The sequence below is a fragment of the Neltuma alba genome, unplaced genomic scaffold (genome assembly GCF_004799145.2).
Source record: "Neltuma alba isolate B1F8T4 unplaced genomic scaffold, ASM479914v2 tig00000766_pilon, whole genome shotgun sequence".
Lineage (NCBI taxonomy): Eukaryota > Viridiplantae > Streptophyta > Magnoliopsida > Fabales > Fabaceae > Neltuma > Neltuma alba.
In genome coordinates, this window is record NW_021632181.1 from 213964 (window position 1) to 358142 (window position 144179).

At 30.8% G+C, this 144179-nt stretch overlaps 3 protein-coding genes and 4 pseudogenes across 3 annotated transcripts; 6 read left to right on the top strand and 1 right to left on the bottom strand.

Moving 5' to 3' along the window:
- The first annotated feature begins 24053 nt into the window (after positions 1 to 24053).
- LOC114744998 (thaumatin-like protein) lies at positions 24054 to 24593 on the top strand. The gene has a single exon (XM_028933141.1). The coding sequence runs from the start codon at positions 24054 to 24056 to the stop codon at positions 24591 to 24593; it is 540 nt and encodes a 179-aa protein (XP_028788974.1).
- Positions 24594 to 55018: 30425 nt separating this feature from the next.
- Positions 55019 to 56323, top strand: LOC114745005 (receptor-like protein EIX2; annotated as a pseudogene).
- Positions 56324 to 68672: 12349 nt separating this feature from the next.
- Positions 68673 to 71972, top strand: LOC114745014 (receptor-like protein EIX2; annotated as a pseudogene).
- Positions 71973 to 86723: 14751 nt separating this feature from the next.
- On the top strand, positions 86724 to 89728 carry LOC114745020 (receptor-like protein EIX2; annotated as a pseudogene).
- Positions 89729 to 101748: 12020 nt separating this feature from the next.
- Positions 101749 to 104734, top strand: LOC114745028 (receptor-like protein EIX2; annotated as a pseudogene).
- A 10978-nt stretch (positions 104735 to 115712) lies between these two features.
- On the bottom strand, positions 115713 to 119897 carry LOC114745039 (NAC domain-containing protein 17). The gene is made up of 5 exons (XM_028933185.1): positions 119511 to 119897; positions 118440 to 118717; positions 117994 to 118293; positions 116674 to 117214; positions 115713 to 116337 (listed from the first exon to the last, which is right to left on the bottom strand). Exons 1-5 carry the CDS (start codon positions 119701 to 119703, stop codon positions 115967 to 115969), a joined length of 1683 nt encoding a protein of 560 aa, XP_028789018.1. The 5' UTR covers positions 119704 to 119897; the 3' UTR covers positions 115713 to 115966.
- A 16454-nt stretch (positions 119898 to 136351) lies between these two features.
- Positions 136352 to 142250, top strand: LOC114744868 (very-long-chain aldehyde decarbonylase GL1-9-like). The gene is made up of 2 exons (XM_028933007.1): positions 136352 to 136584; positions 141526 to 142250. The coding sequence occupies exons 1-2, from the start codon at positions 136360 to 136362 to the stop codon at positions 142069 to 142071; spliced, it is 771 nt and encodes a 256-aa protein (XP_028788840.1). The 5' UTR covers positions 136352 to 136359; the 3' UTR covers positions 142072 to 142250.
- Positions 142251 to 144179: the final 1929 nt, after the last annotated feature.

Consider the following 144179-nt stretch of genomic DNA (forward strand, 5'->3'; position numbering starts at 1 on the left):
TATTTCAGAATTTTTTGGAACTGTTTGAAATTAATTCCCATCTGCGGTTTTTAATCGAAATTTTTCCAAAAAATAACCAAGCTTCAACCTATAACCCAACTCATGGTCCACTCCTTTGTCCTTCAAACATCTCTTCTTCAACCCACAAAATCTCGTACAAACTCAAAATCAAACATTTCAAATTAATGATTCCATCTAAATAGCTTCACCACTGTGAAAGGCAACAAGAAAGGAGGAAGAGAACCAGTTCATAAATCCTCTCCTTCCTCAATACTCCATCCAATTCTCAGTCCTCTCCTGTCTGATTTCCCTCTTTCCATATTGCCAAATCGATCACCATTATGGCCGTGTTAAAATCAAAAGTATAAAAGCCTCAAATGATTCAACAGATTTCGACTGAAGTATAGAAAATTCCCCACTAAACTAATTGCAAGATCCTAAGAAGAAAACTTGTGTAAGAAACAGAATGCACTAGAAAAGGGGTGAAAAGAATCTATCACCAAAATAAAAGGAGTGAGAAAAAATCTGAAGGTTCGTACATAGTGGAGACAGAAGCAAGCCATTGAAAGAAAGAGGTGCCGAAGCTAAGACATCGAGCTTGATGGCATGATGGGCGGGCTTTGAAGTGGCGCTACTCAGATCTTGGAAACTGAAGTTGATCAATTGGAGAGCTTTGTCTTGGGATTAATCACTCCCCATGGTTAAGAAGTTCTTCATCTTACCTATTGCTTTCCTTTGCTAGATCAATCAGCAAGCAAGAAATGAATGTTATAATTAAATAATTTAGTACTCTTCCGATTCTTAATGTAAGATTTATTTAACTAATTTGATTAGATTAAGGAGATTAGGTACGTTGGTTAATTACATGAAATGTGACATGTTTTTTTCTAAAACACTATGATTATCTTTCTTAATATTCTCTTTTCTTCTACTACTTGATTATAGTTGAAGAGTATCCGGAGGGATAGTTTAAGAAAAATTGATAAATATGAAAAATACGTCTTATATTTAGGACTAAAATTAACTTAATAATTAGGTTCTATATTAAAAACCAGAAGAGTAACTTTTTTAATCTTTTTAAATTATTTAACAGGGTCTTATATTAAAAAAAAATTGTATGAGAAAGTCGAACCAGAAGAAATTACTACCACAAACGTGTTAAGTTTGGGCCTAATATTGGCTTTCTCAAACGGCCCAGTAGACATATTAAGTTTGGGCTCAAGTTGTTCTGAATTGATTTCAGGCCCGATGGGATGCAGGAGTGGAGGTTGTTTTGGGGCAAAGTCGGGAGTGGATTGTAAACACATGATATTGGCCCATGATTACGAGTCAAATAAATTTCTGCCTACCAAAATAGGCTGAGAACTGAACGCTGGATTTTTCATTCACTTTCTTCTCTTTTCTTCTTTCCTTTTCCTCATCCTCTTTTTGTAATTTTAGATCCCATTTTCATTAAGATGTCAAAACACTTATTTTTACAGGGAGATTTCTGATTTCTTTTTAATATTTTTAAAAAGTTATAATCGATAAAAATGATTTGCTACGATATATCCATATACTTCTCTTGATTACAGTTAGATATATTTATTTTATTTGTACAGGTTTCATAATTATGTAATTATTTATATAATCCATTCTACAAAATGGTTGCTTCCAAACCAAAGTGGATGTGCATTAATAATAATAATAATAATGAATAAACAAACGAAATAAGATTCATATCTTCCCAATATATTAAGAAGAATTCCTTTTCACACCAAAAAAAAAAGCACGAAAAAAAGACACCATCATTTTATAATATCTAAATAGTCACACAGTTCAGCCCAATCCCTTGTACAAAATATTAAAATGACTTTTTCCAATTGTGTAGAAATATTAAATTATTTGATTATATGATGCATATTCATGAATATATATACCATATATTTATTGATAAAAATCCTGATGGGAAAACTATGATAACTACTTTTTCCTTTCCCAAACAAATATCCACTGATTACTTGCAACTTATCTGCATAAAATAAAGAAGTAGCAACAATGACACTATCCTACCAACAACCGTAACACGCTACTAAAATTAAAAATTACTGCAGAGAGAAATAATACTACACACACACACACAGTTTCACAGGAAGGCGAATATTTATATGATCCATTGTCCAAAATGAGAGCTTTCAAACCGCATTGGATTAGCATAGGCGTGTTAAACTATTAAATAAACAAATAGATAGCATTTGTGTGATGCTGCAGTCACCCAGTATTCATCCACTTACAATTACAAGCCCTTCTTTCATTTTAACACTCATTCAGGGTATAAAAACCTTCCTTCTCAAGTTCAATATTCACAAAAAAAAAAAGCAGGTATATTCTTTTTTCTTCTTAAATTATTAAAATATGTTAGAACAATATACGTTTGTTCATTGAATCAGGAGAATCCCATATGACACATAGCAGCAAAACTAGGGATTCAGATGTCAATGGATGCATCTCCCAAGTAAGTCTCAATGTTCCCATAGAAACCCATAAAAAAGCACATAAATCTTGCTCTTATAGGCATCGCATGATTTAGTTTCTACATTCTTGGCGGATCATTGCTGTCATATATGTGCTTTGCGCCTCCTCTCGAGATACTTCTTTTTTTTTTTTTTTTTTAATACTTCAGTTTGTTTTATGCCCATTATTTATTCTCAACATATTTGCTTTCAATCCCATCCTAATTGATTCCTACAGTTGCAGCTGGAGACTTCTCTTCCAAATAGAAAGTTATAGGTTTGATCTCATTTATAATCTCAGGTGTTAATATCAACTAATTTTTTTTATCGTATGTTAATATTGATTTTAACTATAGCATAATTAATGTATCTACCTCAAATTTTTTAAGTTCTTAAAGTCAATTAATATAAAATGATATTGATGTAAACAATATGTCAAATTCTAAAGTCAGTCAACAATTACTTTTTATTTTCGTCTTTGATGCACTGCAAATCCTTTCAATTCGTTAATGTACATATCAGAAGATGAGGAATCGATGGTGGAGGATCATACTCATTGTCCAAGAAAGAAATGTTTTCCATCGAAAACTTCTAATTGACAGCATTATTAGATATATGACTTCAATAACTTTGCTGGTTCCACACGTCATGTAACATTATCAAGAATCACGCGCTTACGTGTATACACGTGATAATATGAACAAATTTGTAATTACAGTTTATATTATTTTACATTTAAAATATATTTTTTAGTTAATTCATCTATTTTTTGTTATCATTCATCTAATAGAAGAAAGTAATGCTTTCATCATATTCATCGAAGGTTAAACTCCCAACCACACACTTGAAAAAAAAACTGAGAAGATGTTTAATTTTATTGGGTTGTAAGTTGAATAAAACAATTATGGTGTTAATTTAATATAATAAAAATATATTTTTCTTATTCTATTTATAAGTCACTTCCAACATGTTTCATATAATTGAAAAATAATCTTAAACTTTACTAACTGTCTTTTAAATTCAACTATTTTTATGAAAAATTTTCTCTCTCTATCTTATAAATAGGATTAGAAGAGTATACTTGTATTTTTATGTCACTGCCATTATTCGGTTGTCATATACTACCTACATTCCTTAATATATAAAAGCTAGTTGAAAAGTCGTTTTGTCCTAAATGTAAGACTCTAACTTACTTTGTCTCCAATATTTATCCATTTCTCCTCAAGCAATCTCTATAGTAACTATACATGTTAAGAGTTTTTATTAAGGGTAGCTCTTATATTGACAAGAACATTTTAAGAAAAAAAATAATAATTTATTATAATTAACTAACTTAATTAATTTTCTTAATTTTCATAAATTACTTAAATAGTTATTATAGTAAGGATTAGGGGTAGTATTAGGTATATAACAGGCCAAGGAGCCTAGCTACTTAGATGAAATTTGAATAACGTTTAAAGATTTACTAGTTGTAATAATTATTTATTAGCTCTTTAATCCTTTATTTGTGTGGTAGCTGGGATTACAATTAATTCACTATTATAATTATACCCTCATAAAACTCTTTTTATTATTCATTGCCCCCTTCTCTTTCATCCAGCATCTACAAAATGATGAAAAGTGTGAGTGAAAAATATCAAGAAATCTTAAACTCATCTTAGAAATTTGAAGTTCAGAGCATCCCTTAATCGCAAAATCTGAAATGCATGGTTGGATTCATTTTAAAAGCTGTATAAATTAGATTACTGTTTTGTGGTTCTATATTTTAAATGTCTTAGCTATCAATATTACTATAATAAGCAAGCAATTACTGTCCCGTATTGCTTTGGGTTTGGGAGATCATAATTAAATAATTACTAGTCTGTTGTAGTTGATATGTAAAGTCCTGTAGCCGTACAAATTTTAAACTAACTGAAAAAGGATTTGTATTTTGAAAGTGGAACAAACTTAACTGCTTAGTATATTTTCATTACTAATTTTCTGAAAAAAAAAAGATATGCATATATAATCTATATGGGATATGGCTTAAAAATTATAACTTATCCAAGAAAATTGTTGTCCATTAGAATTATTGTCTATGAAGGGTATGAGCATGTACAATTAATAATCAAGCACGTAGACTTAATGTCCATAGACTAATGCTCACTATTCATCAGAAGTCTCCGAACCACAAGACCTATAATTGACGTGTTTGGCACACTAGAGGAACAGTTAAATAAATGTATATAACGCTTTACAACTTATTTAAGTCTTTTGATTGGATTGATTATTTCAAAGACTTCACACCTTTCCACACTATACTCAATTTATAATACTATATTCGGTTTTTAACGCAAGATCTGTTTTGTAGTTCAAATCAATTGGTTTTCATATAGGAGCAACAATTTTTATACTTTTATCAACGGGAGTTGGGTCTAGGGAATGGGCTAGTCTCCATAAGATAATGAACCAATATTTGAATCCCAATTGAGATAAATGCTGTCATTTACTGCGTGACAGTACTTTGAACATGATTGTCTCTGATAAGAAGATACCTATGCCCAGAAAAAAAGACTTTCATACTTTTAAATTTATATATTAAAATCAGAATAATAGTATTATACCTAATTAATTGATTGATTGATTAATATATAAAAGTAAAATCATTAGTTATACAACATATCAAATCCTAAAGTTAGTCCACATTAACTTGTTTTTATTTTTGATGTGTTGCCGATACTTTCAACACCGTATATGCTCTGGTAAGAAAAAAAAAAAAACGTTATATGCAGTACTGTCAAAGTAGTAGAACATGAAGTGTGGGAAGTATTTTCGTTACATGACTTGGAAAACTCTACACAAGCAAGTCAATGTGAGCGTGATGTGGTTTTCTTAATCCTTGTGCTGAAAAAGTGGCCAGTTTCTCATGCATGAATAGAAAATAATATAGTTCTTTTTCTGGTCAAAAATAGAAAAATAATATAGTTGAGTGGATTTTTTTAAACTTTAATTTTTTTCTTAAAAAATTATTTGCACACCAGACATTTAAACATATTGAGATCATCCTTATTATTTTCATTCATAAAAAATGCTCAAATTGTTGTATATATTCCTTTATTATACAGTTTTTTTTTTGGGGGGGGGAGGGGAGGGGCTTTAACTTCTATCCAATTGTATATGTTTTTAATATAAAAAATTGAGACATCGCATTCTCCATATAATTTTAGTTTCATGACAATAAAACAAGTAAATGACACATTAATTTTAGTTTCTTTTAAACAATGTAAGATAAAAAAAAAGAAAGAAAACATATCATATCAACTAGCTAGCATAAAAACAACACAATAACCAAACCAACCACGCATCAAACCCAGTTCAATAGAGGGAAAGGGCAAAAAGGAGCAAAAGAGAATAAGCTGAGAACTAATAACATAAAGAGAATAAAGTAAAAAAATAAGCAGAGAAGTCAGCAATAGAGAACAGAGGAGTGAACACGAACTTATCCTGGGACAAAAAAAGCGAAGCTCCATTAGTGAAACCACTTCATTGATGGTATAAGTAGTTTACACAGTGACGAATGGAGCTGGGGTGAGCCAAAAAGGTTGGGCTGGTTCTAGTTTTCAAGAAGGCGCACGGGAGAGAGCTTTTTTGAGTAAGATAATAAATACCAACGTTGAAGATGTAGTGCCTGGAGGATGCAAATAATGTTTTCAAAGGACTTTCGTGTCAATTTGTTGCTAACAACTGGCATTTATTTCTTTTTAAACTTTACATGATGAACTTAACTAAAAGAAGTGACATGTATTGTGTTTATTTATTTATAAAGTGAGACACATTAACATGATTGCCTTTCTTAAACAACTGGCACATATGATTATTATTCATTTAAAATAAGTTTCTCCTTTAGGTGAGGGGTATACTTAAATAACCGACACATATTTCCATTTTGTTTTAATTTTTTATATTATATATTATAGTATAATATATATTAATATAAGAGTCTACTGCCCCTTACCAAAATATATATATTAAAACTAAAAAAAAAAATTAAAAAATAAAAAAAAAGAGGGAAAAAAAGGAAAAAAAAAGTCCTAAATGCTTATTAGAACTCCTCCTTATCATCGTCGCCTTCACTGAATGAGGGAGAGGAAGTATCAGAGGCCATGTCATAGTCAACATCATTCTGTTGTAGAACGGGGTTGAACTTGTGATTGAAGTCATGGACGTAGGCGAGCCTATGCATTGCATATTCAATGAGTATGACCCACCTAATGTAGGTCGTCTAATGAGTTAGTGGGCGGGGCGGGGCTTCCATACCTCGCGGAGAAAGGGGAAGGGATGAAGGAGGTGAAGGAGGAGGGGCAAGAAGTTCCTGAGGGAGGCGGACAGCTTGACGCCTTTGTCGAACATCCATTTCCCCGGCTGCGTTTATCCCCGTTGCCTGTCCGCTGCTTGCATACAGCACCGTTTCCAGCAATTGATAATGACAAAAACATTCAAGTGAGAGCCGGAATAACTATTCATCCCTATCTGTGGGACCCACCCACCTCCAAAACATTTTTTTAAAAAATCAATTAAATACCTTTTTGGCGAAATTAAATAAGACAAATGCAGAAAAAGAGAAAATTTAGCTTTGAGGTTAAGGTGTCTATAGCATTTTGAAATATTTTTTCAGGCACATTTAACATTTTAAAATATTTTGTTATGTGTCTAACGTGTTGAAGTATTTTTTTTTTAATTGCATCTAGTACTCTAAATGCTAAATTATATTTTAGGGTGTTGTGTGTACCTGAAAAAATATTTCAGGATGTTAGATGTACTTTTAAATTATTTTAATGTGATGAATGTACCAAAAAAATATTTCAACATACTCTATGCAATTTAAGCTCAGCTTTTATTTTACATTAGTCTTTTAGTGCATTCACTACTAGAAAAAATAGATTTAACGATGCCAAACAATGGTAGTTAAGAAGGAAAATGCTGTGGAATAAAAAAAGCCGTGGTATTTTTGTAAATAAAATCTCTAACTCTTCACTTTCCACGGTAGTTATTAGGAAAACTATCGTAAAAAATATTTTTAATGGTGGTTATTTATTTAACGGCTGTTCAAAGTGTTTTCCACGGCGGTTTTTTTAAATAATTGCCATGGAAAGTTTTAAATTATACCGCCATAAGGTTTGATTTTTCATAGTTTCATATTAGTGCGCCGTGGTCCCCCTCTGTCCCACCACCACTGAATTGTCATTACTGGCCATTCTCTCCTCTTTCTCGCTATTTAAATTCCTCCATTTTACTTGTGGTTGCTTGCCATCGTCTGCCGCCATCTTTGCCGCCCATCTACTCGCATTTGAATCGTCTTCACCGAGTGAAGTATCCTCTTCTTTCTTTTTTTTCTTCTTGGTTTCTTGGATGTTTTGACCATAAAAATCTATTATATTTCAAATGGGTTGATTGGTTTTGCATTTTGGATATGTTGCATTGTTTATTTTGTGTTTTTTATATGCTCGAGGTGTTGATTGGTGACATTTGGTGTTAGAAAATCTCAGTTCCTTCGTCTATACAGCATTAGAAACATGTTTAAATGTTTAAAGTTGATTACTTTTGAAGTTTTTGATTTTTTAAAATAATTTTTTGATATTTATTTCAAATTTTTGGTTTTTTTGGTAATAAACTTGAGAATTTACTAATAAATAATCTGTTAAATGTTTTGTGAAATTTTTTTTGTTATGAACTTTGATTGATGGTAAAGTGTTGTTTAAAATTTCATAGTAAATGGATATCATTTGTGTTCCCGTTTTGGATTCAGAAGTTTTAGTTTTAAGAATTTTTATTCATTGAATTGGTTTGAGATTGAATTGTTACTTTTGTTTTATTTGTTATATTTCTTCAAACTTATCCTATCTTTGTTTATGACATTGTTGGTTTGGTTGATTACTTGATTTGTCTATTTTTTAAATGATTTGGGATTTGTCATTTTGTTATACAAAAAATTAGAATGGAGTACCTAAAAAGAATAATATTTTTACAAAAATTTATTTATTTAAGTATGTGTTTTAATTTAGTTTTACAAAAAAAACTACAGTTTATATACAAATCTATTTTTTTTTGCAACATTAAATTAGAAACAAGTGTTCCAAAAGAAATTATTTAATCTAATTTTTAAAAGTAATTACAACTGTGCTCATTGACTCTATAAAACAATGGATCGTAGTTGGATGCAAGCTAAGAGAATTAGCAAAAAATATAAGGAGGGGGTTGAAAGGTTTCTTGAATTTGCTCAAAGAAATGCTCCTAGTAAAAGAGATGAATTGTATTATTGTCCTTGTGTCAAATGCTTAAACAATAGTCGGCAGAGTATTCCTGAGATAAGAGAGCATCTTATCTGTGATGGGATGAATTTAAGGTATACAAATTGGGTGTGGCATGGAGAAATTACAAAGACTACACTATCTAGAAAGGAGAAAGTTGTGAATGAAGTCTTTGGTGATAGAATTTTGGATATGTTTTGTGACATACGGTCTGAGTCATTTACACAGTTCTTTGCTCTTATATGTGAAACCTTGTGTAGTGATGTAGAGATGCCTTTGTACCTAGGATGTAAAGATGATTACACAAAGTTGACAAGTGTGCTGAAATTGATGAATTTGAAGGCAGGAAATGGTTGGACCGATACTAGCTTGACAGAATTGCTTGAACTGTTAAGTGATATTCTTCCAAAAGAGAATTCACTTCCAAAACGAATGTATAAGGCAAAGAAAATTGTGTCCAATGGGTTTGGAATATGAGAAGATACATGCATGCCCTAATAACTGTATATTGTTCAGAAATAAGTATAAAGGGTTGAATAAGTGCCCTAAATGTGGGACTTCAAGATACAAAGTTAAGAAAGATGATAGTGATTATAATGAGACGACCAAAGGTCCTCCTTTGATGGTTCTGTGGTATCTTCCAATAATAGCACAAGTTAAGCATTTATTTGCTAATGTAATAGAAGCAAAGAACTTGAAATGGCATTCTGATGAGAAGATATGTTATGAAAAACTTCGCCGCCCAACAGATTCTTCTAAATGGAAAACAATAGATCAAAAATTTTCTCAATTTGGTAGTGAGCCAAGAAACCTTTGGCTAGGGCTTTGTACAGACGGAATTAATCCATATGATAATTTTAGTGACACATATAGTGCTTGGCCGATGCTCCTCGTAATTTGCAACTTGCCTCCTTGGTTATGTATGAAAAGAAGGTATATCATGCTGTCTTTGATGATCTCGGAGCCAAAACAATCAGGAAACGATATCGATGTATATTTGGCACTTTTGATTGGGGACCTAAAGAAATTATGGGAGGGAGGTGTTGATGTGTTCAATGCATATAAGCAAGAGACCTTCAATTTACGTGCCATGATTTTCACCACGATAGATGACTTTTCAGCATATGAAAATTTGTCAAGATACAGTGTTAAGGGGCATAAAACATGTTTGATATGTGAATAAGGCACTCACTACATACAATTTAAACATGAAAGAAAGACATTTTACCTCGGTCACAGTAGGTTTCTTAGTTGGCACCACCCTTACCGTAGGTTGAAGAAGGCATTTAACGACTCAAAAGGATATCAAATGACTCCAATACTATTAACTAGAGAAGAAGTTTATCAACAGGTGGAGGGAATTAATATAGTCTTCGGTAAAAAGAAGAAAACTGCTAGTGAGAGGAATATATGGAAAAAAAGATCTATCTTTTTTTATCTTCCATATTGGCAAAGTCGTGATGTGAGACATAGTCTAAATGTGATGTATGTAGAGAAGAATGTGTACAAAAGCCTTGTTATTACACTTTTACATTTTAGTAGAAAGACTAAGGATGGAATCAATGCACGATGGGACTTTGTCAAAATTGGAATAAGAAAACTCCTCTACCCACAAGAAAGAGAGGGTAAGAGGGTTTATTTACGTCCAGCTGTGCACACATTATCAAAGGAAGAGAAAATAAGTTTATGTGGTTTTGTCAATAGCATTAAGGTACCACAAGGCTATTCTTCTCATTTGAGCAAACTTGTTTCAACATAAGATTTGAAGATATCGGGGATGAAGTCTCATTATTGCCACATGTTGATGGAACAACTACTTCCGGTTGCTATTTGAGGTATTATGAAAAATGATATGAGAAGCACTATCACAAGACTTTGCATGTTTTTCAATGCTATTTGCAGCAAAGTCATTGATCTTGCTGAGTTATATGAATTAGAAAATGAAGACTATGTGATCCTCTCCCGATTGAAAATGCACTTTCCTCCATCAATTTTTAACATTATGGTCCACTTGATAGCTCACCTTGCATGAGAGATAAGACTTTATGGCCCTGTCTGTTTAAGGTGGATGTACCTATTTAAGAGATACATGAAAATCCTAAAAAGGTACTCTAAGAATTCTTATCAGCCTGAGGCATCAACTGTTGAGAGATATGCAGCTGAGAGGCAGTTGAGTTTTATAACGCATATCTTGATAAGATAAAGGTAGTTAGACTTCCTCAATCTCGACATGATCAGGGGAGAAGCAAGGGAACATAATGTGTTATAGTGAGGTCTATGTTAAGAGAAGTTGTAATACAGTCACATCTATATATTTTAAACAACACCAATGAAGTTTTGCCTTACTTGGATGCTCACAAGAATATGCTAAAGAACTTGAATCCAAGAAAGAACCATATGCAACTAACTAATGAACATAACAAGTCATTTGCAGAGTGGCTTAAGCAAAAAGTGTTAAGGGATAGCAATCCTTCTGAGACAATACAGAGGTGAGCTACAAGGCCTTGTTTTGAGGTTGTGTGTTGGGGCGGATATGACATAAATGGTTATTCATTTTACACAAAAGCCCAAGACGATAAGAGTATCATGCAAAATAGTGGGGTGATGGTAGTAGCTGAAGCTATGCATTTTGCTAGTTCAAAAGATAGAAACCCAATGTTGGCGTCAATGTCCTATTATGGACTAATAGAAGAGATATGGAAGGTTTGTTATACCAAGTTTAAAGTTTTCATCTTCAACTGTATGTGGGTTAATAGTAATGCTGTGCAAGTGGATGAATTTGGATTTGTCTCGGTCGATCTTAAAAGGGTTGGATATGGAGATGAGCCATTTATTTTAGCAAGTCAAGCGAAAAAAGTGTTTTATGTTACCGATCTAGTAAAGAAGAAATTTTCTATCATGCTCTAAGGTAAGCGGCAAGGAGTTGATGGAGATGACAGTAATTCCGAGTTTAATCTTGATGAAGCCCTACCTTTCACAGTTACTCGACCTAAAACAGTTGTATTAGACTTGGTAGATGATACTATGCTGTTAGAGATAATCATTGTGAAGGAATTTGGGAGGATAATTGTTGTAAGACCTAAATAAATTATTTGATGTTTCTTATTAAATTCATTTCATATTTATCATTTATTCATAATGTGATATTTTTTGTTAAATATACTTAATGTTTTATGTTAACTTACTTGATATTCTTATTCTTACATTTATTGGTTGTTCTTTGAACAAGAAATGGACGAATCCGATCAACAGGGGTTTGACGACGACAGCTCCTTTACTAGCAAGAGAAAGGGTAGAGGGCCAACCAGTATGAGGCATTTGGCTTTATGTGATGAAACCACACAACCCATGAGGATTATAGTAGAGTTTAATGATGATTTGAAGCCTATAGGTCTTGAAGGGGCTTAATTTACTAGTTATGTAGGTTATTTCGCACGTAATAAGATTGGGATTAACATTCCTAGTTTGAAGATGGTAGACAAAGATTTGAAGCAAAATATTTGGGAGGATATTTTGGTAAATTACAAATTTTTTCTCTATTTGTTTTAATTATAATTGCTTATTTATTTATAACACTATTATATTATATTGCAGCTGACATTTGATATTCCTGCAACTAAGCAAATGAGAGACCGTCTGTTTAAGCAATTGGTGAATGGTGGAGGGATTTTAAATTCATGCTTACAAGACAGTATATTCATGAAAAAAGAAAGGGTGACCATTCTAAGGATTAATACTCTTTTATTAGTGATGAGGCATGGGAGAGTTTTGTAAAGTAACGTGAAAACCCTGTATTTCAGGTTTTGTTTCTTCAAACTTAGTTTTTAATCAATTTATATTTTATTTAACTAAACTAACTTTCACTACTACCCAAAAAATTTTTTTACGGCAGTTAAAATGAGTTTTTTACAGCGGTTTTGAGAGTGACGTCAATGCCATCAACATAAAATGTAGAGGATTTATGTGACTTTTCACGGCGGTTATATAAATAACATCGTGAAAAGTTTTTTTTTTTTAAGTCTACGTTTCCCCTTATTGATCAGGATGGAACGGAAGAATAAAGCCTCAAAGGAAGGGGTCTGATGAAAATCAATTAACCAATAATCTCTCACCAGTAAAAAGCATTCTGATGGAGCAAATGTAGATTCTTTCTCGCTATAATAACGCCACTTAGCTTCACATTCAACTACCAGATCGAAGCTATTAAGATTTAATAAAGATAAAATCAAAGACTCAGATATGATAAAAATCAAATCTCTTTAAACTTAGATCAAACATAATATTTTTAACCAAAGAAAATAATCATATCAAACCACAAAAATTATGAAATCCACAATAAGAATGGAGGTTAAAAACTCACAAATAAGAATGAAGAGGATGAGGCGATGATGACGGCAATAACGACAATGACGGTGATGGAAGAACATGGCAGAGATGATAGAAGCAAAGGATAAATGCCGACAAAGGTAGGAGAAGGGAGAAAATCGAGTGAGGATGGTAATGAGGGACTATGAGTTCTGACTTTGAAAAGTGAAAACTATCGCGTGATGGATTTTAAAATTCTGAGACTTTTACGGTGGTTATTTAAAAAACCACTGTTAAAAGTACCTTTTACGGCGGTTTTCTTAAAAACCACTGTTAAAAGTACCTTTTTACGGTGGTTTTTTAAATAAATGCCTTTAAAAGTATGCCTATAATAACAGAAATGCCACCGTCATATTTTTTACGGTGTTTTTTCTAATAACCGTCGTAAATTAGCATCATGAAAGCTCTTTTTTGAAGTAATGTTTGTTGAATTTGTTTTATTGTCAAAGGCACTGAGAAAGAAAAACAAGTAAACATCTGAGTAAAATGTGTACCCACATACCATGTCTCATGCAGGGTACGATGGGTTGAAAAGAAGTATGATGGAGGAGCAGATTAAGAATGCACAGATGGCTGCTGCTTCAAATCCTATTGGCTACATTCTACCTATTGAGCATCCTTCTCGTCAAGAAAAATGGAAGCCAGTGAGGGTTAAAAAGAGTCAATATATCACTCCAAAGTCTGCTAGTGTTGCTGAGATGATTATATGTAATATTTATGCATTATGATTCATTAATTGGTTCTTTTATTTATCTTAAATTGAATTTATTGCTTTGATGTTACAGGATACACTTGAGGAGCAATTATCCCAAGGTACATTCGTTCTTCATGGATGGATAGATATCTTAGCCACCACTATTGGAAAGACTGACCATCTGGGCAGAGTCAAATGGGCCCCTAAAGGGATTGGCATTAAAAAGTTTTTTGGCCCTAGTTCACGAAGAATCACTAGATCATCCTTCGCTAACATGGCATCTAAAGAGGAGCTCGGCCAGCGATTACAAGAATAAACAAAGAGAGTTCGAGCTCAACTCAGTGAAGAACATAGGGCGGAGATGCGAAAGATGCGTGAGGAGTTCGATGCCAAGTTTTAATAGGCTATGATGATGATAGGCATGACCCGATTCCAAATGCCTCGAGTGTCTGAACCTTCCCGGGTAATAATCACACATCTTCTTAAATCTTCTAAATGTTTGTTTCATCCATTTAAACTTATTTAATGTTCCATAACTAGTTTCTTTTTATGTTTTAGGGTTCACCTATGATGAAAAGTGGGAAAGGCAGTAATAATCAGACGCAGCAACTGACAGTATCTGACCTTGACTTTAGCCCTAACCTTGTCGAAGACAATGGCATGTCGTATGTGGAGTTTGAAAATTCAACTATTCATGTCGCTAATGGTCGAGCATTCTCAAGCATAACGATCCACTGTAAGAAAGTCCCGCGGGGTCAAGTGAGGGTGACAGTGGATAGGATCTGTAGTGGTCAAGGTGGTACGCCAGTGCCCAACCCTACTGATGAGGTTTGACTACTGGCTTAGGCTAAAGGATATTTCATTTTGTGGCCAAAGAGACTTATTACAAGGCTAGTCATAAAGAAGGCAACAGCCAAAAAGGTGACAAAGAGCACATCATCAGATCCTGTCCTCTTACCTCTTCCTGGTGACATTGCGATTTTGTATTCTGGTCTGATGCTTCTTCATTTCATGGTGGAAAACGTGGAGAAGCCCCTTACTTTCAAGATGCTGCTAGGAATTGTGGGTTCAGATGTGATATATAACTTCACCATTGACAAGAAGGACCTCGTTCAGTTTCTCAACTTTAAGGAGCTGGATATAGTTTTCATGCAGTTGGCTATTTTGTAAGTTACAATATCATTTTCTTATTTCATGTTATATTTATGTATGTTCTAATGTTTCTTATTTGAACAACAAGCACGTTACTCAAATCTGTCAGCAGGGAGGACTTGAGGGAACATATGGCTTTATGTATCCTTAAAGGGTGCAGAAAATAGTTAATACTGTGGAAACGAGGTCAATCTACATGATGACCACAATGACTCAGATGAAAAAGAAAATATATTTTGCACCTTACGTAGAAGGGTAAGTATATTATTGTATTTGAAATACATAAGTTGTATATATAAAATTATAATTAACATGCATGGTTCGTATTTTGCAGTTATCATTAGACCCTAATTGTTTGTGCCCCTTTTCATAACAAAGTCTACTGGTTCGATTCCCTTCGTGAAAGTCCAACCGAAGAAACCAGTGACGTCATCGACATGTTAGTTTATGTTTATAGATTTATTACATGTAAAGTTTATAAAAATGTGCTCTAATATCTTTTTTTATTGCTGATAGGACTTTTCATAGTTTTAATGTTGTGGCCATGCAGCAACATATGTAACCACCAACATAGATTCTTCCATAAGTATGTTGTTTTGAGCTAAATATATATATGCTTATAAATCTTTTCAATAATCAAAGTTAATATTTATAATCAAAGTTTGATATTCAATTTATATTTCATTTTGTTAGTATTGTTGTCAACCCAGGAGTGTTGAATGCGGATATTATGTCCTCCGCTACATGAATGACATCATTGAGACATGAGTGACTGAGAAATTAAACGAGGTAAACATAGGTTACATTGCATGTAATTCTTCAATTCTTTTCACATTTTTGATCAAGTTGACTAATGACCATGTTATTTTTTATTTACAAGCATTTCAAAATGCTATGCCATATGACATGGAGGAAATCAACTTGATGAGAGACATTTTGTCAACAACAATGCTACAGAATTTTGAAAATTTGAAGTAGTTAGGTCATTCTTCACATTTTAGTTCTATTAACTAATTGATTATTTGTTAGATGTATTAGGCGATTCAATAAGAATTGGATGTTAGTGTTCATATGGTCATCTTAAAATTGTCATGCATATTCTTCTAGTTTGCTGGTTGATTCCAAGTCTATAAACTGCAGGGAGGTAGTGAAAGAAATAAAGTACATTTTAAAAAAATGATTTTTTAATGGCAGTTATTTGAATAACCAACGTTAAAAATATTTATCACAACGGTTTTACATAAAACTGCCATGAAAAATGGAATTTCCACTGCGGTTTTCTATAAAATCGCTATGGAAATTCTACTTTCAATGGCGGTTTTCTGTAAAACCGCTGTAGAAATTCTACTTTCCATGGCGGTTTAATTTAAAACTACCGTGGAAAGTCAATTTTTTACAGCAGTTTTCAACCTTCATGTTTTATTCTCGTTTTAACGTCAATAGTATCTACTTCGCCTCCAAAATTGCTGTGAAAAACCTTAATTAACTGCCATTAAAAACTGTTTTTTTTGCAGTGATTATTTTATATTTCCAAATTTATTATCATTTTATGTCTTGACAGTTATTTTTAAAATTATCGATGATTACCAGTTTATAAGGCAAGCAACCATTTAGTTCATATTTTTCAATAAAAATAAATTAATTTAAAAGAAAATTTTTGAAAAATTAATATTTAAAATTCTAATAATAATTTTTAAAAACTAATTATCACTGGAAAATTAATTAATCTATCATCAAATTTGTTAGGGCACATGTGGACAATGGATATTTCTTTCTCTACCTTTTTTATTGGTCCATTTTTCCTTTGCTTTGTTACCCTCTTAAATGGTCTATGATCCCTAATAATTGTATCCAAATAGATTTGGGTTGTAATTTATTCATAGCGTGGGATGATTGAGTGGTGAGAAGTTGAACATCCCTTAAATAAAATTAATGAAAACTTGATTTAGAGATCCTTATAGTTTCATCTGGTCCCCATCCTTTTTTTTTTTCTTTTTATGAATTCTTTTAGCTTCTGCTATCAAATTTGTTAGACCATAAGTGGACAATCTATTTTTCTTTTCCACCTTTTCTATTGACCCATGTGTACTTTGTTTTGTGACTGTTTTGAATAAAAGTCTTTGATCCCCTATAACTGTAGTTAAGTGGATTTGAGTTTTATTTAATTTGTTAAAAACTGAGTTGACTGACTTTCGAGAAACTTACTCGAAAGGGGGAAAAAAACAAATCAGACCTGCCGGTTCGACTTGAAAACTAATAAACCAGTCCGCAGTTCAGTCTAGTTTAATTGGTAGACCGGTGATCAATCAAACCGGTAAAAAAAACGGGTTCAACCGGTGGTAACCAGTATAGAACTGGATAATCCCAGTTGGCTGGGTTACCTAGTTCTTTTTTTTTTCCTTCTTTTTTGCTTCTACCGCTCCCATGTTCGTTGACCCGCTTCATCAAGTAATCTGACAACAGAGGAAATGACATGTCCACTCACAAGAAGCAGCACTCGTATCTCAACTCTGATGAGATCAAACTCGATGATGACGACCCATCGAATACATTTATCTGCGAGTCGAATCGGTCCGCAAGCAGAGCGTGAACGAACGAGTTAGACCCACCAACGACGATGGCAATCTTCCTCTTGGAAGTAATGTCGGAGATGATAGAGCTAGCGTGCAAGCAAAAATCTAGAGGCGTGAACTCTCCGTTTTGTGGGTCGACATCGCCAAGGAGATGATGAGGGACACCTTTGCGCTCGTCAATGGGGAGGTGATGTCGAGGCCCCCTTAAAATTCCATTTTATCTGAGTTTATATTTATATATAAACTAGCCTGCTGATTCTTTGCGTCGTTATATGTCGGCTTCTCCGGGTCCGACTCGACAGGAACCAAACTTGGGATCACGATTAAGCTCAGAGAAGAGAAGAAAGCCACATAGAACAGGTCCGCCTCCTCAGTGGTGTTTCAGTTATATTTCTTTTCCGAAGGAATCTCCACCGTAGGATGATTTCTATATTTGCAAATCAATACAACAAAGATGCTAAGCTATTAAACGGGACCCACAAGTCTCATGTTCATTCAGCCCGTCAGGTAATTTTGTGGCTTCTTATCTCTTTTTTTTTAGTAATTATTATTTATGAATTTTGTTTTATTTTAATATTATGAATTAAATTATATTATTTTAATATGACCGGTCCGACTGCAATCCGACTAATAACCCATGACCCACTGCCTTGACCGGTTTAATTTCTAGTTCGGTTTGTTGTTCCCTTGCTTGCCCGTGCAACTACAATTAATATACAAAATACCTCCAAAATACACACCAAAAGAACTACTGAGAATAAAAAAATGTAAATGAATAAAGTAAATATCTTAGGCAGAAAAAAAAGAATAAATTAAATATTATATTAAAACATATTCATGGAGTCGGGTTGATTGAGTGGTGGGAAAATGAACGTTGCTTATATACAATCAAGAAAAACTTGATTTGAACGTCCTTATAGTTTCATCTAAGTATTTAATTAGGTTGCTAAGCTCTCTCCTTGTAGTTCTTACCCTCAGATCCATTAGAGCACAAGCGGAATGGATATTTCTTTTTATACCTTTTCCATTGGTCCATGTCCACTTCGTTTTGTTACCATCATGAAAGGTCTTCGATCCCCTATAATTGTGGATATTAGTAGCTAAGTGGATTTGTGTCCTCTTTGATTTGTCAAAACACTACTTAAAAAAAAATACATTTAACGGCAGTTAAAATAAGCTTTTTACGGCGGTTTTGAAACATACGTCTATGCCATCGACGCAAAATGTAAAGGATTTCACGGCGATTTAAGAACCGCTGTGGTATGTGACTTTTCACGGCGGTTATATAAATAACCGCCGTGAAAATTTTTTGTTTTCTTAGACTACGTTTCACCTTACTAATCAAGATGGAACGGGAGAACAAAGCCTCAAAGGAAGTCTCTCACTAGTTAAAAGCATTCTGATGGAGTAAATATAGATTCTTTCCCGTCGTATAGCGTCACTTAGCTTCACCTTCAGCCACCAGATCGAAGCAACTAAGATTTAATAAAGATAAAATCAAAGACTTAGATCTGATAAAATAAAAGCTTGGATTTGCTAAAAATCAAATCTCTTTAAACTCAGATTAAACATCATATTTTTAACTAAAGAAAATAATCATATCAAACCACAAAACTATGAAATCCACAGAAAGAATGGAGATGAAAAACTCACAAATAAGAATGAAGAGAATGAGACAATGGCGACGGCAACAACAACAGCAACAGCGACGGTGATGGAAGAGCACGACAGAAATGATAGAAGCAATGGATAAACACCGACAAATGTAGGAGGAGGGAGAAAACAGAGTGAGCATGATATGGGGGACTATGAGCTCTGACTCTGAAAAGTGAAAACTATCGCGCGATGGATTTTAAAATTCAGATAGAATTTTTAAGGCGGTTATTTAAAAAACTGTCGTTAAAAGTATTTTTCATGACGGTTATTTAAAAAACCGCCGTTAAAAGTCTGCCTATAATTACAAAAATGCCACCGTCATATTTTTTATAATGTTTTTTTTTCTAATAACCGTTGTAAATTAGCGTCGTGAAAACTCTTTTTTGTAGTAGTGAAAACTGAGTGGATTGACTTTCCAGGAAACTGCCCATGCAACTGCAAATTAATTCACACATAAATACACACTAATAGAATTCCTCAAAAAACTAAAAATATAAATGAAAAAAAAATTAAATTTTAAGTTGTGGTCTATTCATGGAGTTGGCTTGATTGAGTGGCAGGAAACTAAATATTCCTCAAATGAAATTAAGAAAATTTGGATTTGGAGGTTCTTATAGTTCATCTATTTTTGAAATAGGTCCCTAAGTTTTTTTTTTTCTTTTTACATAATCTTTTTAGTTTCAATCATCAAATCCGTTAGAGCACACATTGGCAATGGATATTTACTTTCCCACCTTTTCTATTGGTCCATGTGTACTTTGTCTTGACGCTGTCTGCTCTATGGTGCCCAATAGTTGTAGGCAAGCGGACTTGGGTCTACTCTAATTTGACAAAGAGAAAGCTGACCCACTTTCAAGGAAATTACACTTGCAACTACAAATTAATATACACAACATCTCCAAAATGCACACTAATAGAATTAGTAAAGAACTAAAAATAACAATGAATAAATAAAATAGTCAATTGTAATTTATTCATAGAGTTTGGTTGATTAAATGGTGTGAAACTGAATATCCTTTAAATAAAATTAATAAAAACTTGATTTAGAGGTACTTATAATTTCGTCTAGTTTTGGATTAGGGCCTTTTTTCTCCGCTGTCAAATCCGTTAGAGCACAAGTGGACAATGGATGTTTCCTTTTGGACATTTCCTATTGGGGCATGTGTCTTTTTTTTTTTTTTTCGGCTGCCATCTTGCAAGCTGTTTGATCCCTTCTGATTGTACCCAAGTGGATCTGGGTCTTGTCTGATGTTTCAAAAAGTGAGTTGACTGACTTTCAGGGAAATTGCCCGTGCCACTGCAAATTAACAATACGCGCAAAACACATCCAATCCAATAATCCAATAAATATACACTAAAAGAATCAATTTTTAAAAATATAAATGAATAAATTAAATATTATATTAAAACTTATTCATGTAGTTGGTTGATTGAGTGATGGAAACTGAACATTCCTTAAATAAAATTAAAGAAACTTGATTCAGAGGTCCTTTTAGTTTCTTCTACTTTTGAGTAATGTCCCTAGGCCTTGTTTACTCCCCTTTTTATTGCATCTTTTTAATTTCTGCCGTCAAATCCGTTATAACACAGGTAGACAGACAATGGATATTTGCTTCTGCATTTTTTTTCCATTAAGACACTGTTTGATATGAGGGAAATGGAAGGAACGGTAGGGAAAAAAAATTAATGAGCTTGATTTGAAAAATTGGAGAAATAGGGCTGAAAAATTCTAGCAAAAAAAAAAATATAAGAAGTAATAAAAATTAATTAAAAGCTTTTAACCACACTTCTCCAATTTTTCAAATTTACCTTATTAAAATTTTTTCTCTCTTCCTCTCCTTTCTATTTCCCTCATACCAAACGAATTCTTAATCCATGTGTCCTTTGTTTGGTTATTGTCTTAAAAGAAATTTGATTCCCCAAAATTAAAACCAAGTGGATTCAGGTCCTCTTTAACACTATGTTTGGTATGGAACTTATGGAGGGCAAGGGAGGGGAGTTGCTGCCCTCCTCTTGTTTAGCTGGTGCAATTTTTTAGGAAAGGAGGAGAGTTACTCTCCTTTCCTTGTTTGGTTAAAATATTTTTTAAAGAGGCAGGTGGTTCTTCTCCCCTCCTCTCTCCTTTTAGGTGCTCCTCCAAAAGTAGGGTTTTTTAGAGGGAGATAAGAGATAAAATTTTAAGTTTCAAAATTAGCTTAACTAAAATATTTCAATTTCTCATATATCCTTTCGATTTATTAACCCCTAATCGGTCGTAAACATTTTTGCATAAGAAAGTTCTTTTAAACATCTAGTAAGAAGTTATCAAGATAGTTGTCTCCAAAATTAGTGAGCATTATTGAACCTCTTTTTTTCTCCTCTTCTTCTAATTCCAAGAGGCTATCAATATTTTCTTTCACCTTCAAGATCTTTTCTCTGATTGAAATCTATCACTTACTACTTTTTATTTTGATATCCTATAAGTGCATGATTGCGTCTTGCAGGTCAAAATTGGTGAATTACATTATATATGTAGTTATATCTTGATAAAATTAAAAAGTGAGAAAATTCATTTAAATTTTATAAAGTTAAAATAGTCAATTTTTTATCAGAATAAAATAAGGTATCATCCCCCTCCCCCCTCCCCCTCCCCCCTTTGTAGCTACCCCCCTTCCCTTAGGGTATGTTTGGCTCAATGAGAGGAAGGGGAGGGGAGGAGAATGAAAAGATTTTAATATTATCTTATTTGAATTTATAAAAAAAGAGGGGAGGGGAGGGAAAAAATGTTTTAATATGGACAATTTTTCTCTTATTTTATTTAAGATATAGGCATAATGGTCACAGCACGTCAAAATATAGACATAATGATCATAATATAACAAAATATAGGCATAATGGACACAACATGACAAAATATTGTCCTTTTCCTCCAAATCTTGTCAATTTTGGAGGGGAGGTTGAGGAGGGGAGGAGAGGAAAATTTTTTTAAAATTTTCCCTCCTCTCCTAAAATTTATGTGTTACCAAATAAGGAAAAATGATTAAAATCCCTCCCTTTTCCTCTCCTCCCTCCCTCCCAAATCCCTCGTACCAAACACACCCTTAATTAAAATCTCTCTCATTTCCTTCTCTCTGTCGAGCCAAACACAACGTAATTTGTTAAAAAGTTAGTTGATTGACTTGCAAGGAAATTGCGCATTCAACTGGTATACATAAACACATCTCCAAAATACACACTAACAGAATTACTACTAAAAAATTAAAAATATAAACGAGTAAGTTAAACATTCAATTGTAATTAATTTTTTCATGGAGTTGGGTTGATTGAATGGAAGGACACTGAATATCCCTTAAATAAAGTTGAGAAAAAATTAATTTAAAGGTTCTTATAGTCTTATTTAGTTTTGAATTAAGTCTTCAAGTTTTCCTTTTCCTTTATACCCTTTTACATTTTTATGTAAATTCATTATTTCGTTATCTTTAAAACTGCTAAATAAAGGCCAGTAGTATTAGAAATAATTTTGTTAGAAGAAGCTGGTGTGGCAAATAATTTTAATAACTTAAGACTCTAGCCAGGCATCTATGCCCAAAAAACAAAGAAGAAGAAGCCATGCCTAAAAGCAAATTCCTGCTCTCTGATTCAAAGAAGGGCTAAAATTCCAGCATTATGATGATTCAATGCAAATCCCAGATGAAGCAGAATTAGGACAGCTGACAACTAAAAATTTTGAGATCTGAGAACTAAAACAATCACAACATAAATTGTAGAAGAAATCCAAAGAATAATAAAATTCAGATCCGGAGAGATGAACAAAACGGAAGAGAAAACTTGCGTCCAACCAGTAATAAACATCAATTAAATAGTTTTGAAAGTTTTAGTTATATATACAAATTTTAAAACACTGTAAAATTATTTGTATATCAAACAATAGTCATAAAAGATGAGGGGCTATTTAGAACGATAAAATAATTAATTTTACTTCCAAATTAAAGAGGAGGATCCTGATTATTTAGCAACATTTAGAAATTCTTAATGAGACCTCATGACTAAATTAGAAATTTGTTAAAAGTGCAAGCATGAATTTAAATTTAGGTATTTCAACTCAATTTAATTAGGATTTTTCATATAATTGAGTCCAAAAACCCTAAACGGAATATAATATTTCACAACAAAAAGTATCAGTTATTATTTTTAGTAAAAGTGTGGACTATTCAAAGTCAAGCCAGAAGTCTTCGCGAATCGCGATCTTTTTCCAAGTCAAGGCCAATATAGTCATTTTGGACAATCTATTGCACCAAACTAATTATTATCTTTTATGCAGACCCGCAGCTTGACCGCAACTATGAATTTTCGAGGAAAAGTTTCCATACTCATTATTTTGATAAGCGTAATAATTTCATCAGATCTGAATCTCATCAGATCAGATCTGAATCGTATATATATCTGATTTAAACAATTTAGATTTAAAATTTTTAATTAATTATTTTTAAATAGCAAAAATTATTTTTGAAAAGAATTATAGTTAAGAGATTATCTCTATTTTAGATTTTCAACGTATTAAAATAATTATTTAGAATAAAAATAAAATGAAAATCAAACCTAGACCATCTAAATGAAATATGAATGATTCAAATATAATGTGTTTATAGTATTCATTAAAATGATGAGCACCGAAATTGGTTCTAATTTTCTGTGCTAATTAATTTGTGCACTCTTCCATTTACTTCATGCCATAATCGCTTAAATTTCAAAAATACAACAGCTCCCAGAACCCTATAAATACCCATTAATATTATTGCTATCCCTCACCATCACAAAAGCAACATCACTACACAATCTTAGTTACCTCCAAAAAATGACACTGTCCAAAAGCCTTTTTGTTTTCTTCCTCCTTCTGGCTCTTAGCTTCACTTTCACTGAAGCAGCCACGTTTGAGATAACCAACAGTTGCGCCTACACAGTGTGGCCGGCGTCTTTGCCAACCGGTGGTGGCCGGCAGCTGAATCCCAGTGAGACGTGGTCCCTTCAGGTAGCGCCCGGCACCGCGGACGCTCGTATATGGGGTCGAACCGGCTGCAACTTCGACGGGTCGGGTCATGGACATTGTGACACAGGTGATTGTGGAGGTGTGCTCCAATGCCAACTCTCTGGGGCACCACCAACTACACTTACAGAATTTTCTCTTAACCAACCCAACAATTTGGACTTTTACGATATCTCAGTGATTGATGGTTTCAATATTCCCTTGGAATTCAGCCCAACCTCTAATGGCTGTAGCCTTTCCCTTCGATGTCCTGCTGATAAGTGCCCTGATGCTTACCTTTTTCCTGACAACAATTCTAAGACTCATAGGTGTCCAGGGGGAACCAACTACAAGATTGTCTTCTGCCCATGAATAAATAGTTAGTTAGTTGCGCCTTGTTTTCTTATAATTCCTACCTATTAATAAAGGACTGTGTAGTAAGACGCCATGCATTCTCTGCTTGTCTACCTTATCTGTGTACTTGTATTCCTAAGATATAAATAAATTCTCAACCTTGAATTTTATATACTTGGGTGGTTCTCTTTACTGATCTTTTTCCTTCTTTTACGTTAACTTTCGTCATCCCTCCAACGCTTCTGACTATAGGTATTTCGGGTAAAGTAACATCTTATACATTTCTGATGTTATTTTCATCTTATATCTAGCACTTTAATACCATTCATTTATGGTTTATTAAGATGCTGGATGCATTGCATATAAATAAGATTAGAGTGCAGAAAAATAAAACCAAGATGCTAGATGTGCCATAAATAAAATTAGTGTTGGATGAAATAAAATCAGAGCGTCAGATATTGTTTTAGCTTAGCATTTATGCAAGTTTAATTCTTTTGCAATACAAGGTCTCTAACCCAACACTGATGGTAATTAATGTGAACGTACTACAAAAAAACAGCTGATTAGACACGGAATTTGCGACGGAAAAAAATTCCGTCACAAATTAGCGACGGGATTAGTGATGGAATTTCTGTCTGTCGCTAATTCCGTCGCTAATCCGTATTTAGCAACTGAATCTTTTTTTGTCAGACAATTTCGTCGCTAATCCGTCAAAAAAATTAGCGATGGAAATTCTGTTGCAATTCCGTCAGAAATTAGCGACGGAATTTGTTTCCGTCGCAAATTCCGTTGCAAATTTTAAGAAAATAAATTATATAGGATATATATACAAGTAGAAAAATACTGTTTATCATAATCTATTTAAATCATTTAATTTTTTTTATATAGAATAATTTATTAGATTGTATTATAGTAGTTATTTTTTGAATAACAAGATTTTTTTACTAATTGTAAATGATTTTCTTCAAATATATAAACCACATATACATAATATAATATAATGTAATATAATATATATATATTAAATTGTATATCTTATCAATGTTAATAAAAATAAATTTAAAAAATATTTATGAAAAATTATTTATGATGTAAAATTCAAAATTAGTGTCGTTAGAAATTAAAATTATATTAAAAATATTTTTTTAAAAATAAAACATTATAAAAATAGTAAAAGAAATATTTAAAAATTATTTTTTCATTAAAATAGTTATGATTAAAATTATCATATAGTATAATTTTAGTTTTTAATAATATATATGTATATATAATTGTTTGTGTAAAATAATATAATATATATATATAATTTTACATAATAAGTCAACAGGTTCATTGTAGCTTAACTGGTAAAGTTGCACGTGCACACGGAAGAGGTCCTGGGTTCAAGCCAATGAGAGTGAGAAGTCACTTTGAGAAGGGAAGTACATGGTGGTGACACGTGACGCACACGTGGCAGGCAGAGGTGAGGTGGCAGGCACACGTGGTAGGCAGAGGTGTGACACGTGACGCCACACGTGGCAAGCGGAGGTGAGGTGACAGCACACGTGGCAGTAGACGTGAGGTGGCAGCGACACGTGGAGGTGGTCCCCAGTGATGACATGGCAATTGGTAGAGGTGCCACGTGGCATTTTATTTTATTTTTTAAAAAATCGAGTTAAGCGACGGATTAGTGACGGAATTTTTCCGTCTCTAATCCGTCGCTAAATTCTGTCGCTGAAAGCATGTGTTTTTGTAGTGACGTTAAGAATAACTATATGAACGGTTTCTACTGTTCATTAATACACATGAACAATCTTCTCCACTCCGTCTCTGTCCACATTAACTTGTCTTTATTTTTGATATGTTGCCAATACTTTCAACGCCTCATATGCTCTGGTTAAAAAGAAAAAACATGTTATATGCAGATGCAATATTGTCAAAGTAGTGGAACATGAAGTGCGGGGCATAGTTTCGTTGCATGACTTGGAAAACTCTACACAAGCAAGTCAATGTGAGCGTGATGTGGTTTTCTTAATCCTTGTGCTGAAAAAATGGCCAGTTTCGCATATAATATAGTTCTTTTTATTAGTAGAGGTGCCACGTGGTATTTTATTTTATTTTTTAAAAAATCGAGTTAGAGACGGATTAGTGACGGAATTTTTCCGTCACTAAATTCTGTCGCTGAAAGCATGTTTTTTTGTAGTGGCGTTAAGAACAAATATGAACAGTTTCTACTGTTCATTAATACACATAAAACAATCTTCTCCACTCCGTCTCTGTCCACATTAACTTGTCTTTATTTTTGATATGATGCCAATACTTTCACGTCTCATATGCTCTAGTAAAAAAAAAAAAAACACGTTATATGCAGATGCAATATTGTCAAAGTAGTGGAACATGAAGTGCGGGGCATATTTTCGTTGCATGACTTGGAAAACTCTACACAAGCAAGTCAATGTGAGCGTGATGTGGTTTTCTTAATCCTTGTGCTGAAAAAATGGCCAGTTTCGCATATAATATAGTTCTTTTTTTGGTCAAAAATAGAAAAAAAATATAGTTGAGTGAAATTTTTAAACTTTAATTTTTTCTTACAAAATTATTTATGCACCAGACATTTAAACATATTGAGATCATCCTTATTATTTTCATTCATAAAAAATAGTCAACTTGTTGTATATATTCCTTTATTATAGTTTTAGGACATTCAAAGATCAAGAATCCCATGAAGAATCCTAAGAGTAAGGGGTTATGGACATCCACATATATACAATATTTATAACACTCCCCCTTGGATGTTCAGAACAAATATTGTGCCTCATTAAAACCTTACTAGGAAAAACTTAATGGGACAAAAACCTACTGAAGGAAAAATAGTGCACAATATATATTGGAGCTACCTCATTAAAACCCATGCAAGGAAAACCCTGTGGAACAAAATATTGGTTAAGAAAAAAGAATATATCATGATCTTTACTCTCTCTAAGGACAATATCACTTTTACTCCCTTTGTCAACAGCATCGCTCTTCATCATTTTATCATAATAAAGTGTACTAATTTCTCAAGTCGTCCAATGCTTTTTCAAGCATATCTTCTTTTTAGTTGAGCTATGTATAGTGCGTCGTCATCAAATTATATTGAAATGTATTTTTCTAACATATCTTCTGGATATGTGGAATTATCAATATATTCTTCACTTGCACTGAGAGAACTGCAAAGAAAGGTTATTCTGAAAAACACCGTACCATAATATATCTTGCATCGACATGATTAGTTTAATTTGAACAAAATAATTTCATAGAACTACATATCCAATCTCAATTTTGTTATTCACATGCATACTTGCAGAAACTTATTTTTACCAACAAAATTATAACACGTAATATTAACAATATATGTAAATATTATTATAGAATAAATATATGGGACTTCTAGTCTATTTAGTTGAATATATTTTGCAGGCAAAATTATCATAACAAAAATCAATCATTTTGCAATCATTGATAAATTCAATAGCTTGATCTACAGGTCAAGTAAGATATGAAATTATTTATTTTCTAATACATTTTTTTGAGCCAAATATGTATACTCAAATTATCTTAATCAACATAATATTTCAAATATTGGATTTTTTTTTCTATATACATATATATGCTTCCGGCATTTTAAATCCTTCAAGAATTCTAATGTAAACTTTATTATTTAGTGATCCACATGCATAGGCTATAATGATATCTAATAGACACATATTTCATTTTTCATATACTGCCAAACTAGTAATATATGCAAAAATTATTGCATCCACCACAAAATATTATGCCTAATCATAATCACTAGACCTTTGTGAAATTCTTTATTTTCACAAAAGTATTCATATGTCACGTAATAACTTTGTATTTGATGTGTTTGGACTGCAAGTCCGTAATTTTCACATATTAAAATAATAATTATATTTCCATTGCATCTTTTCTCTTTTCCTTTTGCTTTTGGCCAAGTTTCGATCTTCATATAAGATCCTCTTTCAAATCACGTGATATTATTATCAAAAACATTGTTGACAACTTTATCTTTTTGGTTCCATTTTTCCTCCTGTGACATAACTTATTGAGATCTTTTTATTACTTTTTAGGTACTTGAACCTCTTATGGGGCTTTTTTTTTCAATAAGTTATATCTTGGCATTCTTCTAGAGCGTATGCCTTCTTAATATGACTTCTAAATTTCATACTCCTTTTTATCCAACATAATTATATTGGAACCAATTAATCTCTCATGCTTCAGGCATGTCTCACTTTTATTTATACTAATTGGAGCATTTTCAACTGGAATATGAGATTTAGTAATACTCACTTAAATAGGTCAGTAATAGCATTTGGCAGATATTTTGTAATATCTCATGAATGCATTCTTTGATGAACTTTTGGTTCATACCACCATATATCTGAGGATCTATACTTGATAATAATGCATTCTATATGTTATCTTTTCCAGCTACTTAATCTCTCTCCCTCATGTTGGGAAAACTTTGTTCACGTTGGAAAAAACTTTGTCGAATAACAATTCATTAATCATATCATATAAGTCTCCTAAATTCATTTGTTTCATTTAGAAACATCATTTCATTTCATTTAGAGACAAGAAGGAGATTCTTTCTCAACATATATCCCAACTTTTCTTTTTTAAAATATTCATCTATGTGCATTGTAGTGGGGTGATAGTAATAAATATTGCACATTTAAACTTCTAAGATGGGAATATTTGGCTCCTGACCAAAAGCCAATTTTTATTAGGAGAATTTGTTAGCTTGATATGTATAAGTACTATAAAATGTCAAATCAAATATGCCAACATTGAAATGAAGATCTTGTTCTTAAAAGTATTGATCTAGCTACTTCTGGAGGCTTCAATAAATTATTCTACTATATCATTCTATTAAGTAGGCTTTTCAGCAATTTTCTAATAAATATAGGATAATCATTCAAAAGCTAAGATATAAACTCACTGGTGTTTGCTACAGAAATTTTCTAGATCACACTTTTTTGGAAATGTGCACTCAACATATATAATGATCTACTCAATTAGTCTTGCAAACTTCAGGTTGCAACATAATAATAACACATGTAACCATCTTATAGATGCATTTATCAAATTTATTGAATACTTGTATGATTTACATGCTATCGGTATGGGCCCATATATCTAAATTTGATATATTTCCAGAAATATAGAGGTATATTCCACATCATAACTAGTGATGTCAACATAATTAATTTAATAAGAACTATATGAACTCTTAAATCATATAATTAATATGTTGTCTATCCATGAAGAATCTTCTAGTTCTTCAATGGATGTCAATAATTATCATCAATGATTTATTACGTCATATATGATTCATGATGATCAAACAAGGCATACCAACTATAAATCTAATTGGACAAGTAAACTTCTGGTTTATTGTAATAAGTTTCTTATATAAGTAAAACTCTATCTGACATCAACTCACTTGTATTAATTCAATTGGGCTATTGCATTTTAGACCTTTTGGAGAATCGAAGTTTTGATGTAGATCAATGGGTCATATTTTTCACTATTAATTCTTTGTCCGCCCAAAAAAAAACATTGCATTAGTTCTTCAGGAACTGTATTAATATTTTTACACATAGTTCTTCAGGAACTATGTGATTTGAGAAGATTGAGGAGACAAATTCATCTTAATAACATCGTAATACATAATAATGAATACTTATAAGTATCATAAGTTTAACTTGTAATATATATAGAATTTACACATACTGCAAATATGATTTTGTCCAACCAATTAAAATTAATATCAACTATTTATAATAAATTTTCTCATAAAGTTAAATAACTTTCCATTCTCTCAATTCAAATGTGACATAAATATATGGCTTTTTTTCTCTCAAATGTCACAGCAAAAACTAATTTAATTGTAGATATACAATTTTCTTTTATACTTTATCAAAATATATGAATTTAAACAATTAAATAATATTTGAATTAATCCAATAATCACAATTTCTTAAACTATAATTATCATTTGCACATGCTTAATTTATTCTCATAAACAAACTCATATAATTAAAAAGAACACAAATATATAAGCTCTTTTAAAATAAACTTTCTGAGAATAAAGTGTAAAATTGAACTTATTGTCAAAACTTCTTAACATTAATATATATATTATTTATTTAATTTGTAATACTCAAAATATATCTTTTTAAAAATTACTTACATATTGTATGAATGCTTAACTTTTCTTTCTCAACTAATTTCTTATTTAGTTAAACTCATAACAATTTCAAATGCTCACAATAAAATTTATTGTCAATAAATCACAATAAATCATTCAAACTAAAATCATGCAAATAGCATATAAATAAGAAAAATATGAATAATATATCATTTCTTTAATTTGTGCACAAACAGCACAATAAAATATCAATATCATAATATGACCATCTTTTAGGCTATTCTATTGATATGAAAATAAATTATATTCATATTTCATATTCTTAAACATGCAAATAACTTGGCACAATAAATAAATATTTCAAAGTGACCAATAATCACCTTTTGGTATATTTGGTTTCATACTACTTTTGGAATATTTATCAATATCTTAATATTAAATACTTATAATAATATGTTTCTACCAATCAATCACAAAAAATTTAAAGTAATGTCATATAGCCTTTAGGGCGTATAATTATATTTTTTAACTTTGACTAATTTGAGCATATTTTTTTACAAGATATTATCTTAGGCATCATAACTATGTTTCATACTTTTCATAATATTTATTGATCTTTTGGTTTCATAACCAATTTTAACATTTACCTTCAATGGATATACTTGTCCATATAACTTCTGGTCATATTGTAATATTCACCCATAATTGTTTTTAACTATAGAAGTATCACCATCTTCTCAATTATGATTCATAGCCAAGACCAAAGATCATTGTCCTTAAATTATTAATTCCACCGATATAATATGGTCATGTTCTTTATCACTCTTATAAACATGTTCCTTACTTTTAATAGTACCTAATCAATTTCTTCAAATATTAGTCTTCAAGACCCTAGTAAAAATATTTCAAATAAAGCTCTTTTATGCCATTTGATGTTTGAACTATTAGCCTTCGAGGCTTTGATATTTGTCACCATGTAGCCGTCAGGGCTTTGATATCTGTCGCCATTAGATCATCAAAGTGTCATAGATTTTTCTTGTCATACCATTTAAAGGCATCCATAGTGTTCTTTCACAAAAGACCAATTGCAAAAGTGATATGACTTTTGGTAATCTAATCACAGGATCAAAAGTATTATGACTTCTGGCCATTCAATAAAATGAGATTAAAATAATACTATAATAAAATAAATTAAATAAATTCAAATTCATAATTAAATATAAATAACAAATAAATCCAAATATAAACAATGTTATATAATCATATATATAATGTTGTAATAGATATAAAATGACATAATATAAACCATATAGATATGTGTAAACAAACCATAAAACAAGAAGTATGAAAAAATAAATAAATAAATAACACAATATCACAATGGGGAGATAATAGAATTAAAATGTATAGAAAGTATAAATTAATAAATAACATAATATATAGCAAATGTATAGAAAATCAAAATTGCAGATGATAATATGATCAAAAGAATTATTGAGTAAGAGAAAGTTAATAGAGAGTAATATAGCATAAGAATATATTAATTTAAAAAAGGCATACCTCAAATTTTCAAAGCAAACTTCTGCTGATAACATGGTATGAAAATAAGAGAGTAGAAAGAGAATAGCAAAACAAGAATTGGGAGAGAAAACAAGAAGTATTTCTCATACACATATATGGATACAAATGCCTTGTATATGGCTTCTATTTATAGGCCCCCAACCATGAAAGTCTAATCCAAGAGTTACAAAGAAATGAACAAGGGAATAATGACAATAAACATGTAAAACTCCTTTTAAGTCATTCATTGGGGGGTTATAGTTTTAGGACATTCAAATATCAAGAATCCTATAAAGAATCCTAAGAGTTGGGGGTTATGGACATCCACATATATACAATGTTTATAACAATAATGACCGAATTGGGATTTTAAAATGTTGGGAAATTTACATTGTTGCCGTTTAACTTTATTGTTTTTTAAGAGGCTCAAGCCACACTCACCGCTTGGCCGGCAGCCAGAGTTCAAATGGCCACCAGTCATTGGAGTCCCACGACTAGCCAAAAATCAATCACCAGAGCTCCATGACCGCAACTATTTTATTGAGAATTTTTTCAAGTCTAATAATACGATTAACAAGTTTTTCTAACATTATTAATAAAATTGGTATCGCCATTAACAATAGGTTTTCTAGAAATTTAAAAAGTGACATTTTCAAAAGTGACATTTTTGCAATTTCAATAATATGGTTGCCAAGTAACATTATTAATAACTCTTATAACAAGTCATGTAATAATATTAACAACTCTTATAACCATAGTCATTGCCTAATAAATTGGAAAGGCTGTTTAAGGAGTTGACATTAAAAACACCAACCTTCATAGTGAACTTTTTAAATAGAGTTACAAGAATTGTTAATATCATCACAAGACTCATTAACTGTATTACTAAAATTGTAAAAATATTACTTTTTAGATTTTCTGAAAAAAAATCTATTATTAATGGTAATACCAAACTTGTTAATTGTGTTAAAGAACTTGTTAACCATGTTACAGGAATTGAACAATTCTCCATTTATGATGCCATGACTAATCTCTCGAAGTGTAAAAAACTTTCAAATCACGTGATTAATAACATTATAAGAGTTGTTAATACTGTTATATGTCTCGTTACCCATGTTACTCAAGTTACAAAAATGCCATTTTTTGAATTTTCTAAAAAACCTATTGTTAACAGTAATACCAAATTTGTTAATAGTGTTAACAAACTTGTTAATCATTTTATTAGACTTGAAAAAATTCTTTAAAAAAAAGCTGTTGTCGCCAGAGCTTTGGTGATTGATCATCGGCCTGCTATTGGAGTTCCGATGACTGGTGGCCACCTAAACTCCAAGGGCGACCACTAGTGCCAGAGCTCTAGTGTTCGGCTAGTCGGGTGAGGGTAGCTTGAGCCTCTTTTGGGGAGGGGGAATAAAGTCAACAATGTAAATTTCCCAACATTTCAAAATCCCAATTTAGTCATTATAACTAAATTGGCATTTTAGAAGTTCAACTGACCATTTGGGGTTTTACAAATTCAATGATCATTTTATTGGAATTTATCCTAAGTAAAATCAATGATGTCATACTTCTAATATGAAATTGATGTGAAACGAATAAGAGAAAGAGGAAGGGATGAGATCAAAAAGAAGGAAGAGCAAGGAAGAGAGAAACTGAGAAGGAAAATAATGGTCTTCAAATTCAATATCCGAGTCTAATTTGTCATAGAATGTAAACCTATATCTACTTATACTAAAATAATAATAAAAATAATAATAATAAAAACTAATCCTAATAATAAAATACTAAAATAACAATAAATCTAAATAAATCCTAAAAATGATAATAAATCTAAATAATTCAAATATCTTAGAAATATGATAAATATAATAAAATCAAAATTGGTGTAAAACGAGGAGGGAGAAAGGAAGAGATCGAGGAAAGAAAGCATGGAGAGATGGAGAAGGAGAACTAAGAGAGAGAGAGAAACTAATCTGAGTAATTCAATCAACATCTAAAATCTACCGTAACTGATAATCCTAACACTACTTATATTAAAATTATAGTAAAATGAAAATAATAATAACAACAACAACTAATCCTAATAATAAAAAATAATAAAATACTAATAAATCTAAATAAATCCTAAAATAATAATAAATCCAAATAATTCAAATATCCTAAAAATATAATAAAACCATAATTATTTCTTCTCCTATATCGTCAGAAATACTTTTAAAAAATTTTCATATGCAAAATTACTAATATTGAAAATGAATCATTTTACATTTTATAATATTTGCGAGAGATTGTTTTCGGGCTTCATATAATGAAAATTTTATGTCATAGTTCTAAATTTAAGATTTTGACGGCTTATTCATGATCATATTGATTGATGTTCACGATTCTTCTGGTAACAAAAAAAAAAAGATATTCACGATTCTAGAGCCCAAAGAATGATTTATTTCAAATTTTATTTTGATTGATTCTACATTAAAGAATTTTAAAATTCAGTTTGAATATATATGTATGTTGTGCGCGCATGCATGAGAAATAAATTTCGGTAAGAGGATTTGATTTTTTCATGTTTTGAGCCCAAATGAGCATAATATTTTACTCATATTTTATTAATGACGGTCTCCAATTTAAATGTAATCAAATTTATAATCAATAAAAAATATTGCATATATTTCAAATTTTACTTACATTTTTTTATTTACGATCACAGTTCAACATTTTAATATTTTATTACAATTTATAATCCCGTTAGCCATTTCAAAGTTAGTGCTCACCACACTTTGATGCTAACAAGTCACTCAAGTGTTCTCTCATATTTTTCATGTTTTAAAATTTTTTTTAATATGATATTAGTTTTGACTTCTATAAAGGTTGAAGAAAATAATAAGTGAATAGTTATCTTTCAAAAAATATACAACTCCTGATTATCTTATATCGTATTTAAAAAAAAAAAAGGGTCATAGACCACAAGTATCTTGGCCACAAAATATTATAAATAGGAGTGGCACATATTCAACAAGAGCCCCAACACTCCACTTCATCGTATAGAAAAGTCACTTGTTTAAGCTTCCTGATTTGAATATGGGAAGGCAAGTCATTGCGGGATTTGCATTGTTTTTTCTATTATCTAAAACCGTCCAATTGGAAGATGCATTGAATCAGAGAAGCAAACTCTTCTCAAGTTCAAAGCATCTATTCATGATTATCTATATACGCACCTTTCTTCCTGGAATCCCAAAGCCAATTGTTGACAGTGGGATGGCATAACTTGTCACAATGTTACTGGTCAAGTTCTCCAACTTGATCTTAGCGACTATAACCTACAAGCTACTGGTGTTGGTGATCCATCTTTGTTGGAGGTGCAGCATTTGATTTATTTGAATTTGAGCAGAAACAACTTCAATGCTACTTCAATGCCTGCCTTTTTTGGTTTTATGGGGCGATTGAGATATCTTTCTATCTCTAATGCTAATTTCATAGGAAATATTCCTACCAATTTTGGTGGAAACCTCACAACATTGTAGTTTCTTGATCTCACTTGGAATGATTTGCACATCAATGACATGAGTTGGATATCTAAACTTCAGTCTTTGCAACACCTCAATCTAAGTGGTGTCTACCTTGGAGAAGCTCACAACTTGTTCCAGGTACTTCACATGCTTCCTTCTTTGCCAGAACTCCAATTACTTAGTTGTGGACTTGGCAACTTGTCTGTTTCTTTTGCCCACATTAATTTCACAAAATATGCTAGAGTTCAAGTCCTAAATATGGCAATAAATGAAATTAATGGTCGAATCCTTCATCTGTTTCAAAATTTGACTTCTATTGAAATCCTTGACCTCAGTATCAACAATCTCAGTTCAGTGCCACTGTGGTTAGGAGAGTTTAAGAACATGGTTTCTCTTGATCCTTCATATAATACACTTTGTGGACCCATTCCTATTGCTTTGCAAACACTAACTTCCCTTGAAGACCTTGACCTTTCTTCAAACAATTTTAATTCAATTCCATCTTGGTCGGAAGAGTTAAGGAGCCTTCGCTATCTAGACATCTCCATGAATCAAATCACATCCACACTAGAAATTTCTCTGTCACACATCTTGAAAAACATGTGGCATTTAAAATGATTAAATTTTTGCAACATCAATCTTCAAGGAAAAGCATTTGGTGACTCCGATTTATCTGGATGCATTAAATATGATACAAAGGAACTGTACTTGAGTAGTAATGAACTCAATGGCCATTTGCCAACATGGATAGGGAATCTTGAAAAGCTAACGTACCTTGATTTTTCAAATAATTATTTTGTTGGCAATATTTCTTAGAGTCTTAGTCAACTTGTGAATCTAATAGCCCTTAATCTATCAAATAACTCTTTTAGTGGCAATATACCCCAAAGCCTTTATTTCCTGGTAAATCTAAATAGTGTTGATCTTTCTCATAACAATGTATCTGGTAAAATTCTAAATTATATTGTTGGAGAGATAACCACACAGGTAAATTAATGGAAATAAATTTTTCATTCAACAAATTGTTTGGTGCCTTCCCTGTCTCAATCGGCAAGCTTTCCTCATTGTTGTGGCTGCATCTAAATAGTAACTATCTTGAAGGGAAGCTTCCACGGAATTTGAAAAATTTGAAGGAATTGAGAATTTTAGATTTGGGTGAGAATAATATTTCTGGATATGTACCACCATGGACTGGTGACAGTTTTCCTAAACTGCAAATTCTGAGATTGCGGGATAACATGTTGGATGGTAACATTCCTATACATCTATGCCAACTCCAATCATTACAGATTTTGGACTTGCGAATAACAACTTAAGTGGCTCAATACCCATTGCATTGGCAATCTGACAGGAATGATCAAAGACAGTGCTTATATATTAGGATCAACCACATGGTGGCAATCTTACACAGAAAAGGAATGGCCTTATCAGGATGTGAAACAAGTCATGAAAGGAAGAGAATTTGACATTATTGGAATCTTATGGCTTGAGGTCAACTTAATGAGTGTAGTGTTTGGACCAAGTTACGACCTAACATTGTATATAATCAAGGCGTCTGTTCCAAATTAAAAGAACATACACAATAATATTTGCAACTAACGTGTTGGCCCACATTACCATTTTTCGAGGTGCTCATATTTGATATCCAACCATAAACAAGATTCTTTTTAATAGAAGAATGCTTATGAGCAATAAAAAAGGGTTAGTCCCAACCTATCAAACTAATGATGATACTTAAATTGTGATCTCTATTTATACATATATTTGTTTTAAAATTCAATATAATTTTTTAAAAAAGGGTTAGCCCATTCAAATCAAGAGAAAATGGTACTCTTCTGGTCCTATTTATAGGACAGAGAGAAAATTTTTTTTGTCTTATTTATAAATTACTTTATTAAATTTTTAGTGTAAATGTACTATTTTGTTCTTCATTTATTATAGTGTAAATAGTTATATATTTTTTGGAAAAATTAATATTTTAGTCCTTCAACTATTGACTCACTTATAACTCAGTCCCTTAATTATGACTCAGTACGACTCAATACGACTCAGTCCCTTAACTTTTAATTCTCTTATGACTCAGTCCCTTATCTTTGTCTTTTTTAATATTATGATCCTTGTCATCTCTAACTAATCATGAGTCATCCTATGTGGCAAGAATGGGCAAGAAAATCACTTCCAACTCAGCACCACATAAGCAACCAAGAGGGAGGACAGGAGAAGACGGTGAAGAAGGAGGGGCGGGGAACACGCTATGAACCTGAATTGAGTTGAGCAAGACGAGTCAAATTGGGGTGTTGGGGGCAAAAAAAAAGGAATAATCTCCAGAAGGGAGATAGGGAATGAGTTCGAAAATGATTGTAAATAGTAATGAAATTTCAAAGTAAATCTGTCAGATATGGAATTGAGCAAGATGCGAAGATGATGGGAAGTATCTTTGAAAGAAGCAAACAAGAGCCACCATATAATCACACCAAAACAAAAAAAAAAGAACAAACATTCAAATTGCGAACGACCACACATAGAAGACAACCTACCTATTATACCTGTCCTCCTCTTGCATCTTCATGTTTTTCGAAATGACGAACCAAGTGCCATCTCCTATTATCACATGTTGTGACACTTTTAGGCCATTCATCGTATTACAACTTTGATTTCCCAGATTTTTCTTAAAAAACCAAAAAAGAAAAGATTGATTTTAAAAAAAGTCTTTAAAAATGATATTAGACATGTCGGAACTGGTTGTCCTCTCATTCCATGGTAGCTTGTCTTGCTCTTACAAATTAAACCAAAGAAGAGTACTTTGCTGAAAAAGTCTATAGCATTCGGCCACATAGGATGACTGTACTGGGCTCTAAAATCTTTTAAAAAGTTTGCAGCATTTTTATGGTGGGTTCTCAGCAGTTCAGATCCTTCTTCATCACCTGTACAGGGTTCGCTGCGTTGTCGTCTTCTTTTTCCCGTCAACTTTTTTTCCCTCTTCACCTTCTTCGCCGGTCATCCCATCTTCTTTGGTTACGTGGAGCTGAGTTGGAGGTGCCATTCTTGCCACAGAGAATGACTCATAATTAGTTGGAGATGACAATGACTATAATATAAAAAATACAAAAATCATGGGACTAAGTCATAGGCAAGTTAAAAGTTTAAAGACTGAATTGCATTAAGTCATAATTGAGGGATTGAGTTATAAATGAGTAAATAGTTAAAGGACCAAAAGATTAATTTTTCCATATTTTTTTAAAAGATGTATATATATATTAAATACAGAAAAAGTCAAAAAGTTATTATATTTTAATAAAGAGTTAATGCTTTCTAAGGGTTTTTTTATCTATGTGAAATATGCTGAAAATATCTTATAAATAGGACTAGAAAAATTTTCCTCTTGTACTTAATATAATATCTAATTAACTAATTTAAGTAAATTAATGATGTTAGTTAAATTAGTTAATATGACCTGTTATTTCTAAAACACTCTAAGCATCTTTCTTAATTTTCTCCATCCCTCTTCTACTTAATTATTGTTAGAAAAATATCAATAGAATTAATTTGAAAAAAAAAACTGATATAACATGTGAAATAGGTCTTACATATAAGACCAATAATAATTTTCTAATTAGGTCCTACATTAAGAACTGGAAGAATATTTAGTAAATAAGAGTTTTACAAGTTACAAATAGGAAGAACACCGATAAGAAAATTAAAATGCTTAAGAAAATGAGACAAAGAAATGGCCTTAACGCCTATGAAAGAGAAATCATGAAGCAAAGCTAATATCTCTAGCCAAGTGATAGTCAACAAGTAAGAGAATTGTGCAGAAATATGTATGAAGTTTTCTTCGCTAAGTACAAATATACTCCTTATGAAGGTAATCTTGCTTGAGAAGATGTCGAGTATTAAATATGAACACTTTTCCAGCACATATATCCTCTTAATAGAGAAGCTTTTCTTGACACAATGGATAGTGAGAGGCAGGTTAGAGTTATCTGGTGTAAAATCAGATTTAGTAAAGGTCAGCCCATCAATGGATAGCCCAATATGAAAAATCCAACAATACCCAATGACAATAAGAGACTTTTTTTTTTTTCCGGCTTTACGTAATTGGCAAGCCGAAAGCTTGCAAGACATACAAGGCCACGAATTGTACCACCATAGAGCTTGAAAAGAATAGTTCAAAAATATGTCTAAGGACATTGAAAGAATAAATTTGATGAATTCATTTAGTTAACATTCATTAAAATAAATTCGATGACTAAACTATAATCACAATCATGTGGAAATTCATTTCAAAAAACAAAGCCAGTGGATTTAATTAATATTTGTTTTAATAAAGTACATCAACTTAGTCATCAATTATCAGTTCTACCTTGTCAGAGAGACTGCTTGGTATATAAAATGAAAAGTAAAATAAAAATTGATTCTTAAAAAAATAGTCCTTTTGAAAAAAAAAAAAGGAAAAAAACAGTCTTCGTTTCAACAAGTTAAAATAATGGATATCATACAACTTAAATTTTTTGTATCTTATATCAATATTGATCTTAACTACTGCACAATTGATGCCTTTAACTCATATTTGTTGAATTCTTTAGCCAATTAATATATGAAAAAATATTGATGTAAACAATATGTCAAATTTTTGAAGTCAGTCAACAGTTACCTTTTCTTTTCGTGTTTGATGCGTTGCGAAGTGTGAACACTTTCAACAAGTTATATGTAATATCGTCAGAAGTAGGATAGGCATCCGTTCAAAAATAACGTATCCGCTAAAAAAAAAAAAGAAAAAAGAAGTAGGATAGGCAGTGTTGGGCATATTTGGAAAACCGTATCCAAGCCGCTAAATGCTTTGGTCTTTGTTTAATACGTCTCGATAATGGTTTTCAAATCTTGTATGATATTGATTTCAATTTCTTAACTATAAGTTTTCCGCACGTAAGTTTGACGTGACTTTTTCTCTTATGAAAATGGCCGACTTATCATGTAGGAAAAATTGTAAATGAAAACTCTAAAAAAATAAACAATTGTAATTTGAGTTTTTGAATTCAAAAAATTGCTATCAGAACCAAGTCTTTGATATAAATGAGCAAATATTATGTAGAAGATTAAATTGTCCTGCTGTTAGAACTTGTCATTTTCAATTGCAAACTTCTTATTTAGACTACTTAATTTGTAACTTCTAATACTGCACTCATTGTTTGGTAGTACACTCTTATAAATACATAAATTATAATTTTTAATACATAACTTATAGTTAATGTTTTATTTTCAACATGAGAGTAATTTAGTCTTTTAGATTTGCTAATTCGTATTTAATACCTTATCCTAGCAGCAATTCTTTTAAATTCAAGAACATAAATCATAATTTTTGGTTTTGTTAGGGTATTTATTTGCAATTTTCCCTATCATGTAGTGAATTTATTTTACCTTCCTCCTTAAATTTCTGTCTTCATTTAATTTCTATATGCAAACTTAATTTATTTTATAATTACTATTGTCTTAAACTTGAAAGGTTTAATATAATCTTTAGTTCCCCCAAGTTTGTTCTCATTTTGGTTTTAATCCTTCAAATTTCAAACTATAAGTTTAGATCCCTCTAAGGGCAAAATGGTCCTAGTATTTATTGGGTTATAGGGACTAATGTTTTAAATGACAAAAAAACTTGAGGCACCAAAACTCAGGTTTAAAACTTGAGGAATTAAAACCAAAATGAAGACAAATTTGAAGGACCAAAGTTTGTATCAAGCTAACTTTTAAAATTACAATAGATAGGAGTATAGTTAGAATTTTGAAATACTAGTGTCCTAAAATTTTTAAAAGACATGTAAAGGGAGCTTACGCAAAGGAATGGATGGAAATATAAAAAAGAGGTTTGTGTAACATACATTTTAATTTTAGGAAAGACTTATATACGTTTTCAAAATAGATGAAAAGTTTTTTTAATTGAGGTAAACTAGAATGGTGGTGAGTGTATTAATCAAATAATTTTGAATGACTACAATTAACAAAATCTTTGAATGTTAATCAAATTTGAAGTTAAATAGCTAAACCACGATGATTATTCTGCAAAAAATCAAAGATAATATGTGACAAAATATTGTTGGCCAAAAAAAATATTGTGAAAAAATTATAAGTCCCTCATTTTTTGCCAAAAAAAATTATAAATCCGTCATTTGTGACCTGTTTCTAATTTTTCCCCGAAAAAATGAAATTAAATAAAAAGAAAAAAATTAGGAATATTTGAATTATTATGAGCTGCTCAAAATAATTTAAAGACAGAAATTAAAATATTTTGTATCATGAATGAAAATTGATTTAATGTGTTATTAACCTGTGTTTATTGTCAAGAAACTAAAATTCTATAGAAAATGCAATGTCCACAAATTATTTCCTTGCAAAATTGTGGGCGGGGGTGGTTTTGTGTGTGTTAAAAGCATATACAATTGGATAAAAGTTAAAGGTTTAAACCACCCCCCTAAATGTATAAGGGAGGAATGTATACAACAATTTGAGTATTTTTTTTGCGAATGAAAATAATAAAGATTATCTCAGTGTGTTTAAATGTCTGGTGTATAAATGATTTGGAAGACTATAAATAAATGTATTCATAAAATACAAATTCTAAATATTAAGTGACATATATGAAATATATTATCTAGAGAAAAATACTTTGGTTATCCGTATGATTACTCAATTTTTTATAATTTTAATATTGATAAATGAGATGAGTCATTATTAATGATATGCGTCCTACTTTTTGACAATTTTGCATGTAAGGCGTGGAATATGAATATGATGGATGTCTTTATAATCAATTGTCTTGATGAATAGTGAGAATTAGTCTATATAGGCATTAACACTATGTGATTGATCAATTGTCAGGAATTCTAATGGACAACAATTTTCTTGTGCAAGTTATATTCTTGTTAGTTATAAGCTATATATATCTCATATTTTTTCAGAAAATTAATAATCAAAATATAATTAATAAGCAGCTAAGTTTGTGCCACAATTTCTAAATACAAATCCGTTTTCAGGTAGTTTAAAATTTGTATGGCTACATGACTTTACATATCAACTATAACAGACTCGTAATTATTTAATTACATTTTTATTGTTGTCATGATCTCCAAAAACACAAAACAATATGGGCCACCAGTTACTTACTTGTTATAGTAATATTGATAGCCAAAATATTTAAAATATAGAACCGCAAAACTATATGTGTGTGTGTGTGTGTCTATATAAAGGAGAAGAAAGGAAGGAAATAATCTAATTTATAAAGCTTTTAAAATGAATCCAACCATACACTTCAGACTCTTGCAATTAAGTCATGCTATGAAGTTCAAATTTCCAAGATGAGTTTAAGATTTCTTGATATTTTTCACTCACATTTTTCATCATTTTGTAGACCCTGGATGAAAGAGAAGGGGGAAAAAAGAAAAGGAGAAGAATTAAGAATGAATAAAAACAAAGTTTTATGAGGTTATAATTATAATAGTGAATTAATTGTAATCCCAGCCACGGCACAAATAACAGATTAAAGAGCTAGTATATAATTATTACAACTAGTAAATCTTTAAACGTTGCTCAAATTTCATCTAGCACCTAGCTTCCTTGACCTGTATATACCTAATACTACCCCCCATACTTATTATAAGAACTAGATAACTAACTTACAAAAATTAAGAAAATCAATTAAGTTAGTCAGTTGTAATAAATCAGTATTTTTTTTTCTAAAAAAAATATCCTTGTTAACATTGCAGCTACCCTTAATAAAAACTATTAATATATGTAATCACTATAGGGATTGTCTGGGAAGAAATGGATAAATATTAAAGACAAAATAAATTGAAATTTTACATTTAGGATAAATTAAATTTTTAACTAGCTCTTATACATTAACCCATGCAGGTGGCATATGAAAGCCGAACAATAAGTCATGTATAAATAGGTGCTTTTCTTGGCTATGACATAAAAATGCAAATATATATTTTTATTGCATTAAACTTCACATCATAAGTATTTTATTCAATAGATGAATTAATGAGTTGCGGTTTTATACCCAATAAATTGGTATTATTTTTTTAAAAATAGATTAATAATTAATAATTATATTTTAAATGTAAATAAGATAAATTTGTCATATTATCATCTGTACACATAAGTCCGTTATTGTTTATTAGAGCTATCAAAACGGATGAAGCCCATCAGGCCAACTTATTTAAGTCCTTTTAGGTGAAGTCTGGGTTTTTATTTTAGGATGTTCAAAAAAAAAAGTTAGACTAAAAGAGAATAGCCCTATAAGGCTTAAAAGTGCTAGCCTTGTAGGACTCAGAAATAACATGACCAGCCTATTAGGACCAAGGACCAATCCTTTTAATCCTGCCTATTCTTTTATTATTATCAATATATTTATACAATTAAGATCAGTCTTTTATGAACAAGTTTCAACTAAGAGAATATTCAGAAAAACTGAATACTTAAACTAGATAATTCAAAAGAATTAGATGTCTTGGATTAGTGGAAGAACAATTAATATCAATTTTGAATTCTCTCAAGAATAGCAACTGATATTCTTAACATTCCAATCATTACAGTAGCTAGTAAATCTTCTTTTACCATCGGTTCACATGTCTTAACAAAGTATAAAAATTTTCTTATTCTAATAAATGTTGAGGCTCTCATTTGCACTCATGACGGCTGTATTGTTTTACTTTAGATAAGGGTGACGAAAACAAAAATATTAAAATTTTTATCACTAAGAAGAGTTTACTTGTAGTGAAAAACAGTCAAATATTATTAATCATGATGATAGTGATGAAGACAAACATGAAGATAATAATTATGTTGATATTGTAAATCTTTAGCTGCCAGGTTTCTATCTTTCTATTTGCCTTGTTTCATTAGGTTTTGATTTTTTTTTTAATTTTGGACAATAAATTATATGTATTTAATGCTTTTTTTAATACACTATTAGTTTATTTTACTAATATTTATAATTTGAGTAAAACAATTTAGATGTTTTATTGTTTTATTTTAAAATAATTGAAAAGAATTTAAATTTTAAAAATAACATATAAAGGCCAGCCTTTTTAAAGCCTGAACTCGCAGATCTAAAGATCGGGCTTTAATAATTAGATAATTTTAAGATACGTCAAAAGTTATTAAAGTCATATATCTAATAATGCTGCCAATTACAAGTCTTTGGTGGGAGACATTCAATTTCTTTCTTAGATAATGAGTATGATCCTCCACCATCCATTCCTTATCTTTTAGCTACGCTCCATTTCCTCAAGAATCCAAATACCTCGTTCATCTATTTGCTGCGAGAAAGAATTCCCATACTACACGTTCCACTGATATTATGTATAACGTGTTGAAAGGATTCGCAACGCATCAAAGAACAAGTAATTGTTGACTGACTTTAGAATTTGACTTTTTTTTTTTATATGTATATTAATCAACTTATTGAGAATTCAACGGACTTGAGGTAAATACAATAACTATGCAATAGACCAATAGTTAAAGTCGGTATTAATCTAGGATAAAAAAGTTTTTTCGGCAAGTTGTGTATTATTTGTTTCTTTTTATTTAAGTCGGTAGATATTAACTGCATGATTTCAAGTCATGTAACGAAAATATGCCCCGCCCTTCATGTTCTACTTTTGACAATATTTCATTATAACGTGTTGAAAGTATTGGCAACACATCAAACATAAAGACAAGTAAATGTGGACTGACCTTAGAATTTGATATGCTGTACAACTAATGAATTTATTTTTATATATATTAATCGATCAATTAATTAATTGGGTATATTACTATTATTCTTATTTTAATATATAAATTCAAAAGTATCAAAGTATTTTTTTGGCTAGGCATATGTATTCTATTATTAGAGACAATCCTGTTCGAACTACTGTCAGGCACTAAATGTGAACACCTCTCCTAACAAAAATTTGAATCTCAATGCACCAACAAAAATTCAAACCCCGACTATTAGACCTAACCCCTGCTAGTAAAAGTATGGAAGTTGTTGTATCCACATGAAAACCAATTGATTTGAACTACAAACTGAAAAACTACAAAGAAAATCTTATATTAGAAATTGAATATAGTATTATAAATTGAGTATCGTGTGGAAAGGGTAAAGTCTTTCAAATCATCAATCCAGTCAAAAGACTTAAATAAGTTATAAAGCGTCAAATACACTATATTTAATTTTTCCTCTAGTGTGCCAAACACGTCAATTATAGGTCTTGGTTCGGAGACTTTTGATGAATAGTGAGAATTAGTCTATATAGGCATTAACACTGTGATTGATCAATTGTCAGCAATTCTAATGGACAGCAATTTTCTTGCGTAAGTTATAATTTTTAAGCTACATTCTACATAGATTCTGGTTAGTTATAAGCTATATACATATCTTATATTTTTTCAGAAAATTAATAATTAAAATATAATAAGCAGTTAAGTTTGTGCCACAATTTCTAAATACAAATCCGTTTTCAGGTAGTTTAAAATTTGTATGGCTACATGACTTTACATATCAACTATAACAGACTCGTAATTATTTAATTACATTTTTATTGTTGTCATGATCTCCAAAAACACAAAACAATATGGGCCACCAGTTACTTACTTGTTATAGTAATATTGATAGCCAAAATATTTAAAATATAGAACCGCAAAACTATATGTGTGTGTGTGTGTGTGTCTATATAAAGGAGAAGAAAGGAAGGAAATAATCTAATTTATAAAGCTTTTAAAATGAATCCAACCATACACTTCAGACTCTTGCAATTAAGTCATGCTATGAAGTTCAAATTTCCAAGATGAGTTTAAGATTTCTTGATATTTTTCACTCACATTTTTCATCATTTTGTAGACCCTGGATGAAAGAGAAGGGGGAAAAAGAAAAGGAGAAGAATTAAGAATGAATAAAAACAAAGTTTTATGAGGTTATAATTATAACAGTGAATTAATTGTAATCCCAGCTACGGCACAAATAACAGATTAAAGAGCTAGTATATAATTATTACAACTAGTAAATCTTTAAACGTTGCTCAAATTTCATCTAAGCACCTAGCTTCCTTGACCTGTATATACCTAATACTACCCCCCCATACTTATTATAAGAACTAGATAACTAACTTACAAAAATTAAGAAAATCAATTAACTTAGTCAGTTGTAATAAATCAGTATTTTTTTTCTAAAAAAATATCCTTGTTAAAATTGCAGCTACCGTTAATAAAAACTATTAACATATGTAATCACTATAGGGATTGTCTGGGAAGAAATGGATAAATATTGAAGACAAAATAAATTAAAATCTTATATTTAGAATAAATTAAGATTTTAACTAGCTCTTATATATTAAGCCATGCAGGTCGCATATGAAAGCCGAACAATAAGTCATACATAAATAGCTGCTTTTCTTGGCAGTGACATAAAAATACAAATGTATATTTTTATTGCATTAAACTTCACATCATAAGTATTTTATTCAATAGATGAATTAATGAGTTGTGGTTTTATACCCAATAAATTGGTGTTATTTTTTCTAAAATAGATTAATAATTAATAATTATATTTTAAATGTAAATAATATAAATTTGTCATACTATCATCTGTACACGTAAGTGCGTTATTATTTATTAGAACTATCAAAACGGATCAAACCCATCAAGCTAACCTGTTTAAGTCCTTTTAAGTGAAGCCTGGGTTTGTATTTTAGGATGTTTAAAAAAAATTAGACTAAAAAGGAATAGCCCAAGAAGGCTTACAAGTGTTAGCCTTGTAGGGCTCAGAAATAACAGGACCAGCCTGTTAGGACCGATGACCAATCCTTTTAAACCTGTCTATTTTTTTTTATTATTATCAATATATTTATACAATTAAAGATCAGTCTTTTATGAACAAGTTTCAACTAAAAGAATATACAAAAGAACCAAATACTTAAACTAGATAATTCAAAAGAATTAGATGTGTTGGACTGGTGGAAGAACAATTAATATCAATTTTGAATTCTCTCAAGAATGACAACTGATATTCTTAACATTCCAATCATTACAGTAGCAAGTAAATCTCCTTTTACTATCGGTTCACATGTCTTAACAAAGTATAAAAATTTTCTTATTCTAATAAATGTTGAGGCTCTCATTTGCACTCATGACGGCTGTATTGTTTTACTTTAGATAAGGGTGACGAAAACAAAAATATTAAAATTTTTATCACTAAGAAGAGTTTACTTGTAGTGAAAAACAGTCAAATATTATTAATCAAGATGATAGTGATGAAGACAAACATGAAGATAATAATTATGTTGATATTGTAAATCTTTAGCTGTCAGGTTTCTATCTTTCTATTTGCCTTGTTTCATTAGGTTTTGATTTTTTTTTTAATTTTGGACAATACTTATATGTATTTAATGCTTTTTTTAATACACTATTAGTTTATTTTACTAATATTTATAATTTGAGTAAAACAATTTAGATGTTTTATTGTTTTATTTTAAAATAATTGAAAAGAATTTAAATTTTAAAAAATAACATATAAAGGCCAGCCTTTTTAAAGCTGAACTCGCAGATCTAAAGATCGGGCTTTAATAATTAGATAATTTTAAGATACGTCAAAAGTTATTAAAGTCATATATCTAATAATGCTGCCAATTACAAGTCTTTGGTGGGAGACATTCAATTTCTTTCTTGGATAATGAGTATGATCCTCCACCATCCATTCCTTATCTTTTAGCTACGCTCCATTTCCTCAAGAATCCAAATACCTCGTCCATCTATTTGCTGCGAGAAAGAATTCCCATACTACACGTTCCACTGATATTATGTATAACGTGTTGAAAGGATTCGCAACGCATCAAAGAACAAGTAATTGTTGACTGACTTTAGAATTTGACTTTTTTTTTTATATGTATATTAATCAACTTATTGAGAATTCAACGGACTTGAGGTAAATACAATAACTATGCAATAGACCAATAGTTAAAGTCGGTATTAATATGGATAAAAAAGTTTTTTCGGCAAGTTGTGTATTATTTGTTTCTTTTATTTAAGTCGGTAGATATTAACTGCATGATTTCAAGTCATGTAACGAAAATATGCCCCGCCCTTCATGTTCTACTTTGACAATATTTCATTATAACGTGTTGAAAGTATTGGCAACACATCAAACATAAAGACAAGTAAATGTGGACTGACCTTAGAATTTGATATGTTGTACAACTAATGAATTTATTTTTATATATATTAATCGATCAATTAATTAATTGGGTATATTACTATTATTCTTATTTTAATATATAAATTCAAAAGTATCAAAGTATTTTTTTGGCTAGGCATATGTATTCTATTATTAGAGACAATCCTGTTCGAACTACTGTCAGGCACTAAATGTGAACACCCCTCCCAACAAAAAATTTGAATCTCAATGCACCAACAAAAATTCAAACCCCCACTATTAGACCTAACCCCTGCTGGTAAAAGTATGAAAGTTGTTGTATCCATATGAAAACCAATTGATTTGAACTACAAACTGAAAAACTACAAAGCAAATCTTATATTAGAAATTGAATATAGTATTATAAATTGAGTATCGTGTGGAAAGGGTGAAGTCTTTCAAATCATCAATCCAGTCAAAAGACTTAAATAAGTTGTAAAACAATTTATTGATTTATTGATTCAACTGTACAGCGCACAAATATATATAATTGATATTCCTTCGGTTCTTAATATATGACCTAATTGTTGAGTTGATTTTAATCTTGAATATATGACCTATTTCTCATATTTATCAATTTTTTCTAAATTACCTTATGAATTTCCCTCAACCATAATCAAGTAGAAGTGGGAAAGAGAAAATTAAAGAAGATGAGTAGGGTGTTTTAGGAAAAACATATAATATTTTTTATAATCAACTAGCTTACCTAACTTTATTAATCTAATCAAATTAATTAAATAGATCTTATATTAAGGATAGAAGGAGTATACATATTAAATAAACTCCAAAATCCATAGCAATCAATGTTCGTTTATTTTATTTGCTGCGATACTTCCTATTAACAAATATAATTGATATGGTCATTTTTATTAATATGTCTAAAATACAATAATTTTAATTTATCAATTAATTTCGTTTTAAGCTTTTAGTGTTTGGTAAGGGTATGATGGAAAGAATAAAAATATTATGTTTTTTAGATATCAAAACAGGAACAATTTTTTTACTTACAAAAAGGGCTGATATTAAAGACTTCTGTGGTGCATTTCACACGCGGCATGTGGGGGGGGGGGGAAAAGTAAGTAAAGAAAGAAAGGAAAAGAATAGAAGAAAGGGTCACATTAATATTTTATGATATTTGTCACCAATGATTGAGTTTTAGACTTTGTGTGCTTTTACCACATTAAGAATTTATAGTATATAAGCCAATCAATATGTTCTTACCTAGATAGTAAAATTGAAAGTTATTAAATTTAAGACAGAGTTAATAAGATTTAATTTTTTAAAAATTTCAGTTAAACATATTAAAAGTGACATATAAGTAAAATCAATGATATCTCCTTGTCGTCTGAGTTGTTTAAAATGTTAAGGTCAATCATGAACAGTCTTGCACTTTATTTGGTAGGCCTTGCAGAATTCCTCAATTCCACACGGTTATCCCAAGTCAGTCAATGCTGTTGCGTGTCAAGCGGTAGATAGTGATGACTGAAGATATGTAAGCACAAGATCTTGTGTACCAAAAAAATTGGTTAAAAATAATACATGTATGCAAATATATTTTATTTTTTAAAAATAATCTTATTTATGTGGAGAGTGGGTGAGAAAGAAATAGAAAAAAGATGTGGAATCAACGCAATTATACAACATGTTATTAATGAGGTAAAAATAAAAAATAATACTAGAAATTTTAGACATCCTATTAAAATTTCTTATAAATAGGATTATATCATCCTCAAAAAATTCTTCTTATATAATTCACTACAAAAAAACATGTTTTTAGTCGCTAACCCGATTTTTGAAAAAAAAATTAAAATGCCACGTGGCACCTCAACCAATTGCCATGTCATTACCGGTGACCACCTCCACATGTGCACCACCTCACCTCTGCCTGCCACATGCCGTCGCCACATAATTCCCTCCTTAAAGTGACTTCTCCATGGCTCGAACCTAGACACCTCCTCTGTGCGCGCGTGCAGCCTTATCATTGAGTTGCAATAAACATATTAACTTATTATGTAAAATTAAAAATATATATAATATTATTTTGCACAAACAATTATATACAATATATTTTAAAAACTAAAAATATACTATATGATCATTTTAATCATAACTATTTTAATAAAAAAATAATTTTTAAATATTTGTTTTACTGTTTGTTTTATAATTTTTTTTTAAAAAAATATTTTTAATATAATTTTAATTTCTAACGTTACTAATTTTGAATTTTAAATCATAAATATTTTTTATAAATATTTTTAAATTTATTTTTTAATTAACATTGATAAGATATACAATTTAATTATATATGTATATATTACATTATATTATATATCTATATGTGTTTTATATATTTAAAGAAAATGATTTACAATTAGTCAAAAAACTTGTTAACTACTATAATAAAATCTAATAAATTATTCTATATAAAAAATTAAATGATTTGAATAGATTATGATAAACAGTATTCCCTACTTGTATATATATCCTATGTAATTTATTTTCTTAAAATTCTTGTATATACCATTTGTTTTTGTATTGAGGACCAAAATCAATCTATATCATGCATATTAATTATATTATGATTAAATTTTATTGTTTAATAATTGAAATTCAAAATTCACTTCAATATTAGTTTGCGTTCATATAAATTTATTTTTTGGTTTTGAATTTCTATCATATTATTATATATTTCAATATATTGCACATATGATAAAATTATTTCTTTTTTATATCAGTTTGTATATGAAAGTTATTAATATTCTTATTATATTTTTAATTATTATTAGTAATCAAGAGGAATTTATTTTAACAGAATATAAACAAGTTTTCTAAAATTGTCTTTCTATTTTTAGTATATACATAATAATGACATGAACAATGACAATATCTTCATTAACACCAACTCCACAAATATATCAATTTATTTTATAATTAAAAATGTTTTTAAATCATTATATTTTTAATTGTTACTATATAAAGTTTTGTAAGATTATAATTTAAAATAATAAAATTTAAAATTAGTGACGGATTAGCTACAAAATTGTGACAAAATAAAATTAGCGATGGAATTAGTGACAAAAACTTCTGTGACACAATTTAGTGATGGAATTAGTGATGAAAATTTCTGACAGAAAAAATTTCGTCGCTAAATATTTATTGACGGATTTTCTGACAAATTAGCAATGGAATTTAGCGACAAATAAAAATTCTAGCGACGAAAAAATGTCAACGCTAATCCATCAAAAAAATTAGTGACGGAATTTTCATTGCAATTCCGTCAAAAATTAGCAACGGAATTTGCTTCCATCACTAATCAACTGTTTTTTTGTAGTGATTAGAGTGAGTATAACAAAAATGATCCAACGATGGAAAGGGCTTATTGCTAAAATGTTTAAAACAACCCATTCGACATTAATTTTGGTGAGTACATTAACAGGAAGGGTTTTTACGAAAACTAATAAATTTTTCTAAATATATTACAAATAATCAATTTAACTTATTTTTTAATCTATATAAATTAGCTAAATAACTCCTACATTTAATTATTTTAAAATTTTTTAACATTTTTCAACAATAAATTTTGTCCAAACGTTGGCCAAGAAAGGTCCTAATTTTTGTAATATTTGAAAAATTGTTACATTCATGATAATCTAGAAATTGACAGCATTTATATTTTATAATTTTTTTCACATATATTTTTTCCGACAATATTTTGGCCATATTATTTTCGATTTTTTCCCAGAATGATCATCTTGGTCTAGCTATTGAACTTCTAATTTGATTGACATTCAATGATTTTGTTAATTGTAGTCATTTAAAATTATGTCAAGTATAAAATTGATAACATCGGTAAACTTTAATAATTTTATGCTATTAAAGTTTTAAATTTATATTTTACCCAAAAGCAGTTTCAAATCTATATCCTTGGTCGCTTATATCAATGACTTTGTTTTGTTTTTAAATTTGTATAAAAGACCAAATTAAAAGACCAAAGGTGTCTTAAATTTTAATAATTTTGTTAGCCTTTGGTCGCTTATTATAATTAAATAAAAGACCAAAGGTGTAAGTATATTTTTTTTTAAAAAAAGTTTATATAGACCAGACAATTGAATAGTTTAAAATTTAATTTCCTACTTAAATGAATCTATATTTAACAATTTCAATATTCAATGTGAATATGCAACAACCATATTGACATATCATTACAATTTGAAAGTAAATTGCTTTTAGTTTGTTGTTAGTGCTCACAGTACTTTGATGCTAACCACGTATTTTTCATCTTTTAAATTCTTTTAATATATAATTTGAACATAAAGTTGAAGAAAACCACAAATGAATAGTTGTTTTGTTTAAAAGTAACAACTCATGATTACCTTTTATCACATTTTCTAGTTTTTTTTTTTTTAAAAAGTCATCTATAAATATGAGTTGTGTGTATTGAACAAACCCCACACTCCACTTCTCCATAAAGATTCACTATATAGAGCATTCACTTTGCCTAAACTTTTTCATCGATATGGGAAGACACATCCTATTAAGATTTGTGTTGCTTTTCTTGTTGTTGTTGGGAATTGGCCAATTAGGTTTGTGTGAAAGATGCATTGAATCAGAGAAGCAAGCTCTTCTCAAGTTCAAAACATCTATTTATGATGATTCGTATAAAAACATTTCCTCCTGGAATCCCAAAACCAATGTTGCCAATGGGATGGCATCACTTGTCACAATGTTACTGGTCATATTCTCAAACTTGATCTTAGTCACTATTCCCTACAAGCTACTAGTGTTGATCCATCTTTGTTGGAGTTGCATCATTTGATTTTTTTGGATTTGAGCACAAACAACTTCAATGCCATCTCGATTCCTACCTTTATTGGTTCTATAGGGAGGCTGAGATATCTTTCTATCTCTGGGTCTAATTTCACAGGGAAGATTCCTACCAATCTTGGTAGAAACCTCACAGCATTGCAGTTTCTTGATCTCAGTTGGAATGATTTACATATCAATGACATGAGTTGGATCTCTAAACTTCAATCTTTGCAACACCTCAATCTAAGTGGAGTCTACCTTGGAGAAGCTCGTAACTTGTTCCAGGTACTTCACATGCTTCCTTCTTTGTCACAACTCCAATTACAAGGATGTGGACTTGGCAACTTGTCTGCTCCTCTTCTCCCGTTCAATTTCACAAATAATACTGGAGTTCAGGTTTGAATCTGGCTCGGAATGAAATATGGTCAAATCTTTCATGTGTTTCAAAATTGGACTTTTGTTGAATTCCTGAACCTCAATTCCAACAACCTTAGTGCAATGCCATTATGGCTAGGAAAGTTTAAGAATCTGGTTTCTCTTGATCTTTCATATAATGCACTTTGTGGACCTATTCGTATGGCTTTATCGAACTTGACTTCCCTTGAATACCTTGACCTTTCCATAAACAATTTTAGTTCAATTCCATCTTGGTTGGGAGAGTTGAGGAGCCTTCGCCATCTAGATATCTCCATGAATCATGTCACAGCCACACTAGAAATTTCTCTCTCACAATCTTAAAAAACATTTGTCATTTAAAAATATTAGATTTTCGCAACAGCAATCTTCAAGGATAGGCATTAGGTGACTTCGATTTATCTGGATGCATCAGATATGATATGAGCAACTGTACTTGAGTAATAATGGACTCAATGGCCATTTGCCAACTTGGATAGGGCATCTTGAAAAGCTAATGTACCTTGATCTCTCAAATAATCATTTTTGTGGCAATATTCCTCACAGTTTTGGTCAGCTAGTAAATCTAATAAGCATTAATCTATCAAATAATTCTTTGAGTGGCCTCATTCCTCAAAATCTTGGTCAACTTGTAAATCTAACACACCTTGATCTTTTTACTAATTCTCTCAGTGGTAATATCCCTCAAAGTCTTGGTCAACTTTCAAATCTAAATGACCTTGATCTTTCAAGTAATTCTTTTATGGGCAACATTCCTCAAAGTCTTGGTCAACTTTCAAATCTATATTACCTTGATCTGTCTAATAACTCTTTTAGTGGCAATATCCCTCAAAGCTTTTGTCACCTTGTAAATCTAGGAAGCATTGATCTTTCTCATAACAATTTATCTGGTGACATTCCAAACTGTTGGAGAGATACAGGTGAATTGATGGAAATAAATTTTTCATCCAACAAATTATCTGGTGCCTTCCCTATCTCAATCGGCAAGCTGTCTTCATTGTTGTGGTTGCATTTGAACGATAACTATATTGAAGGGAAGCTTCCATTGAATTTGGAAAATTTGGTGGAATTGAGAATTTTAGATTTGGGTAAGAATAACATTTCTGGAAGTATACCACCATGGACTAGCAACACTTTTCCTGCACTGAAAATTCTGAGGTTGCGGGATAATATGTTGGATGGTAACATTTCTTTACATCTATGCCAACTCCAATCATTGCAGATTTTGGACCTTGTGAATAACAAGATAAGTGGCTCAATATCCCATTGCATTGGCAATCTTACAAGAATAACAATAAATAATGCGCATATATGGAATTCAACCCAATGGGAACATTACGTAGAAGATCAATGGCCTTATCAAGATGTGAAACAAGTTATGAAAGGAAGAGAGTTTGACATTATTAGAATCTTGCGGCTTGAGATCAACTTTGATTTGTCAAATAACAATTTGGTTGGATCAATTCCTCCTGAGTTATTCTCCCTTATCAAATTAATAGGCTTAAACCTTTCACACAATCATTTGACAGGAGAGATTCCGGAGAATATTGGGGATATGAAATCCCTTGAATCCTTTGATATCTCTTGCAACCAAATTTCTGGCATAATTCCAAAGAGCATGTCTAAGGTAACTACATTGAGCCATTTGAACATGTCATACAATAACCTTTCAGGGCCAATTCCCACTGAAAATCAATTCTTGACTTTGAATGATCCATCCATTTATGTCGGCAACCCTTATCTTTGTGGAATCCCACTACCAAACAAGTGTCAAGATGATGATCCTCATCAAGTTCCTGAAACTAGAGAACATGAAGATGAACATGATCCAGAAAAGTGTGGTTTTATTTGTTGTAGCAATTGGGTTTGCTGTTGGCTTTTGGGGTGCTATTGGGACTTTAGTGCTAAAGAAGAGTTGGAGATATGCTTGTTTTCGAAGAGTGGAAGATGTAGCAGATGAGATATATGTGTACACTTCAATAAAAATCGCAAAGCTGAAGAGGCTGCTAACAACCCATGTCCATGGTTGATCTTTGTAGCCGCGTGTATCGTTGTTATCTCCCTTGTTATTGGTATTATGTAATGTTTCATCATGTGTGTAACAACAATGACAATAATATTAATAAAGGGTTGTTTTTATATACAGCACGCATCTTCAAATACATCCGGCCTATATATTGATTCATCGAAGCCCAAAAAATTACCTAGCTAGTACATATTGCTTTTGTTTGATTGTGCTTAGTTAAGAACTAACGGTTAATTAAAAATGCAAAAAAAAAAAAAACTATACATGCTAAGAGTTGTTTTAAAATTTCAACAGTAAACCATGGATGTTTACAAGATAAATTAAATCCCAATTTATATTAAGAAAATTAGTTAAGTTAGTTAATTGTATTAAATGAATGCTTCTTCTTGTTTTTTTTTTGGGAATCAGCAAGCTAAGCTTGCTGAGCGGATCAAAGCCGCAGCCTGTTGCACCCAACACAACTAACATGCCAGTACACCATAGTGGTGTTGGCCAAAAAGATGTTGTCATCTCTAAATTAGTCTTATTAATCATGAGCATTAAAATTACTTTTTTATAAAAATTTCTTAAATGTGCAACCACTGTAGAGATTATTTGGGACAAAATAGATAAACATTAGAGACAAAGTAGATTAATATCTTATATTTGGGATCAAATTTAATTTTTAACTAACTTTATATTAAGAATCGGAGGTAGTATATATAGTATATTATATCATAGGACCTAAATCATTGAGATTCCGGCTTTGATTTATTTTCTATTTTTGTTAGTCTTTGTTTAACAGAACAACATATCCATGATCGGTTGATGTTCTCTCTTAATCTTTATTATACTCACTTTCCATTTTTTTTAATCGTTATTATGGTCATGTGCAGTTTTTTGATCAACATGTCTACGTCATAAAATATGAGAAATAATATTTTACCTATTAGTTTTAATTTATAAGTTACTTCAATAAACGATAATATGTAAAAATAAGTTGTTTGGATTATGATTGAATAAGTAAATTTACTTTGTAAAATTACTAAAACGGATATAACTTTTATTAATAATGAAAAAAATGAAAGATTACGTCAAAATGATTATTGTTTCCTCCTCTTTCCCTCTTCCCGTTCATCCCTCTTCCTCATCATCTTCTCCTCCTTTCATATCCGACATGGCTCTTTCTGCTTCTGCTGCTCCTTCCTCTTCTTCTCTGCTCGTCCTGTGTCAAAATTAGTATTGCTCATTCTCAATATCACCAGCAGTATACCCGAGGGTTTGCCTTACTCTTCTTAGCCAAGAACAACATGTATAAGTGTTTTGGTTATTGTTTTGGGTTCTTCTCTTTTCTCTTCCTCTTTTTTGTAATTTTAGATCTCATTTTCATTAAGACATCAAAATATTTATTTTGACAAAGAGATTTATGATTTCTTTTCAATATTTTTAAAAAATTTATAATCAGTAGAAACGATTTGCTATAACATATTCCTACACTTGTTGATACATTTGTATATATCTATTTTATTTGTCCAGGCTTCATAAATATGTGATTATTTCTATAATGCATTCTACATAATGGTTAATTCCAGACCAAAGTGGATGTGCACTAATATCTCCTATCCTAAATATTACCTCCAGGTCTTATAATTAAAACAGGAGGTAGTATAAAATTAGTTTGTAATACAAATTACATTATAAATTAGATTTTATATTTAGTACAAAAAGTCTTAATAAATAAACAAACGAAATACAAAACCTCTCAAAGGCCTTAGTAATTATCAAAAACCTTTCATTCAAGCTACCAACATAGAAGTTAATGATTCAAATCTTCCCGATGAGTTAAAAATAATTCCTTTCAACACCAAAAATTAAAAACAAAAAAAACAAAAAACAAAAAAGAAGGAAAAACATACACCATCACAGTATAAAATGGCATATTTTCCATTTATATATATATATATATATCAAAATAGTCACCCAATTCAGCCCAATCCCTTGTGTAAAATATTAAAATGACTTTTTTTTCCAATTGCGTAAAAAAATTAAATATTTGATTATATGATGCATTTTTATAAGAGATAAACCCATTAAAGTCCTGTTAAATACTAAAATTCAAAATCAAGTCTTCAATTTGAATAAATCTCAAATTAGGCCAAGAGCCTCTTGACCTAATTAGAGATTTATGAATATTGTTAAAAGACTAAACTGCTCCTATATAATTAAAATATGAGCTGATACTCTATATTTCTCTCCCTCAGATTTTTTTTCCTACAATATGGAAATGATAAATTATAACACTATTCTCAATCTAACTCTTAAAATATTTGAATGTTCTATTAAGAAAATGTATGTATTTAATAAAAAAATTGAATGAGTGTTGGAGTCATTATTAATGTAAATCAAGAATTGCGCTGAATTTCCTGTCATATACTAAAGATTTACTATTTTCAAATTTAGAAAAATTCAGCAAAAAAGGTTTCAGGAAAAGAATTTGTGAGGAAAAAATATATAAAGATAACAACTCATTATAATCATAAAATGATCATGTAGACTTTTAACAACATTTATAAATCCCTAATTAGACCTCTTAGCATAATTAGGAATTTGTTCAAAGTATACCTAATTTTGAGTTTTAACATTCATCTAGTCCTCAATATAAGATCTATTTAACTAATTTGATTAGATTAAGCAAGTTAGATAAGTTTGTTACTTATAAAAAATATGACATGTTTTTCTTAAAACACCATAATCATCTTCCTTAACATCCTCTCTCCTTCTTATACTTGATTATGGTTGAGAGAGTATCCATAAAAATAATTTTAAAAAAATTAATAAATATGAGAAATAAGTCTTATATTTAGAACCAAAATCAACTTAATAATTAAGTCCTATATTAAAGACCTGAGAAGTACTCCAGTTGAATTTAAATGGGATTCTCCCTATTCATAAATACTATATATTTATTGATAAAAACCCTAATAGAAGATTATGATAACTACTTTTTTTTTCTTTCCCAAACAAATATCCATTGATTACTTGCAACTTATCTACATAAAAAAATAGTAGCAACAATGATGACATCCCACCAACAACTTAAACACGTTATTAAAATTAAAAATTACAGTAGAGAGAAATAACACCATATATATACAGGATTCACAGGAAGGTGAATTTTTATATGATCCATGGTCGAAAATGAGAGCTCCCAAACCACATTGGATTAGCATGGGCGTGTTATAATAATAAACAAAGAAATAAATATATAATAAAACAAATGAACAAATAAAGGGACTCAGTTCTTTCAACCTAACCCTAAATAAGCTTAATAATTGAGACAAATAAGTAATATTTGTGTGATGCTACAGTCACCCAGTATTCATCTCCTTAGATGCCCTTCTTTCATCTTAACACTCATTCAAACTATAAAAAACTTCCTTCTCCACTCAATATTCACAAAAAAAAAAAAGAAAAAAAGAGAAAGAAAGAAACAGAAGGTAAATTCTTTTTCCTTTTTTTAATTATTAAAATATGTTAGAAAATATATGTTTGTTCATTGAATCAGGGGAATCCCATATGACACGTAGCAGCAAAACTAGGGATTCAGATGTCAAGGGATGGATCTCCCAAGTAGCCTCAATGTACCCATAGAAGCCCATAAAAAAGCACATAAAGCAATAAGAACCGGCAAGAACCAGAAGATTCCCCTTCCTTTACCTGCTCTCTTCACAATCGCAGTTTCATTAGCGGCCGTGGCGGCAGCTGTGCTTGCCTGCTTCATATTATCTCTCACCCTACTAAAGCTAGACACCCGCTCAAGAGCCTGACTTGCATTTTCGGTCGCTGATGCAGGAGTGGTAGGTATTGACTCAAGGAAGGCCCAGAGAGCAGAAGACAATATACTTGTAGGAGCTTGTCTCACACTGCTACTTTGATTATGATTACCTTCGGCAGGCAAGGTGGCAGATTCATAACCCACACCTATACATATGACCAGAAACTAGCAGATATTAGAAATTGTCTGTGTTCTTTCATTTTTTGTATTTTCTCTTTTTATTCTTTTCTTACAAGAGCCACTTGAAACAAGCTCAAGTCACATTAATATTAGCATAGAAAGCTCTCGAAGATGCCCCAACACTAATAATCAGGGAAGATTTCTTCCATGCCATGCATTTGCAGGCTATCAACCAATGGAAGTCAACTTCGAAGAGTTCAGCACAAATGAGATGCGAAGCTTGCATCTCCATTGAGAACAAAGATGGTACAATCATTATTTGGAAGTTGAGCAAAACCACCAACACAGTGTGTCATGCCAATGAATGTACCTGAGGTTGATGAAAGCGAAAGAAACATCATTTGCAAGTTCTGCTGGACTCATCATATGCCTTTCATGACGCATCCAGAGTTCACCACTTTGATCTGCATTGTCTCCTAGGGGCAGAGACTGATAATGCTGATCACAACATTACTCTCAAAAGTATTCATATAAGGATGTGAAATAGTTTCCTGGTCAATATGCCCCATGTCGCGAAGAAACATCCCTGCATCGTGGTACAAGTCAAGTGCACTTAATCCATCTTCAAACTCGAGTTGTCCAAAGGATTTTCTAGTTTTGGCAATTCTGGTTCAGGATCAATGAGATCGCTCATTTCCAAGAAGTCATCCTCATGAAAGAGAGGCTCCTCTACTTGAACGCTGGCAGCAGAAGTGACTTCAGGTGCTTCAGAAACATGCGAGTGAGAGGCAGTTGATTGGGTAGGGTCATAGTAGTGACCGTTTGAATGAAACAGATGGATTGGCTCCGCAAATGCTGCCTCATTAGAAATTTGATCCACCACCACACTCTGAGTTTCTTCAGCAGCGACCTATAATGGATGATTATTAAAAACAGAGTTAATGAAAAGTAATGGCAAGAAATATCATGTAGCAACGTACAATGAGTAAATCATAAGAACCACAAGTCACTAAATAGTCATGCCAAAAATTTACATGCAGCAGTCACGTAATGATAAACTGTTGAGAGAGAGAAAATGACTTGGCCATGTAAAACGGACGAGCAAAACCAGAATTACTTGTTCTCCCAATCTCAGAAAACACCCTTTTCTTCCTGCCCAGAGTATATACAATGTCAAGGCTTCAACATATTTTTACTAAGCAGGGCAAATGTGTAGCCACTGAAACCGGCCCCATGATAGCTTGCAAAATCTAGCCCTCAAAGGAGCGTTTGTTAGCCTACATATAAAGTCATATGAAGATCACGGCAACGAAATTAAAATTGATGAATAAATTAAAAATCCATACTGATCAAGTTTAAACACAAAGTTTAATAAGTAAGCAATACGTTTTCACTAGTTCATAATGAAATAAAAAGAAAGATCAAGCGAAACAGACACTTGATGATACTTTACAATTCTAGACCAAGTTTAAAAAAACACTTAATGAACGTAGCGTCTAGACCAAGTTACAGCCTAACATCATATATAATCAAGGCCTCAATTCCAAAAAGAATAGACGCAATAATACATACAACTCACGCGTTGGCCCACATCACCTTTCCTAGAGGTGCCCACGTTTGATATCCGACCATAAACAAGATTGCTTTTAATAAAAGAATACTTATGAGTAATAAAAAATGGTTAGTCCCAACCTATCAAACTAATGATGCTTCTTAAACTGTGATCTTTATTTATACAGATATTTGTTTTAAAATTCAATATTATTTTTTAAAAAAGGGTTAGCCCATTCGAATCAAGACAAAATGGTACCCTTTTAGTCATATTTATAGGATAGAGAGAGAGAGTTTTTTTTTCTTATTTATAAATTACTTTATTAAATTTTTTGCGTGAATGTACTATTTTGTCATTCATTTATTATAGTATAAATAGTTATACATCTTTTTAAAAGGTGTGTGTGTGTATTAAATAGAGATAAAGTCAAAAGGTTATTATATTTTAATAAAGTTAAAGAATTTTAAGGTTTTTTTTTTGCCTGTGTGAAATATGCTGAAAGTACTTTATAAATATATCAGAAGAGTATTCTTCTTATACTTAATGTAAGATCTAATTAAATAATTTGAATAAATTAAGGATGTTAGTTAAACTAGTTAATATAATGTGTTATTTCTAAAACATCCTAAGCATCTTCCTCAATTTTCTCCCTCCTTTCTCTACTTGATTATTGTTGAAAAAAATATTAGTAGGATTAATTTGGAAAAAAAACTGATATAACATGTGAAATAGGTCTTACATATAAGACCAAAATTAATTTTCTAATTAGGTCTTACATTAAAAACCGAAGAAATATTTAGTAAATAAGAGTTTTACAAGCTACAGATAGGAAGAACACCAACGTGAAAATTAAAATGCTCAAGAAAATGAGACAAAGAAATGGTCTTAACACCAGTGAAAAAGAAATCATGAAGCAAAAAGCTAATATCTATAGCCAAGTGATAGTCAACAAATAAGAGAATTGTGCAGAAATATGTATGAAGTTTTCTTTCGCTAAGTGCAAGTATATTCCTTATTGAGGCAATTTTTTTTGAGGAGCTGTCGCATATTAAATATGAACACTATTCTCAGCCATATATCCTGGAGAAGCTTTTCTTGAACAATAGATAGTGAGAGGCGGGTTAGAGTTATCTGGTGTGAGATCAAATTCAGTGAGGGTCAGCCCGTCAATGGATAGCCCAATATAAAACACCTAGCAGTACCCAATGACAATAAGAGACCTTTCTCTCTTTCTTTCTTTTTTCGGCTTTTTGTAATTGGCAAGCTCAATACTTGCAAGACATATAAGGCCCCGAATCGTACCACCATGGAGCTTGAAAAGAATAGTTCAAAAATATGTCTAAGGATACTGAAAGAATAAATTTGATGAATTCATTATCAATTTAGTTAATATTCATTAAAATAAATTCGATGACTAAACTATAATCACAATCACGTAAAAATTCATTTCAAAAAACAAAGCAAGTGGATTTAATTAATATTCATGGAATTCATTAATTTGTTTTAATCAAGTACATCAACTTAGTCAACAATCATCAGTTCTACCTTGTCAGAGAGATTGCTTGTATATAAAATGAAAAGTAAAATAAAAATTAATTCTTAAAAAAAATAGTATTTTTGAAGGAAAAAAAAAGAGGAAAAAAACAGTCTTCGTTTCAACAATTTAAAATAGTGATAGAAAGTACTAAATAATGGATATAATACAACTTAAATTTTTTGTATCTTATATCAATACTGATCTTAACTACTGCACAATTGATGTCTTTAACTCATATTTGTTGAATTCTTTAGTCAATTAATATATGAAAAAATATTGATGTAAACAGTATGTCAAAGTTTTGAAGTCAGTCCACAGTTACCTTTTCTTTTCGTCTTTGATGCGTTGCGAAATGCGAATAATTTCAACAAGTTATATGTAATATCGTAAGAAGCAGGATATGCAGTGTGGGGGCATATTTGGAAAACTCTACCTAAACTACTAAATGCTTTGGCCTTTGTTTAATATGTCTCAATAGTAGTTTTTGAATCTTGTATGGTATTGATTTCAATTTCTTATGAAACCGGCCCGCTTATCATATAGGAAAAATTGTAAATAAAAACTCTATAAAAAAAATTATGATTTGGGTTTTTGAATTCAAAAAATTGCTATCAGGACCGAGTCTTTGATATAAATGAGCAAATATTGTGTAGAAGATCAAATTACCCTGCTGTTTGAACTTTCATTTTCAATTGTAGATTTCTTATTTAGACTATGTAATTTGTAATTTTTAATACTGTACTCGTTATTTAGTATTACAGACTTTTTAATATATAACTTATAATTTTTAATACATAACTTATAGTTAACTTTTTATTTTCAACATGAGGGTAATTTAGTCTTTTACATTTGCTAATTCATATTTAATACCTGATCCTAGCAGCAATTTTTTAAATTCAAGAACCTAAATTGAAATTTTTTATTTTTTTAGGGTAGTTATTTACAATATTCCCTATCATGTAGTGAATTCATTTTAACTTCCTCCTTAAATTTCTGTCTTCATTTAATTTCTATATGGAAACTCAATTTACTTGATAATTGGTATTGTCTTGAGCTTTTAAAATTACAATGCATAGGAGTATAGTTAGAATTTTTGACATACTAGTATCCTAAAATTTTTTAACAGACATATAAAGGGAATTTACACAAAGAAATGGATGGAAATATGAGAGAAAAATTTGTGTAACATATATTTTAATTTTAGGAAAGGCTTATGGACATTTTCAAAATATATGAGAGGTTTTTGTAATTGAAGATAAAAAGGTAGTGAGTGTATTTTACTCAACTAATTTTGAATGACTACAATTTACAAAATCTTTGAATGTTAATCAAATTTGAAGTTAAATAGCTAAACTAGGATGATCATTCTGCAAAAACAAAATCAAAGATAATATGTGACAAAATATTGTTGGCCAAAAAAAATACATGTGAAAAATTTATAAGTCCCTCAATTTTGGCCAACAAAATTATAAGTCCCTCATTTGTGAACTGTTTCTAATTTTTCCCAAGAAAAAAATGTTGGAATTAAGTAAAAAGGAAAAACTAGGAATATTTGAATCATTATAAACTGCTCAAAAATAATGTTAATATAGAAATTAAAATATTTTGGATCATGAATGAAACTTGATTTAATGTGTTATTAACCTGTTTTATTGTCATGAAACTAAAATTATATATTCTATAAGAATCATCGCTCTCCAAGAAGTTTCTTTGGCTCTATATTCTGTAACACAAAACCATTGACTGACTTGGGAGTTGGCATGACTATTATTTTTGGGCTCATGACCCTTTTAATGCACTTATTTTATTTTATTTTATTAATTAATGTTTAGTGTTTGGTAAGTGTATATAAAAGATGGGAAAAGAAAAGGAAGAGGAAAAATGTCAAAAGTAGAACAAGAATAATTGACGGAGAAAATCACTCGTTAATATTTTATGATATATTTATATGACCAATAATTCAGTTTTCACTTTACAATTTGTTAAAGATTTTGCCTGCGTTCACATAGTTTAATTATATGTGCCAAATCTTATCAATTCTTTTTCTGTTATAATTGAGAGAATGACAATATAATCATGTCAACTTCAGTCTTGAAATTTTAAAAAGGCATATAAATGAAATTAATTTTTTTTTCTGGAAAAAAGACTTCCATAAAAATTTCTTTGAGACTGAGGCTGGTTGCTGGTTCAACTAATCATGGAATTATTAAAGGTAGGGTATCGATGAGCATCAATATTTCAAAAAAGCATGAACATGCGTGAAAAGAGAAGAATAAAACTAATCATTGTGTCGGTGGTTATGAAACGTGCCAAAAAAAAAAAGTTATGTCGACCAAAGTTTGGTTGGCCTGGTCATTTAATGATTTCACATGATATTAGAAGATTAAGTGGAATGTTTCATTTAAGTTTTTTTTTAATTCTCTGCCACAGCAAGCTTTAAAAAAGTGATTTAAAAAAATTTATTTTTTTTTTAAAATTTTTTTATGGAAAGCACAAATTAATTTTTTTCTCATTTTATGAGAATCATAAAAACTACACTATTTCTTTCCATCTAAACATATAATTAAAAGAGATACAGTTTCAACTCGATTGCCATTCAATCCTTGAAACTAAGATTACCGAAAATTTTGTTAAATGGTTGGTTTATACAAATAATTTTTTAGGATGAATTAAATACGAATTATAAAATAAAAGAACCAATTAATTAAATGTCTCAAATTTAATACACTGAGATACAATAATAAATTAAATATTTGGAATTGACTTGGAATTCAGTGAATCCTAGAATGTAAATAATTAATTTCGCCAAACTAAAATAGCCCAGTGCAAGAAAAAACAAACCCAGCTGGAAAATTAAAAGAAAAAAGACAAGAAAAGAATTCCACTATGTATAATTAAAGAAGGAAAAAAAAGAAAAGCAAAAATAAAAAAGAGAAACCGATGCAGCCAGCAAACATGATACGCGCCTCTTTCTTTTTCTCCTGACTGTTATTTCCATCCACTGAACATTTATATACAAAATAATGGCTAAAATACATAGAACTTCTCTAAATTTTAGGTCAGTTGTGTATAACCTCCTTTATCTTTAAAAAATTAAATTAAGAACCTAATATTTAGTGTTTTGATTATTAATCCCTTATCATGAAAATTATAGTTAAAGTTAACGGTTTTTGCCATGTCAATATTTTTATATTTTTTATTATATGTCATCTCATTTAAAAAATAATCCTTAGAATTTAAACAAGCAATTTTAAATTTTTTTAAATACTTAAAATGAAATATTTAACTACTTTAAAAAATATAAAAAAGTTATTAAAATATTTATTTGATTGAGTCCTTTTTAAATAAAAAATTATAAATTACTTAAAATTGCATGTCAAATAACAAGTGTTATTTTTTAAATGACATGATATATAAGGGGGGAAAAATTGACATGGCAAAAACAGTTAACTTTAATTGTAATTTTAACAGCAGGGAGTTAATAATCAAAATACTGAATATTAGAGTCCTTAATTTAAATTTTTAACGGTAAGGGAGGTTATATTCAACAGACTCAAAGTTTAAGGGAGCTTTTGTGGATTTTAGCCTAAAACAATTTATTGATTTATTGATTCAACCGCACAGCACGCACATCACATATATATATATAATTGATATATATATGTATATGTATATATATAAAATAAACTCCAAAGTCCATAGCAATCAATGTTTGTTTACTTTATTTGCTGCGATGCTTCCTATTAAGAAATATAGAATACGCATGGACACTTCAGGAAGAAAGTGTCACGTTAATATAATTGAGTTTTCACTTTATTTGTTAGAGACCTTTTGTCTGGTTTTAGCACATTAAGAATTTATGATGTATAAGTGAGTCAATGGTTTCTTACCTAGATAGTAAAATTCAAAATTATTAAATTTAAGGCAGAGTTAATAAGATTTAAGATTTTTTTTTGAATTTTGGTTAAATATGTTAAAAGTGACATGTAAGTAAAATAAAATAAATATCTCTTAGTTGTTTGAGTTGTTTAAAATCATAATATAAGTTTTCTTAATAACGTAAAGGCGAAATATTAAAAAAGTAAAATATATAAATGATATTAAATATAAAGTGGGACAATCATGAATGGTTTTGCACTTTATTTGGTAGGCCTCGCACAATTCCTCAGTTCCGCACGGTTATCTCAAGTCAGTCAATGCTGTTGCGTGTCCTTCGGTTAAAGTACAAGATAGTGATGACTTGTGTGTGTAAAATATAAAGTACAAGATCGTGTGTGGCAAAAATTTGTTTAAGAATAATATATGTATATATTTCATTTTTTAAAAATAATCTTATTTATGTGGAGAGTGGGTGAGAGAGAAATAGAAAAAAGATGTGGAATCAACGCAATTATATAACATGTTATTAATGAGCTAAAAATAAGAAATAATACTAGAAATTTCAGACATCCTATTAAAATTTCTTGTAAATAGGATTATATCATCCTCAAAAAATTCTTCTTATATAATTAGAGTGAGTATAACAAAAATGAACCAACGATGGAAAGGGTGTATCTTCTAAAATGTTTAAAACAGCCCATTCGACGTTAATTTTGTTGAGTACATTACCGGACGGGTTTTTTTCACGAAAACTCATAAATTTTTCAAAATATATTACAAATAAATGATTTTGTTAATTGTAGTCATTCAAAATTATTTGTTCTCTGTTTGAAACATGTTCAAGTATAAAATTGACAAGATTGGTGAACTTTAATAATTTTATGCTATTAAAGTTTTAAATTTATATTTTACCTAAAAACAGTTTTAAATATATATCCTTGGCCGCTTATATCAATGGCTTTGTTTTGTTTTTAAATTTTGTATAATATTATAATTAAATAAAAAGACCAAAGGTGTAAGTATAGTTTTTTTTTTTTGCAAAAAAAAGTTTGTATAGACCAAACAATTAAATAGTTTAAAATTTAATTTCCTGTTTAAACGAGTCTATATTCAACAATTTCAATATTCAATGGGAATATGCAACAACCATATTGACACATCATTGCAATTTGAAGTAAATTGCTTTTAGTTTGTTGTTAGTGCTCACAATACTTTGATTCTAACCACGCATTTTTCATCTTTTAAATTCTTTTAATATATAATTTGAACATAAAGGTTGAAGAAAATCACAAGTGAATAGTTGTTTGTTTTAAGAGTATACAACTCATGATTATTTTTTATCACATTTTTTGGTTAAAAAAAGTCATTTATAAATATGAGTTGTGTGTATTGAACAAACCCCATACTCCACTTCTCCATAGAGATTCGCCATATAGAAAATTCACTTTGCTGAGCTTTTCTCATCGATATGGGAAGACACACCATATTAGGATTTGTGTTGCTTTTCTTGTTGTTGTTGGGAATTGCCCAATTAGGTTTGTGTGGAAGATGCATTGAATTAGAGAAGCAAGCTCTTCTCAAGTTCAAAGCATCTTTTCATGAGGATTCATATGAGAGCCTTTCCTCTTGGAATCCCAAAACCAATTGTTGCCAGTGGGATGGCATCGCTTGTCACAATGTTACTGGTCATGTTCTCAAACTTGATCTCAGTTATTATTCCCTACAAGCTACTGGTGTTGATCCATCTTTGTTGGAGTTGCAACATTTGATTTATTTGGATTTGAGTGGAAACAACTTCAATGTCATCCCGATTCCTTCCTTTCTTGGTTCTATAAGGAGGCTGAGATATCTTTCTATCTCTGCGTCTAATTTCATGGGGAAGATTCCTACCAATCTTAGTGAAAACCTCACAGAATTGCAGTTTCTTGATCTTAGTTGGAATGATTTGCACAGCAAGGACGTGAGTTGGATCTCTAAACTTCAGTCTTTGCAACACCTCAATCTAAGTAAAGTCTACCTTAGAGAAGCTCATAACTTGTTCCAGGTACTTAACATGTTCCTTCCTTCTTTGTCACAACTCCAATTACTAGGATGTGGACTTGGCAACTTGTCTGCTCCTCTTCCCTCGTTCAATTTCACAAATAATACTAGAGTTCAGGTCTTGAATCTGGCTTATAATGAAATTGATGGCCGAATCCTTCATTTGTTTCAAAATTGGACTTTTGTTGAATTCCTTGACCTCAGTTTCAACAATCTTATTTCAATGCCATTATGGCTAGGAGGGTTTAAGAATCTGGTTTCTCTTGATCTTTCATATAATGCACTTTGCGGACCCATTCCTGTTGCTTTATCGAACTTGACTTCTCTTGGATACCTTGACCTTTCTGTAAACAATTTTAGTTTAGTTCCATCTTTGGGAGAGTTAAGGAGCCTTCACCATCTACGTATCTCTCGGAACCAAGTCACAGCCACAATAGAAATTTCTGTGTCACAACTTTTAAAAAACATGTGCCATTTACAAATATTATATCTTCACAGGAGCAATCTTCAAGGACTGGCATTTGGTGACTCTGATTTATCTGGATGCATCAAATATGATATTGAGAAACTGGACTTGAGTAGTAATGGACTCAATGGCCATTTGCCAACTTGGATAGGGCATCTTGAAAAGCTAATGCACCTTGATGTTTCAAATAATTATTTTTGTGGCAATATTCCTCACAGTTTTGGTCAGCTAGTAAATCTAAGAAGCCTTTGTCTATCGTGTAATTCTTTGAGTGGCCTCATTCCTCAAAATCTTGGCCAACTTGTAAATCTAACATACCTTTCTCTTTTTAATAATTCTCTCAGTGGTAGCATCCTTCAAAGTCTTAGTCAACTTTCAAATCTATATCATCTTGATCTTTCAAATAATTTTCTCAATGGTAATATCCCTCAAAGTCTTGGTCAACTTTCAAATCTATATTATCTTGATCTTTCAAATAATTCTCTTATGGGCAACATTCCTCAAAGTCTTGGTCAACTTTCAAATCTATATTATCTTGATCTTTCAGATAATTCTCTTATGGGCAACATTCCTCAAAGTCTTGGTCAACTTTCAAATCTATGTCAGCTTGATCTTTCAGATAATTCTCTTATGGGCAACATTCCTCAAAGTCTTGGTCAACTTTCAAATCTATGTCAGCTTGATCTTTCAGATAATTCTCTTATGGGCAACATTCCTCAAAGTCTTGGTCAACTTTCAAATCTAAGTCGCTTTGATCTTTCAGATAATTTTCTTATGGGCAACATTCCTCAAAGTCTTGGTCAACTTTCAAATCTAGGGTACCTTGATCTTTCAAATAATTCTCTTATGGGCAACATTCCTCAAAGTCTTGTTCAACTTTCAAATCTAGGTCACCTTGATCTTTCAGATAATTCTCTTATGGGCAACATTCCTCAAAGTCTTAGTCAACTTTCAAATCTATATGACCTTGATCTATCAAATAACTCTTTTAGTGGCAATATCCCTCAAAGCTTTTGTCACCTTGTAAATCTAGAAAGCATTGATCTTTCTCATAACAATTTATCTGGCGAAATTCCAAATTGCTGGAGAGATACAAGTGAATTGATGGAAATAAAGTTTTCGTTCAACAAATTATCTGGTGCCTTCCCCATCTCAATTGGCAAGCTTTCTTCATTGTTGTGGTTGCATTTGAACAATAACTATCTTGAAGGGAAGCTTCCATTGAATTTGGAAAATTTGACAGAATTGAGAATTTTAGATTTGGGTGAGAATAACATTTCTGGAAGTATACCACCATGGACTAGCAGCACTTTTCCTACACTGACAATTCTGAGGTTACGGGATAATATGTTGGATGGTCACATTCCTTTACATCTATGCCAACTCCAATCATTGCAGATTTTGGACCTTGCAAATAACAACATAAGTGGCTCAATACCTAATTGCATTGGCAATCTTACAGGAATGACAGAAAATAATACATATATATGGAATTCAACCAGATGGGAATTTCGCGTAGAAAGTGAATGGCCTAATCAACATGTGAAACAAGTTATGAAAGGAAGGGAGTTTGACATTACTAGAATCTTGCAGCTTGAGATTAACTTTGATTTGTCAAATAACAATTTGGTTGGATCAATTCCTCTTGAGTTATTCTCCCTTGTCAAATTAATAAGCTTGAATCTTTCACACAATCATTTGAAAGGAGAGATTCCGGAGATTATTGGGGATATGAAATCCCTTGAATCCTTTGATATCTCTCGCAACCAAATTTTTGGCACAATTCCAAAGAGCATATCCAAGGTAACTACATTGAGTCATTTGAACATGTCATACAATAACCTTTCAAGGCCAATTCCGACTGAAAATCAATTCTTGACTTTGAATGATCCATCCATTTATGTTGGCAACCCTTATCTTTGCGGAATCCCACTACCAAACAAGTGTCAAGATGATGATCCTCATCAAGTTCCTGAAACTAGAGAACGTGAAGATGAACATGATCCAGAAAAAGTGTGGTTTTATTTTGTTGTAGCAATTGGGTTTGCTGTTGGGTTTTGGAGTGCTATTGGGATTTTAGTCTCAAAGAAGAGTTGGAGATATGCTTGTTTTCGAAGAGTGGAAGATGTAGCAGATGAGATATATGTGTACATTTCAATAAAAATGGCAAAGCTGAAGAGGCTGCTAACAACCCATGTCCATGGTTGATCTTTGTAGCCGCGTGTATCGTTGTTATCTCCCTTGTTATTAGTATTATGTAATGTTTCATCATGTGTGTAACATCAGGTCGGAAAAAAAAATCATGTGTGTAACAACAATGACAATAATATTAATAAAGGGTTGTTTTTATATACAGCGTGCGTCTTCAAATACATCCGGCCTATATATTGATTCATCGAAGCCCAAAAAATTACCTAGCTAGTACATATTGCTTTTGTTTGATTGTGCTTAGTTAAGAACTAACGGTTAATTAAAAATGCAAAAAAAAAAAACACTGTACATGCTAAGAGTTGTTTTAAAATTTCAACAGTAAACCATGGATGTTTACAAGATAAATTAAATCCCAATTTATATTAAAAAAATTAGTTAAGTTAGTTAATTGTATTAAATAGATGCTTCTTTGTTTTTTTTTTGGAAATCAGCAAGCTAAGCTTGCAGAGGGGATCAAAGCTGCGACCTGTTGCACCTAACACAACTAACATGCCGGTACACCACAGTGGTGTTGGCCAAAAAGATGTTGTCATCCCTAAATTAGTCTTATTAATCATGAGCATTAAAATTACTTTTTTATAAAAATTTCTTAAATGTGCAACCACCGTGGAGATTATTTGGGACAAAATAGATAAACATTAGAGACAAAGTAGATTAATATCTTATATTTGGGATCAAATTTAATTTTTAACTAACTTTTATATTAAGAATCAGAGGTAGTATATTATATCATAGAACCTAAATCATTGAGATTCTGGCTTTGATTTATTTTCTATTTTTGTTAGCCTTTGTTTAACAGAACAACATATCCATGATCGGTTGATGTTCTCTCTTAATCTTTATTATACTCACTTTCCATTTTTTTAATAGTTATTATGGTTATGTGCAGTTTTTTGATCAACATGTCTACGTCATAAAATATGTGAAATAATATTTTACCTATTAGTTTTAGTTTATAAGTTACTTCAATAAACGATAATATGTAAAAATAAATTGTTTGGATTATGATTGAATAAGTAAATTTACTTTATAAAATTACTAAAACAGATATGACTTTTATTAATAATGAAAAAAATGAAAGATTACCTAAAAATGATTATTTGTTTTCTCCTCTTCCCTCTCCCCATTCATCCCTCTTCCTCATCATCTTCTTCTCCTTCTTTGAGATCTGACGTGGCTCTTTCTGCTTCTGCCGCTCCTTCCTCTTCTTCCCTCTTCTCTACTCGTCCTGTGTCTGCTGTCAAAATTGGTATTGCTCATTCTCAATATCACCAACAGTATACCCGAGGGGTCCGCCTTGCTTTTCTTAGCCAGGAAGAACATGTATAAGTGTTTTGGTTATTGTTTTGGGTTCTTCCCTTTTCTCTTCCTCTTTTTTATAATTTTAGATCTCTTTTTCATTGAGATATTAAAATATTTATTTTGACAAAGAGATTTATGATTTCTTTTCAATATTTTTTAACAAATTATAATCAACAAAAACGATTTTCTATAATATATTCCTATACTTCTTGATACATTTGGATATATCTATTTTATTTGTCCAGGTTTCATAATTATGTGATTATTTCAATAATGCATGCTACAGAATGGTTAATTCCAGACCAAAGTGGATGTGCACTAATACCTCCTATCCTAAATATTACCTCCAAACTTAATTATAAGACATCGTTTGTAGATTACAAATGAAGTCTTATAATTAGAACAGGAGGTAGCATAACATTAGTTTGTAATATAAATTACATTATAAATTAGATTTTATATTGAGAACAAGAAGTATTAATGAATAAACAAACCAAATGCAAAACCTCTCAAAGGCCTTAGTAATTATCAAAAACCTTTCATTCAAGCCACCAACATAGAGGTTAATGATTCAAATCTTCCTGATGCATTAAAAATAATTCCTTTCAACACCAAAAAAAAGACAAAAAACAAAACAAAGGAAGGAAAAAAAAATACACCATCACAGTATAAAATGACATATTTTCTATTTATATATATATCAAAATAGTCACACAATTCAGCCCAATCCCTTTGTAAAATATTAAAATGACTTTTTTTCCAATTTTGTAAAAATATTAAATATTTGATTATATGATGCATTTTTATAAGAAATAATCCCATTAAAGTATTGTTGAAATACTAAAATTCAAAATCAAGTCTTCAATTTAAATAAATCTCAAATTAGGCCGAGAGCCTCTAGACCTAATTAGAGATTCATGAATATTGTTAAAAGACTAATATAATTCTATAATTAAAATATAAGCTAATACTCTATATTTTTCTCCCTCCCAGATGTTTTTTCCTACAATATGAAAATGATAAATTATAACACTATTCTCAGTCTAACTTATTTGAATGTTCTATTAAAAAAATGTATGTATTTAATAAAAAAAATTGAGTGTGCATATATATTATTAAGTATATGAGGATGGATCAATATTAAAACTCAGCAGAAATTATACCTATTAAGATTAAAATCTATTAGTAACCTACACTATTACATTGATTATAGTGTTGGAGTAATTATTAATGTAAATCAAAAATTGTGTTGAATTTCCTGTCATCTGCTAAAGATTTACTATTTTCAAAATTTAGAAAAATTCGGAAAAAAAATTCAAGAAAAGAATTTGTGAGGAAGAAATATATAAAGATAACAACTCATTATAATCATAGAATGATCATCTAGACTTTTAACAACATTTATAAACCCTAATTAGACCTCTTAGCATAATTAGGAACTTGTTCAAAGTATGCCTAATTTTGAATTTTAATATTAATTTGATCCTTAATATAAGATCTATTTAACTAATTTAATTAGATTAAGCAAGTTAGATAAGTTAATTACTTATAAAAAATATGACATGTTTTTTCCTAAAACACCATAATCATCTTCCTTAACATCCACTCTCCTTCTTTTACTTGATTATGGTTGAGAGAATATCTATAAAGATAATTTAGAAAAAATTGATAAATATGAGAGATAGGTTTTATATTTAGAACCAAAATCAGCTTAACAATTAAGTCATATATTAAAAACTAGAGGAGTATTCCAATTGAATTTAAATGGGATTCTCCCTATTCATAAATACTATATATTTATTGATAAAAACCCTAATAGAAGATTATGACAACTCTACTTTTTTTTTTCTTTCCCAAACATATATCCATCGATTACTTGCAACTTATCTGCATAAAAAAAAATAGTAGCAACAATGATACCATCCCGCCAACAACTTAAACACGTTATTAAAATTAAAAATTCCAGTAGAGAGAAATAACACCATATATATGCAGGATTCACAGGAAGGTGAGTATTTATATGATCCATTGTCCAAAATGAGAGCTCCCAGACCGCATTGGATTAGCACGGGCGTCTTATACTAATAAACAAAGAAATAAATATATAATAAAATAAATGAACAAATAAAGGGACTCAGTTCTTTCAAGCTAACCCTAAATAATTCTAATAATTGAGACAAATGAGTAATATTTATGTGATGCTGCAGTCACCCAGTATTCATCTCCCTAGATGCCCTTCTTTCATCTTAACACTCATTCAGACTATAAAAAACTTCCTTCTCAAGTTCAATATTCACAAAAAAAAAGGGAAAAAAAGAAGAAGAAAGAAACGGAAGGTAAATTCTTTTTCTTTTTTTAATTATTAAAATATGTTAGAACAATATATGTTTGTTCATTGAATTAGGGAATCCCATATGACACGTAGCAGCAAAACTAGGGATTTAGATGTCAAGGATGGATCTCCTGAGTAGCCTCAATATCCCCATAGAAGCCCATAAAAAAGCACATAAAGCAATAAGAACCGGCAAGAACCAGAAGATTCCCCTTCCTTTACCTGCCCTCTTCACAATCGCAGTTTCATTAGCGGCCGTGGCAGCAGCTGTGCTTGCCTGCTTCATATTATCTCTCACCCTACTAAAGCTAGACACCCGCTCAAGAGCCCGATTTGCATTTTCGGCCGCTGATGCAGGAGTGGTAGGTATTGACTAAAGGAAGGCCCAGAGAGCAGAAGACAATCTACTTGTAGGAGCTTGTCTCACACTGCTACTTTGATTATGATTACCTTCCGCAGGCATGCTGGCAGATTCATAACCTACACCTATGCATATGACCAGAAACTAGCATATATTAGAAATTGTCTATGTTCTTTCATTTTTTGTATTTTCTTTTTTTCACAAGAACCACTTGAAACAAGCTCAAGTCACATTAATATTAGCATAGAAAGCTCTCGAAGATGCCACAACACTAATAATCAGGGAAGATTTCTTCCATGCATTAGCAGGCTATCAACCAATGGAAGTCAACTTCGAAGAGTTCAGCGCAAATGAGATGCGAAGCTTGCATCTCCATTGAGAACATAGATGGTACAATCGTTATTTGGAAGTTGAGCAAAACCACCAACACAGTGTATCATGCCAATGAATGTACCTGAGGTTGATGAAAAGAAAGAAACATTATTTGCAAGTTCTGCTGGACTCATCATATGCCTTTCGTGACGCATCCAGAGTTCACTTTGATCTGTATTGTCTTCGAAGGGCTGAGACTGATAATGCTGATTCACAGCATTACTGTCAAAAGTATTCATATAAGGATGTAAAACAGTTTCCTCGTCAATATGCCCCTTGTCACGAAGAAACATCCCTGCATCATGGTACAAGTCAAGTGCACTTAATCCATCTTCAAACTCAAGTTGTCCAAATGAGATCATTCATTTCGAAGAAGTCATCCTCATGAAAGAGAGGCTCGTCTACTTGACCGCTGGTAGCAGAAGTGACCTCAGGTGCTTCAGAAACATGCGCGTGAGAGGCAGTTGATTGGGTAGGGTCATAGTAGTGACCGTTTGAATGAAACAGATGGATTGGCTCCGCAAATGCTGCCTCATTAGAAATTTGATCCACCACCACACTCTGAGTTGCTTCAACAGCGACCTATGATGGATGATTATTAAAGACAGAGTTAATGAAAAGTAATGGCAAGAAATATCATGTAGCAACGTACAATGAGTAAATCATAAGAACCACAAGTTACTAAATAGTCATGCCAAAAATTTACATGCAGCAGTCACGTAATGATAAACTGTTGAGAGAAAAAAAATGACTTGGCCATGTAAAACGGACGAGCAAAACCAGAGTTACATGTTCTCCCAATCTCAGACAACACCCTTTTCTTCCTGCCCAGAGTATATACAATGTCAAGGCTTCAACATTTTTTTACTAAGCAGGGCAAATGTGTAGCCACTGAAACCAGCCCCATGATAGCTTGCAAAATCTAGCCCTCAAAGGAGCGTTCGTTAGCCTACATATAAAGTCATACGAAGATCACAGCAACGAATTAAAATTGATGAATAAATTAAAAATCCATACTGATCAAGTTTAAACACAGTTTAATAAGTAAGCAATACGTTTTCACTAGTTCATAATGAAATAAAAAGAAAGATCAAGCAAGACAGACACTTGATGATACTTCACAATTCTAGACCAAGTTTAAAAAACACTTAATGAACGTAGCGTCTGGACCAAGTTACAACCCAACATCATATATAATCAAGGCCTCAGTTCCAAAAAGAATAGACGCAATAATACATGCAACTCACGTGTTGGCCCACATCACCTTTCCTGGAGGTGCCCACGTTCGATATTCGTCCATAAACAAGATTGCTTTTAATAGAAAAATACTTATGAGTAATAAAAAATGGTTAGTCCCAACCTATCAAACTAATGATGCTTCTTAAACTGTGATCTTTATTTATACAGATATTTGTTTTAAAATTCAATATTCTTTTTTAAAAAAGGGTCAGCCCATTCGAATCAAGACAAAATGGTACCCTTTTGGTCATATTTATAGGCCAGAGAGAGAAAGTTTTTTTTGTCTTATTTATAAATTACTCCTCCGGTCCTTATTATAAGACCCAATTTGACTTTTTATTTGGTCTTAATTATAAGACCCAATCTATTTTTTCTTTTATATTTATGCATTTTTTTCCAAGATAATCCTTCTAATAATGATAGTTTTAGCCAATATACTTAATTAGCAAGGATATTTTAGGAATAACAACACTTTTTTATTATAAATAACCAACTTAACTTACTTCCTTAATCTCCTCAAATAAGTCAATTGGGTCTTATAATTAGGACCGGAGGAGTACTTTATTAAATTTTTAGTGTGAATGAACTATTTTGTCATTCATTTATTATAGTATAAATAGTTATACATCTTTTTTAAAAGGTGTGTGTATATATATTAAATAGAGGTAAAATCAAAAAGTTATTATATTTTAATAAAGAGTTAAAGAATTTTAAGGCTTTTTTTTTTTACCTATGTGAAATATATTGAAAATACCTTATAAATAGATCAGAAGAGTATTCTTCTTATACTTAATGTAAGATCTAATTAAATAATTTGAGTAAATTAAGGATGTTAGTTAAACTAGTTAATATGATGTGTTATTTCTAAAACATCCTAAGCATCTTCCTCAATTTTCTCCCTCCCTTTTCTACTTAATTATTGTTGAAAAAAAATATTAGTAGGATTAATTTGGAAAAAAACTGATATAGCATGTGAAATAGATCTTACATATAAGATCAAAATTAATTTTCTAATTAGGTCTTACATTAAGGACCGGAGAAATATTTAGTAAATAATAGTTTTACAAGTTACAGATAGGAAGAACACCAACGTGAAAATTAAAATGCTCAAGAAAATGAGACAAAGAAATTGTCTCAACACCTGTGAAAAAGAAATCATGAAGCAAAGCTAATATCTATGGCCAAGTGATAGTCAACAAATAAGAGAATTGTGCAGAAATATGTATGAAGTTTTTTTTTTTTTTTTGCTAAGTGCAAGTATATTCCTTATTGAGGCAATTTTCTTTGAGGAGCTGTCGAATATTAAATATGAACACTATTCTCAGCCATATATCCTAGAGAAGCTTTTCTTGAATAATAGATAGTGAGGCGGGTTAGAGTTATCTGGTGTGAGATCAAATTCAGTGAGGGTCAGCCCGTCAAAGGATAGCCCAATATAAAACACCCAGCAATACCCAATGACAATAAGAGACCTTTCTCTGTTTTTTTTTTTTTTTTTGGGGCTTTCTGTAATTGGCAAGCTCAATACTTGCAAGACATATAAGGCCCCGAATCGTACCACCATGGAGCTTGAAAAGAATAGTTCAAAAATATGTCTAAGGATACTGAAAGAATAAATTTGATAAATTCATTATCAATTTAGTTACTATTCATTAAAATAAATTCGATGACTAAACTATAATCAAAATCACGTAAAAATTCATTTCAAAAAACAAAGCAAGTGGATTTAATTAATATTCATTGAATTCATTAATTTGTTTTAATCAAGTACATCAACTTAGTCATCAATTATCAGTTCTACCTTGTTAGAGAGATTGCTTGTATATAAAATGAAAAGTAAAATAAAAATTACTTCTTAAAAAAATAGTATTTTTGAAGAAAAAAAGAAGATGAAAAAAACAGTCTTCGTTTCAACAATTTAAAATAGTGATAGAAAGTACTAAATAATGGATATAATACAAATTAAATTTTTTGTATCTTATATCAATACTGATCTTAACTACTGCACAATTGATGTCTTGAACTCATATTTGTTGAATTCTTTAGTCAATTAATATATGAAAAAATATTGATGTAAACAATATGTCAAATTTTTTAAGTCAGTCCACATTTACCTTTTCTTTTCGTCTTTGATGCGTTGCGAAATGCGAATAATTTCAACGAGTTATATGTAATATCGTAAGAAGCAGGATATGCAGTGTGGAGGCATATTTGGAAAATTCTACCTAAACTACTGAATGCTTTGGCCTTTGTTTAATATGTCTCAATAGTAGTTTTTAAATCTTGTATGATATTGATTTCAATTTCTTATGAAACCGGCCCGCTTATCATATAGGAAAAATTGTAGATAAAGACTCTAAAAAATTTAAAAAAAATTATGATTTGGGTTTTTGAATTCAAAAAATTGCTATCAGGACCGAGTCTTTGATATAAATGAGCAAATATTGTGTAGAAGATCAAATTACCCTGCTGTTTGAACTTTCATTTTCAATTGTAGATTTCTTATTTAGACTATGTAATTTGTAATTTCTAATATTGTACTCGTTATTTAGTAGTACAGACTTTTTAATATATAACTTATAATTTTTAATACATAACTTATAGTTAACTTTTTATTTTCAACATGAGGGTAATTCAGTCTTTTACATTTGCTAATTAATATTTAATACCTGATCCTAGCAGCAATTTTTTAAATTCAAGAACCTAAATTGAAATTTTTTATTTTTTAGGGTAGTTATTTACAATATTCCTTATCATGTAGTGAATTCATTTTAACTTCCTCCTTAAATTTCTGTCTTCATTTAATTTCTATATGGAAACTTAATTTATTTAATAATTGGTATTGTCTTGAGGTTTTAAAATTACAATGCATAGGAGTATAGTTAGAATTTTTGACATACTAGTGTCCTAAAATTTTTTAAAAGACATATAAAGGGAACTTACACAAAGAAATGGACAGAAATATGAGAGAGAAATTTGTGTAACATATATTTTAATTTTAGGAAAGGCTTATGGACGTTTTCAAAATATATGGGAGGTTTTTGTAATTGAAGTAAGATAAAAAGGTAGTGAGTGTATTTTACTCAACTAATTTTGAATGACTATAATTAACAAAATCTTTGAATGTTAATCAAATTTGAAGTTAAATAGCTAAACTAGGATGATCATTATGCACAAACAAAATCGAAGATAATATGTGACAAAATATTGTTGGCAAAAAAAAATACATGTGAAAAATTTATAAGTCCCTCAATTTTGGCCAACAAAATTACAAGTCCCTCATTTGTGAACTGTTTCTAATTTTTCCCAAAAAAAATGTTGGAATTAAGTAAAAAGGAAAAACTAGGAATATTTTAATCATTATAAACTGCTCAAAAATAATTTAAAGATAGAAATTAAAATATTTTGGATCATGAATGAAACTTGATTTAATGTGTTATTAACCTGTTTTATTGTCATCAAACTAAAGTTATATATTCTATAAGAATCATCGCTCTCCAAGAAGTTTCGTTGGCTCTGTGTTCTATAACACAAAACCATTGACTGACTTGGAAGTTGGTATAACCATTATTTTTGTGCTCATGACCCTTTTAATGCACTTATTTTTTTATTAATTAATGTTATTTTAGAATTTTAGTGTTTGGTAAGTGTGTATAGAAGATAGGAAAAGAGCAGAAAAAGAAAAAATATCAAAAGTAGAACAAGAATAATTGACGAAGAAAATCACTCGTTAATATTTTATAATATTTTATAATATTTCACATAGTTTAATTATATGTGCCAATTCTTGTCAATGCTTTTTCTGTTATAATTGAGAGAATGACAATATAATCATATCAACTTCAGTCTTACAATTTTAAGAAGGCATATAAATGAAATTAATTTTTTTCTGAAAAAAAAGACTTACATAAAGAAATGGAGAGACTAGCTAACCTTCAAAATTTCTTTAAGACATTCCACACGTTATATGAAAAAATAAGGCATAATTGACATAGACAGTGACACATTAAATATTTTATAAATATTCGTTATCAATAGTTTGGCTTTCACTTTATTTGTTAAAAGACTTTTGTTTTCATTAGATGCACCACACGGTTGAATTTCTTTCTTTTTCTTTCCAACCAAACATGAAATGTCCTTCGTAGTAAAATGTTACAAATACTTAACAATCCTATTCTTGCAGAACTAAAATTAAAAAAAACAAGATTTAGAAATAACATTATTATTAAAGAAAGAGAAATTATGAGTGATGGCAAGTATTTCTTGCCAAGTGACTTTCAAAAGAGAGACAGCATGGGTAAAAATATGGAGAAATCTCTTTTTAACATAGTAAACTTGCACAAAAAACTTACCTATAGCAAGTTTCAAATTGGAGTTATAGATCCATGAAAAAAACAGCCCGCAAGCATTTGCAACGGACAGCAAAGCATATAGCAGCTTGGTTTCACCATCAAAATTCTTTGAGAGGCATTCCCTCCTAACAAATAATATTGTGGCAATAGTGTTTTCTCAATTTTTTATATTTATAGAGTAACACATTCCAACCCTCTTGGTTCAATCTTAAACGAGAATATTCACTAAAGAAGTTCTGCTTAGACGAGCAAAAAGAGTCAAAGTTATCAAAAATCATAATTTGAAAAAGAAATTAAATTCTGGATTTCCCAAATCACAATAAGAGGATAATCTATTCTTTCTTTATGATGCAATTTGTGTCTTTTCGTCCAGATGGTATTAAATACTACCAAAAAATAGATTTTTGATAATGAATTTCAGTATTCATTAAAAAAATATGCTCCTGAAAATCAACTTTCACTGACGACTCTAAAAAGTCAATTTAAATGGCTATTTTTAGTCTACTAGAATTCACCAAAATGCCAGTCATATCACGATACTACTAATTATCTAAGAAAACTTAGCACAAGCGTCCATCACTTACCAAAATCACTAATATATATCGTCAAATATATCTAGCAGTAAAGAGAAGGCTAAAGTATATTTTTAGTCCTTTAAATTTATACAAGTTTTATTTTGGTCCCTTAACTTTAAAAAGTAAACTTTTAGTCCTCTAATCCTAAAAGTATTAACAAAAAATAATGATATTAAACTCTTAAATGCTGATAAAATATTACTAGATACTAACTTATTAAGTTTAATATTCAAAATGACTATGATTGTTACAAAAAATTATAATTTAAAAATAATAATTTTAGAGTTAAAGGACTAAAAGTATACTTTTTTAAAGTTAAGAGACTAAACTGAAACCTTATATAGAGTTAAAGGATTAAGAGTATACTTTAGCCTAAAGAGAATATATCAGTCAAAAATAAAAATACAAAATAACATTATTTTGCTTTATCAAAAATTAGCACCCAAAAAAACAAAAAGTTTCTATACAAGACTAAGGCTGGTTGCTAGTTCAACTAGTTGAACTGGACGATTTGATCCCTTCTAACAACCATGGAATTATTGAAGGTAGGGTATCGATGAGCATCAATATTTCAAAAAAGCATGAACATGCGTGAAAAGAGAAGAATAAAACTAACCATTGTGTCGGTGGTTATGAAACATGCCAAAAAAAAAAAATTATGTTGTCAAAAAGTTTGGTTGACCTGGTCATTTAATGATTTCACATGATATTAGAAGATTAGATAGAATGTTCATTTAAGTTCTTTTTAATTCTCTGCCATAGAAAGCTTTTAAAAAAGTGATTTTAAAAAAAAGTTATTTATTTTTTTAGAAATTTTTTTATGGCAAGCATAAATTAAATTTTTTATCATTTTATGAGAATCATAAAAAGTACACTATTTCTTTCCATCTAAAAATATAATTAAAAGAGATATAGTTTCAACTCCATTGCCATTCAATCCTTGAAACTAAGATTACCGAAAATTTTGTTAATTGGTTAGTTTATACAAATAATTTTTTAGGATGAATTACATACGAATTATAAAATTAAAGAACCAATTAATTAAATGCCTCAAATTTAATATACTGAGATACAATAATAAATTAAATATTTGGAATTGAGTTGGAATTCAGTGAATCCGAGAATGACTAAATAATTAATTTCGCCAAACGAAAATAGCCCAGTGCAAGAAAAAACAAACCCAGCTGGAAAATCAAAAGAAAAAAGACAAGAAAAGAATTCCACTATCTGTAACTAAAGAAGGAAAAAAAAGAAAAGCAAAAATAAACATGATACGCGGCATTTTCTTTTTCTCATGACTGTTATTTCCATCCACTGAACATTTATATGCAAAATAATGGCTAAAATACATAGAACTTCCCTTAATTTTAGGTCAGTTGTGTATAACCTCCCTTATCATTAAACAATTAAATTAAGAACCTAATATTTAGTGTTTTGATTATTAATCCCTTATCATTAAAATTATAGTTAAAGTTAACGGTTTTTGCCATGTCAATCTTTTTATATTTTTTATTATATGTCATGTCATTTAAAAAATAATCCTGACAATTTAAACAAGCAATTTTAAATTTTTGTAAATACTTAAAATGAAATATTTAATTACTTTAAAAAAATAAAAAAGTTATTAATATAATTATTTGATTGAGTCCTCTTTAAATAAAAAATTATAAATTACTTAAAATTAGATGTCAAATGACAAGTGTTATTTTTTAAAGGCAAAAACAGTTAACTTTATGGTAATTTTAACGGCAGGGAGTTATAAAATACTCCTCCGGTCCTAATTATAAGACCCAATTGACTTATTTGAGGAAATTAAGGAAGTAAGTTAAGTTGGTTATTTATAATAAATAAGTGTTATCATTCCTAAAATATCCTTACTAATTAAGTATATTGGCTAAAACTATCATCATTAGAAGGATTATCTTGGAAAGAATGCATAAATATAAGAGACAAAATGGATTGGGGTCTTATAATTAGGACCAAATAAAAAGTCAAATGGGGTCTTATAATAAGGACCGGAGGAGTACTAAATATGAGGGTTCTTAATTTAAATTTTTAAAGGTAAGGGAGGTTATACTCAACTGACTCAAAGTTCAAGGGCGTTTTGTGGATTTTAGCCTAAAACAATTTATTGATTTATTGATTCAACCGTATAGCGCGTGCACACAGACACCCATATATATATATATATATATATATATAAAATTAATTAATTGATATACATATACACATACACCCACACAAAAAAACTCCAAAGTCCATAGCAATCAATGTTTGTTTACTTTATTTGCTGCGATGCTTCCCATTAAGAAATATAATTGATCCGTTCATTTTTTATTAATATGTCTAAAATACAGTAATTTTAATTTATCAATTAATTTCGTTTTAGGCATTTAGTGTTTGGTAAGGGTAAGAATAAAAATGTCATTTTTTTAGATATCAAAACAGAAACAATTTTTTTACTTACAAAAAGGACTGATATTAAAGACTTCTCTGATGCATTTCATACGCCGTATGTGAATAAAACAAAAGGGCAAAAAAGTAAAAGAAAAGAAAGGAAAAATATAAAAAGTAGAACACGCATGGACACTTCAGGAAGAAAGTGTCACATTAATATAATTGAGTTTTCACTTTATTTGTTGGAGACTTTTTGTCTGGTTTTAGCACATTAAGAATTTATGATATATAAGTGAGTCAATGGTTTCTTACCTAGATAGTAAAATTCAAAATTATTAAATTTAAGGCAGAGTTAATAAGATTTAAGATTTTTTTTGAATTTTGGTTAAATATGTTAAAAGTGACATGTAAGTAAAATCAAATGAATATCTCTTTGTTGCATGAATGGTGCAATCATGTATGGTTCTACACGGTAGATAGTGATGACTTGTGTGTGTGCGTGTGCGTGTGTGTAAGATATGAAGTACAAGATCATGTGTGCCAAAAAATTGGTTAAAAATAATACGTGTATGCAAATATATTTTATTTTTTAAAAATAATCTTATTTATGTGGAGAGTGGGTGGGAGAGAAATAGAAAAAAAGATGTGGAATCAACGCAATCACACAACATGTTATTAATGAGGAAAAAATAAAAAATAATACTAGAAATTTCAGACATCCTATTAAGATTTCTTATAAGTAAGATTGCTAAAATGTTTAAAACAACCCATTCGACATTAATTTTGTTGAGTACAAATTTTTTTTTACCAGCTTTTTGTTGAGTACATTACCAGGAGGGGTTTTTACGAAAACTAATAAATTTTTCTAGATATACTACAAATAATCAATTTAAGTTGTTTTTTTAATCTATATAAATTAACTAACTAACTCCTACATTTAATTATTTTAAAATTTTTTAACATTTTTCAACAATAAATTTTGTTCAAACGTTCGCCAAGAAAGGTTCCTAATTTTTATAATATTTGCAAAATTGTTACATTCATGATTAATCTAGAAATTGACACATTTTACATTTTATAATTTTTTTCACATATATTTTTTTCGCCAACAATATTTTGTCCCATGTTATTTTCGACTTTTTCCCAGAATGATCATCCTGCTCTAGCTATTGAACGTCTAATTTGATTGACATTTGATGATTTTGTTAATTGTAGTCATTCAAAATCATTTGTTCTCTGTTTGAAACATTTTCATGTATAAAATTGACGAGATCAGTGAACTTTAATAATTTTATGCTATTAAAGTTTTAAATTTATATTTTACCCAAAAACAGTTTTAAATCTGTATCCTTGGCTGCTTATACCAATGGCTTTGTTTTGTTTTAAATTTTGTATAATATTATAATTAAATAGAAAGACCAAAGATGTAGTCTTTTTTTTTTTAAAAAAGTTTGTATAGACTAGACAATTGAATAGTTTAAAATTAATTTCATACTTAAATGAGTCTACATTTAACAATTTCAATATCTAACATGAATGTATAACAACCATATTGACGCATCATTGCAATTTGAAAGTAAATTGCTTTTATTTTGTTGTTAGTGCTCAGGGTACTTTGATGCTAACCATGTATTTTTCATCTTTTAAATTCTTTTAATATATAATTTGAACATAAAGGTTGAAGAAAACCACAAGTGAATAGTTGTTTGTTTTAAAAGTATACAACTCATGATTATCTTTTATCACATTTTTTGGTTAAAAAAAAGTCATCTATAAATATGAGTTGTATGTATTAAACAAACCGCACACTACACTTCTCCATAGAGATTCACCATATAGAAAATTCACTTTGCCGAAGCTTTTCTCATCGATATGGGAAGACACACCATATTAGGATTTGTGTTGCTTTTCTTCTTGTTGTTGGGAATTGCCCAATTAGGTTTGTGTGGAAGATGTATTGAATCAGAGAAGCAAGCTCTTCTCAAGTTCAAAGCATCTATTTATGATGATTCATATAAAAACCTTTCCTCCTGGAATCCCAAAACAAATTGTTGCCAATGGGATGGCATCACTTGTCACAATGTTACTGGTCATATTCTCAAACTTGATCTCGGTTACTATCTCCTACAAGCTACTGGTGTTGATCCATCTTTATTGGAGTTGCAACATTTGATTTATTTAGATTTGAGTGGAAACAACTTCAATGCGATCTCGATTCCTACCTTTCTTGGTTCTATGGGGAGGCTGAGATATCTTTCTATCTCTGGATCCAATTTCACGGGGAAGATTCCTACCAATCTTGGTAGAAACCTCACAGCATTGCAGTTTCTTGATCTTAGTTGGAATGATTTACACATCAATGACATGAGTTGGATCTTTAAACTTCAGTCTTTGCAATACCTCAATCTTAGTGAAGTCTACCTTGGAGAAGCTCACAACTTGTTCCAGGCACTTCATATGCTTCCTTCTTTATCACAACTCCAATTAAAAGGATGTGGACTTGGCAACTTGTTTGCTCCTCTTCCCCCGTTCAATTTCACAAATAATACTAGAGTTCAGGTCTTAAATGTGGCTGAGAATGAAATTGATGGTCGAATCCTTGATATGTTTCAAAATTGGACTTTTGTTGAATACCTTGACCTTTCTCTAAACAATTTTAGTTCAATTCCATCTTGGTTGGGAGAGTTAAGGAGCCTTCACTATCTAGATATCTCCTTGAATCAAGTCCCGACCACACTAGAAATTTCTGTCTCACAAATCTTAAAAAACATTTGTCATTTAAAAATATTAGATTTTCGTGAGAGCAATCTTCAAGGACAAGCATTTGGTGACTCCGATTTATCTAGATGCATTAAACATGATATAGAGGAACTGTACTTGAGTGGGAATGGACTCAATGGCCATTTGCCAACTTGGATAGGGCATCTTGAAAAGCTAATGGGCCTTGAACTTTCATGTAATTATTTTTGTGGCAATATTCCTCACAGTTTTGGTCAATTAGTAAATCTAAGAAGCCTTGATCTATCAAGTAATTTATTAAGTGGCTTCATTCCTCAAAATCTTGGCCAACTTGTAAATCTAGGAAGTCTTTATCTATCAAATAATTCTTTAAGTGGCCTCATTCCTCAAAGTCTTGGTCAACTTTCAAATCTAGATCACCTTGATCTTTCAAGTAATTCTCTCATGGGCAACATTCCTCAAAGTCTTGGTCAACTTTCAAATCTACATGACCTTGATCTTTCAAGTAATTCTCTCATGGGTAACATTTCTCAAAGTTTTGGTCAACTTTCAAATCTATCTTACTTTAATTTTTCAAGTAATTCTCTCATGGGCAACATTCCTCAAAGTCCTGGTCAACTTTCAAATCTACTTGCCCTCGATCTTTCAAATAATTCTCTCACGAGCAACATTCCTCAAAGTTTTGGTCAACTTTCAAATCTACATGTCCTCGATCTTTCAAATAATTCTCTCACGAGCAACATTCCTCAAAGTTTTGGTCAACTTGTAAATCTAGAATTTATTGATCTCTCAAATAACTCTTTTACTAGCAACACCCCTTAAAGCTTTTGTCACCTTGTAAATCTACGAAGCATTGATCTTTCTTGTAACAATTTATCTGGTGAAATTCCAAATTGTTGGAGAGATACAAGTAAATTGACGGAAATAAATTTTTCATTCAACAAATTATCTGGTGCCTTCCCTATCTCAATCGGCAAGCTTTCTTCATTGTTCTGGTTGCATTTGAACAATAACTATCTTGAAGGGAAGCTTCCATTGAATTTGGAAAATCTGACACAATTGAGAATTTTAGATTTGGGTGAGAATAACATTTCTGGAAGTATACCACCATGGACTAGCAACACTTTTCCTACACTGAACATTCTGAGGTTGCGAGATAATATGTTGGATGGTAACATTTCTTTACATCTATGCCAACTCCAATCATTGCAGTTTTTGGACCTTGCAAATAACAACATAAGTGGCTCAATACCCAATTGCATTGGCAATCTTACAGGAATGACAGTAAATAATACACATATATGGAATTCAACCGTATGGGAATTTGGCGTAGAAAATCAATGGCCTAATAAACATATATGGAATTCAGCCAGATTGGAATTAAGTCAATGGCCTAATCAACATGTGAAACAAGTTATGAAAGGAAGAGAGTTTGACATTACAAGAATCTTGCAGCTTGAGATTAACTTTGATTTGTCAAATAACAATTTGGTTGGATTAATTCCTCTTGGGTTATTCTCCCTTGTCAAATTAATAAGCTTGAACCTTTCACACAATCATTTGAAAGGAGAGATTCCGGAGATTATTGGGGATATGAAATCCCTTGAATCCTTTGATATCTCTTGCAACCAAATTTCTGGCACAATTCCAAAGAGCATGTCCAAGGTAACTACATTGAGCTATTTGAACATGTCATACAATAACCTTTCAGGGCCAATTCTGACTGAAAATCAATTCTTGACGTTGAATGATCCATCCATTTATGCTGGCAATCCTTATCTTTGCGGAATCCCGCTACCAAATAAGTGTCAAGTTGATAATTCTCATCAAGTTCCTGAAATTGGAGAATGTGAAGATGAAAATGATCCAGAAAAAGTGTGGTTTTATTTTGTGGTAGCAATTGGGTTTGTTGTTGGCTTTTAGGGTGCTATTGGGACATTAGTGTTGAAGAAGAGTTGGAGATATGCTTGTTTCCGAAGAGCGGAAGATGTAGCAGATGAGATATATGTGTTTGCTTCAATAAAAATAGCAAAGTTAAAGAGGCTGCTCACAAACCATGTCCATGGCTAATCTTTGTAGCTGTGTGTATCTTTGTTCTGTCTTTTTCTTCTTCTTTTCTTCTCTTGTTATTAGTATAATGTAATGTTTCAGTATGTGCACGACAACAATGACAATAACATTAATAAAAGGGTTATTTTGATATATAGCGTATGTCTTCATGATTTCACCATGAACCAAAAAATTAAATCTCTAATTAATATTCAATCCTTTTAAATTTTTTTGTTTGTTTATAAGATGGTATTTTTATTAATGCCATCTAATTTCATTACATGATTATTAAATTGAACTATATATAACAATTCAAATACATCAGGCCTATATATTGGCTCATCAAAGCTCAAAAAAATTACATAGCTACTAAACATTGCTTTGTTTAATTGTGCATAGTTATGAATTAACGGCCAATTAACAATGAAAAAATACTGTACATGTTCTGAGTTGTTTAAAACTTCAACATTAAATCATGGAGGCTTATAAGATAAATTAAATCCCAATTTATATTACAATAGAAGACATAGTCACTTGAAATAGAAATAATATATTACATCAGAGGACCTAATCCTTGAAATTCTGGCTTTGATTTATTTTATATTTTTATCAAACTTCTTTTAAATAAAACAAATATCCATGATCTGTTGATGTTTTCTCTTAATCTTTATTATACCCATTTTCCCTTTTTCTTAATCATTATCATGGTTATGTGCAAGTTTTTTAATCAACATGTCTATGTCATAAAATATGAAAAATAATTCAAGTATTAGTTTTAGTTTGTATACTAATTTAATAAATAAAAAATAAGTACTTATTGGTAATTAATCTGTATGAATAAAACAGTGAGAAATTAGGTTCAGGTTCCGAGTACAAAGTTGTGTAATTGCATGGAATTTAAATTTTAGAACACAAACTTTAAAAATATAAAAATAAAATGATTATACATTTATATTAAAATTTATATTATATGCGACTTTATGTCCTTTATATAAGAATTACTTAACTAATTTGAATAGATTAAAAAATCAATTAAATTAATTATTTGTAATAAATATGAGTTGTTTTCTTATAATACCCTTTTAGACTATCATTACCCTTAGATGAAAATCCTCTTAACATATATAATCAATAGGAATACTTTGGACAGTGAATTATAAATGGGTTAAGGTGTAATTTTAATAATAAAATTTTACACTAAGAGCATTTGACATCATCTAATTTTGAAAGGTATAAAAGTAGACACGAACTTTAAAATGCGAAGCAATTTTATCACAACTGTTAAATTTAATCGTGTTGATTGTTACAAAGTTGGAGAGAGAAAAATGTTTGACTTGAAATGGTGACGTGGCAGAGAGTGAAGCTTGATGTGATCATAATACATGGCAAGCGTGTAAATGAAAAAACTATCCAAGCTTCAACCTACAAATAACCCAGCTCATCGTCCACTTCTCTGTCCTTCAAACATCTCTTCATCAACCCACAAAATCTCTTACAAACTCAAAATCAAACCCTTCAAATTAGTGATTCCATCTAAATAGCTTCAACATTGTGAAAACCAACAAGAAAGGAGGAAGAGAACCAGTTCATAAATCCTCCTCTTCCTCTATAACTCCATCCAATTGTCAGTCCTCTCCCGTCTGATTTCCCTCTTTCCACCTTGGCAAATCCATCACCATTAAGCCCATGTTAAAATCAAAACTATAAAAGCCTCAAACGATTCAACAGATTTTGACTGGAGTATAGAAAATTCCACACTAAACTAATTGTAAGAGCCAAAGAAGAAAACTTGAGTATATTGTGTAAGAAACAGAACGCAGTAGAAAAGGAGTGAGAAGAATCTGTCACCAAAATAAAAGGAGTAAGAAGAATCTGAAGGCTCGTACATAGTGGAGGTAGAAGCAAGCCATTGAAGGAAAGAGGTGCTGAAGTTGAAGCCATCGAGTTTGATGGCATGGTGGGTGGGCTTTGAAGTGGTGTTACTCATATCCTGGGAATCAAAGGTGATCGATTGGAGGGCTTTGTCTTGGGATTAATCACTCCTCATAGTTAAGAAATTCTTCCTCTTACCTATTACTTTCCTTTGCTAGATCAATCAACAAAAAAGATCAAGAAATGGAGGTCTTTGAAATGGAAGAAAACTCAGTCAGCCCAAGAGGGAAAAAACGAAAGAAAAGAAATCGAGTGAGACATGGTGAGAAAGCACGTGGAGAGGTGGAGGTCATTGAATTGGGAACTAATGAGAGAGGAGAGGTACAGGGAAAGGTCAAAAGGAGTGCCACGTGTCTAAATTTAGTTCGAGTAGCATATGCCAAACGGAAAATAGTAGGGCCCACAACCAAAAAGAAACAGACGCTTGGACTTATTAACGACAGTGATCAAATTCTATACATTTTAATGTCTGTGGTTACTTTTACACCTTTAAAACTAAATAATATCAAACGCTTTTGACATAAAACTTTGTTGTTAAAAGCCCAGTTAAGTTTTTTAAAAAAATTAAATAATTACTAAATTATGTTAAAGTATTTATATACTATTTCTGATCTTTAATATAAGAGTTAATTGATGAATTTGAGGATATAAAAAATTATTGTATTTAATTATTTATAATAAATAGATGTTATCTTTTCTAAAATTCCTTTACTAATAATGTGTATTGGCTAAAATTATTATTTGATAAAATATTTAATATGTGCAACTATTATAAGGATTACTTTAAAAAACATAAATAAATATGAGAGACAGTAAATTTGGGTCTTATGGTTAGGACCAAATTGAATGTTAAACTAACTTGTATACTAAGGACTGGTTATAGTAATTTGCTTTACTTATAAATTGATATATAATATAATAATACATATAAATATTTTTAAAAGATCATGTAATATATGTTATAATTAAATAATTTAATAAATTTTTTTAATCCTTTCAAATTATTTAACTAGATCTTATATTTTAAAAAAAATAGTATTGTCTAAGAATGTCTAACCGGAAGAAATTAGAACCACAAACATGTTAAGTTTGCGCCCAATATTACCTTTCTTACCAGGCCCAGTAGACTTATTAAGTTTGGGCTCAAGTTGTTCTGAACTGAGTTACGGCCTGATTGAAAGCAGGAGTGGATGTTTTATTTATTTATTTCTTTGGGCAAATAAATTTCTGCCTACCAAAATAAGTTGAGAACAGAACATATGATATTGGGCCCGTAATTATGAGTCAAATAAATTTCTCCGCCAACCAAAGTAAGTTGAGAACAGAACGCTGGATTTTTCTTTCACTTTCTTTTTTCTTTTTCCTCTTCCTCTTTTTGTAGTTTTAGATCCCGTTTTCATTACGATGTCAAAAAAAACTTATTTTTACAGAGAGATTTCTGATTTCATTTTAATATTTTTAAATTATTTGATTATATGATGCATATTCATGAATATATATATATATATATATATATATACACACACACCATATATTTATTGATAAAAATCTGATGGGAAAACTATGATAACTCTGCTTTTTTCCTTTCCCAAACAAATATCCATTGATTACTTGCAACTCATCTGCATAAAATAAAACAGTAGCAACCATGTCACCGTCCTACCAACAACCGTAACACGCTAGTAAAATTAAAAATTACAGTAGAGAGAAATAACACTATATATACACAAGTTTCACAGGAAGGTGAATATTTATATGATCCATTGGCCAAAATGAGGGCTCCCAAACGGCATTGGATTAGCATAGGCTATAAAAACTATTAAATAAAGAAATAGGATTTGTGTGATGCTGCAGTCACCCATCATTCATCTACTTACAATTACGAGCCCTTCTTTCATTTTAACACTCATTCAGGCCATAGAAACCTTCCTTCTCAAGTTCAATATTCATAAAAATAAAAGAAAATTAAATAAAAGAAACAGAAGGTAAATTCCTGTTTTTTTTTTAAATTATTAAAATATGTTAGAACAATAGACGTTTGTTCATTGAATCAGGGGAATCCCATACAACACGTAGCAGCAAAACTAGGGATTCAGATGTCAGGAGATGGATCTCCCAAGTAGTCTCAGTGTCCCCATAGAAACCCATAACAAAGCACATAAAGCAATAAGAAGCGGAGGTTGATGAAGCGAAAGAAACATCTCTGCATAATGGTACAAGTCAAGTGCGCTTAATGCATCTTCAAACTTCAAGTCCTCCAAAGGATTTTCTATTTTTGGCAATTCTGGTTCAGGATCAATGAGATCATTCATTTCCAAGAAGTCATCCTCACGAAAGAGAGGCTCCTCTACATTAACGCTGGCAGAAGAAGTGACTTCAGGTGCTTCAGAAACATGCGCGTGAGAGGCAGTTGACCGTTTGAATGAAACAGATTGATTGGCTCCGCAAATGCTGCCTCATTAGAAATTTGATCCATCACCACACTATGAGTTTCTTCAGCAGCGACCTATAATGGATGATTATTAAAAACAGAGTTAATGAACAGTAATGGCAAAAAAATCATAAGAACCACAAGTTACAAAACAGTCATGCCAAAAACTTAAATGCGGCAGTCAAGTAATGATAAACTGTTTAGAGAAAAAAATGATTTGGCCATGCAAAATGGACGATCAAAACCTGAATCACATATTCTCCCAATCTCAGACAATACCCTTTTCTTCCCGCCCAGAGTCTATACAATGTCATGGCTTCAACATATTTTTACTAAGCAAGACAAATATGTAGCCACTGAAACCGGCCCCATGATAGCTTGCAATCTTGCTCTCAAAGGAGCTTTCGTTAGCCTACATATAAAGTCACGCCAAGATCACAGCAATGAAATTAAAATTGATGAATAAATTAAAAAACCATACTGATCACGTTTAAACACAAAGTTTAATAAGTAAGCAATACGTTTTCACTAGTTCATAATGAAATAAAAAGAAAGATCAAGCAAAACAGACACTTGATGATACTTTACAATTATGGACCAAATTAAAAAAACACTTCATGAACGTAGCGTCTGGACCAAGTTACGACCTAACATTATATATAGTCAAGGCCTTGGTTCCAAAAGAACATACGCAATAATACATGCAACTCATGTGTTGGCCCGTACTACCATTTTCAGATGTGTCCACATTTAATATCCGGCCGTAAACATGATTGCTTTTAATGGAAGAATGCTTATGAGCAATAAAAAAGGGTTAGTCCCAACCTATCAAACTAATGATGCTTCTTAAACTGTGATCTCTATTTATACAGATATTTGTTTTAAAATTCAATATTATTTTTCAAAAAAGGGTCAACCAATACGAATCAAGACAAAATGGTATCCTTTTAATTAGTCATATTTATAGGACAAAGAGAGAAGGTTTTTTTTTTTTGGTTTTATTTACAAATTACTTCATTAAACTTTTAGTATGAATGTACTATTTCATCCTCCATTTATTATATTGTAAATAGTTATACATCTTTTTTAAAAGGTATATATAGATATATTAAATAGAGGTAAAGTCGTAAAGTTATTATATTTTAATAAAGAGTTAATGCATTTTAAGAGTTTTATTTTCTGTCTGCGTGAAATATGTTGAAAATGCCTTATAAATAGAACCAAAGGAATATTTCTCTTATAGTTAATGTAAGATCTAATTAAGTAATTTTAGTAAATTAAGAATGTTAGTTAAACTAGTTAATATGACGTGTTATTTCTAAAACATCCTAAACATCTTTCTTAATTTTCTCCCTCCCTCTTCTACTTGATTATTGTTGGAAAAATATCAATAGGATTAATTTGAAAAAAAACTGATATAACATGTGAAAATAGGTCTTACATATGAGACCAATATTAATTTTCTAATTAGGTTTTACATTAAGGATCGGAGGAATATTTAGTAAATAAGAGTTTTACAAGTTACAAATAGAAAGAACACCAACATGAAAATTAAAATGCTTAAGAAAATGAGACAAAGAAATGGTCTCAACGCCTATGAAAGAGAAATCATGAAGCAAAACTAATATCTCTAGCCAAGTGACAGTCAATAAATAAGAGAATTGTGCAGAAATATGTATGAAATTTTTTTTTTTTTGTTGCTAAGTACAAGTATACTCCTTATGAAGGCAATCTTGCTTGAAGGGCTATTGAGTATTGAATATGAATACTTTTCTCAACACATATATCCTCCTAATAGAAAAGCTTTTCTTGACACAATAGATAGTGAGAGTTAGCCCATCAATGGATAGCCCTACGAAAAATCCAACAATATCCAATGACAATAAGAGACCTCTTTTTTTTTTGGGGGGGGGGGGTTGTTTCTTTAATTGGCAAGCTAAATGCTTGCAAGACATATAAGGCCACGAATTGTACCACCATAGAGCTTGAAAAGAATAGTTCAAAAATATGTCTAAAGATACTGAAAGAATAAATTTGATGAATTCATTAACAATTTAGTTAATATTCATTAAAATAAATTCGATGACTAATCTATAATCACAATCATGTGGAAATTCATTTCAAAAAACAAAGCCAGCGGATTTAATTAATATTCATTGTATTCATTAATTCGTTTTAATCAAGTACATCAATTTAGTCATCAATTATCAGAAACATTGCTTGGTATATAAAATCAAAAGTGAAATAAAAATTAATTCTTAAAAAGATAGTCTTTTTGGGAAAAAAAACGAGAGAGAAAAAACAGTCTTCTTTTCAACAATTTAAAATAGTGATAAAAAGTACTAAATAATGGATATAATACAACTTAAATTTTTTGTATCTTATATCAATAGTGATCTTAACTACTGCACAATTGATGTCTTTAACTCATATTTGTTGAATTCTTTAGCCAATTAATATATGAAAAAATATTGATGTCAACAACATGTCAAATTTTTGAAGTCAGTCAACAGTTACCTTTTCCTTTCATCTTTGACGCGTTGCGACATGCGAATACTTTCAACAAGTTATATGTAATATCGTCAGAAGGAGGATATGGTGGCGGCATATTTGGAAAACTCTACCCAAACTACTAAATGCCTTGGCCTTTGTTTAAATCCTGTATGATATTGATTTCAATTTCTTAACCATAAGTTTTTCCGTACATAAGTTTGGCGTGATTTTTCTTATCATATAGGAAAAATTGTAAATAAAGACTCTCAAAAATAAAACATTGTAATTTGGGTTTTTGAATTCAAAAAATTGCTATTAGGACCGAGTCTTTGATATAAATGAGCAGATATTGTGTAGAAGATCAAATTGTCTTGCTGTTTAAACTTGTCATTTTCATTGCAGACTTCTTATTTAGACTACTTAATTTATAATTTCTAATATTGTACTCGTTATTTAATAGTACAGACTTTTTCATATGTAACTTATAATTTTTAATACATAACTTATAGTTAAATTTTTATTTTCGACATGAGGGTAATTTAGTCTTTTAAATTTGCTAATTCATATTTAATACCTGATCCTAGCAGCAATTTTTTAGATTCAAGAACCTAAATTGCAATTTTTGATTTTTTTATGGTATTTATTTACAATTTTGCCTACCATGTAGTGAATTTATTTTAAGTTCCTCCTTAAATTTCTGTCTTCATTTAATTTCTATATGGAAACTTATTTTATTTGATAATTAATATTGTCTTAAGCTTTTAAAATACTAGTGTCCTAAAATTTTTTAAAAGACATATAAAGGGAACTTACACAAAGGAATGGATGGAAATATAAGAAAGAAGTTTGTGTAACATACATTTTAATTTTAAGAAAGGCTTGTATACATTTTCAAAACATATGGGAGGTTTTTGTAATTGAAGTAAAATAGAAGGGTAGTGAGTGTACTTTACTCAAATAATTTTGAATGACTACAATTAACAAAATCTTTGAAAGTTAATCAAATTTGAAGTTAAATAGCTAAACCAGGATGATCATTCTGCAAAAAATCGAAGATAATATGTGACAAAATATTGTTGGCCAAAAAAAAAAATACATGTGAAAAAATTATAACTCCCTCATTTTAGGCCAAAAAAAAAAATAAGTCCCTCATTTGTGACCTGTTTCTAATTTTTCCCAGAAAAAATTGGAATTAAGTAAAAAGGAAAAGTTAGGAATATTTGAATCATTATAAACTGCTCAAAAATAATTTAAAGATAGAAATTAAATTATTTTGGATCATGGATGAAACTGATTTAATGTGTTATTAACCTGTTTTATTGTCATGAAACTAAAATTATATATCTATAAGAATAATCGCTCTCCAAGAAGTTTCTTTGGCTCTATACTCTATGACACAAAACCATTGACTGACTTGGGAGTTGGTATAACCATTATTTTTATGCTCGTGACCCTTTTAATGCACTTATTTTATTTTATTTTATTAATTAATGTTGCTTTAGAATTTTAGTGTTTGGTAAGTGTGTATAAAAGATAGGAAAAGAAAAAATTTCAAAAGTTGAACAAAATAATTGACGAAGAAAATCACTCGTTAATATTTTATAATATTTATATGACCAATAATTCAGTTTTCACTTTACAATTTGTTAAAGATTTTGTTTAATTATATGTGCCAATTCTATCAGTGCCTTATAGTTATAATTGAGAGAATGACAATATAATCATATCAACTTCAGTCTTGAAATTTTAAAAAGGCATATAAATAAAATTAATTATTTTCTGAAAAGAAGACTTACATGAAGAAATGGAGAGACTACTTAGCATTAAAAATTTCTTTAAGACATTCCACACGTTATATGAGAAAATAAGGCATAATTGACATAGACAGTGACACATTAAATATTTTATAAATATTCGTTATCAATAGTTTGGCTTTCACTTTATTTGTTAAAAGACTTTTATTTTCATTAGATGTACCACACGGTTTAATTTCTTTCTTTTTTTTCCCAACCAAATACGAAATGTCCTTCGTAGTAAATAAGGTTATTATAAGTTACATCTTTATTAAAAGAAGAGAAATTATGACTGAGGGCAAGTATTTCTTGCCAAGTGATGTTAAGAATATGGAGCAATCTCTTTTTAATACAGTAAACTTGTACAGAGGGCTTACCTGTAGCAAGTTTCAAATTGGAGTTATAGTAGCTTGGTTTCCCCATCAAAATTCTTTTAAAGGCATTCCCTCGTAACAAATAATATTGTGACAATAGTATTTTCTTAATTTTTTGTATTTATAGAGTAACACATTCTAACCATCTTGGTTCAATCTTAAGCGAGAATATTTACCAAAGAAGTTCTACTTAGAAGACCAAAATGAGTTAAAGTTATCAAAAGTCATAATCTGAAAGAGAAATTATATTCTAGATTTCCCGAATCATAGTAAGAGGATAATCTATATTTCCCTTTATGATGGAATTTTTTTCTTTTCATCCAGATGGTATTAAGTACTACCAAAAAAATAGACTCTTGATAATAAATTTCAGTGTTGATTAAAAAAAAAAATGCTGCTGAAAATCAACGACTCTAGAAAGTCAATTTAAACAGCTATTTTTTGTCTGCTAGGATTCACCAAAATACCAGTTATGTCACACTACTACTAATTATCTAAGAAAACTTAGCACAAGCTTGCATGACTTACCAAAATCACTAATATATATCATCAAATATATCTAGCAATAAAGAGAATATATCAGCCAAAAATAAAAATGCAAAATAACATTATTTTGCTCTATCAAAAATTGGCGCCAAAAAAGAGGTTCTATATAAGACTGAGGCTGGTTGTTGGTTCAACTAGTTGAACTGGACGATCTGATCCTTTCTAACAACCATGAAATTATTGAAGGTAGGGTATCTATAAGCATCAATATTTCAAAAAAGCATGAACGTGCATGAAAAGAGAAGAATAAATTCTGGTCAAAAAGACAAGAGAAGAATAAAGCTAAGCATTGTGTCGGTAGCTGTAAAATATGCCAAAAAAAAAAAAACTACGTTGACGAAAGGTTTGGTTGACATGGTCATTTGATGGTTTCACATGATATTAGAAGATTAGGTGGAATGTTTCATTAAGTTTGTTTTAATTCTCTGCCACAGAAAGCTTTAAAAAAGTGATTTTCAAGGAAAAGTTATTTATTTTTTTAAAATTTCTTTATGGAAAGCACAAATTAATTTTTCCTCAGTTTATGAGAATCATAAAAAGTACATTATTTCTTTCTATCTAATCATGTAACTAAAAGAGAAATAGTTTCAACTCGACTACCATTCAATCCTTGAAACTAAGACTGCTGAAAATTTTGACATTTAATTGGTTAGTTTATACAAATAATTTTTTAGGATGAATTGCATATGAATTATAAAATAAAAGAACCAATTAATTAAATGTCTCAAATTTAATATATTGAGATACACTAATAAATTAAATATTTGGAATTGAACTGGAATTATGTGAATCCTAGAATGACTAAATAATTAATTTCTCCAAACTAAAATAGCCCAGTGCAAGAAAAAGCAAACCCAGCTAGGGTAAAAAAAAGAAAGAAAGAAATAGAATTCCACGATCTATAACCGACGAAGGAAAAAAGAAAAAGAAAAAAGAAAACAGAGAAAGAGATGCAGCCACCTAACATGATACGCAGCATTTTCTTTTTCTCATGACTGTTATCTCAATCCATTGAACATTTATATACAAAACAATGGCTAAAATATATAGAAATTCCCTTAATTTTAGGTCAGTTGCGTATAACCTCCTTTATATTTAAAAAATTAAATTAAGAACCCTAATATTTAGTGTTTTGTTTATTAATCCCTTATTATTAAAATTACCGTTAAAGTTAATGGTTTTTGCCATGCCAATCTTTTTATATTTTTTATTATATGTCATGTCATTTAAAAAATAATCCTTATAATTTAAACAAGCAATTTTAAATTTTTTTAAATACTTAAAATGGAATATTTAATTACTTTAAAAATATAAAATATTTATTTCAGACATCCTATTAAGATTTCTTATAAATAGGATTGTATCATCCTCAAAAAATTCTTCTCATATAATTAGAGTGAGTATAACAAAAATGAACCAACGATAGAAATGGTGTGTTGCTGAAATGTTTAAAACAACCCATTCGACATTAATTTTGTTGAGTACATTACCAGGAGGGGTTTTTACGAAAACTAATAAATTTTTCTAGATATATTACAACTAATCAATTTAACTTATTTTTTTAATCTACAAAAATTAGCTAACTAACTCCTACATTTAATTATTTTAAATTTTTTTAACATTTTTCAACAATAAATTTTGTTCAAACGTTCGCCAAGAAAGGTTCCTAATTTTATAATATTTGCAAAATTGTTACATTCATGATTAATCTAGAAATTGACACATTTTACATTTTATAATTCTTTTCACATAAATTTTTTTCGCCAACAATATTTTGTCCCATGTTATTTTTTATTTTTTCCCAGAATGATCATCCTGGTCCAGCTATTGAACTTCTAATTTGATTGACATTCAATGATTTTGTTAATTGTAGTCATTCAAAATTGTTTGTTTTCTGTTTGAAACATGTTCAAGTATAAAATTGACAAGATTGGCGAACTTTAATAATTTTATGCTATTAAAGTTTTAAATTTATATTTTACCCAAAAACAGTTTTAAATTTATATCCCTGGCCGCTTATATCAATGGCTTTGTTTTGTTTTTAAATTTTGCATAATATTATAATTATATAAAAAGATCAAAGGTGTAAGTATAGTTTTTTTTTTAAAAAAATTTTGTATAGACCAGACAATTGAATAGTTTAAAATTAAATTTCCTGCTTAAACGAGTCTATATTTGACAATTTCAATATTCAATGTGAATATGCAACAACCATACTGACGCATCATTGCAATTTGAAAGTAAATTGCTTTTAGTTTGTTGTTAGTGCTCACGGTAGTTTGATGCTAACCACGTATTTTTCATCTTTTAAATTCTTTTAATATATAATTTGAACATAAAAGTTGAAGAGAACCACAAGTGAATAGTTGTTTGTTTTAAAAGTATACAATTCATGATTATCTTTTATCACATTTTTTTGGTTAAAAAAAAGAAGTCATCTATAAATATGTGTTGTGTGTATTGAGCAAACCCCACACTATACTTCTCCATAGAGATTCACCATATAGAAAATCCACTTTGCTAGAGCTTTTCTCATCGATATGGGAAGACACATCATGTTAGGATTTGTGTTGCTTTTCTTGTTGTTGGGAATTGCCCAATTTGGTTTGTGTGGAAGATGCAATGAATCAGAGAAGCAAGCTCTTCTCAAGTTTAAAGCATCTGTTTATGATGATTCATATAAAAGCTTTTTTTCCTGGAATCCCAAAACCAACTGTTGCCAATGGGATGGCATCACTTGTCACAATGTTACTGGTCATATTCTCAAACTTGATCTCAGTTTCTCTTCCCTACAAGCTACTCGTGTTGATCCATCTTTATTGGAGTTGCAACATTTGATTTATTTAGATTTGAGTGGAAACAACTTCAATGCCATCTCGATTCCTACCTTTCTTGGTTCTATGGGGAGGCTGAGATATCTTTCTATCTCTGGGTCCAATTTCACGGGGAAGATTCCTACCAATCTTGGTAGAAACCTCACAGCATTGCAGTTTCTTGATCTTAGTTGGAATGATTTACACATCAATGACATGAGTTGGATCTCTAAACTTCAGTCTTTGCAATACCTCAATCTTAGTGAAGTCTACCTTGGAGAAGCTCACAACTTGTTCCAGGTACTTCATATGCTTCCTTCTTTATCACAACTCCAATTAAAAGGATGTGGACTTGGCAACTTGTCTGCTCCTCTTCCCCCGTTCAATTTCACAAATAATACTAGAGTTTAGGTCTTGAATCTGGCTGAGAATGAAATTGATGGTCAAATCCTTGATATGTTTCAAAATTGGACTTTTGTTGAATACCTTGACCTTTCTCTAAACAATTTTAGATCAATTCCATCTTGGTTGGGAGAGTTAAGGAGCCTTCACCATCTAGATATCTCCATAAATCAAGTCACATCCACACTAGAAATTTCTGTCTCACAAATCTTAAAAAACATTTGTCATTTAAAAATATTAGATTTTCGTGAGAGCAATCTTCAAGGACAAGCATTTGATGACTCCGATTTATCTGGATACATCAAATATGATATAGAGGAACTGTACTTGAGTGGGAATGGACTCAATGGCCATTTGCCAACTTGGATAGGGCATCTTGAAAAGCTAATGGGCCTTGATCTTTCAAATAATTATTTTTATGGCAATATTCCTCACAGTTTTGGTCAACTAGTAAATCTAGGAAGCCTTGATCTATCAAGTAATTTATTAAGTGGCTTCATTCCTCAAAATCTTGGCCAACTTGTAAATCTAGGAAGTCTTTATCTATCAAATAATTCTTTAAGTGGCCTCATTCCTCAAAGTCTTGGTCAACTTTCAAATTTAGATCACCTTGATCTTTCAAGTAATTCTCTTATGGGCAACATTCCTCAAAGTCTTGGTCAACTTTCAAATCTATATGACCTTGATCTTTCAAGTAATTCTCTCATGGGCAACATTCCTCAAAGTCTTGGTCAACTTTCAAATCTACATGACCTTGATCTTTCAAGTAATTCTCTCATGGGCAACATTCCTCAAAGTCTTGGTCAACTTTCAAATCTATCTTACCTTAATTTTTCAAGTAATTCTCTCATGGGCAACATTCCTCAAAGTCTTAGTCAACTTTCAAATCTACTTTTCCTCAATCTTTCAAATAATTTTCTCACGAGCAACATTCCTCAAAATCTTGGTCAACTTTCAAATCTACATGTCCTCGATCTTTCAAATAATTCTCTCACGAGCAACATTCCTCAAGGTTTTGGTCAACTTGTAAATCTAGAATTTCTTGATCTCTCAAATTACTCTTTAACTGGCAATATCCCTCAAAGCTTTTATCACCTTGTAAATCTACGAAGCATTGATCTTTCTTGTAACAATTTATCTGGTGAAATTCCAAATTGTTGGAGAGATACAGGTAAATTGACGTAAATAAATTTTTCATTCAACAAATTATCTGGTGCCTTCCCTATCTCAATCGGAAAGCTTTCTTCATTGTTGTGGTTGCATTTGAACAATAACTATCTTGAAGGGAAGCTTCCATTGAATTTGGAAAATCTGACACAATTGAGAATTTTAGATTTGGGTGAGAATAACATTTCTGGAAGTATACCACCATGGACTAGCAACACTTTTCCTACACTGAACATTCTGAGGTTGCGAGATAATATGTTGGATGGTAACATTTCTTTACATCTATGCCAACTCCAATCATTGCAGATTTTGGACCTTGCAAATAACAACATAAGTGGCTCAATACCCAATTGCATTGGCAATCTTACAAGAATGGCAGTAAATAACACACATATATGGAATTCAACCATATTGGAATTAAGTCAATGGCGTAATCAACATGTGAAACAAGTTATGAAAGGAAGAGAGTTTGACATTACAAGAATCTTGCAGCTTGAGATTAACTTTGATTTGTCAAATAACAATTTGGTTGGATTAATTCCTCTTGGGTTATTCTCCCTTGTCATTTGAAAGGAGAGATTCCGGAGATTATTGGGGATATGAAATCCCTTGAATCCTTTGATATCTCTTGCAACCAAATTTCTAGCACAATTCCAAAGAGCATGTCCAAGGTAACTACATTGAGCCATTTGAACATGTCATACAATAACCTTTTAGGGCCAATTCCGACAGAAAATCAATTCTTGACGTTGAATGATCCATCCATTTATGCTGGCAACCCTTATCTTTGCGGAATCCCGCTACCAAATAAGTGTCAAGGTGATGATCCTCATCAAGTTCCTGAAATTGGAGAACGCAAAGATGAAAATGATCCAGAAAAAGTGTGGTTTTATTTTGTGGTAGCAATTGGGTTTGCTGTTGGCTTTTGGGGTGCTATTGGGACATTAGTGTTGAAGAAGAGTTGGAGATATGCTTGTTTCCGAAGAGCGAAAGATGTAGCAGATGAGATATATGTGTTTGCTTCAATAAAAATAGCAAAGTTAAAGAGGCTGCTCACAAACCATGTCCATGGCTAATCTTTGTAGCCGTGTGTATCTTCGTTCTGTCTTTTTTTTCTTCTTTTCTTCTCTTGTTATTAGTATAATGTAATGTTTCAGTATGTGCACGACAACAATGACAATAACATTAATAAAAGGGTTATTTTGATATATAGCGTATGTCTTCATGATTTCACCATGAACCAAAAAATTAAATCTCTAATTAATATTCAATCCTTTTAAATTTTTTTGTTTGTTTATAAGATGGTATTTTTATTAATGCCATCTAATTTCATTACATGATTATTAAATTGAACTATATATAACAATTCAAATACATCAGGCCTATATATTGGCTCATCAAAGCTCAAAAAAATTACATAGCTACTAAACATTGCTTTGTTTAATTGTGCATAGTTATGAATTAACGGCCAATTAACAATGAAAAAAATACTGTACATGTTCGGAGTTGTTTAAAACTTCAACATTAAATCATGGAGGCTTATAAGATAAACTAAATCCCAATTTATATTACAATAGAAGACATAGTCACTTGAAATAGAAATAATATATTACATCAGAGGACCTAATCCTTGAAATTCTGGCTTTGATTTATTTTATATTTTTATCAAACTTCTTTTAAATAAAACAAATATCCATGATCTGTTGATGTTTTCTCTTAATCTTTATTATACCCATTTTCCCTTTTTCTTAATCATTATCATGGTTATGTGCAAGTTTTTTAATCAACATGTCTATGTCATAAAATATGAAAAATAATTCAAGTATTAGTTTTAGTTTGTATACTAATTTAATAAATAAAAAATAAGTACTTATTGGTAATTAATCTGTATGAATAAAACAGTGAGAAATTAGGCTCAGGTTCCGAGTACAAAGTTGTGTAATTGCATGGAATTTAAATTTTAGAACACAAACTTTAAAAATATAAAAAATAAAATGATTATACATTTATATTATATGCGACCTTATGTCCTTTATATAAGAATTACTTAACTAATTTGAATATATTAAAAAAATTAATTAAATTAATTATTTGTAATAAATATGAGTTGTTTTCTTATAATACCCTTTTAGACTATCATTACCCTTAGATGAAAATCCTCTTAACATATATAATCAATAGGAATACTTTGGACAATGAATTATAAATGGGTTAAGGTGTAATTTTAATAATAAAATTTTACACTAAGAGCATTTGACATCATCTAATTTTGAAAGGTGCAAAAGTAGACACAAACTTTAAAATGCGAAGCAATTTTATCACAACTATTAAATTTAATCGCGTTGATTGTTACAAAGTTGGAGAGAGAAAAATGTTTGACCTGAAATGGTGACGTGGCAGAGAGTGAAGCTTGATGTGATCAAAATACATGACAAGTGTGTAAATGAAAAAACTATCCAAGCTTCAACCTACAAATAACCCAGCTCATCGTTCACTTCTCCGTCCTTCAAACATCTCTTCGTCAACCCACAAAATCTCTTACAAACTCAAAATCAAACTCTTCGAATTAGTGATTCCATCTAAATATCTTCAACATTATGAAAACCAACAAGAAAGGAGGAAGAGAACTAGTTCATAAATCCTCCTCTTCCTCTATAACTCCATCCAATTGTCAGTCCTCTCCCGTCTGATTTCCCTCTTTCCACCTTGGCAAATCCATCACCATTATGCCCATGTTAAAATCAGAAGTATAAAAGCCTCAAATGATTCAACAGATTTTGATTGAAGTATAGAAAATTCATCACTAAACTAATTGTAAGAGCCAAAGAAGAAAACTTGAGTATATTGTGTAAGAAACAGAACGCAGTAGAAAAGGAGTGAGAAGAATCTGTCACCAAAATAAAAGGAGTAAGAAGAATCTGATGGCTCGTACATGGTGGAGGTAGAAGCAAGCCATTGAAGGAAAGAGGTGCCGAAGTTGAAGCCATCGAGTTTGATGGCATGGTGGGTGGGCTTTGAAGTGGTGTTACTCATATCCTGGGAATCGAAGGTGATCGATTGGAGGGCTTCGTCTTGGGATTAATCACTCCTCATGGTTAAGAAGTTCTTCCTCTTACCTATTACTTTCCTTTGCTAGATCAATCAGCAAAAAAGATCGAGAAATGGAGGTCTTTGAAATGGAAGAAGACCCAGTCAGCCCAAGAGGGAAAAAACAAAAGAAAAGAAATCGAGTGAGACATGGTGAGAAAGCATGTGGAGGTCATTGAATTGGGAACTAATGAGAGAGGAGAGGTACAGGGAAAGGTCAAAAGGAGTGCTACGTGTCTAAATTTAGTTCGAGCAGCATATGCCAAACGGAAAATAGTGGGGCCCACAACAAAAAAAAGAAACAGACGCTTGGACTTATTAACGGCAGTGACCAAATTCTATACATTTTAATGTCTGTGGTTACTTTTACACCTTTAAAACTAAATAATATGAAATGCTTTTGACATAAAACTTTGCTGTTAAAAGCCCAGTTAATTTTTTTAAAAAAAAATTAAATAATTACTAAATTATGTTAAAGTATTTATATACTATTTTTTATCTTTAATATAAGAGTTAATTGACGAATTTGAGAATATAAAAAATTATTTAATTTAATTATTTATAATAAATAGATGTTGTCTTTTCTAAAATTCCTTTACTAATAATGTGTATTAGTTAAAATTATTATTTGATAAAATATTTAATATATGTAACTACTATAAGGATTACTTTAAAAAACATAGATAAATATGAGAGACAGTGAATTTGGGTCTTATGGTTAGGACCAAATTCAATGTTAAACTAACTTGTATACTAAGGACTGGTTATAGTAATTTGCTTTACTTATAAATTGATATATAATATAATAATACATATAAGTATTTTTAAAAGATCATGTAATATATGTTATAATTAAATAATTTAATAAATTTTTTAATCCTTTCAAATTATTTAACTAGGTCTTATATTTAAAAAAAAATAGTATTGTCTAAAATGTCTAACCGGAATAAATTAGAACCACAAACATGTTAAGTTTGGGCCCAATATTACCTTTCTTACCAGGCCCAGTAGACTTATTAAGTTTGGGCTCAAGTTGTTCTAAACTGAGTTACGACCTGATTGAAAGCAGGAGTGGATGTTTTATTTATGGGTTAAGGTGCACCCACCACCTCCATGTATTTAGCCAGGTGCACCCAGTGGCCTGAAGTAATTTGTGGTGCAAATTTGCCCTCAAAGTAATTAAATTGGTGCACTGGTATCCCATGCTAACATATCTGTTAGTTTGACCGTTAAATTGATAAGTCAGCACAAGTTTGACTAGAAAATCTGACGTGGCATGTCTAATAAGTAGGTGATGTGGAATTCTTTTGGGATTAAGGTGCATCCAGCACCTCTAAGTATTTTTCCAGGTGCACCCAGTGGCCTAAAGTAATTTATGGTACAATTTTGCATTCAAAGTAATTAAAATGGTGCACCGGTATCCTATGCTAACAGATCTCTTACTTTGACTGTGAAATTGATGAGTCAGCACAAGTTTGACCAAAATAATCTGACCTGGCATGCCTAATAAGCAGGTGATGTGAAATTTTTTTCGTCTGCCACTGCTTTGTTTTCTCTGTTCAGTAAATGCTCTCTTCGGCTCTTGGAATTTTTTTCAGAGTAAGAAATTTTTTTAGAGATACTCCTCTAGTCCTATTTATAGGGTAGAGAGAAAACATATTTTTTGGTCCTATTTATAAGGTACTAAGAGAAATTTTTTGTATGGATATACAAATTTAACCCTCATTTATTATTGTATTAACTTTGTTTATATGAGGTATAATGTATATTAAATAGGGATAAAGTTAGAAAGTTATTAAAATTTAAATGAGAGTTAATGAAATTTAGGGTTTTCCTTGGTCTGCGTGAAACATGCTGGAAGTACCTTATAAATAAGACCAGAGGAGTAATATTCAGACAAAACAATGGAATTAACAAGAAAAACCATGTCACCTGCTTATTAGACATGCTAGGTCAGATTATTTTAGTCAAACTTGTGCTGACTTATCAATTTCACAGTCAAAGTAACAGATCTTTTAGCATGGGATATCGGTGCACCATTTTGTTTACTTTGAGGGCAAAATTGCACCATAAATTACTTTAGGCCACTGGGTGTACCTGGAAAATACTTGGAGGTGCTGGATGCACTTAACCCCGAAAAAATTCCACATCACCTGCTTATTAGACATGCCACATCAGATTTTCTGGTCAAATTTGTGCTGACTCATCAATTTAATGGTCAAACTAACAGATTTGTTAGCATGGGATACCGGTGCATCAATTTAATTACTTTGAGGGCAAATTTACACCACAAATTACTTCAGGTCACTGGGTGCACCTAGCTAAATACATGAGGGTGCTAGGTGCACCTTAACCCTTATTTATTTATTTTTTGGGCAAATAAATTTCTGCCTACCAAAATAAGTTGAGAACACGCTTTCTTCTCCTGATGGGAAGCAGGAGTGGATGGTTTTTTCGGGGAAAGCCAGGAGCGGATTTTAGACATATGATATTGGGCCCGTAATTATGAGTCAAATAAATTTCTCCGCCAACCAAAGTAAGTTGAGAACAGAACGCTGGATTTTTCTTTCACTTTCTTTTTTCTTTTTCCTCTTCCTCTTTTTGTAGTTTTAGATCCCGTTTTCATTAAGATGTAAAAAAAAAAATTATTTTTACAGAGAGATTTCTGATTTCATTTTAATATTTTTTAAAAAATTTAATCGATAGAAAGGATTTGCTGCAATATATTCCTTTACTTCTCTTGATTACAGTTGGATATATTTATTTTATTTGTACAGGTCTCATAATTATGTAATTATTTATATAATTCATTCTACAAAATGGTTGCTCCCAAACCAAAGTGGATGTGCATTAATAATAATAATGAATAAACAAACGAAATAAGATTCCCACCTTCCCAATATATTAAAAAGAATTCCTTGCCACGCCAAAAAAAAAAAAAGCACGAGAAAAAGACACTATCATCTTATATAATAGCTAACTAGTCACACAGTTCAGCCCAATCGCTTGTACAAAATATTAAAATGAGTTTTCCCAATTGTGTAAAAATATTAAATTATTTGATTATATGATGCATATTCATGAATATATATATATATACACACACACACACCATATATTTATTGATAAAAATCTGATGGGAAAACTATGATAACTCTGCTTTTTTCCTTTCCCAAACAAATATCCATTGATTACTTGCAACTTATCTGCATAAAATAGAACAGTAGCAACAATGTCACCGTCCTACCAACAACCGTAACACACTACTAAAATTAAAAATTACGGTAGAGAGAAATAACACTATGTATACAAAAGTTTCACAGGAAGGTGAATATTTATATGATCCATTGGCCAAAATGAGGGCTCCCAAACGGCATTGGATTAGCATAGGCTATAAAAACTATTAAATAAAGAAATAGGATTTGTGTGATGCTGCAGTCACCCAGCATTCATCTACTTACAATTACAAGCCCTTCTTTCATTTTAACACTCATTTAGGCCATAAAAACCTTCCTTCTCAAGTTCAATATTCATAAAAATAAAAGAAAATTAAATAAAAGAAAGAGAAGGTAAATTCCTTTTTTTTCTAAATTATTAAAATATGTTAGAACAATAGACGTTTGTTCATTGAATCAGGGGAATCCCATATAACACGTAGCAGCAAAACTAGGGATTCAGATGTCAGGAGATGGATCTCCCAAGTAGTCTTAGTGTCCCCATAGAAACCCATAAAAAAGCACATAAAGCAATAAGAACCGGAGGTTGATGAAGCGAAAGAAACATCTCTGCATCTTGGTAAAAGTCAAGTGCGCTTAATCCATCTTCAAACTTCAAGTTCTCCAAAGGATTTTCTATTTTTGGCAATTCTGGTTCAGGATCAATGAGATCATTCATTTCCAAGAAGTCATCCTCATGAAAGAGAGGCTTCTCTACTTGAACGCCGGCAGCAGAAGTGACTTCAGGTGCTTCAGAAGCATGCGCGTGAGAGGCAGCTGACCATTTGAATGAAACAGATTGATTGGTTCCGCAAATGCTGCCTCATTAGAAATTTGATCCACCACCACACTCTGAGTTTCTTCAGCAGCGACCTATAATGGATGATTATTAAAAACAGAGTCAATGAGAAGTAATGGCTAAAAATATCATGTAGCAACGTACAATGAGTAATGATAAACTGTTGAGAGAAAAAAAATGACTTGGCCATGTAAAACGGACGATCAAAACCAGAATCACATATTCTCCCAATCTCAGACAATACCCTTTTCTTCCTGCCCAGAGTCTATACAATGTCATGGCTTCAACATATTTTTACTAAGCAGGACAAACATGTAGCCACTGAAACCGGCCCCATGATTGCTTGCAAAATCTTGCTCTCAAAGGAGCTTCCGTTAGCCTACATATAAAGTCACGCCAAGATCACAACAATGAAATTAAAATTGATGAGTAAATTAAAAATCCATACTGATCACGTTTAAACACAAAGTTTAATAAGTAAGCAATACGTTTTCACTAGTTCATAATGAAATGAAAAGAAAGGTCAAACAAAACAGACACTTGATGATACTATACACTTCTAGACCAAATTAAAAAAACACTTAATGAACGTAGCGTCTGGACCAAGTTACGACCTAACATTGTATATAATCAAGGCCTCTGTTCCAAAAGAACATACGCAATAATACCTACAACTCACATGTTGCCCGCATTACCATTCCTAGAAGTGCCTACATTTGATATCTGACTATAAACAAGATTGCTTTTAATGGAAGAATGCTTATGAGCAATAAAAAATGGTCAGTCCCAACCTATCAAACTAATGATGCTTCTTAAATTGTGATCATTATTTATACAGATATTTGTTTTAAAATTCAATATTTTTTTTTTACAAAAAAAGGGTCAGCCCATTCAAATCAAGACAGAATGGTACTCTTTTGGTCATATTTATAAAACAGAGAAAAAATTTTTTTCTAATTTATAAATTAATTTATTAAAATTTTAGTATCAATGTACTATTTTGTCTTCATTTATTATAGTGTAAATAATTATACATTTTTTAAAAAAGTATATATATATTAAATAGAGGTAAAGTCAAAAAGTTATTATATTTTAATAAAAGTTAATACATTTTAAAGTTTTTTTTTGTCTGTATGAAATATGCTGAAAATATCCTATAAATAGAATTAGAAAAGTATTCTTTTTATACTTAATGTAAGATCTAATTAACTAATTTGAATAAATTAAGGATATTAGTTAAACTAGCTAAGATGACGTGTTATTTCTAAAACATCCTAACCATCTTTCTCAATTTTCTCCTCTTTCTTCTACTTGATTATGTTGAAAAAATATTAGTAAAACTAATTTGAAAAAACAACTGATATAACATATGAAATAAGTCTTACACAGAAGACCAAAATCAATTTTCTAATTAGATCTTATATTGAGGACCGGAGAAATATTTAGTGAATAAGAGTTTTACAAGTTACAAATGGGAAGAACACCAACATGAAAATCAAAATGCTTAAGAAAATGAGACAAAGAAATGGTCTTAACACCCGTGAAAGAGAAATCATGAAGCAAAGCTAATATTTGTAGCCAAGTGATAGTCAACAAATAAGAGATTTGTGGAGAAATATGTATGGTTTTTTTTTTTTTGGCCAAGTACAAGTATACTTCTTATTAAGACAATTTTGTTTAAAGAGCTGTCGGATACTAAATGTGAATAGTATTCTAGGACATATATCCTAAGGAAGCTTTCTTGACACAATAGAGAGTGAGAGGCGGGTTAGAGTTATCGAGTGTGAGATCAGACTCAGTAAGGGTCAGCCCGTGAATGAATAGCCCAATAAAAAAAAAATCTAACAATACCCAATGACAATAAGAGACCTTTCCTTTTTGGTTTTTTTTTTTTTGGCCTTCTGTAATTTGCATGCTAAATGCTTGCAAGACATGTAAGGCCACGAGTTGTACCACCATAGAGCTTGAAAAGAATAGTTCAAAGATATGTCTAAGGATACTGAAAGAATAAATTTGATCAATTCATTAACAATTTAGTTAATATTCATTAAAATAAATTCGATGACTAAACTATAACCACACTCATGCGGAAATTCATTTCAAAAAACAAAGCCAGTGGATTTAATTAATATTCATTGAATTCATTAATTCGTTTTAATCAACTACATCAGCTTAGTCATTAATTATCAGTTCTACCTTGTCAGACAGATTGCTTGGTATATAAAATGAAAAGTAAAATAAAAATTGATTCTTAAAAAAATAGTCTTTTTGAAGAAAAAAACGGAGAAAAAAAACAGCCTTCGTTTGAACAATTTAAAATAGTGATAAAAAAAAAACTAAATAATGGATATAATACAACTTAAATTTTTTGTATCTTATATCAATATCGATCTTAACTACTACACAATTGATGTCTTTAACTCATATTTGTTGAATTCTTTAGCCAGTTAATATATGAAAAAATATTGATGTAAACAATATGTCAAATTTTTGAAGTCAGTCAACAGTTACCTTTTCTTTTCGTCTTTGACGCGTTGCGAAATGCGAATACTTTCAGCAAGTTATATGTAATCATCAGAAGTAGGATATGCAGCGTGGGGGCATATTTGGAAAACTCTATCCAAACTACTAAATGCTTTGGCCTTTGTTTAATACTACCTCATGTCCTTAATATAAGCCCTTGTTTGATTTTTATTTTGATCATAAATATAAGACTCCAATCCACTTTATCTCTCATATTTATGTTTTTTTTTTTTCAAAGTAGTCCTTCTAACAATAGTAGTTCTAACTAATATATTTAATTAGTAAAGATATTTTAGGAAAAATAACACTTATTTATTATAAATAATTAACTTAACTTCTTTCTTTAATCTCTTTAAATTAGTCAACTAGCTCTTATAATTAAGACCGGAATTAGTATGTCTCAATAGTAGTTTTTAAATCTTGTATGATATTGATTTCAATTTCTTAACTATAAGTTTTTCCGTACATAAGTTTGACGTGATTTTTCTTATCATATAGGAAAAATTGTAAATAAAGACTCTAAAAAATAAAAATTACAATTTGGGTTTTTGAATTCAAAAAATTGCTATTAGGACCGAGTCCTTGATATAAATGGGCAAATATTGTGTAGAAGATCAAATTGTCTTGCTGTTTGAACCTATCATTTTCATTGCAGACTTCTTATTTAGACCACTTAATTTAGAATTTAGACTTCTAATATTGTACTCGTTTTTTAGTAGTACAGATTTTCCATATATAACTTATAATTTTTAATACATAACTTATAGTTCACTTTTTATTTTCAACATGAGGGTAATTTAGTCTTTTAAATTTGCTAATTCATATTTAATACCTGATCCTAGCAGCAATTTTTTAGATTCAAGAACCTAAATTGCAATTTTTGATTTTTTTTATGATATTTATTTACAATTTTCCCTACCATGTAGTGAATTTATTTTAACTTCCTCCTTAAATTTCTGTCTTCATTTAATTTCTATATGGAAACTTAATTTATTTGATAATTAATATTGTCTTCAGCTTTTAAAATTACAATGGATAGGAGTATAGTTAGAATTTTTGAAACACTAGTGTCCTAAAATTTTTTAAAAGACATATAAAGGGAACTTACACAAAGGAATGGATGGAAATATAAGGAAAAAAATTTGTGTAACATACATTTTAATTTTAGGAAAGGCTTATATACATTTTTAAAATAGATGAGAGGTTTTTGTAATTGAAGTAAGATAGAAGGGTAGTGAGTGTATTTTACTCAAATAATTTTCAATGACTACAATTAACAAAATCTTTGAATGTTAATCAAATTTGATGTTAAATAGCTAAACCAGAATGATCATTCTGTAAAAAATCGAAGATAATATGTGACAAAATATTGTTGGCCAAAAACAATACAGGTGAAAAAATTACAAGTCCCTCATTTGTGACCTGTTTCTAATTTTTCCCAAAAAATCGAATTAAGTAAAAAGGAAAAATTAGGAATATTTGAATCATTATAATAAACTGCTCAAAAATAATTTAAAGATAGAAATTAAAATATTTTGGATCATGAATGAAACTTGATTTAATGTGTTATTAACCTGTTTTATTGTCATGAAACTAAAACTATATATTCTATAAGAATCATCGCTCTCCAAGAAGTTTCTTTGGCTCTATACTCTGTAACACAACTCATTATAATCATAGAATGATCATCTAGACTTTTAACAACATTTATAAATCTCTAATTATACCTCTTAGCATAATTAGGAATTTGTTCAAAGCATGCCTAATTTTGAATTTTAATATTCCTCTAGTCCTTAATCTAAAATCTATTTAACTAATTTGATTAGATTAAGCAAGTTAGATAAGTTAGTCACTTATAAAAAAAATGACATTTTTCCCTAAAACACTATAATCATCTTTCTAAACATCTTCCATCCTTCTTTTACTTGATTTTAGTTGAAAAAACAACCATAAAAATAATTTAGAAAAAATAGATAAATATGAAAAATAAATCTTATATTTATAACTAAAATCAACTTAATAATTAAGTCCTATATTAAAGACCGGAGGAGTATTCCAATTGAATTTAAATGGGATTCTCCCTATTCATAAATACTATATATTTATTTATAAAAACCCTAATAGAAGATTATGATAACTCTACTTTTTTTCCCTTTTCCAAACAAATATCCATTGATTACTTGCAACTTATCCGCATAAAATAAATAGTAGCAACAATGATACCATCCCACCAACAACTTAAACACGTTATTAAAATTAAAAATTGCGGTAGAGAGAAATAACACCATATATATATATATACAGGATTCATAGGAAGGTGAATATTTATATGATCCATTGTCCAAAATGAGAGCTCCCAAACCGCATTGGATTAGCATGGGCGTGTTATACTAATAAACAAAGAAATAAATATATAATAAAATAAATGAACAAATAAAGGGACTCAGTTCTTTCAAGCTAACCCTAAATAAGCTTAATAATTGAGACAATCAGACAAATAAGTAATATTTGTGTGATGCTGCAGTCACCCAGTATTCATCTCCTTAGATGCCCTTCTTTCATCTTAACACTCATTCAGACTATAAAGAACCTCCTTCTCCAGTTCAATATTCACAAAAAAAAAAAAAAAAAGAAACAGAAGGTAAATTCTTTTTTTTTTTAATTATTAAAATATGTTAGAACAATATATGTTTATTCATTGAATCAGGGGAATCCCATATGACAAGTAGCAGCAAAACTAGGGATTCAGATGTCAAGGGATGGATCTCCCAGGTAGCCTCAATGTCCCCATAGAAGCCCATAAAAAAGCACATAAAGCAATAAGAACCGGCAAGAACCAGAAGATTCCCCTTCCTTTACCTGCTCTCTTCACAATCGCAGTTTCATTAGCAGCTGCGGCGGCAGCTGTGCTTGCCTGCTTCATATTATCTCTCACCCTACTAAAGCTAGACACCCGCTCAAGAGCCCGATTTGCATTTTCGGCCGCTGATGCAGGAGTGGTAGGTATTGACTCAAGGAAGGCCCAGAGAGCAGAAGACAATCTACTTGTAGGAGCTTGTCTCACACTGCTACTTTGATTATGATTACCTTCAGCAGGCAAGCTAGCAGATTCATAACCCACACCTATACATATGACCAGAAACTAGCAGATATTAGAAATTGTCTGTGTTCTTTCATTTTTTGTATTTTTTGTATTTTTTTTTTCACAAGAGCCACTTGAAACAAGCTCAAGTCACATTAATATTAGCATAGAAAGCTCTCGAAGATGCCACAACACTAATAATCAGGGAAGATTTCTTCCATGCATTAGCAGGCTATCAACCAATGGAAGTCAACATCGAAGAGTTCAGCATAAATGAGATGCGAAGCTTGCATCTCCATTGAGAACAAAGATGGTACAATCATTATTTGGAAGTTGAGCAAAACCACCAACACAGTGTGTCATGCCAATGAATGTACCTGAGGTTGATGAAGCGAAAGAAACATCATTTGCATGTTCTGCTGGACTCATCATAGGCCTTTCATGACACATCCAGAGTTCACCACTTTGATCCGCATTGTCTCCTAGGGGCAGAGACTGATAATGCTGATTCACAACATTACTCTCAAAAGTATTCATATAAGGATGTGAAATAGTTTCCTGGTCAATATGCCCCATGTCGCGAAGAAACATCTCTGCATCATGGTACAAGTCAAGTGCACTTAATCCCTCTTCAAACTCCAAGTTCTCCACAGGATTTTCTATTTTTGGCAATGCTGGTTCAGGATCAATGAGATCATTCATTTCCAAGAAGTCATCCTCATGAAAGAGAGGCTCCTCTACTTGAACGCTGGCAGCAGAAGTGACTTCAGGTGCTTCAGAAACATGCACATGAGATGTAGTTGATTGGGTAGGGTCATAGTAGTGACCGCTTGAATGAAACAGATGGATTGGCTCAGCAAATGCTGCCTCATTAGAAATTTGATCCACCACCACACTCTGCGTTTCTTCAGCAGCGACCTATAATGGATGATTATTAAAAACAGAGTTAATGAAAAGTAATGGCAGAAAATATCATGTAGCAACGTACAATGATTAAATCATAAGAACCACAAGTTACTAAACAGTCATGCCAAAAATTTACACACAGCAGTCAAGTAATACAATAATCACAAGAACCACAAGTTACTAAACAGTCATGCCAAAAACTTAAATGCGGCAGTCAAGTAATGATAAACCGTTCAGAGAAAAAAATGACTTGGCCATGTAAAACGGACGACCAAAACCAGAATCGCATATTCTGCCAATCTCAGACAATACCCTTTTCTTCCTGCCCAGAGTCTATACAATGTTATGGCTTCAACATATTTTTACTAAGCAGGACAAATATGAAACCATTGAAAAACCCATGATAGTTTGCAAAATCTTGCCCTCAAAAGAGCGTTAGCCTACATAAGTCATGCCAAGACCACAGACATGAAAATAAAATTGATGAATAACATTCCACACTGATCACATCTATAATGCCAGCACTCATGAAGGCCACATCTTAGTTCCCTCTTTTCTACAAACCACAACCACAAAGAGAGAAAGAAGCCCAAAGTAAAACAGTACAGCGAATGAATGTTGAGATAATGATGGACTCAGATATTAACCATTCAATTTACAGTGTTTATACCGAGGTACTGCTATAATATCTTTTCCACCACCTATTCCTCTCCAATTCTGTCAAAAGAGAAGGATAGGCAGCTAATACATAAACAAAACCAGAGTTCTAAAGGTTCCATCAGAAGACAAACCTGAGGTAAGGCAGGACACAGCGAGGGCAGATCAGGGACCTGCTCATCCATCATTTTCTTCAAGATCTCATCAAGTTCATCATCAAACAAAGGCTGCACTTGACCATTACCAGTCACAGTATCAACAGTAGTACCCTTATCAACTTGTGAAATTGGAACCTCCTTGCCGGCTGAGTTAACATTAAAATCTACGAAGTCATCATCTACCCATTCTTCTTCTACAAATGGTGCACCATACTGTTCACCATTTTTAGGACCAGGTCCGCTTTTCTTGAACACCTTGTAAAGTGCATAATAGTCCTGATAATTTACACATTTAAACACTTAGTCCTGATAATTTACACATTTAAACACAAAATTTAGTAAACAATACGTTTTCACCATCAGTATGAGTTCATAATGAAATAATAAGAAAGATAAAGCAAAAAAACACTTGAAGATGATACCTTACAATTCTGGCATCTTGCAAGTTCTTCTTCCTCCAATGTGTACTCATGCATAACCCAATCAGTTCGCTCACCATGTGGTGCTCTACCTCTATAGAAAACCAAAGTCTTTTTCACCCCAACTGCCCGAGAATTGTAGGTAATGTTACGATCCTTCCCTGTTGCTTTCCAGTACCCATGTCTTGTTCCTCGGTTAGTCCTACCACTATTAGGATACTTTCTGTCTCTAGGGCTGAAAAAGAACCATTGCCTCTCTCCAGTTTTCAGCACTGACTGCCCTGCAAAACGTTCAAATTATAAGCAGATAGGCAATCAAGGAGGTTGACAAACAAAATAACCTAACTAATCATGGTAAAGGGCAAAGAAAACCTTCGAAGTTAAAAATTAACATTCAATCTCATGATACGGAAAGAGGAAAAGCTAATGTTGGGCATAAATAAGGACAGAATGCCTAGTAAGATACGGTCATCTATCTGAAATTCTCAAGCGCCAAGATATTCACAACTTCTTTAGCAAACCACGGCTTCCATAAATGGTTATCTCGCACACTATCAATCCTAAACAAAACTATGATTGCCAACGTCAAAACACAAATCAGAAATCCATTAATAAACTTACATTCACGCAGGTATCTATCACGAGATATTTGGGGGGAAATTAAAAAGGCTTCTTGGTATATGATTTGGACACATATTGGCCAAGAGGTCTGAACACACCCAGATAATGCCTTGTTCATCAAATTCGGCAAGAAATTATCACTCTGGTATCAAAGTAAAATCAAAGGAATAAAAACTCATCCAAACGCCAACCGATCACGCAGCCAAAGAATCACACCGCAAATAAACACTAACCTTAGCTTAAATTGCTTCCTATTCTAACCAATTCCAACCACAAGTGAACACATTTCACAATTAAATTCACGAACAAGTAGATCTAAGTTCTAAATTCAAACGCTATTCAACATCAAACCAATCAAACAAAATATAAAATCCAAACCCTAGGCCCGCAAACCCCCACCAAGAAAGTCAACGCCTAGGTAAACAAAGATGATTCGGAGAGTAGAGCAAATACCTGGCAATTCCTCAGGATCCCATTTGTAGACATCAGTTTCACGAATTACATCCAGCTTCAGCCTCCTCCTACACATCTTCCTCTTCAGATAGTACATAACTAGTTCCTCATCGGTAGGATGGAATCGAAACCCCGGCATGGAAGCCATCATCTGGCTGAAAGACTCTGGAGAAGAATCCGACGCCACCGTCATTTTCGACTCAATCCCAGGAATTAAAAAACGAAATTCAAGGTTTCCCACGAACAAAAACCACTCCTATGATCCAAAATTCGAATCAACAAACAGCAAATCAAAAACTACATGATCCGACAGAAAAATCCCGCAGAGGAGAAAACAGAGAGAGTGCGGAAGAAAGAGGTCGAAATGAATTTCCGCGACGCTATCAAAATGAGAGCAATAAAGGATATTGGACCTAGGGATAGTGTTGCGGTCAAAGAAGCAACTGGGCATTGCTTAGTCTACGAGAGGCCATGAAGTTTCCCGGAAGCGCCCGCGAGTGAGAGTGAGTGAGGATTCAGTGGTTTCGGAAGTGAATACTCCAGTGACGTCACTGAGTATTAGAGCCGCCAGATGCGAGTGGGATGGACCGAAAACCAAGATAATCTCAACCGTCCATATCAAAATTGAAAGGTTTTGAATCTCATTTTATTTATTATTTTAATTTAATTATTTTAATGAGGGCGAAACAAAAAATAATCATAATTTTTTATAGTTTTCAATTTAAAAAAGTGACCATATTTTAACTTGAAAATGGTGTAAATGTTGGGTAATGATGAGTATGAGACTCAAGTTTCATCCAGGTTGAAGTTATATTTTTTTTTGTATATTTTTACAATTATCTCCATCTAAAATCTTAAGTTAATCAATTTTATACATTTATAATATAAATACAATGAAAAAAAACGGATGTTACCTCTCAAATTTAAAATAAATAAATAAAATAACATGAACATTTTAGGTTAATCAAATATTGACAAATTAAAATTAAGATAAATTGAGAGGACTGCAGGAGTCAAATTGGATTCAATGAAGGTTTCATTATAGTGTGATCTGTGATGTTTTAAAGGAACGTCGTCTTAAGGTAGACTTCGGTGCATGCGATTATACCCTCTAATGTGAACATGGCTTTGGGGAGGTACTGTTCGGAGTGTTTGGATTTGCTTCTTCCAAATTAATTTAAACTGAGGTGGTAGAAAAGTTATGCTTTGAATTTATTTTTAGTATTCTTACTCCAATACTGAATATAAAAGTTATATCACTAATTTACCAATTAAAAATTAATTGTTTATAATAAGTATGTATTCAGCTATTTTCTTTGTATTAAAAAAATGAGATTAGTATAGTTTTTTGTCCATTAAATTTGTCTTTATTTTGATTTTAGTCTCTTAAGTTTAAAATTATAGGTTTTGATCCCTTAAGTGTGTTTTTATTTAAAAAAATAATCCTATAATTTAATAAATACTTGGACGATTTTATATCTGAAGAGTAGAGTGACCAAAACATATAATTTGAAATTTGATGACCAAAACCAAAATTCGTATAAATTTGAGATATTAAATATTATATTAACCTTAAAAGGCATCATCAGTTCTTTTAATATGTACAATAAACAATATTGTTTGGGAGATACAGTGTCATGAAATTTTTTATTTGAGAATTAAAACTAACATCTCAACTAACTCTTATATTTTAAAATAGAGGGAGGATAAATTTTATATTAATTTTGTTTTGTGAATTATAGTAAAATGGTTCAAATGCTACCCTTGACCTGTTCAATCTGATCTTTCTTTCTACAATTGAAAAAAAATAAAAACAACAAATAATATACATTAAACATATTGTTGACCTTAATTGGAGCACGAGTTTTAATGATAATGACACTGAGGGAACAAGCTTAATTAATTCAAATCATCACCATTAGATCATCTCCTAATGACTTAAGTGATTGTTTGTTATACATACTTAATTGTTAAGCTTTACTGTTTTAGAAAAAACTAAAATAAAAGAGTGACATTGAAAATATTATGATGATAAAGAGATTATAAGTAAATCATCTATAGAATTTTGTGGGGCACGAGTTAATTGCTGAAGAGATCTACATCTACAATCCGAACAAAATTCGTATGAGTATTTGATCATATATGTATTAATTTATATATTTTAGATATTAAGTTTATGAACCTTTCTGTTTCATATATTTCTAAAATATCGCATGATAGAAAAAATTACATTGGAAGAATTACTTTATATGCTTCTATTTGAGCCTCTGGGTTCTCAGTAAAATTAGTTTATAATACCATATACAAGAAAAAAATTGATAAAATTGGAAGGTTTTGGTTCTTATTTTATTTACATGTTAGATTTTAAATAGAAAGAATAAAATATAAAATAAAAATAATTTTATGATTTTCAATTTGAGAAACTGATCATATTTTAACCTAAAAATAGTGTAAATTTTGTCTAAAAAAATAAGTATTGGATCAAATTTTATTTACATGTGCTGTTATTTTTACATGGATCAAATTTTATATTTTATTATATTATATTTTATAATATAATATAAATAAAATGGAAATGAATAGCTATTACAATTTAGATAAATCAAATATTCACAAATTAAAATCAAGACAAATTGCAGGGAATGTAGGATTCAAATTGGTTTCAATGAAGGCTGATTAGGGTGTGAGGTTATTGAGGAACATGGTCTTAAGTAGGACCTAGGTGCATGCGATTGTATCCTCTAGTGTGAACATGGCAGTGGGAGGGAATTATTTAGGAGTGTTTGGTTTTGTTTCTTCCAAATTAATTTAATCTCAGGTAGTAGACAGGTGTACTTTAATTTGTTTTTTATATATAAATTTTATTTTAATTTAGTTTTGTCAATTTATAAAATAGTTCAAAATGTCACCTTTTTAGCTGTTCAATTTGATCTTTCTCGAGTCATTGGGCAAAAAACATAAAATAAAAACAACAAACTTAACATTTTTCTGACCTTAATTGAATCATGTGCTTAAATGATAATCAAAGAACGAAATGTTGAACTTGAGATTAGAAGCTGAATTATCCAAATCATTACCTAGTGGCTTAAGTGTTAAGTTTTTCCCCTGTACATGCTTAATTATTAAGTTTTAGACTGAAAATAAAATAAGGGAAGAATTAATATTATATATGTAGGTCTCTATAATTTTATCTCATTTTTTTTAGTATAACTCAGAGCAATTTTACCTCATCTTTATCTAAGCACATGTATTTTTTTTATTGGGTTTTTATAATTTTCTCAATTATTAATATTTGTCTCTATACTCATAATCTATTAATTTGTGAATGAAATAGAGTTAGTAACTGATGTTGTGACCCTCACTTATCATAATTAACAAATTATGAGCATAGAAACTCATGTGTATAATTGAGAAAATTGTAAGAAACTAAGAAAAATTTAAAAATTAGATAAAGTTATAAGGACTAACAAATTAATTTTTTTTCCCTGAAATAAAAGGGCAGCATTGAAAATATTGTGATAAGTGACAACAATTAAAGAGATTATAAATAAATCATCTATTTTTTGGTCCTTTTTTTAATAAATAATTAACTTTCAAGATCGAAAAATCTAGTTAAAATATTTAATAACTCAATTAATTTATAATTTAAAATTCTCCCCCATATGTCCTCTTGTAATATTTATTATTGGGTTTTATAAATATATCTTTTTAATGAAGATTTAAATAAAAAAGAAAGAAACTTGTAATAAATGCTCCAAATAATAGAGCTTGTTATTTTATGAAGAGAATTATGATTATCTCTTGCCCCGCTTCTTGTTTGGCACAACAGATGTCAAAAATAGCTCTGTCCCCACATGTGTGAGTGGCTAGGGATGAATTTAGAAGTTGACATATAGGAGGCCAAAAGTAAAAAGCCAACAAAAAAGTGGGGGCCAAAAATAAATTTTCATACACAGCAACTCTTAAAGGGTTGGCTTGGTCTGGGGATCAAGAGTTGGGAAAATCAGCTCCTAACATGATTTCTTGGATTGCTATTATATCCCGCTGCTAAAGAGAGTTGCAAGAATGCCCTTAAATTTTTACAAAGAATTAAAAGGTAGGGAGCATTTTATTTATATAGGAGATGGAGAACATATAATTTGAAAAATACGTGAATCTCTACCCTTTTCTTCTAGCTCTTTATTCTTCCTCTCAACCCTCTCTTCGTCATCATGTTGTGAAAATTCCCTCCTAGGAGTATAATCACCTTGCTATGATTTAGTGACTGGTATTTTCTATGATTTCAATCCAAACTATGTGGCATAGAAAGATCGAAGATAAATTACAGATATAATCAATAAAAAAAGAAACTAGGAGATTTTAAATCCGTGAAATAAAAAGAGTTTTGTATTGGCTTTTTAGCACACGTTTAATAAAATAAAATTTTATTTTAAAAGAAATTATACACAGGACTTATCAGTGTTAGTGTTGTTTATCTTAAATCGAACTTTAAAAAAAAACAGAGAGAACTTATCCAAGAGGAAGTTAAGATCTGATTTTTAAATTTTCTTTTGGTGACTCAAATCATAAGTGATGCTTCTTGTTTTGGGCAAAAGTGGGGGTTAAACCCCATATTAGATTAATTAATAAACTCAGAGGGCATTAGCTCCCATACAATCATTCAAAAGCAAAGTGAGTAAGTAGTCTGGGGGGCAAGAATCCAAAATAGAAGTTGATATTCCTTGTTTAGCTAGAACCTTATTAGCTTCTATTTTGTTCTGCAGCAATATGAGCCAAGTGCACCTCCCATTTAAACCGCAACATGTTCTGAATCTGAAAACAAGTGTTTAGCCAGAATCTGTTGGTTTTGGATGCATGAAAACTCTGCACCATCTCTGTTAAAGTCTTGTGTCAGATTCCAGGATTAATTTTCTAAAGCCAGAATCCCAAGCTAATTTCAAATCTCTTAACATGGCCAATTCTTCTTTTGAAACCCATACTTCTTTATGATCCTTAATGACTCCGCCACACTTTTTTTTGTTTCTTATAACAGGTACAGCACCATCAACATTTAATTTGAACCAACCTAGTTGGGGAGGCAGCCACAATAGAGGAGTCCAAGGAGAAATCCTTTGAGGAGTGCAAGTCAAATCATGGGACTGAAGAAGATTTCTTTAGTTGTTAAGTACTGTCTCCGGTCTTAATTATAAGAGCCAGTTGACTAATTTGAAGTTGAGTTAGTTATTTGTCCTAAATAGGTGTTGTCTTTCCTAAGATGTCCTCACTAATCAAGTGTATTGACTAGAGCTATCATTGTCAGAATGACTACTTCGGAAAAAAAAATGTATAAATATGAGAGACAAAATAGATTGGGGTTTTATATTTAGGACCAAAATAAAAGTCAAACGGGATCTTATATTAAGGATAAGATATAGTATAACAGTAGCTAGGTCTTCTTATTTGTGAAAATGAATATTATATCCGGTCCTTAATATAAGAGTTAGTTAGACATTTAATTTGATCCTAAATATAGACCCTAATTTACTCATCTTTATTTTTTTTTCAAAATAGTCCCTCTAATAATTGTCCATGTTAAATGTTTTATAAAAAGGTGATTACAATACACATGATTAAGAAAGGTGTTCTAAGAAAGACAATACCTATTTATTACAAATAACTAACCTGACTAATTTTCTTAATATTCATAAATCAGTTATTTATCTCTTATATGAAGACAGAAAATAGCATCAAATATGGAATTATTTCTCCATTTCCATAAACACCAGACAGCAACATGTCATATGAGATTTCATTCAGGACGACATAGTTTATTCCCTAATTCTGCTTTTTGAGATTCACAGCAATCTGATCTTCAAGGTTGGCGGCAAAGAAATGGGAATAGTAAAGCTGGATTCACAAGATATAACCAAAGTTGCTTAGCCTAGTCGCAGTCTCAGAAAGTGGGATACACATTTCATATCAGAGTCAGCCTAGGAACACACGAGTTTGAGACCATCTGCTTCTCCATGCATTCATAGAAAGTCTATTATCGAAGGCAATCCAAACAAAAAGTCTAATCAAAATTTCAAGTAGCATGAGCTACCCAATCAGTCACAGCGGTTTCTTCCCCTTTAGGAGTTACTAGCTACTGTGCCTTTTCCTCTTTTAAGTGGTTTTTAGTGGCCATAATTTTTTAAAATAAGCCCCAGCTATACAAGGGAATGCTTCCAAGTCTTTAGGGAAAAAAATTTTAATTTCAATATAAGATTTAAATTAAATTTAATATTAATTACAAATTTTATATACCTACTTTAATTACAAACTTCATCCACATTTATTTTTTATGAAAGGAGTAAGGTGCAAATCTATCCATAAAATAATTCGTCATGAATATCTACTATGATAATCTTTTCTAAGTGTAAAAGTATGGGGTTTTTAAAATGATGAAATATGTCATGGTGGTAAAGCTAACCAATGTTGACCGGTTAGCAATCATGGAGGGCAAAAAATGGTATAAAAACACACATTCGAAAATGTTGTGAAAATGTTATGGTTATTGAAAACTTCAATATAATGTGTATTTTTACACGATTTTGTACTTAAAAAAATTTATGATATTATTTTATAAATAGGTTTGCACCTTAATCCTTCATAAAATATTATTATTTTCTTGAATCTAAAATAATACTTCTTCAGTCCTTAAAATAGGATCTAATTAGAGAGTTAATGCTAATCCTATATGTAGTAAGACCCATTTTACATGTTTATTAATTTCTTTTTAAAGTTAACTCTATTGATTTTTTTTCAATAATGATCACGTAAGAGAGAGAGGAATGGAATTAAGAAAAATGTTTAAAGTATTTTTTTTAAAAATATCATATTAACTAATTTAACTAACGTTCTTAATATACTTAAATTAGTTAAATGTGTCTTATATTAAGATTTGGAGCAATACATTATTATATGAAATCTTCTAAGGATATGATATCCTAGATTAAATAGAATATTATTATTTTAATAATTAATAATATTTTCCCAATTAAATATGATAATTCAATATTTATATTAATACCAAAACAGACACTTTTTTAGATACGTTGAATGAGACCAATTTTATATTCATTATATTTGCGCATCCTCCGGATTCAATGAATTAGGTCATTCTAATTTTTGCCAGCCCATTATTGTTTTGCAACCTTATATACTCATGTAAGTTTGACATTAGACCCAAAGCACCCTTTGTCCACAAGTCATGGGCAGCGTTTAGCGAGACATCATGAATATGATTATACAAATTATATGAAGATAAGTGATTTAATGCAAACTATCTCATAGTCAAGTCACTTTTATCACATACACACCATATTTAGGTCAAATTGTCCAGGGTTAAGCTGCAAATTTGACCTTGATCTTATTTTTCAGATACAATTTTGTTCCTAATCTTTTAATAGTGTAATTTTACCCCTGATCTTATTTCTCAAGTACAATTTTACCCCTTATATTTTTTTCTTAAGTGTAATTTTGCCTCCGATCTTTATGTGCAATTTTGACCTTGAGGGGCAAAATTACATCAAAAGAAAAAGATCAGGGTCAAAATTGCACCACTAAAAAGATCAGGAACAAAATTGCACCTGAAAAATAAGATTGGGGTTAAAATTGCACCTTAACCCAATTTTTAATGTAAAAACTAGTTTAGAGTTTGATCTCAAACATAAAATTTCAATTCACTTTATTTTTTAAACATATAAATTTTTTCAAAACATCTCTGTTAATTGTAAAAAGATCTCAAAACAGTTTTAATGCAAATAATTAAAGATAGCAGTTTTAATACAAATGATTGTCTTTTTTTCTTTAAACGCATAGTATGATTGTCACATCTCCATCTGACCTCAATGAAAATAAAATTTACAATAGGAATGGGTCCCTTATAATGCAATTATTGACACTTTGGATCTGCAACATAACCCATAACAAATGTACAATTACTTATTTCCAAAAAAAAATTAATTTTTTTAATTTAAAGATCAATAAAATAGAAAAGAGTTAACAAAAAACATATAAGTAATACTCATGGTAGAGAGAATAAATCAGATAATTAAAAACTACCATCGTTATACAAAATACCTCGCTAATCACTTTGAAAAGTCTACCATGATAGGAAGGACAAAACTAATTGAATAGAAGTCTACCATGGTTGTTAACAATTCATATTCATAACAGAGCAATAGCCACTATTTTATAATAGCAAAAATAGTTGATATAACAAGAAATAATCAACACTTGATTTTTTACATATATATCAAATACATCATGAAACTCTAGGATCCCAAAAATACAACTAGAACCAGTCATAAATGGGCTTGGGCGTTTGAAGTCTGCCAATATAACAACCACTACTGCCCATAATAATCACAATCAAAATAAAAGTCACATATATCCAAAATAACTCCGCCCAATAGCCCAAGTCTAAAATGCAGCGGAAAAATTAAAAATATGTTAAGTATGACAAAAGGGCCTTAAAGTTTGGCAATATATATCAATCAAAGTATGTATAACAATACAAAGGCTATACAGAGTATAAAAAGAAACTCAGCCTCAGACAATTTCCCCTTGAGACCAACACTTGAACCCTCGCATGAAAATATTAAATAACCATGGGGTGAGTCAAATCGACTTAATAACCATAATTCCAATTCAACAAGTATACATTGAGTGATTACAAGATAGTTAAGCGAGTAAAGTACAATTTCAAATAACATATAATGTAAACATCTTTGCAGAAAATAATATATATAATAATAAAAAAGTAACTTACATGCATAGAACTCTATCAACCATCTTTATAACTTTCTTGTAACCTCTAACAAAACCTATGGACTATTCACACATAATATGATTCATTTTTTTAACAAGACTGCACCAACCTCCCCAATAATAAGGTGTAACTTGCCCAAAAGTTACATAGCTCATATGGGATCATGAGTTTTCTTTCCTCAAAATACAAAAAAGTGTTATATCTCTTAGACTGACCCTTGACCTAGCTAAGGAAAAGTGATACTAAGGGCCCTAAGAATGTTAAAGTCATCTATTGGGTGCCAAGTGGTGACTATATCACATGGTATGAAACAACCAAATCTCCCACAATTATATTTCAACACAACCCAATACAGTTTCATAAGTATTTCAACCATCTAATTTCCCACATTCCAATATTCGTAAAGTATTCTCGTATTCAATAATTAATTTTGTTCAATATCAACAAGATAATCACAAGATAAAATAATTCATGCCCATTTAACTAACAAATTTATCAAAACATAAATTTATATATATATATTTTCACACTTCTTATACATAAAACACTATAACATGTAATGGTAACATTTATAATATTAACATGTGCTTATAATCATGTCAACAAGCATACAAGGTAAATTAGAAAGTGATTACATCAAGTTCTTGACACAAAAACTAAAATGGAAAGATTCAAGACCCCAGAACCCAAACCAAACTTACTTTATAATCATCAATTTATAAACATATATTAATAAAAAACTAATTAATATAATATTAAATAGTTTACTTGGCTCACTTTAAAAAAAAATCTTTAGGAAAAAGATAATAATTCATCTATTCCTCTAATCATCCCTCCAAATAATAATTTCTAAAACTTCTTAACTTATTTCACTTATTAAAATTATTAACAAGGATAATTCCTTCCAATAATCTAAAAATCCCTAAAAAGTACTTACTTTACTTCTTAGAAAATAACAATACATTAACTATGCCTCAAATTATCATTACAATCCTACTACCTTCTTCCATTAATCATTCCCCATTCATTAGAATCAATAAATTATAATATTTTTTCCAATTTATTCAAAACACCTAATTTTCACTAGTTAAAGTCCTTCCAACAATCATCAACATTCATATTCCAACAAAATCCTCAAAGCTTAAGCATTAAATTTTCAATATGATTTCCAATGAACTAAACTAAGAGATCAAATTTAAAATTAATATCACCATTATTATAATTCACAATTTTTGAACCAAACCTAACTTGTATTTTCTCAAATCAACCATCTAAATAAAAATCTAGGTCACAAAACTCCTATTCTAACCCCATAAACTCTATTAATATCATGATAATAAGTTAGAAACCTCAAAGATCAAAGATCTATCAAGCCCTGATTAATTTTATTTTCTATCGTAAACTTACAAAAATAAAAAGAAGCTAAATAAAAAAAAAAGGATAAAAATAGCCCACCTAACTGTCTTAGATGAGACCAGGTAATACTCTCTTTCTTACACCCTCTATCTCCCTCTCACATTTACTCATCCTTGCCGATGGAAGAAAGCACGGACCAGGGGGAAGAAAGAATGAAAGCGGGAAGGGCGAGGCAAAAAAAGATTTAACAGTGGCGGTACACGTGACCCCCACTATTGAAATGTTTTTTTATTTATTATTATTTTGAAGGGCCACCGCTCATGAGGGGATTGCGCCCCTCACGGCAGTGGGTGGTCATGTCCCCCCCCCCACTTGCCTTTTTTTTCTTTTTAAATATATATTATTTTTAGAAAAAATGGTAAAAAAAACTTTTCCATATATAAAATTGCTAAATGGGTTTCTCAATATATAAAATGGCCTTAGCAGACCCATTCCTATATTATAAATATGAAATGAGAGTGAAATGTCTGAAATTTTCCTTAGCTATTTGAAAAGAAAATGTTGTGCACATGCCTACTTTTCTCCCTCTAGTTTCGATAACTTCCCTCCAATCTTCCCAATCTCTCCATCTCTGCACTCTATCCATTTTCATACAAGAAGTTGCTTCCATTTTGCAATAACAGTATGGGGGAGACGAGTATTGTGTGAGAGAAGTGTGTATTTGCTATGGGAAAGGTGAACGAAGTAGTGATAGAGTAGTGATCTGTCGGCATTATCAAAGGTAGGGGAGAAGATAGAGGCATCATCGCACATTCAGTGGCCATTATGTTTGGCATGAATTTAAGTTTCTATGTCAAAATGACAAAATTTCCACAATTTCTTAGAGAATGATAAGTTTAGTAAGATCAGTGACAAGTTTAATAACACATATGATAAGAATAAGCAATTCATAAAAATTTAAGTTTTGTGAAAATGACAGAATTTCCACAATTTTTAGTGAATGATAAGTTTAGTAAGATAAATGACAAATTCAGTAATGCATATGACAAGTTCTAATAAGCAATTTATAGGAATTTAAGTTTCTGTGTTAAAATAACAAAATTTTCATAATTCATTGGTGAATGACAAGTTTAGCAAGATGAATGACAACTTCTGGTAACTAATTCATACAAATTTAGTTTTCATTGTTCAAATGACAATTTTCAGATTTATTTAGCAAATGATAAATTCTGATAAGTAATTCATGACAAGTTTAGTAAGATGAATGATAACTTCTGAAAAGCAATTCATACAAATTTAATTTTCTCTGTTCAAATGACAATTTTTATATTTATTTAGCTGATGACAAGTTTTGATAAGCCTTTCATGATAATTTTAGTAAGGCGAATGGCAACTTTTGATAAGCAATTCATATAAATTTAATTTTCTCTATTCGAATGACAATTTTCAAATTTATTCAGCAGATGACAAGTTTTAATAAGCAATTCATGACAAGTTTAATAAGGCGAATGATAACTTCTGATAAGTAATTTATACAAATTTAATTTTCTCTATTCAAATGGCAATTTTTAGATTTTTCTAGTAGATGACAAGTTCTGATAAATATTTCATACAAATTTAATTTTTTCTGTTAAAATGACAGAATTTTCAGATTTCTTTAGGAAGTAACAAGTTCAGCAGGGCAAAGGACAGAATTTCTATGTTTCTGTTACTGCATGGTAGTCACCACCTTTTTGATTAAGTGGACAACATTAAATAGCTCTACATTGTTACAACATAGAACTAATTAACAAAAAATACTGACATTCCTTTGCACAATATAAAAAGATCGTCATTATCAGATTGTCATCTCATGTTGCTGTCATAATAGTTAAAAGTCTGTATTAATAACACTAGCAACCAAAATTACAACAATGATAAGCCAAATAACAAAAAATCAGATGTGCTTTGACAGCAAACAATTTTTTACAAGATTCAGTGACAAGTGCACATTAACATGGTCTATCCACTTAGTGTTCCATCCCTTGTCAGCTCTTACAAATTAAGTATAGCAAATAACAACTTAAGCATGTCAAATAATAACTTAATTATTCCAAATAATAAGTTGAGTTTAGCAAATGATAATTTAAATATTACATATAATAAGTATATCAAACAACAACTTAACTACTATAAATAACAAGTTGAGTTTAGAAAATCACAACTTAAATATAGTATATGACAAGTTAACGATATAAAAAAACAACTTCACTGCTCTAAGTAACAAGTTGAATTTAGCAAATAACAACTTAAATATTATATATAAGTATATCAAATAACAACTTCAGTATTGCATTTAGTTGAGCAAATCCCATACTGAGTTCAGTAAAACATTCAACATATAGTTATTGACAACTACATCTAGTGAAATATAACAAATTACAACTTTGCAAATACCAGTTATTCTAAGTAATAAAAATGAATATAGAAATAACAAATTCACTGTTTTAAATAATAAGTGAAGTATAACAAATTAACTATTCAAAATAACAAATCAAGTTATGAAAATAACAACTTTTATGCTTGAAATAACAAGTTAGTAAGAAGAGAAAACAAAACAGAACATGACCTTTGTTAACCATTCAAGTCTAATGTTATTAACAATAGCACAAAGACACCATACAAAATCTATAACTCTTAAAACCCATCTTATAGCTAAATTGAGCATGAAATAAGTGAAAGATGGTGATTGTGCAAGTCAAAGAAGATTAAACGAATCAATTTGATACGTAAATTCAAGAATAATATATAAACATGGTGACTTAGCAAGCCGAATTGAAATGAAATAAGTAAAAAGAAATTAAAATCAAATAAAAGTAAAGAAAATCTTTCAAGCTAGCTATGCAAATATCAAAAGAGTGAGAGTTAGTAATGCTTTATTAGTTTCATAAATCTTATTTTCATGATCCAGCTTCCAGTGTCCTCTTTGATTCTTCATTGAAGGTGGAGATGAACAGTGATAATGGCTTTCTTCTCCCCTTCACTCATTCTAGCTCTTGGCTTTGAATGTTGAAGAAGAAGGGTTAGCCTCTCTTTCTTTTTACATCCAATTGCATCCTTTGGTTCTGTTAATGGTGTTCTATCTCTCTTACCCATGATGATGAAGCCAATTTTGGAACATAGAACCAGATTGGGAAAGATCGGGGGTAGAGAGAGAGGGATCCAGTGGAAGAGATGATGAGTGCAATTAAGATTTTAAGAGATGAGTTTGGGAGGATGGAGCAAATAAAGATGGAGATGACGAGAGAGGTTGAAAAATGGATATGGGAAGATTATATGAAAAGCAAAAGCACATTTCTATTTTTTAACCAATATTTCATAATTCTTATTTGAGACCAGGTCCTTGACAGAAATTAGATAAATTCAAGAACTGGAATCAAAATTTTATATATTCAAGGGTTTTTATTTGCCATTTCCCCTTATTTTTATTTAATTTAATTATTATTCTTATATTATATATTTAGATTTTCATTTATTTATTCTTTTTATAATTTATATATATCACAAAAATTTATGATCTACAATTTATTCAATGAGATTTAATTTTGAATACTATTAATTAATCTCATTTACATATAACTTAAATCTTAAAATAAAAAAAAAATGGAATGTTACAGGATCTTTGAAACAATGATTTTTTCCTTTTAATTAGATATAATATAATCCTTTGTTATTTAATGTTGGATCTAATTAGAGAGTTAATATTGATTCTAAATATAAGACCTATTTAATATAATTATCAAATTTTTCTAAATTAACCCAATTGATATTCCCTCAATAATAATCAAGTAGGGGAGGGAGGAAAAAAAATAAAAAGATGCTTAGAGTGTTTTTTTTTAAAAAATTTATCATATTAACTAATTCAACAAATATAATTAATTTACTTAAATTAGTTAATTAGGTCTGACATTAAGAACCGGAGGAGTATTATGTGGATTGTGTTTTTTTGTTTCTAAGTAGGAACCAAAATACTAATAATTCTCTTATAAGGGGCCTCAAATTTTATTTCCCCGTTTTAATTTTGAGCACGCTTAATTTGAGCTTATATTCACCAAACCTAATGAACTTAAAAATTCTCAAAATTCATAGACATACAAGAGAAAACATTTAAAAGGTTCAAAACCAGATCACCCTCCTATGAGCACAAAAAATTCAATTAAATTCTGGGTTGTAGAATTTTATAATTTTTGACTAATTTTAAAAATGCATAGCTTAAAATTATACAATTTCACATTATTTCGAACCTGATTTATTTTTAATATTTATGTGTCTGCTTTAAGGTAGAAAAGCTTTCAAATTCAGACCACACACACAATAGTAAACAATTTTTGAAAACACAATTGACTTTTGACAATAAAGTGCACAGCGTGGAGATTCTTATTGATCAGAATGCCTAATATTTGACATATTTGGCCCACACATATGAACATTTAAATCAGGTGATTTATGCTTGTCTGAGTTAGAACCATATCCTAAGCTATAAATACCCCACCTTTTGGGCCCAATGGGACCCAAAGTTCCCCTAACCAAATTAATATAACTAATTAAAATTCAAAAATATAATCCAATTAAAACATGACCAACTCACGCCAAACCCCTCCTAACATAATTCAATGCCTTAAAAAAATCCAATTAATCCATCATCAACTCAAATCAAACTACTCCTAACATAATTCAATAAGTGAAACAACAATGGCTAAATTAACCTAAGCCAAAACATCAGTATAATTGACAATGAGGTTTCTTTTATTAATTATGACATCTAGTTTTGTTTGGGTCGAGGGGAAATGGGGGTCATGGGGTTTTTTTTTATAAATGACTTCAATTTTAAAATTTCAAACAAATGGAGTTATAAACTTTTAATAGAAAAGGATGTGAAAAATAGTGCAAAAATTAATTGAGAACTTTTAACACCACTTTTTTCTTCTTCTTTTAAAAAAATTAATAATCAAATCAAAATTATTCATTATTTTATATCCATTATTTCTTCCTTGTTTGAAGACCTAACTCTTGATGCCTGAGTTGAAAAATCCTAGGTGTACTAGAAATCTAGAGTAACCTTTCCAATGTCTACCTGAGATAGGATAAACACATCTAATTGCGCCCTCCCTTTACCATAACTAGAGTCTTTACAAGAAAAATTACGTTTTCCACCTTGCTTTTGTTGTAGAACCATTTTAGGTGAACATCTACTATAAATTTATATTTAAGCTTTTTATTTAATATATATTTACATTAAATAAAATTCATGGCGAAGATAATTTTTATCTTTCAATTCTATAGCCAGTTCTACAGCTAGTCTATTTAATAATATTATTAAAAATTATATTTACCTTGTTTTAACCTCTTTCAAAACTTAAAATAAGATAGGAGGTTTCACTTGTGAGCAAACGTCAACAAAAACGAATAGTGTGTTACTAGATCAAATCAACCAATTCTTATTTTTAGAAGGGCTCTTGTATCATTGTCACAATATTATTATCAATACGGGTTGGGTTTAGTAAAAGGGATTCATATTTATTGTTTGACAGTATCTCAAATAGGATTGCTTCTAATAAAAGAATAACCCATGCTTAACCAAGAAAGGTCACAATATTATTAATGTCATCTAAAATTAAGTCAAATAGCACAATCACAAAATTATACAGCGGGGGGCTGAGACAGAAGTTGAGAGTTTGAAATATTAAATATCAATAATAACAATATTAGTTAACCATAATAATTATAAACTTGAAAATTACACTCTTGGACTGAACCTTCTTTTTTCTTTTTTACAAGTCAAAAATTGAACTTCATTTATGCATGTTTGATTTCGATGGTCTAACGTTTGTTTTTTTAAAAAAAAAAAAGTGTACGGATGGTACGTGCGTCGCATCGCGTGGTCCCAAGCCTTTGAACGTACGTGATTGAAGGAAGGGAGAGGCTACTGTGTCTGCGATGATGAACGCAGCACGTGCAAGCATCCATTTTCGGAGCTTTTTTTGTGAGCTGGAAATATCGGAACTTTATCGATGCCCGCCTCGCTGCTCTCTCTCATCGCCACCTTCTACAAAAAAGAGGGGAGGAAAAAAAGTTGATGCCAGAAAGGAAAATACCTCAATCATTTTCTTGTCTCCCAAACACGATTCTTCTCTCGCCGAGAAGAAGGTGGAGTGGAGGGGCAAAGAAAGCAGATCAAAATAATATAAAGTTTCGATATTTTGGAATCTCACAACGGTCACCATTCACCAACTGTTTATCCATTCAAACGCTTAGATCTGAATGTCCAATGCGCTTTCTCTTTTGGAGGGTTTCTAAGACGACAGTTTTTTGATCAACTGGTTATGCTTGTAAGTGGTAAGCCATTTCTACATTGGGAAGAATGTCATGTATTCTGTTGGGCTTTCCAGATTTTCTTTTTTGAATTTTGAATTTCTGTTCTATTGTGTAGTTCATCTGATTTCCCCCCAAAACCTGCGAAACATATAAACATGCAGTTGGATTATTGCATATGTTAATTCTCATTCTCATTTTTCCTTTACAGGGCGTGAGGGAAGAATTCATTCAATGTTATTGGATCTCCTGTTGTAATGAAACTTTGACTTGCGCCCTTTTTCTCGGTCCTGGGGCTTGAGTTACTCGCATTGAGTTGATTTGTTTCACTTTCACACTGGACCTATCATGGTTTTCTGGGAAGGATATGTGAGCGACGAAGTGATGGGCACGTTTGCCCCTATTGTGCTTTATTGGATATATGCTGGATTTTATCAGTTGTTACCACCTTTGGACAATTATCGGTTACATTCTAGAAGAGAAGAGGAAGAGAAGAATTTGGTGCCACTCTTGGCCGTGGTGAAGGGTGTTTTACTTCAACAGCTTGTTCAGGCAACCGTGGCACTACTATTGGTAAGTCCTTCGACAATTGAGCTCATTCCTACTAATTTGTGTTTGAGATTTGTGGCTAGTAGCATTCCTAAAGAAACCTTCGATTACATTTTAAACTCGTCCCCTGCATTTCCTTGTTGCTTTCGCCTGCATGAACTCTTTTTGTCTTTTTCTTCATCTATTTTCTCTTTTGGGATACCCCACTTTTTATTTTGGATCATTCCCCTTTCATTTGACTTGCAAAGTGATTTGACGACTGACTTCACTTAGAGAAGCTAAAACCCGTGCATCAAATTAAATAGCCAGGTTATTATTTTTTCCTTTAAACAACTGATCATAACTGAATGAACTGATAAACAGCCTTGAGTCCCCCCCCCCCTCTATGTGGATTGCGGGGGTGAAGAGAGTGTATTCTGGGGATAATAAAGTTGAATTAAAAAAGGTTCAGTCCACTCTACCTTGCGCTGAAATTCATTTTAATTCTGGCGAATGGACGTGGAACATTCTTATACCATGCGAGTAAACATTTCAACCAAGAACATATGATGACGATGGATTAATATCTCTTGCTTACGTATATAATAAAGAAGTTTGTTGAGGGGATAAAACTGTAGTTCCTCACTGAGAAGAACTCGGTGATTATCTCAAGTCAATGAGGCAAGAAATCTCTTGCTTTTTTAAAAATAAATTTTTTGCAATTTTGGTGCTTGACTGTGGAAAAGTGAAAGGGGAAGGCGTAGGGAATTAACCCTAGAATATCAAGCTTACATGAAGCTTGAAGGCTAAGGTTGGAGACGTGTGAGCTATCAGCTTATTGGCTCCGACATTGTGTTTGCATGCTTAATATTCTTCTCTCACAACCTTTTCTTTTCTTGGCCATAAGCTTACCATACTTCGTTCACTTCTCAACTTCTCTTAGTCCAGGCTGTGGTTTTGAATCAGCAACTTTTCATGTTATCATTTTATGAAATTTCTTCTGGTATATCATGTATCATATACATTTTTTTTGGGATCTTTTCATCTGTGTTCTATTATATGACAGTTAAGCAATGGCAAAACATAGTTGCTGACTAATCCAATAAGGTCACAAACATCCTTTGATTGAAATTGGAGGCATATCTATTTGCACTTTTGTATATGGCAATCAACTAATAAACTAGCACCTGAGGAAAGCTATAGCAAATATGAGTTAAAAGATAAGCTGCTTGACCAACTTGCTTGTATAAATCATAATAAGGACTTGAAAACATGAGCTGAATCATCTCTTTTGCTGAATGAAGTGGTTTGATATATCTAAAATAGGTTTTTTCTTTAAATGAGAGTTGAGTTTGTCCTGATGATCTCAGGATTTTTCACATGGGATGCAAAAGAAGCATAAATTTATCTGCCAAATCTGTGGTGTTTATTGGTTTGAATAGAATGATAGGCTTTTGATTAGCAATTCTTTCCACCCCATCAATTTTTGCGATTGGTTTCTTTGGGGGTTGGTTCCTTGTGGGTCTTCAAAGGGATTGGAAGACCCTTCTGTGTTACTGCCTGGGTTGGTTTCTTTTGTTTGTGGATGATCTCGTCTCTTCTTTTTTACATGCTGTATTATTCTGTATTTTGTTAATAATTTCTTTTCCATTGTAAAAAGAAAAATAAATGAAAATACTACAGCTTGAATAGAAGGGTTTAAACATGGCGGAGAGAGTTAAATGCTGAATAATTTATGCAATATGTAGCATGTTCCAAGGGAAGTTGTCTTAAAAGTTGAATAATGTAGCTGAGTTGTGTATGTGTAGGCAATATGCTGAATCTTCAAGGAAAGCTGCTTTTCTTTCTTGTAAACGAAAAGAACTGGAAACAATTGAAAATCTTGTGATATGAGCATTGGAAAGTCTTGACAGTGCAACATGTATTGCTAGCTATTAATTTATCTTCTATGCTAAATTAAACCTCGTAGAAGTTTTCAGATGTTGCCAGGAAATTACAGTTGTCTCTTGTCTTGATTGATGAATATTTGGGGAGTTAACATATTTTGTTTATTATTATTAGGATTATTTTGCTGTCTATCAAACCAAAAGCCATGTTTCCATCTGCAGTCCTGCACAATAAATTAATGATAGAAATTTGCAAAACTATTTACATCTGTTATATTTATGAATGAGTTATTAATTATTAGTATTATCCATCTGTTTCTGGGCTCCGACAGAGTGTGGTAGATATGTTAATAAATGTCATTCTTGAGTTTCGTAACGGTGGTTTTAGCTTTTTGGGGGAGTTTATGCGTTGACATGGTATTAGAGCCTCTTCAGTCTTGAACCTAGCTGTAAAAAGTTGTCCTTGCTGCCCTAACTTCTAGAATAACGTTTGGATAGGTCCATGCCTGGTCCTTGCTTAAGCTCTAAAGGCTTTTGCATCAAATGGAAGGTCAGAATCATCAATAATGTTGACCTTAAGAGTTCCCTTAACTAACTAGTTGTTTGTTTCCTTGGCATTGTAATACATTTGTAGATGTCCCTATTTCCTTTTATGTGCCGCCTTTATAGTTTGTTGATGATAAGGGTGAGAAACATTGCTCAATGATTCAAATTCTTTATTGTTTCTCAGATTATCTGTAAAATTTCAATCTGCCAAAGATGGTGAAGATGTCACATTGAAATTTCCCCCCAAAACCTTTTAGTTGATTGTTTAACCCAAATTTCAATTGTTAGCGGGTTAATGCTGTTGTTTGAGCTGTATGGTTTCTAAGGTCATTCTTGAACTCTGCATGCATGCACCTCAATAGCCAAATTTGGGGGGAGAGTTCTCTAGCCCACTTGAGTACGCTTTTGTCTTTCTGTATTTTTTTTTTTGTCCTTTTGTTTTACTGCTATTATTAAGCAGTCCTTAAACTGGTGTTGAGGGAAGAATGTATGTGCCATGCAACTCTTTCCTCTTCCCCTTGTGTGTTTTTTTCTTTCTTTTGTTTTTTTTGGGGGGGGGGTATGCGGCTCTTTAGATGGTCCATGGATGAAGTTGTGCAGCTTATGTAATAGTGGTACCGCTGCAATTGAAAATTCCATCCTAGGTCGTTATTTTTGACTTGTTGCTTTGGATAGGAGAGGACTTGAGCAATCAAAGGTCATTGTTACTAAATCAGATAATATTTCTGCCAAAAAAAAAGTGGGTCTCTTTTATGTGAAAGAATTTTATTTTTGAGGCAAAGCTTGGCTCTAGGTGCTGCCATTTGCCATTCGGGCTGAGGCATTGTATGATAGCGGATAAGTTGATGGAAGGAGAAGTTAACTTGGTGGGCTCTTGAGATTGGGACCCTATTCTTCTGTTAATTACTGCTTGCTGAAACCATGCTGTGAGAGTGGATTTTTCTCATTTTGGTGCTAATAAAGGATTTAATGAAGCCATCATTCTACCTGCAGTTTAGAATTTGTTTGGGATGGAAATGAGAACATTCATTCACGTAAGCTTTAACTGTGCGTCTGCATTTTTCTTGTACGTAGCAGCTTCTTCTTGTCTATCTTCTACATAAATAATTATAAAATTGCTTGATGTCTTGGGATAAATTATAATTTTGAATGCAAGGATAGTCTTTCATTGGTTCACTTACCAATGCAGGCTATTCCCTCAAAATTTACTTTTTCTTGTCTGTTGGAGTTTTCCCCGCCATAATTGCTTGGAAGTATTGAGTATGAATGCATTTTGTAACGCTCATAAGTACCTCATACATGTGCTGGTAATGGTAGCTACCCAAGTATTAAGTTCGTTTATGGGGAAGAAACCTGTGCTTTGGATTTACAACGAAATGACCTGTTTCATTAGGGCCTCCATTCCCTAGTAATTGGAGTCCTTCCTTGATTCATTATCAGTTCTGTATCTTTAACCAAATGACCTTCGCAGGCTTTTATGACCTGCTGCTACTTAATGCATGATGCTTAACAGAAACTTTAGTGTGTTCTTGAGGAGTCAAAGGTCAATGGTTGATTCATCTGCACCCTTTCTGCCCCCTGTTCTAATTGTGACATATACCAGAAATATGGTTGGTTTGGGTAAAGTATGCATTTGGTTTTTCTGTCTGAAACAACAAAATTTTAATGACAGTTTGATGCACACATTGTAAGGAAGTAGTTCAATCAGTCAGTCTTGATATTTTAGATTGAGCTTACTTGACAAAGTAGTCTCATTCCTTTATGTGTTGCTTAGCTGATGATAGCCTTAAGGAGACAATAACTTGTAAGCCATGAATATTGATCATTATAGGGAGCTAGAAGCTAAAGTTCCAATTTCACCATCATGTTCCCTAGTAACCTTCAAATAAGTAAATAAAAACCTTGATGACTGACTTGCTTGAACAATGATAAAAGTCAAGGGAAAAATACCATTTATTCTCATTAATTAAGGCCCAAAGTTGGCTTTACGTGCTCTATGTAGTTGACTTACTAGGTGGGATAAGGCTCATTCTTATTTAAGTAAGGCTTAAAAGCAACTCTAGTACATCGGTTTTAGAGGGCAATAAAGCACCCCTTCTTCTTCTTTCCTTTTCTCTCAGGAGGTGGTGGGAGCTGTAAATACTCCCGCATTAAATGCAAATGAGAGAGTATTTTGCTCTTTTCCAAAATGAAAATGAAACTGTATTTTGTTACAATTTAAAATTGATGTGCTAAAAATTTAAGTAGGCTTTAGCTTGAGGGGGTGAAATGTAATTTTTCCAAAAATCAAATCACAATTATAATGGCACTTTTGATGTTGATGCACTCAGTAGAACTTTATTTAACTCTTTCACAGCTGTTCTTTCAGCTTGTTGACGTGGTTCTGTAGCATTTGATGATTTATCTAACGCTGGCAGAAAATTCTACTGATACATGTTTATCAATATGCGGCTTATAATATGTTTCATTTTAGGACTCTAGTATCTTCAATTCATTATATATACTTATTTTTTGTTTCCTAACTACTAAAATGATGCTTACTACAATTCTGCAGTTGACCTCAAATGCAAATGCATCTGGGGTTACAGTGCAACCTTCTATTCTGGTACAAGCTTTTCAGATCGTCATTGCTATGTTTGTCATGGATACATGGCAATACTTTGTGCACCGCTACATGCATCAGAACAAATTTTTATATCGTCATATCCACTCTCAACATCACAAACTAGTTGTTCCTTATGCAATAGGTGCCCTGTATAACCACCCTCTTGAGGGTCTTCTTCTCGACACTTTTGGTGGTGCCATCTCGTATCTAGTTTCTGGAATGACTGCCAGAACAGCCATCGTGTTCTTTTGCTTTGCTGTCATTAAGACCGTGGATGATCATTGTGGACTCTGGTTGCCAGGAAATATCTTCCACATGTTTTTCCAGAACAATACAGCTTATCATGATATCCACCATCAACTACAAGGGCTGAAGTACAACTATTCTCAACCATTCTTTTCAATATGGGACAAAATTCTCGGGACATACATGCCGTACAATCTTGTAAAGCGAGCTGAAGGGGGTTTTACAGCAAAGGCACTGAAGAAGGACTAGTTTTATTTGGCCAAACAAAAAAGATGGACTAGTTTCATGCAGTGAAAGTTGATCATGTGTTATTGTCACTTCTGAATTCTGATGGGAACGATCTTCCTTCCCTTACAGCTAGATTTGCTGATGGGGAAAGATTCTGACCCATCTCCAGGAGGCTTTCTAATAGGCATATACTTGGTATCTTGATTGAAGCTTCCTAGTTGTAATTCAGTTCATCTTGCGAAGGTGGCTTTGCTAGCTTACCAAATTCTCTTGCTCTCTTCATTCTGTATCATACTCATTATTTAATGGTCATGGAAATCTTCACGGTGGGGACAGTTGGTTTTGGTGTACTTAAACGTGTAAGCTCATGAAAGAATACCTAGTTTTCACGTTACCAATTTTGTAATTTGAAACACTGATTGATTTGTATTTTTGCTGATAAACATTTGTGGGTTATCAAGTCAATTTGGTAAAGAATATGGAGATTTTGGATTTAAACTTGAAATCTCTCTGTTGCTGTATCCTTAATTAATGTATAATCTCAATCTTAAAAAGGTTATGCATAATATGTTTATGGTATTTATCAAGTGTTGCAGTTCTCACTAATTGTAAGCTCAGAAGGCATTTAATAGTTAAATTGTTTCTGATAGATTGTTTCAATATTGAAGTTTAGATTGTTTCAAATTGACACTATTTTGCTTATGATATTAAGCAAATGATTTTTTCAATTTGAATTATAATTTTTCTTTAATGACGACATGATAAATATATAGTTTAATTAAAAATTATACAGTTGTTTGAAAAAATTTCAGTACTTGTTAATTTTTGTTAGGGTGCAACAGGATCATGAGAAACTTGTCTTGATTGACTTGTGTTTATTTAAAGGGTAAAGTGTAGTATTTACTGCCTTTGATATTATTTTTAAATGCATCTAACACCTTAATTTTATTTATGTTGCACTCTAATCTTATTTTTCTAGTGTGATCAGTCCAGCACCCCAATTTTTTATGATACTAGATCTATTATAAATAAAATTAAGATACTTGAAGCATAGGAAACATAAGATCAATATGTCATAAATAAGATTAGGGTGTTAAAAGCACTAGAAACGTAAGATTAAGGTGCCATAAATAAGACTAGGATAATGAATGATTTTTCACCCTTATTTAAAAAATGACTAACTTTCTTCAACTACTCAAATTAATTATTTTTGGGAGAATTAGAGAGAAGTACCAATAAGGAGTGATATTTATGGGAGAGAATCATAAAAATAAAAATTAAAAGGACTAAATATTTAAATATAAATTTAAAAATGCTATAACCTCCTACATTTTCTTTTATATTTCCTCCTATATTTTATTTTTAAAACTAATACAAATTAATAAATTTCACCAAATTAAACATGGTTTCTCTCAAAATTTAAAACCTACGTAAAAATCAATCAAAAAAATACGTAAACATTATTTAGTCATGTAAAATTTAAAGTTTTATTTCTTTATCAAAAATTAAAAATTTCTTTTAATTAAAAATAAAAGTTATATAATTTTATTGAAATTTAGATTATTATACAATTTATTATATAAACAATTTAAAAAATGATGAAAATGACTTCGCTAAATTTCTTAACATTACTTGAATTTTTTTATTATGTAATGAGGTGGCTTTTGTTAAATGATTTGGAGGGGTCTTATAAAATATAATAATTATCTGAATCCTTTAAATTTCTTGACATTAGAAGAATTTTTTAATTTTTATATCTGATATAAATTTCCTATAAAATAAAAAAATAAATTATACAATTTTCTTTCTATGAATTTTTAAAATCAATATATATAATAAATTATATTATAATCTAAATTTCAATAAAATTATATAAATTTTATTTTCAATTAAAATATGTGACAGTTTTTTTAAAAAAAATTAATTTTTTATAAACGAAATACAACTTTAATTTGGACATGAATAAACAATGTTTGCGTATTTTTTAAATTGATTTCTATACAAATTGTAAACTTTGAGAGAAATCAAGTTTAATTCACTGAAATTTGTTAATTCAAATTAGTTTTAAAAATAAATTGTATGTGGAAATATAGGAGAAAATGTAGAAGTTTTGGATAGTGATAATATGA

Coding starts and splice junctions, on each gene's coding strand:
- LOC114744998 (XM_028933141.1), top strand. CDS start 24,054: ATGACACTGTCCAAAAGCCTTTTTGTTTTCTTCCTCCTTCTGGCTCTT.
- LOC114745039 (XM_028933185.1), bottom strand. CDS start 119,703: ATGACGGTGGCGTCGGATTCTTCTCCAGAGTCTTTCAGCCAGATGATG. Junction 118,718..119,510: donor GGATCCTGAGGAATTGCCAG/GTATTTGCTCTA, acceptor AACGTTTTGCAG/GGCAGTCAGTGCTGAAAACT. Junction 117,215..117,993: donor TGTGTCCTGCCTTACCTCAG/GTTTGTCTTCTG, acceptor CATCCATTATAG/GTCGCTGCTGAAGAAACGCA.
- LOC114744868 (XM_028933007.1), top strand. CDS start 136,360: ATGGTTTTCTGGGAAGGATATGTGAGCGACGAAGTGATGGGCACGTTT. Junction 136,585..141,525: donor CAACCGTGGCACTACTATTG/GTAAGTCCTTCG, acceptor ACAATTCTGCAG/TTGACCTCAAATGCAAATGC.